Below are 109,937 nucleotides of genomic sequence, written 5' to 3' on the forward strand. Positions count from 1 at the left end.
GCAGGGGGTGTTAACATGCAAAACTTTGATTAGAATGGAAAAATACAAAGCCCTAAACAGTCATGTGATCTTCACTGTTTCCATCCAATGTATTATCAGAAGCATTCCAGCACCACTAGAACCATGCTATACCAATCAAGATTGAAAGTCAAATTATTTGACATGAACAGAAAAGGCCCAAAAGGATCCAGTCATATAGAATGAGCAGAACAGCTCAGAATAGAACAGGGGTGCCCAAACTTTTTTCAAAGAGGACCAGATGTGATGAAGTGAACATGCATGAGGGCAGACCAAAGTTGTTGACCTTGCTGAGCTTTTTTTATAATTTTACCCCAAAGTTGTTGAGCCTGGGATAGAAAATTGCGTTGTGATATATATACATCCTTCTTCTGTTCCATGCCTGCTCACTCTGCTCTTCAAGCTATGTAAGCTCCCAATCTTGTGGATTTTTCCACCATGAGGTACATAGTCATTGTTCCCCGTTAGGTGATAGGGGAACTGCCACTATGTACTGTGCTCTGGATTAGGGACGTGGGTGGCGCTGTGGGTTAAACCACAGAGCCTAGGGCTTGCTGATCAGAAGGTCAACAGTTCGAATATCCGGACAGGGTGAGCTCCGATTGCTTGGTCCCTGCTCCTGCTAACCTAGCAGTTCGAAAGCACAAAGTGCAAGTAGATAAATAGGTACCGCTCTGGCGGGAAGGTAAACGGCGTTTCCGTGCGCTGCTCTGGTTCGCCAGAAGTGGCTTGTCATGCTGGCCACATGACCCGGAAGCTGTATGCCGGCTCCCTTGGCCAATAAAGCGAGATGAGCGCCGCAACCCCAGAGTCATCTGCGACTGGACCTAATGGTCAGGGGTCCCTTTACCTTTACCTTTACTGAGCTCTGGGGGCACGGAAAGAGTCTTACGTAGAACAGGGAGAAAGATCAGTCCACTTACCGTATTGATCAGGAGATGCCAACCTTTGGGGGCCCATGGACACGTGTGCAAACTGGAGAAACTGTTTTGGCCACCACACGCACACACAGTCAAGCACATATCACAACCTTCTGCCTATGGCAGAACACTTCTAAAAAGCCTAATTTCAGCAGGGAGAGGGGACACAGCAGGCATGAGGACACATGCAGAGCCGGCCCACCCATAAGGCAAGGTAAAGTGTGTGCTTCAGGTAGCAGGATCCCCTGGGGCAGTAGATCTGGCCTCCAAGGAATGCATAGCCCACTGCTGCAGTGGTGGCAGCAGTTGCGCTATGCTCCTTAGAGGCTGAATCTTCCATCTCCTCAGCAGCCTTCTTCGTCATGCCACCTCTGCAGCAGCCTCTTGTCAAATAGTAGTTGCTGCTGATCTCCCCTGCTTGTTCCCGATATAGATCTTTATTGTGCTCTTATTCCTGATCTTTTCTCACCCCTTGTTCCCTAGACAGCCCCCCCCCCCATTTTGTGGTTTGCTTCAGGTGCCAAAATGTGCAGCCAATGGTGGGATGTTGGATGGAGACCCCTGATATAGACTAATGGCTACGTTAATATGTAGCCTCAAGAGCAGGGGTAGGCAACCTAAGGCCTGTGGACCAGATCCGGCCCAATCGCCTTCTAAATCCGGCCCGCAGACGGTCCGGGAATCAGCTTGTTTTTACATGAGTAGAATGTGTCGTTTTATTTAAAATGCATCTCTGGGTTATTTGTGGGGTATAGGAATTCGTTCATATATTTTTTTCAAAATATAGTCCGGCCCACCACATGGTCTGAGGGACGATGGACCAGCCCACGGCTGAAAAAGGTTGCTGACCCCCTGCTCAAGAGGATGGATGGAGGAAGTGCTGTGGCTCTGCAGAGACATACCAGATCAAATGTTACATGAACATTTCTTCCTGAAGCAACAATAGTTTGCTGCAACAAAACATCGAGTTTCATGACTTTTATTGAAGATGCATTTTTTAAAATATGGAAATGCTTTTGTTCTTCTTTATTGTGTGTGTTTATACACTTTTAAATAAATTGTACAGTCAGGTTTGTGGGTTTTTCCAGAGCACTCCTTAGGAGGTAGCTTCGACCAACTTGGCTGAACTGAAGTACAGTAAGCCCCAAACTTACATGAATTTAACTTGTGCACATTCAGCGTTATGTGTGTGGCAAAAAATAATAATAAATAAATTAAAAAATACTAAGGGGGTGGAAAAGAGGTGAGGTTCCAGGAAAAATGGCTTTGGCAAATGCATATCAGGTGTGATAAGGCTCACCTTAAGTGAATGGCTGCTTATCATTGCCCTCTTTATAATTAAATCTGCAGAGGGCACTAAATTTTCCACGTGGTGCGGATCCTGCCAGATCCTGGTTGAGGTGAATGGTACCGGGTGAGCAATTGTTGCTGCTTATCTGGTAACCAGCAAGGCTGCTTCTGGCTGTCCTTACTCAGGCGAAATAGGATTTGCTTTCCACCTTGGATAAGATTGTGATGGGAACAGGGCTCTTTTAATAGGCATTAGAATGATAAAATGAAGTGGCTCCTAACTGCAGTTTGTAATGTACAGGAGCTCTCTAGAAAAGGCATTTTAAAATGTGTGTGCACACTGTATGTAGTCTGATCTGATTCCATTTGCAAGATTTCCAGTACAACAGTAGGAAAGTTGGCCACCCTGCATTGAACAGCATACTACCCTTTTCTACTAAAATGAGCAGAAATGCAGCTGCATGTAGCATCCAGCCAGTCGATCCCACCCAATCTCCTACACAGGTATCCTAACTTTCATCTTCAGACACATCCTGAGATGGAACAATTCATAATGATCTGACTCTACTACGGCATTCCTTCCTGAGGCTGGGGATCATTGTGTTTGTGTTCAGGTGCCCAAAAACATTAATAAGTCTTCATCGTTCTGTGACATCCTATGGTTGTTCTAGACTCAACCAGCCAAGAATTTAATCTACATTGCAGTTACTGTAGGCCATGTGAGTGAGTTTCATGGCTGAGCAGAGAGATCTGAATCAGGGTTCCACATGTCCAAACCAAATATTTTAAATCATTCCAGCTTGTACTGAATTGGGCTCATTTGGGAGGAAGGGCAGGAATAAATTTAATAAACAACAAAATTGTTTCGGTTGGATTAAGTCATGCAGGACCATCTCCATATCCCCCCACCCCCATTTTCCAGATAATGCAGTGGGAGAGAATGCATTGTAGAGATCCAGGGTAATTCTTAAAGCCAATGACTGAAACTTCATGTGGAGGATGTGATTTTCCATAGCTCAGAAAAAGTGGAAAACTCAAATCAGGGTGCAGATTGCTTTAGGCTCTTAGAAACTGGCACATTTGTCAGTGAACCTCAACCTTTGCAAGTAGTTTGGGGACTTTATTGATGATGCCATGAGCCATGCTGATCCAAACATGATGCAATTCAAGAATGAGACTCTAAATTTGAGAGTGCACCTATTTTCATCCTGATTTTCTTACTGGATACCAAATTCTGTACCACTTCTGGCATGCTGTCTCTACCTTGGTGTTTAAGGACCAATTCCTTGATTGCCTGCCTATGACTCAGGTCGAAACCCTCCATCCTTTAAGCATAGCTTACCCAAAGGCACACCCAAAGGCATGCCCTGAATTCTGACACACAGTATATAGTGCTGCTCTTGGCAGTTGCTGTTTTCTCAAATGCACAGTGGATTTCTGCAGTCGCATCATGGTGAAAAACCATCTGCAGCTTGAGTGAGCCACTATTTTTCTGAATAGGGCCAAGCTCTACACAAGAACAGGTTTAACATATAAGATAAAAAAATAATAAAAATCCTTCCAATAGCATTTTAGAGTCCAACTAAGTTTGTTATTGGTATGAGCTTTCGTGTGCCTGCACACTTCTTCAGATACACTGCATACAAGGAATTTTTTTATTTTTTATTTTGTTTCGACTACGGCAGACCAACATGGCTACCTACCTGTAACTAGAACTATAAGACCTGAGAGAGTTCACGTGACATCATACCCAGAGTAAGGATGGAGATTATGTAGAAGTTGTGTGGAAAGTCGGGGACTGCAGGTAAAGAAGGGAGATTTTGTCACAGCCAAAATGATCTTGACTCATGATTTGTTCACAAATCAAAACAAGCCACGCCTTCCAAAAGATAGTAATCAGATTTCATTTATTTTGGATACATTCGTAGTGCACATTAAAATAAGACACGAGCGCTCCTCAATCACATGGCACTGCTAATGCTATTTGCTTTGAAGGATACGATCGGATGAGATACAAAGAGAGAATGAACGGAGGATACACAGCAGGAACCAGTGAAGAAAGAAACCACAGAGCAGCTTTTGTGGCCAGAGCAGCTGGGCATCCCCAAGTGCCTTTGCTTCCCTGCCACATCAGATAGTCAGCAAAGACAACAGTACTAGTTAACCATGAAGAAAACTGCACAGGGTAAAAGCTTGAGATCTGCCTAGCTAAAGCTGGGCTTTTCAAAATGAATCACTTGCAGAGGAAATGGTATCCCCTTTACGTAACCAGATTCCTCCCCAATCTATCCCCTCACTCATCCTAGTCACTGGCTCGCATATGCCAATCTGGTAACTTCCTTAGCTAATAGTTTATATTCTTTCTCCTAAAGTAGCTGTAGGAATTTAGCATATTTTCACAGAAGTTCATAGGTTAAAGTTCCTGAGAGGACACCGTGACGAGATGGCCACAATCCCTAGGAAACAGAACACCTGTGCCTTTACTGCCTGCACATCAGCGAAAATACTAGCAGAGGCAGGTTGTCTTGCCACTCGAACGAGAGAAAATGGCACCTTGTGTCATTGGCACACCTGTTAAAAAGACAGTGCCAATCTGCTTTTATGCAATCCAGCAATTAAAGAAAGGGTCAACAAGCCACGCGAAAATATAAGCAAAATAGTTGGGGGCAAATGTTAAGAAAAGTTATAAATGCAAATAAAGAATAGTCACCCTTTCTTCCACAAGGGACAAGATGGCTCCCCAAGCAAGAGTACAGATACACTCATTTTGGAGCAATGACAAGTATATTGGGAATTAAGAGGTATGTGGACAGCCCTTTCACACTGGCTGCAAAACTAAAGTCACAACCAACCAAAGATTACATTTGACATACAAACTAACTTCAGTCGTAATGATTCTTGCTTGGCACTTATGTCACTCAAACCCTTTGTAAACACCAGTTAATCTTCATAATATCTCTATGAAGTGAGTAGGTACCACCATTACTCAGCTTCACAACTTGTAGTTCCTGCTCCAGCCTCATGAGAAATGGTGTGGACATTGTAATGGTAAACAAACATACCTACTAAGGCTCCTCTTTTAAATGCTGATTTTTACTACTCAAGGGATTTGGGGATAAACATCTTAAGATGTTCCAGAAGCTAAAAGGCTAAGAAAAGTTTGAAAAACAGCAAGCTGGGAGATCCCCTTAGCATACAGATTATTGTTTCCCTACTATGAGACAAAGTTGATGCAGACTATACAGACTAACATGGGGATAACAGAAGTCATAAACCCATAGGTAGTCTAAGGTTGGCATTTTACTTTTCCTCCCCACTCATCCCACCCGACACAGGGAGACTCAGTGCATTTACCAGTTGTGTGGGAGGCAATAAATAATGACAGCTTTCTACATTGGCCATGAAAATAAAAGCTATACTATGGGGAGGGAGATTGCCTAACACACTGTTGCTAAAAGCATAGGGTTTCTGCAGGGTGAGGGGAACGTGGCGATCCAAGTTAGGCCAGAACAGGACATTGCCTTGGTAGTTGACCAAAGCATTGCGTTGAACTTAATTGTCTTCTCATAGCACCAGATAGAGCTTTAAAAGCAGGTAGATATCCACTTGGGATGCTGAGCACCTTATATCGAGAGATGGGGCAGCACAGCAGCTGGTTTACAAAAGAAAAAAAGGCCTTTTTCTTCCATTTGCTTTATTAATTAAGGCTAGCATGGCACATGTAACAAATGAGAGAAAATAAGCTCCACTTGCACCCTTGAGCCACATTTTGTCAATGGCTGTTTAAAAGCAAGGCAAATATGTGCAAATCAAAAGGTAAAAAACAACCCACTGCATGAAAACCAACACAAAAATGATTAGGAAACAAAGAAAATATTTTCTTGTCATAAGCTGGACTTGATGAGGCCTACTACTAGAACCAAATGTATCTGGTTTCATGCTGTGGAAGTTGATCAAGGGCTGAACTGAAGCACCTTGGACTTTCGTTTTCCTTATTTATATTAAATAGATTATCCATGAGTTTTCATTAAAAGCTCCAGGCTTATGAGGAAGAGTAGAAAGGCTGGGAAAATTACAATTATTTAAGATTCATTTTTATAATATCAATATTTATAAGATCAATTTTAGATCTCTTTAGAATTATCATCCTTCCCCCACCACAGCCTCTTTTTTGTGATGGAGGAAAATCTGTCCCAAATAGGTCTACAGCAGGCAGCTATCCCAGATGTGTAGCTTTCTCCATCACTCATCTCTATAATGGGGGAAGCTGCACCTGTTGAATTTGTGCCCATCATGGACCTATTAATGAGCTTTTGTCAAGGGAGAAAGTGGCACCCCAGCACTTGTGGTCAAAAAGGTGGGAAGAGCACCACGTTCCATTGGGTCAGTTGCTGTGCAAAGAGTGCTTGTAGATCTACTAAAAAAATAACAGGCACTATGGGAAGAGTTGATGACAAAGGGACATACACTTCTGAAAGACAGCACTAGGTGGCAGCCCTCTGCTTGTTTCACTGCAACTGATTCAGTCTGTGTCTGGCAGATCAATACTAAAAGTTACACCTGCTTTAATGATGCTGGAGGTAATCAGATTCCCCATCAACTTTATTTTAAAAACAAAAAAACCTGGTACAAAATAAGGTAAGAAGAAAGACTATTGAAAGGGCATGCAGAGCATGTACCTAGTCTTTCCCCAACAACAAAACTCACAGATCTCACTTTTGGTTGCTTGTTCACTTTCTAATACTATATTCAATAGTGAAACGGTACAAAATGAGGTAAGAAGAAAGGCTACTGATGGCCCTTTGCCTGAAAAACAAACTTTGCACTGAAATGTTTTTAGAAAAAAAAGAAAACTTATTTGCAACTATTCTTCATGCTGTTTTACTCTTGTCACCAAAAAGAAATCTCGGTTCGGGCTCTAAAATTTAGCACATCCATCTCTGCGTTCCATTGTTATCTTTAAGATAAATCCAAGCAGCTTCTTGACTAGACTGTCCACCTTAACTGTGGGATCCCTTTCCCCTTACACCTGTGGTTCTTAAACTGTGGTCCATGAGACCGCAATGGATGCAACAAGGGGGAAATCCTGAAGATTTGACATCGCCACTGTGGTCATCTGCCCTGCTGAAGCCATGTGGAGCAGCCACCCCATGCAAGCCTTCCAAAGGGACCTCTCACGTGGCAGCTGCGATATGACAATCAGTCTTGAATCCCAGTACAGTGACTGACAAACATCTTCACTGGCTGTATTCACACAGAAGTGGGAAAGACAAGATGTTCGAAGGGGAGTGAGCAGGGGAACAATAGCTTGTGTGGTGCAAGAGGGTCTGTACGCAGGAGCAGCTTAAGACACAGCAAGGTCGATTTCCCCTGCTGCATTTCAAGTTGCCTTTACACTTCCTGTACACACTAGAGCAGCAGCAGGAGTGCCATCACCCAATGCGTGGTGCTTGATTTGTTTTTCTCCATGCCTGCAACCCCTCTGGACTCCTATACCAGGAAGCAGTCATCTGCGCACGTGCTGCCTTCTGCGCATGCGCAACGGCTGTCTGAACTGTGCACATCTCAGCTTAAACCAAATTGGGTGGAAGCTGATTTGAGGAGAGACACATCAAACAGAGGCATTTCTTGGGAAAGCACAGGATGCATGTGCAATGTGGGTAACGCCACATGGAGTGCACTGGAGCCAGAGGAAACAGTAGTGTGTGCACAGGCCTAAATTTATAAGCTTTTCACACAGCCTCCCACATGGAAGCTGTAGGATATAAGAGCATGGGAAACAGCTGTATACCATCAGACCATCAGCTATCTGGCTCGGAGTTCCCAGTATCGCCTCTCAAAACCTTTCTCAGCCCGACCTGAAGATGCCACAGACTGATGCTTTGCAAGCCATGAGCTCTACCACTGAGCTAAGGGCCCTTCCCTCTGAATATGAAAATATGGTGACTGACAAAAAAGAAACAACTCAGAATAGTGGTCTGCAATACAGTAGATGGACTACTGCAACGCACTCTACGTGGGGCTACCTTTGAAGGTGACCCGGTAATCCATAATGCGGCAGCTAGACTGGTGACTGGGAGTGGCCGCCGGGACCACATAACACCGGTTCTGAAAGATCTGCATTGGCTCCCAGTATGTTTCCGAGCACAATTCAAAGTGTTGGTGCTGACCTTTAGAGCCCTAAACGGCCTCGGTCCTGTACACCTGAAGGAGTGTCTCCACCCCCATTGTTCAGCCCGAACACTGAGATCCAGGCCTTCTGGCGGTTCCCTCATTGCGAGAAGTGAGGTTACAGGGAATCAGACAGAGGGCCTTTTCGGTAGTGGCGCCCACCCTGTGGAACACCCTCCCTTCAGATGTGAAGGAAATAAGCAGCTATCCTATCTTTAAAAGACATCTGAAGGCAGCCCTGTTCAGGGAGGTTTTTAATATTTAACGCTGTACTGTTTTTAACACTTGATTGGGAGCCGCCCAGAGTGGCTGGGGAAACTCAGCAAGATGGGCGGGGTATAAATAAATTATTATTATTATTATTATTATTATTATTATTAGAAAAAGTAGCCATGAAGCAGCTTCCAGAAGCTCTAAAATACCTTCTTGTTTGGCCTACTTGAACTTTTCCAGTGGCTTCAGACTTACTGAGCTTTTCCAATGGCTTCAGGGGCACAAAGTCCATAAAGCTGAAGCTTCTCAGGACTGTAAGGCGCTGCAGTTATCTCTGGAAAAGCCACCTCTGGGGGAAGAACTGCAGCAAGCAAAAAGAAATGGCCACAATCACATTCCCTACTGTAGGGTTATTTTTAGTCTAAACCAGCCCTGGCAGTCACAGTGAAGCAAAGCCGTGCTTGTCAATAAAGTTATGCAAAAAGCTCTATTTAGACGCCGATTATCCACAAAAGGTGGGCTGGGATCCACCAAAGTATTCAAAGAAGCAGTGTGAGGGGGTCGGTAAGGCTGCTGGAACTGAGAGATGGGCACAATCAGGTGAGGTGGAGGGAGGGAGGTTCCAAAGGACACTAGCAAAAGAGTGAGCTGCACCTAAATCCACATCCCTCCCTAGCACTACTATAAGAAGGTTGGCTTCTTGGGAAGTTTCTGCAGAGCTACTAGCAAGGCAGTGTTGAAAAGTTTGTTAGGGGCTTTGTTAGTAAAAGGTAAAGGGGACCCCTGACCATTAGGTGCAGTCATGACAGACTCTGGGGTTGCAGCACTCATCTCGCTTTATTGGCCGAGGGAGCCAGTGTACAGCTTCCAGGTAATGTGGCCAGCATGACTAAGCCGCTTCTGGCGAACCAGAGCAGCGCACGGAAACGCCATTTACCTTCCCGCCGGAGCGGTACCTATTTATCTACTTGCACTTTGACGTGCTTTCGAACTGCTAGGTTAGCAGGAGCAGGGACCGAGCAACGGGAGCTCACCCCGTTGCGGGGATTCGAACCGCCAACCTTCTGATCGGCAAGTCCTAGGCTCTGTGGTTTAACCCACAGCGCCACCCACATCCCGGGGCTTTGTTAGGGGTTGGCAATTTACAGTCCCATGGTTCTTTTTTGCTGCAACAGTGGAGAGATGTGTATTACACCCAATAAGAAGAAAGGAACTTGAGCTACGAGATCAGATTTGTTGGCATGTGGAGCCAACTTTGTAAGTACGTGGTGCTAGGACCATCCTTGCGTTCATTTCCAAGCTTCTGCAAAGGAGCCGTGCTAGTCCGCTAAACTAAATCCCTTCCTTCCTTACTCCCACTATTTGGCCTTCAATTGGCACGACGGGGGGGGGGGGGGATGTGATCCTCCTCACACGACTTCCCCCATCCCCACTGTCACAAAAGAGAAATGAAGTACAAAGTCATTACACTCTATATTTACTTGGCACTTCAACTCTTGACATACATTAAATAAATAAATAAATAAATAAATAAATAAAGGGAGACCCACCTCCCAGAAAAATAAATAAATGAATAAATAAATAAAATTAACATGGATTTAAAAAATAAATATATTTCTGCATTCCTTCAAAAATAAAAAGGTATAAACTTTCTAGCCCTCATGCCCTACCTGTACTGTTTTTGGAGGTGTTTCTTCCTCCACAAATATTCCTTTGCTTTTCCTAAAACCCCCACATTCTTTCAGCAGGATCCTCAAGAGGATCCGATGAAAACAGGAAAGCTTTCCAAACATGATTCCTATATAAAGGGGCAGGGGAGGGGAGAACAAGTAGCATTGATCACTAATGCTCCCCCCTCCCTGCTATCAAACAAGTCAAGTTTTCAAACACTTGGCAAGACTTCAAGAACTACACGGCAGGAGAAATGGGGGGGCTGGGAAGAGGCACAAATAGGCTACATTTCTCAAGTTAGCTTGATGGAGCCATCCCAGTGAGTCGCACTGGGAAACAGGAGGAGCAATGGGAAGATGGCAATGACGCTATGATTAGTTGAAGAGCCGGTGTGAAGCCACAATGCGGTGCTCAGGTCGGCCGTTCCTCCTAGAGAGGCAGGTCAGTGCTGTTATGCCGCGTTTTCCTGGAAGTCCCGTCGTCCCGAGGCAGCGCCCTCTGCAGGCTGGACATGGCTGCTGTCTTTTTGAGGTCAATGACCGCATAGGAATCCGTCCTGCGGGCTGGGTGGGCGGCAGAACGTGAGGCACAGGGGACCGGTGTGCTCCGGCACCCTTTGTGGGGGTCGTCCTCCAGTTCCACCTGGATGTAGTTGAGCTGCCTGGGCTGCTCTGAGCAGGGCCGGCGGAAGTCAAAATTGAAGACGTTGGGTGTGCAGCTGCGGCGCCGCTGCAAGCAGCCTCCCCTGCGCAGGCCCCCCTGCAGCACAGCGCTTTCCGAGTTCATGTAGTTTTGCAAAGGGTCATCTTCCTCGAGTTCCGGGTAACCGTTAGGGGAAGGCGTCATTGCATCGCCAGAGTCCTCCTCCTCCTCCTGGTCCTGCCTTAGCGGCTGGCACTCCCACACGGGCGGCAGCGAAGGCAGGTTCTCGTAGTGCAGCAGGGTGGCCCGGCGGTGAGAGCAGCCGGGGGGGTTCAGATCCTCACGGGCAATTTTCAAGCGCCTGGTGCCCCGGCGAAGCAAGGCACCTCGGGACGGCAGGAGGCCGTTGATGTTCTCGTACACGTACTTGGGGGTGAGGCATTCGTCTTTGCACTCGTTGTTGTTGTTGTTGGGGGTGCACATATGCCCTGCGCACTCCCAGTGGGGCCGGCAGAAGCCGTCGCATTTCATCATGTGCCTGTACCCGGGGGCAGGACCCAACATGAACTTCACCTCCCCTGGCTGTAAGTAAACCTGGGGGTTCCGGTCCTCTAGCGAGCAGCTATGGCTGGGATGGGAAACAGGAGGGTGGACTTCAGGCAAGGAGTGCATGCAGTGGCGGCCCCTCATCTCCTCCTCACCGCTGGTTGTGTTCACATAGGTGTGGGACTGCAAGGAGAGAAGATAGATGAGGAGGTGGCAAAGAGGAGAACAACAGCTGCCAGCAAACCTACACATACACCTGGAGGTGTTGACATGGCTGGAGGAGTCTGCTTTCAGAAGAGCAGGGACTTGCACTAACGGGTCTGAGAGACAAAGTAGGCATAAAGCAGGGATGGGGAACCTGCAGCCTCTAGATCAGCGGTTCTCAACCTGTGGGTCCCCAGATGTTGTTGGACTACAACTCCCATCATCCCTGAGCTCTGGCCTTGCTAGCTAGGGGTGATGGGGGTTGTAGTTCAACAACATTTGAACATTTGTAGTTCAACTACATTTGAACTACATTTGAACTTGAGAAAGGCTGCTCTAGATGATGTTGGCTCCAACTCCCATCAGTCCCAGCCTGCCTGATCAATAGTGGCAGTTGTAGTCCAACCACATCTGCAGGGCCACAGGTTCCCTATCTCTGCCATTAGGTGGCATGAGACCTACCTGAAGCAACTTAACACGTCCTAAGCTTAAAATAACTACCTTCAAAAGTGAAGGTAAACTAGATAATAAAGTTGCAATCCTAAATACACTTGTTAGGGAATTAGCCCTATTAAACACAGCAAGACTTACTTCTGAGTAAATATGCATAGGATCGTACTAGCTTATACATAAATGACTACAAAGGTTTAGATTTAGTTCCCACAAAGCAGAAAGGGTTGTTCATTTTCGTTTTCATCACACAGCTCAACTAATCAAAATTCTCATCATTATTTTTAAAATCCTTGATTTAACTTCTGTTTTTCTCTGTATTTTCCTTCACCTTGCACTGCTCATTGTGAACACAGAATTAATGAATTCACAATTTACAAATGAATCCAGGTAGGACTCATGCATCTTATCATGAAATAGTCAGGCACGGAGGCAGAAAAAATACAGCCGGTTATAGTATAAAGATAAATCATTCTGGTTAAAAGGAACCAAAGTCTGATGCCTGTGATACAAGTACAGTGTCTCCTTTTGCCCTTCTGTATCTTCATAACAGCCATGTGATATAGGTAAGGCTGAGAATAGATGACTGGCTCAAGGCAGGAAGTAAGCAAAAACAATGATGTGTTTAGTGCACTTAAAATGTGAGACTGCGCATGTTCAGAGTATTTTCTTTTTGTTTATCAAGCTTGGGGGGGGGGGAATGTTTGGGTGAGAGCTGAGAAACTCCACAAGTATTTTTTTAGTCTATGAAAGCTTTCTCGAATCCGAGACCAGGGAGAAGAGTCGGTGGAAGAAGATTGGGAGAAATTTAAAGTTTATTTACAGAAACATTGTAAAATTAAGGAATGTTAGAAGGATGTTGGAATGAAGTTATGTGGTTTTAGCAGAAATGTTATAAAGGATTAAGTAAAAATAGACTGTTAATTGGTGAAAGGAGGGAAAGTAAAGTTACATTATATTAAGATAAATTATAGGACAAAAACTGGGAAAGATGGAAAGGATTTGCTGAAATAGCTAACCGAACTACCGTATTTTTCGCACCATAGGACGCACTTTTCCCCTCCTAAAAAGCAAGGGAAAATGTGTATGCGTCCTATGGAGCGAATGCAGGGGGGAGGCAGGCGGGAAAAGCCCCCAAGAGCTGCACACAAGCTCCGTGCACTCTTGCGGGCTTTTCCACAGGAGGGAGAAGGGACTGACTGGCCGCATCAGTCCCTTCTCCCACCTCCCAGAAAAGCCAGGAGAAGCCGCGATCTCTTTAAAGGAGTTGCGCGGCTTCTGCCGGTTTTGCGGGAGGTGGGTGAATTCCCCCACCTCCCAGTAAAGCCAGGAAAGCCCTGCACAGCGTCTCCGGCAAGGAGAGGCTGCACGGGGCTATGGAGTCTTTAGCCCCACGCAGCCTCTCCCGGGAGGGAGAGGCTGCACGGGGCTAAAGGGGAAGCCAAAACAGCGAGCGGGATCCATCCCGCTTGCTGCTTTGGGGAAGCCAAAACAGCGAGCGGGATCCATCCCGCTTGCTGCTTTGGCTTGCTCCATAGCTGCGCGCAACCCCTCCGGCAGGGAGAGGTTGTGCGCAGCCTGTACGCTGCTCTTTGGGGCTGGGGGGGGGATTTTTTCCTTGATTTCCCCCCCTAAAAACTGGGTGCGCCCTATGGTCCGGTGCGCCGTATGGTGCGAAAAATATGGTAGAATACAAAAAAGGGAGGTGTGAGGAGGTCAAGGAAACAAGCAAATGAAAGATAAGTTATGGGAAGGTTCGTTGTGTTTTTTAATTGTTTCTATTTTTCTGCTTTTTCTTTCTTTTTCTTTTTTTCCTTTTTCCTTATTGTGATGTGTTGTCTTGTTTTTGCTTAATTTGGTGTTTTCTCTTTTTTCTTTTTGTAACCTTTAAAACTTTAATAAATATTACTTTTTTTAAAAAAATAGTCTACGAAAGCTTTTGCCGTAATAAATGCATTAGTCTTTAAAATACCGCATGACTTATTTTGAGCTACCTTATTCTTTGCATTCCTTTTGCGGGGGCAGGTGGGCCCTATTTTCGGAATTGCACCAGGGCCTCCAACCACCTTAATTTGGCCTTGACCATAAGGAGAACTTACTTGCTCATCAGGGACAATGAGGGCATGTGTGGAGTCCTCGCCAACTGAGGAATGCCTTAGGCTGCTCATGGAGGCATGTCTGGCGGCAGGGCAAGATGGGGCCTCCACAGGGAAGCTGTGGAATCCATTGGGAAACCCTGGAACTGTATATCCGAGAGCTGGAGAAAGATGAGATCAGCCTTAGAGCATGAGCACATGTAGCAGAGCCTCCAAACTAGCCTTAGAAAATATCCTGTACACATTTGCAAAGTAAAAACAAGCAAAAGGCAAGCGGAAGTAGATCAATCAGTGATGGTCTCCACTGTAAGGATATTGCTTATAAACCAAACCATATGGTTACCTGCGGCAAAACGTAGAGATGTAGAAATTCCTAAGCCAGATCCAAGCACAGAACAAAACTTTATTTCTCAACCCAATACAGACATCAAGAATCTAAAGATTCCAGGCAAGCTTTCTACAGTCACTTGGACGGATTCTGATGGAAATTACAGTGAAGTTCAAAACACGATCTGACAACTGATGTTTTAAACAGTTGCCTTGGAAACAAGGGAGCACAAAACTTAAGACATTACAGTAAGCATACCACATGGGACGTATGGGCACAAGTGCTAGGGCTACACTGGAGAAGGAGACTGCAGAAACAGCTTGCCTGGTAGGGCAAAGTCGCAGAGCTAGCTTCCTGGCAGGTGCGTTATTGCTGCTGACCAAGAGGAAAAGGGGGAGGGGGAAGCATGTTGGCATCATGCAGGCAAAATAATGAAAGCATTGGATTAGCTCCGCTAGTGCGCCTGCACCATGGCATACTCCTCACTGCCTCACCTTCCCAGTATATGGTAGCTAGCATTGCAGCAATGCCCACCAGAAGACTAGGTTCTGGTATACTGGTCTTCTGGCCTCAGCTATAAGCTCTTTACAGTGGAACGGCTGAGCTCCAACCAAACACTGATCATGCCAAATCCCCTGGGGATTGTACAAAAGGCAGGGACACTCTTGGGCCTTTCACAGGGCCTTACTTGAAGGCTTGAAAAGGCCAGTTTGGCCTCATACAAATATTCCACCGCCCTGCTCACTGGAACAAACTGTGGTTGATGCCATAAGGCTAGTACACAACTCTACACCCCCACTCCCCTCTCTGTCTGACAAATTGAGAGATGACCTTACTATTGGGTGTCTGGGGTGTCCGGGGCAGTTCCAGTTCAGCAGCATGACTGTTCCTTGTGATGACAACAGGCTCTTCCACCACATTGATGCTGTTACACTGCATCAGTTCCTGCAGCAAGTTGAAAATCTCCTCTGCTCTTGAGCACTTGAATGCAAAAATTCCTAGGCAAATATCAAGAGTGTTGGAGAAAAGAGGAAGATTTGTTTTAATGCCATGCAGTCTGGGTCTCTACACGGAAGATACTTACATAATGCAATGAAATTTACTGCCACGTATGCCAGTACTAATAGTTAGGCAGGGTTGGTGGTGGGGGAACTGATTTAATAGGAATAAATAAAAGAGTAAATTCAAGGAGGCCAGGTAGATAGTAGTGGACAGCACAGTGGAGCTGCATCATCTACCTTACCTCCCTCCAGCCAAATTGCTGCTGCATATTGGGACAGAGAAAAGGAGGCGCAAGGTGGCAATGAGGTTGGAGTGGTGCAAACAAGTCAGCAGGAGCACTGGATTTGCACCACACCCACCTTGCAGCCACTTTGCCCCTCCCCATTTCCATCCCAGCAGCAACTCAGCTGGAGGAAGGTTGGGTAAATGGCGTGGTCCCTCTGTGTTGTCCATTACTGCAGACCAATGTCTTTGAGGAGAGAGTTCCAGAGGCATTGAAAAAGTCCTGCTCCTTGTCACCAGCCTGATGTTTGCATGCTGAGGCCACCAGAAAATATGCCTTCTGAAAATATGCAAGCGCACTATTTGCAAGAGGAAGAAAGAACACTTCATATGGGAGACAGGGCTGGCTTTTGTCGTTGAAGCTCCTTGAATGTTGTACATTTTTCTCTGCAGGCAGCTATTTACAGCTACAGAGACAGACAGAAAAAGGTGGGGAGGGGAAGTTATGGTCTGACCAGCTTGTTACACTATTCTGACCGTGAAGAATACATTGAACCTGTTTAAACACATTCCTCTGCCACAGAAAGCGAGAATTCTCTTCGCGGTCAGAGCACAATCAAGAACTGTTGGCGGAAATGAGGCATTTTATTATAATGTTAGGGAGGTGGATGTCTTCCAATAAGTTTTAATGAAAAATTGAAATATATTTTTTCTCAACAATTCTATCCCTTCTCTTCTCCACTCATCCTGCCCCTTTCTATATTCCAGTTAAAAAGAGGGAGACAAAAGGTGAGAAAGGAAGTAGCAAAATAAGGCTTGTGCTGGGCACGGTAAGCCTGTAATAGCAGAGGTAAGGCATGAACAGCAAAACATGCCATTTTGCATTTCATTTGCCAGCTCAGTTTTGGAGTTATATCCTTTCCACCAGATCATTCTCATTGACTTCTTATTGACCAGCATGAACTGAAATGGGTACACGAATGGGAGGGACCCCCATTTTTATGGTATATCAAACTGCCAACACCTCCCCTTCCCCCATAAATATTTCTATCAACTGTCTGACTATACTGAGTTAACCAATTGGACATCGGCACGCACAAACACGCACAAAAAAACCATAGCAACCAGGACAAGAGCATGGCAACAACAGCTGCTATTCTGAAGGAAAATGTTCTCGGTTTTCGAAAAAACAAAACCCAAATAACTCCTACTCTGTTTCTGCCTTATTGTTCCCAGCATAAAGGCAAGGATCATTCAAAGAAAAGAAAAATTTATTGTTGTTGTTTTTGTTGTTTTAAAAAAAACAAAACTTGAAGGGGAATAAAGAAAAGAAGGGAAATGCAAATGAGTCCAAAAACACTCACTTGTGTAGAGAAGTCCAAGGAAACAGCAGGGCCTACAGCCTGTGAATATGAAACCTGGCTTTCTAACTACAGCACTTTGAGCATTTTTTGTGATTTATCATTATGTATTGGGTAATGCAGACACAAATTGCTGGCACAAACCGAAGTTGGCACCTGAACAAACCGTGGTTTGCAAGCTGGGAGCAAGCCAGAGCAACCACAGCACGATCCACCCCAGTCCACCATCATCCCTGCCCTTCCTCCACATAGCCCATAGTACCATATTGCACAGGGCCGTCTTTACCCAGGGGTGCAAGGGGTGCAGGGCACCCCAGCACTGAATTCCGGGGGGTGCCAGATGGCTGGCAGATGCGCAGCTTCCCTCCCAAGCCTCTGTAGGAAACACTCTCCTCCCACAGCGGCATGGGAGAGGGTTGCACGCCCACCAACCAGACGGCTGGCAGTACGCAACCCTCTCCCCGCACTATCCGTGTATAGGACAACCTCATGTAATACACGGGAAAATACTTTGGTAATTTGGGGACACTGGGCGGATCTTTGCCCCCCGGCACCACATATGCTAAAGACAGCCCTGGTATTGCATGTGCATTAATACAAATTGCAAATACATGTTTCCTTAGTTAAAACAGAGGTTCAAACCATGGTTTCAATAGCACTTGCCAATCATGGCTACTCAGGGGAACTTGGTTTGGATTGGTCATGTATCTAAAGCATATCTTAAGAAACCCTTGCATGTAGTTCTCAAGGAATATCAAGGGATATTGCAGCAGGGGTTATGTACTCTGCTAGTGACCATTTCCCCTTCTAATTTATATTACTACAAAAATATTGGCTGGGTGCCTATGGAGACTAGAGATGGACCTTTGATATGACCCAGCAGGGCAGAATTGATCTTCTTATGATATGGTGTCAGCTTTCAATTATATTAAAACTTAACTGACTGTCTCACTATTATCCATTTAATGGTAAATTTAAAATTTTAAAATATCCAATAATCAGACATATTTTAAAAGTGGTATAACTGCTATCAGAATGCCAGTAACTGAACGATCTGAGTGACCTCAAAGTTTAGCAAAGCACAGATCCCAAAGTCCCATGTCTCACTGCATCACAAATGATCATAATAAACATTTACAATAAACAGGTGGTACTGAAAATTTGCCCTGTATATTACAGGAGGAGGGAATGGTTTCTGCACAAGGATCAGATTTACAGCATGCCGTGAGGGGAGAAATTTGCTGTTATCCCAACCGCCTAGCCTTCTGTAGCAAGAACATTTTGAAGCCACTGTCCCTGCTGAGAAAAGCACATACCCTGTCCAGTCAGGCAGCGGCGCCCACTCTCAAAGGAGAAGAGGTTGGAGTCATAGCCATAGCGTCGCAAGCAGAGGTATGGCCACCGAACAGCATCACGTTTGTGTGTGTGCAAAACAAGCTCCCTCTGTGTCAACTCCATAATCCCCGAGCCCAGCTCGTTGCCCTCATCGTCAACATTTGTCACCTGCAGAAACACCAAAACCTGTTGTCAGGAGCTCCAGGCATTATGCCAAATAGCACCTTAGTGGGCAGAACAAATACCATATAAAACAATATTCAAACGGGTTGTGTCTGCATAGCAAAACACAGTCCCAACAATATCTCCTTGATACAATTACTGTGGCTCTTGTAGAATGGTGAAATTCTTTGGGGATGACTTTGCTGTCAGGGAAATATATCAGTCAGTCCAATGTACCTGGAGGCTGCTAGCCCAGTCCACAACAAGATTTTAGGCACGAGTTGTTATTCTATACCCCAAGAGAGTCCTGCCTCTATTAATGGCTATAGTTGTACTCAAGCTATATCCCTATTACAAGCTAACCCAAGACTTACTACCCAACACTGGCCTAATAACTAAAACTACTGAGTGGAATGAGCCATTAAAGTGACTGATCTCATAAGTAATTTCAAGAGCCAGAGTGAGGTTCAACTAAAATGTCACAAAACAGCGAGCAAGCTTTCAGATTCTTCATAACTCTTCATCAGGCTAGATATTAAGCCAAATGTGTGTTGGGGTGTATTTTTCTTATGGACCAAGATAGCTTTCCTTGCTTTCAGGACTTGCTGGTCAGAAGGTCGGTGGTTCAAATCCCTGCGACGGGGTGAGCTCCCGTTGCTCGGTCCCTGCTCCTGCCAACCTAGCAGTTCGAAAGCACGTCAAAGTGCAAGTAGATAAATAGGTACCGCTCCGGCGGGAAGGTAAATGGTGCTTCCATGCACTGCTCTGGTTCGCCAGAAGTGGCTTAGTCATGCTGGCCACATGACCCAGAAGCTGTACGCCAGCTCCCTCGGCCAATAAAGCGAGATGAGCGCCGCAACCCCAGAGTCGGTCACGACTGGACCTAATGGTCAGGGGTCCCTTTACCTTTTACCTTAAGAGGCAACTTAACTGGGAAGCTGAACGGCATGATCTCTACACTACTACCAAATAAAACGCACAGAGAACAGGGACCTTTCCAAACTCAAGGGGTAGCAATGCAAAAGCACAGAAGGATTTCAACTCTGTAGAAATGGCTACTCTTAACTACTTTAATACCTTGACGGCATGAAGTTTTGTGTGCCTTAACTAACTTTGAATAATTCTAGTGGTAGAACACTTTGAATAGGATGAATAAGCATGTTACCTTAAACTTGGTGGGGTGGTGATCTGGAACACTGTCTCTGCATGGGCAGCTACAGCAACTCCCCATGATGTCAGCACACTGGGCAAATCCTAGAATGTAAGGAGAAAAAGATTTCCAGCCCTCCAAACACAGCTTGAAGAAAAGCAAAACACAAGCCATCTCCCCTCTGCCAAACCTTGGAAACATTTCAGAATTAATGTCACTCCATGTGAGCAGCATCACAGAGCGGCTGCAAGGGAATCTGTGTTTCGCAAGTGTGATTATTTTCAAATTGAGGAATGTTCATATTCCATCCACACTAAGGAAAAGACCAAAACAATGGCACAACCATTGGGGGACAATTTAATTGCTTTCTATATTTAGAATTACTCCATGAGGATAGTACTGTCAAACCTTAGGGTAGGATTTCAGAGATGAAACATAAATGAAGAAATAAAGCTCCGGAATCTTAATGCCTTGCTTAATCCTTACCCAGCCATGGCCATTAGTAGCATTTAAGGGGAGGGGAGGAATTCCCACTTTCCCCCCACGGTCCTCTACTGGGTGTCATGGTAACCAGGATGTCAAGACGTTGCCTACAGCTTCAGAGGAACTGTGCCATCCTTCACCTGATACAGAGAATGGAATCAAGAGAAACAGAAAGAATATTTAAAAGAATGCAGCATTCAGAATTTGCATTATTTGTTATCACAATTTTTTAAGGGTTGCCTATTATTTACTTTAAAGTAAAATTGTATCAGTAAGGTTTGTCATCACTTTTAAAAGTTCGTCTATCAGAATACGATGGATAGCAATTCACCCTAAAATGAAAGCTTGGATTGGCAACAGTATCACTTTCACCTTTACTATGTTCTAGCCTTAATTCAGTTTCTCACTGTGAACCTTTGCATAAAAGCAAGAAAAGAAATTGCCTTTGGAAAATGACCCAGGAATCCAGAGTGAAATGATGTTGTGCTCCATTTTGTTCTATCAGGCAGGGTTTGTTCATATGTTCAGATGCCATTTAGGAGCAGACACCTTTTTCTCTGTACAAGTGCATTCAAGGCATCACTTGGCTTCTAATAGTTACAGACAAAGCAATTCAATGAGGGCAGGTGGGGGAGAGTCTGTGTAGAGTTTTACTGGTCTCACACCAGTCAGGGTAGAAGCTGGGTGGTGGGGGAGAGGCTGCTCGGAGGAGAGAGAAATATATATGCCAATGCCAGGGCTGGCATTCTTCCCCACCTCTGCATCCTCAGGGGTAACAGAAGGGTTTTGGATCTGTCAGCTTCCTTTGATCCCCCCCCCAAAAGATAAAACCATTCATGCCTTCTCCACTGTCAGTAAAAGGCAATGGCAGTGGTCCTTTTTGTGAAGGCTGGAAGGGAATTGGCCACAGATAGGACTATCCACAAAAACCTACGGCTCTTGGGGTGCCCTTCCAGTGACTAAATCTTTGTGCCCTACGGGTTGTCTATTTTAGTTTTAACTGTCTGGCTTATGGGTTTGGGCTAAAAGCTAATGGTATTTTCACATGCATTTTTATTTGGATAGCATTCTCAACATAGTTGAGTACAACGATTTACAGCATAATGTCGTTGTTTCAGAACAGCTCGTTTTTTTGCAATTAGTATTTCTCTTCCTCTTCTGACAAATCAGTGTTTTGAATAAAACTACTATTGGACCATATCTGACTGATTAAAGGAGATCTAACTTTAATTTAGAGACTATAAGTAATATAAAATACATTTTTCTTTTATCTATTTGGACACAGATATTTGATAAAAGTGAATTTTTCAATTGCTACTTTAAAATGCACTCAACCCTGAAAACATGACTGCCTCATATTTAGGCAATTTAGAATGTAATCCTATACTCACTGACATGGGAGTAAGCCCCACTGAAGTCAATGGGACTTCTGAGTAGACATATACAGAATTGTGCTAATAGATCTTAAGTTGTGGCTTCCTTCATTTATATGCCTCAGGCAGCAAAGCTGCAGCTGAACACCTTCCATAGAGGTTGGCCCACACCCATATATCAAGTAGTTATTGCAGAATTAATCCCCGCAACGGGATGAGCTCCCGCTGTTCAGTCCCAGCTCCTGCCAACTTAGCAGTTCGAAAGCACATCAAAGCGCAAGTAGATAAATAGGTACCACTCCGGCAGGAAGGTAAACAGCGTTTCCATGCACTGCTCTGGTTCACCAGAAGCAACTTAGTCATGCTGGCCACATGACCCGGAAGCTGTACACCGGCTCCCTCGGCCAGTAAAGTGAGATGAGCGCCGCAACCCCAGAGTCGTCCACGACTGGACCTAACGGTGAGGGGTCCCTTAACCTTTTTAATCCTTATAGGCAATAATAATAATAATAATAATAATAATAATAATAATAATAATAATTTATTATTTATACACCGCCCATCTGGCTGAGTTTCCCCAGCCACTCTGGGTGGCTTCCAATCAAGTGTTAAAAACAATACAGCGTTACATATTAAAAACTTCCCTGAGCCTTTACTCAGATAGATTAACACAACCCAGGTCATTTGTATATCGTTCATTTAAAAAGTGGGGTATACACACATAATTTTGGCCCGGTATTTGTATAAAATAAGTTAGTAGATGGTCTAAAGCTCAGATAACACATGCTTTTGAATGACCTTTGCACAAAGCAGTGGTTTTTCAAACATGTTTTGGGGGACAATGGAGGTTCCTAAGAAGTGTATCAGGAGTTCTTGCAATGGAAAAGACCAGTAGTGACAGAAAAACTTCCTTCCCATTACTACGGCTTTCCCCTTGTAATGTGCTGCCCCAGGGAAATGCTGGGTGTCTTTAAGGGCACACGCACAGTTCATGGGGCAACCTTAAGGTCTAATAGTCTTCTCCAGTGTCCCTTATGAACTGAGTTTGTCCCTCTCACAAACCTTCCCAAAATCCTGTGCAGGTATTCCTTGGCAGAGAAGTTGATGTGGGAAGCATTTCAACCAGGCAGAAAGTTTGAAAGCCATAAGCCCCAAACTACGCCAATTAGAACTGAGAAGTAAGAAATACACACAGACTTGTGTGGAATATGGTGGGTAATGTTTAATAAACGAGCAATGGGATTGCAGCAAGGCAAATTAGTAAAAGTGAGAAAATGTAGACAAGCCAACTTAGTCATTCAAGAAATTACAACACACCTGAGGTCTAAAGAGGATCATAAGATCATTTTTATCAACCAGAGTTTTAGAATTCCCTAATGCTCTGGATTCCAGAAATTCCTTGAGTGATTTGCTCCACTTCCTGACCGTGACTGAAAACTCCTCCTGCTCTCAGTAAAATGATTAATTACAAAAAATTAAGATGAAAATTAAGTGTCTTGGTTTATCATCAGGAATAGTGCCTGCCTTTTTCCATCCTCTGGAAGCTCACCTGTCTTCCATGTTTTTGTTGGCTGTTTTTCCTGCTGCCTCTGGCTTGGCTGTAAATTATATTTCCTTTGCACAGGCATGAAGTGCCAAACATTCTGTAACCAATTAATATACAACAAACATCACTACTGTATCTTACAGAGAAGTTCTTCAGGTTATACCCTGAACATGACTCAGAATATTTTCACAGTGGCATCATGTACAAAGCGCACCAGTCTCAACCTAGCATGTAAGGAGGAAAAGTAGGGTTGTGACATGCTAATGAATTTCAAGTGAAACACTATCAACTCTACTGAAAAAAATTAGCCGATTCATCGCTAAAAACATCAAGGGATGTGGCGTCACAACTGAAAGCTGATAAAAGGTATCAAAATGTTACTTTTTATTTAAACCTCTAAGTTGCTTCCACACAAAATATTTACAGGTGATTGCTACTTTAAAATTGTTCTGCTGGCAGCTATTTCCCACGGGATCAGCACAGGAAAGAGTTACCATTGCATCGTAACAGAGCTCAACCTATGCAACAGGAAGTGCCTTCATAATGATACACTTCCCTTTTCTCTGTCATCATGTTAATTAATATATGGTAGTTTGCCTCAGACATAAAGCCTGCTGTAAAATTATCTTAACACAACAACATACAAAGCATATCAAGTAGGTTTTAAGTGAAAATTAAAATGAAATTTAAAGTATAACAGGCTTTCACAATATGTGTGTGTGTGTACAACCAGGATCAAAATGAAAAGATGGTCTTAATCTAAAGAACATTAATGATCTACCAGTCCTAGAGAATGCAAATCTGTAATGCATATTCCTATAAAAAGTAAATCAAATTTCTAATATAGAGCAGCATACCTGAAGGCAAACAACGTACAGGAAACAAAATAGACAGTGATCCGCACTAAGCACTCAGGTGTGTAAATGCTGGGCAATCTATATAGAGTGGAACCTCGGTTTTCAAACGTAATCCATTCCAGAAGACCGTTCGACTTCCGAAATGTTCACAAACTGAGGAATAAAGAGCTGTCAGCAAAGTGAATGGGGGGGAAATGAGAAACATGCCTCAGAAGCCATTCAACTTCCGAGGTGTGCTTGAAAACGGAAGCATTCACTTCTGTGTTTTCGGCGTTCAGCTTCCGAAACATTCAGCAGCCAAGATATTCAAAAACTGAGGTTCCACTGTATTTCAAAGTTCCCAATTTATATTTAGGATTAAAAGGCTGTCAACTGCCCAGTGGAGTAATGAGAGGGGACCTGGCAACAACACAAGCAGGTCTCATCAGTCAAAACAGTAGTATATTCAAACATAAATTTGTATTATGGAACTTGTATGCAACAGTTATGTGTCTAGCACCCAACAAAGTTCCTTGCTCATTTTAAGACACAGTTAAAAACTGTCTTCAAACACTTCAGTCTTGTAGATAATTAACATTTGTTTCCTGCAAACAATTTCCTTATTTCCTTCCCAGCATTAACCATGGTTCCATGCTACAATGCACTAACAAAAACCAGTTTCCTTAGCCATGGTTTGCAAGATGGGAGGAGCCATCCCACTCTCAAAATGCTCCCCAGGAACTTCTGCGGGGGGGAACACTTCCCATCCCCCCAGTGGGAGAAGAATTTCTTTTTTGACAGACAATCTGTCCTGAATATATAAATGAATCCTTTTCAGAAAACAAATGATGTAAAATACATCTTAAAGTCAGTTGATCTATGGTAGTGAAATTAAGTGTTTTATTTGCTACCTATTTCAATTCCTGAATACATCTTTCAATATACACCTGAAGATCAAACCTATCCATTCTTAAGGAAATCAGCCCTGAGTGCTCACTGGAAGGACAGATCGTGAAGCTGAGGCTCCAATACTTTGGCCACCTCATGAGAAGAGAAGACTCCCTGGAAAAGACCCTGATGTTGGGAAAGATTGAGGGCACAAGGAGAAGGGGAAGACAGAGGACGAGATGGTTGGACAGTGTTCTCGAAGCTACCAGCATGAGTTTGACCAAACTGCAGGAGGCAGTGGAAGACAGGAGTGCCTGGCGTGCTGTGGTCCATGGGGTCACGAAGAGTCGGACACGACTAAACAACTAAATAACAACAACCCTGCGACAACTGCTCCCTCTATCGACTGAAGATCCCAGCAGCCTATACACAAACAAACACTGATGTCAAGACATCACATTTGCTTTTGACACCTGAATAGCTAACTGAACCACCTGTTCTTGTTTCACTGGTTGTATTTGCAAAAAGTGAAAGCAGATAAAGTTCACTAGCACTGAACTAATGATAATTTCAAATAATTATATGGCTCTCAAGCAGAGCAAAAGCGAAGGATATACTCAGGGTTCTTCTGGGTTTGTAAGATTACAGAATTGGTTATCTAACATCTAAAGGCTGTCACATGGAATATGAAGCAAGCTTGTTTTCTCCTGTTCTGGAGGATAGGACCCAAACCAATGGATTCAAGTTACAAGAAAGGAGATTCTGACTAAACATCAGGAAGAACTTTCTGATGGTAAGAGCTGTTCGACAGTGGAACGGAGTCTCTCGGAAGGTGGTGGGCTCTCCTTCTTTGGACATTTTTAAAAGGTTGGATGGCCATCTGTTGTGGATGCTTTAGTTGAGATTCCTGCATTGCAGGAGGTTGGACAAGTTAACCCTCAGCGTCCCTCCCAACATTACAATTTGATGATTTAATGGTTAGCTACTGCAAAAATTGGAGTTGAGAATCACAGCAGTGGCTTTGTTTAAAACCCTCATGGCTCCAAGGAAAATTTGGGAACTATGTTGGTTGTATCTACTGGACACTAAGGGTAGCTTTACATGTACAGTTTCAATTTGCACATGTTATAAATCAGAACTACATTCCCATTAAAGCCATGGCTGAAAGATACACAACTCTGTTTTTTAAAACCACCTCACAGAGAACTCCAATTGGTTCCAAGTCAATGGTTTTCAGCAATGTACAAGTGGCTTATTGTTTATACCGTTCAAATCTAGTTTTGCCTATTAAAATAATAATATGTGAAGTTTCTGCTGATCAGAATAACAGAGTTTATGGGCCCTGGACAACTCTCTGGATACTTTACCTGCACCCCAATTCTACTGCCGCCCAGTCTTGCTTCCCCTCCCTTCCTGCTTTATGCCACCAAAACCCTTGACAAAAAATAGAAATCATCTGAAAGACTGACCCCTGAAATCTGACTAATTTGCATAAATTATTCTGAGCCTAGGATATGACTGTCAGTCATATTTATTGCTTTTAGCCAATGGCCTTTGCACTACTTAGCATCTGTAATGCACTCATCACAGTTATCAAGGCAAGTTTCCCAAAAGTGCCGATATATTTAGAAATATAGATATAAATGGAAAATGGTACCACTTGTATCATTCCAATCCAAAACAATCCAATATAAACCTACCTAGGAGTAAGTCCCATTGAATTCACTGGGAGTATGTAGCTATGCATAGGATTGCACGGTGAGCCATACCTTGCTTGGAAACCCTTTTATTCTTTTCTGCTTCTTCAGAGCTCCTGAACCATCACAGGTTAGCTTCCCTTCCCACTATACATGGAGCAGCTGTATGCAAACTTTATGATGTCTTAAAAGGACTTGCTTCCTGATAAACATTGAAAAATTAGCATGCTTAACTAGTTCCAAATCCTAGAGAGCAACTGCCAGTCAACGAAAGTACCGCTAACCCAAGAATCTGGCTCAGCATCCAATGTTGGTCCTGACATCTGACGATAAAGCATTTGTGAAAAAGGCAGCAATACACAAGAGATGAGTGAAAGGAAATATAAAAAGCCAAAGCAAGCCAAGGCGATTGACAAGGAAGAAAGATGCAGAACATCCTAAGTGCCACCCTTCTGCTGGGCAGGGCAGGTAAAATGTACTCCTGCTATGCAAATAAAAAAGGGGGCTACAGCAACTGCCTTCAGTGTTTAGTCCGAGAAAGCAGGATAAACCCTCCAGACGCGTTCACACAACCAGGGACGCAGGGTGAGAGCAGCGTCACAGAGAGTTACAGGGTAGCACACCAACTACAGTGATTCATCACTTGCATGCGAGGGAACGGTGTTTGCTTGACTGTTATTTGCTTGGCAATAATAGTGCAATGGCTGAGAGGTGAAGAGAAACCATGAAAAAGGATGCAAACCCTGGGAGATAGATGGTGAAGGGAGGAGGGAGATTATTGGGGGGAGGTGACCCCTGAGATGCTGCAGGTGAGCCCACGAGGAAAACAGGCGTGCGAGGTGCCCGTGTATTGGGGGGTGATGATTTGAAAAGGAGGGTAATAATAGTAATGGATAATGGGAATGAATACTGGGCTGTGGAGGAGATATGGCAGGTGCGGGGGGGAGGCTTGCTGTCCTGGGGAGGGGAGAGGAGGGGTGACCCGGGACCTGGGCGAGAGCCTGGCCTAGGGATACCGCGCAGGCTGGCCGGGGGCAGAGAGGAGAGATTATTCCGTACCTGCGGCGTTGTCCAGGCGCGGATGGAGCCGTCAGCAGCGGGGGGAGCAGAGTGGCCGCCGCCGCCCCTTCTCCCCAAGTCCAGCTCCGGCCGGGGACGCTGGGAGCAGCGAGCGGGCGGACGCAGCCTAGAGCGTCACTCGCCGGCAGGAGGACCCGGGCCCAAGGCAAGCCGGGCAGGCGAGGGAAAGCGCCCACCAGCGTAGACTTTGTAAAAAGGGGGAAAAAGTAGAGTGATGATTTCATGGTCTAATGACGGGACTTCCTGGATGCTTTTGACGCCATTTCCCTCCCTTTCCCCCCCCCCCTCCTGCGGGGCAAAGCGACAGCTGCTATTAAGAAAGCAAAGGGGGGGAGGCGGGGGGAGGTGGATCCGCCTGTGACCCCACCTCCAAAAAAAGGTTTCTGAAATGTATGTGGTTTTCTTTGTTAAAGCAACGCGTTTTTAAGCATTAAAAATGGTCAGCCCAAATGCAATATATAAGAGCTCCATTAGCTGCAGATTTAGGGAACAGGGGCTGAGAACTAATGGCTAGCGACAACCCTGCGGGGTAGCCCACGGCTGGAATTGTAAACTGGAGGCGCAGCTGAGGCTGGAAGGGGATTGTCAACAAAAGCTGCAATGTCGCCCAACGTCCAACCCTACGATTCTCCATATTCTGTGTTATGATTCCCACATGGAAAGGAGGCGGAGGAGGAGCAATCTTTGCCCAGAGTCGTTGTGTGCTTGGAAATATCCAGCCCACCTTGGCTGCTCGGTCCGTAGTCCTGGCAGGGGCTGGGAAGCTGATCTCGGCCACAGTGCCAGGGAGGAGCGGGGCGGATTAACTCTTTCCCGATCGGCCCGTTTTGGGGACTCTAGCGGTGGCTTTCCCGCCGGCGAAAGGCCCTTCTCATCCTCATCCTCCTCCGCGGGTGACAAAGCATCCAAGGAGGCTGGTCTCAGAATGGCCTCCACGCTGCTCTACTCAGTCTGTAGAGCAAGAGACACTTAATCTTAAGGTCGTAGGTTCGAGACCCAAGTTGAGCAAAAGGCTCCTGCGCGGCAGTGGGTTGGGCTGGATGACCCTCGGAACCCCTTTCCAACTATACAACTGTATGGTTCTCCGATTCCCTGAAGCAGCGGCAGCGCGGCGCGCCTGGAGGTGCGAACCTCCTAATGTAGACGGACTCCGATTCCAATCGTGCCTGACCACCGCCGCTACGACGTAGCACATGGGGTTGCAATTCAGTCGTTCAGCCCCCAAACCGGCGCTTGGCTGCAGGCAATTTAATGCGCCACCGGCTCGCGTGCAGAAGCGCTGCGCTCTCGCAGCTCTGCTCGCCCGGCGCAAAATGAAAGTTCCAAGTCAAACCGGAAGCCGGTTAGTGTTCGGGATCCCGAGGGTTCTCTCAATGCCGCCAGGGGGAGCTGCGCGCGCATGGCTCGGGTCGCAGGGTTTAAGCTTGTTGGTAGCGGACGCAAACCTAGGCGGTCAAGAATAGCCATACTCTCCTGAATGTGGCTTTGCTGCTAGAGCGCTGAGCTAGAACCTGGGGAGCGTGCGGGGAAAACCAGAGATCACAGCCCCGCTCAGCCATGAAACCCACTGGGCCAGTTACTGGGTTGTTGTGAGGATAAAAATGGAGAAAAAGTAGGGTATGAATATAATACAGTAATAGCAATCATATTACATGCGCAGGGCTTCATTTGAGCCAGGGCTCAATTGTGGAACCTGCCTCTAAATAACAGAAGTTGGCAATGACATTATGTCTGGCTGTGTGTATATAATAATAAAACTGCCTTTGAACATGTGGAGAGCAGTTTCTAGGCAGGCAGGATGGGTCGCTTCCCAAATACTTCCTGCTCCTCCAGGTTTTCAGCTACCATATATTACGATTTTCTATACTATACTGCGTAATTTATTCCTTGCTTCCACAACGATGGTCTTTGCCACTCCTTTACTCTCCCAAACTAGTTTTTCTGGAGTTTCCCTGCTGTCTTCTCACTACTGCAGAAGGTGTGACACAAGGGTTCTAAATTAGGGCTTGGGAATGAGGCCATTGCATGCATGCTACTGTGCTGGGAGCCTTCAGCTGTAAGCATCCCGTTCACGGGAGCAAACTGCTTTCGGAAGTGTGTTGAGTGGCTCTGTGCATCATTATTTGTTTAGTTAATAGATTATTATTTTTTTATCCCACCCTTCCTCTTAGCGTAGCCTAAGGGCAGCAAACAATGAAACCAATTCAAACATTTCAACACGATCAAATATACTCACTGCTAAATAATTTCAAGGCTGGCAGGGAGGTTTTCTTACAACCATTAAATGCCTGCATGAATATTAATATATACTCAAATAATGAAGGGGACAGAGGGCATTCCATAAGTGAGGGGGCCGCTACTGAGAAGATTCTGTTGGGCAGTACTAAGTGGCAGCAGCACCTTTCTTTAAGTTTTAAGAATAAGATATTAATGACTTTTTGAAATGTGGATAAACAAAATAGGATTATGAAACGAGAAAATATGTGAGCAGTTTGCTGCTCGCAACTTAGTTTTCATACTCATTTTTCTGCAAACAATATACTTGGTTTGCAAGCAAGATTGTAACAAGCACCTCTGGGGGGGAAACAAACAAACAGCTGAACAGCAAGTGGCTAAAACAGGGGTAGGCAACCTAAGGCAAATCGCCTTCTCAATCCAGCCCACAGACTGTATGGGAATCAGCGTGTTTTTACGTGAGTAGAATGTGTCCTTTTATTTAAAATGCATCTCTGGGTTATTTGTGGGGCCTGCCTGGTGTTTTTACATGAGTAGAATGGGTGCTTTTATTAAAATGCATCTCTGGGTTATTTGTGGGGCATAGGAATTCGTTCATTTTATTTTATTTTTTCAAAATATAGTCCGGCCCCCCACGAGGTCTGAGGGACAGTGGACCGGCCCCCTGCTGAAAAAGTTTGCTGACCTCTGCTATAGAAGATGACACCTCAGTGATATTTTCTACTCATTGGTATACAGTGGTACCTCGGTTTTTAAACGTCTCCATTGATGAACATTTCGGTTCTCGAAAGCCGTAAACCCAGAAGTAAATGGTTTTCGAACGCACCTTGGAAGTCAAACATGCTACGCTGCTTCCGTACTGAGTTTTCTGTATTCAGTTTTCGAACGTTTCAGAACTCAAACAGTCTTCTGAAACGGATTACATTCGAAAACTGAGGTACCACTGTAGTTTAGCTGGGGGTGATAAAAGGGAGATATGAATCTACTACTGGCAGGAGCAGCTGACATGGAAGGGTGGTGTAGCCAAGCCACTCTCTTGACAGGGATGTTGCTGCTGCTTGTCTGAATGGGGCATGGTGGTAGTAAGGTCGGGACTGCACAGACACAAAAGCAACAGTGTTGGATTGGCTCAGCTGGTGTGCCTTGGTACCTCTGACCTTGCTGCTGCCCTGCCTGCCCCATCCAGGTAAGCACCACTGACACTGCTACTGGTTGGATGGCTCCTGCGCACCAGGCCTCCACACCAGCTACTCCTGATCTCTGTGGAATTTGAAGCAAATTGACAAGGACGTCTGACTCACAATAGTTTGACAATGTCAGCAACAAAATGACCCCACAATATTATGCTGCTTAAATGAAGAAACTGGGGTGAGTAGGTAACCAGGAATGGATTTTTGTGTTGAAGGACTGAAAGTGTGTTCGGTTCTAGTGCTCAGAGGAAAATTAATTGGCTCAAGGTTCCTTGTACGCCTCTTGTACTTTGTTCCAATTGATGGATCTTGGGATTCTAGTAAAAAAACCCCAAAGAAGATCCCTCTGCCCGCCCACCCCTGAGACAGGCAATGTTGTGAGGAAACCTTGGAAACACCCTCTGGGTAAAAGACCTTCCTTCTATCCCCACCCAAAGGTTGTGAACAATAGCTTACGTTTAGACCTTTTGCATGTGAAGACAAGAAAAGACATTTGGAGGCACAGCTAGGGTGCACACCACAACACTCTGCGCCCAGCTCATGCCACAACAGTTGTCAAACAACTTGCATGCATTCCTCCAACACAGATGGAACACCACACAAAAAAACCACAACATGGATAATTCTCTTTCTACTCTTTCTTGCCAACTGCTACATGGGGCCTTCACTCAAAACAATTTGTGCTGGCAAAATATTTAGTTTTCCCTCCAAAAAAAAAAAAATCCCCATGGCATGGAATGCTGTTTTTTAAAAAAGGTGTGCCCCTGTTTTTCCTGCTCCATATGTCTGTTTATAACTGTCAAGTACATCCACTGATGCTTGCCAGAAAGCACTAGTAGTGCCTCAGTAGCGTTAATTAACATTATAAAATAGTAATGTACAATATGTTACACCCACGTACCACAGTAAGCGCCTAGACAGATTACACAGAATAATGTCTGTTTAGATCACAGTTCCACAGAGACACCCTCCAATACTTTACATGCACCAGGTTTTGAAGATCAGTGCAGTCGTCTTTTTTTTTTTTTAACTTTTATGAGTCAGACTTTGCAATAGCTCCAGAATTACATTTTCCTCTGAAGTGAAAGTGTTGGGGCATTTTTAGTCCTAACCCACTACAGAAGATATGCTCATTATGCTGTGTCCTTAAATATAAGTTTGGAACAAAGTTCTTAAGACAAAATACTATAGGCAAAGAAAAACAGAGGCTAGCAGGAACTATCTGCAGAATTAGGTCAGGCATCATGAAAGAAAGGACACTCAGTGGTTCCAAGACAAATCTGGATAAACTTATGACATATATCATATATTGTATGGGGTCTTATTTTTGTCTCACAGTCATGTTTTCCCCAACTCTTAGTTATTGGGGGGGGGGGCAAAGGGACATCCTTCCTGGGAAGCATCAGGGATTGCCAGAGCTCCTGATAAAATGCTGAGGGTTGACTGGCTTCTACCCCAATGAAAAAATAATGTTGGAGAGACCCCTCTACCCTCAGGTTTAAGCAGATCAAAATACATGGAGGAATTCTCACTCGGATCAAAGGGGGTAGTAATCCTCTCTTTGACCAGCAATCAATAGTCCAACTGCTAGAAACATGCAGAGCTCTGCATTGTGCACAAAAACTAACTTTGGGGTAGCGTACCTTGTTCATTCTTGCTCTTTGCTTACAGCGCACTGTGGTCTGGATTATGTGGGTTAATTTAGCTCTTAGGAAGCTTAAGCAGTAGCCTTCCCAGACAGACATCCTCCTCTCATTTTGAAGCATCTGGGCTTAGAAAGCCTCTCCACCTGTCAGGGCTGAGCCATAGGGAGTGGTAGGAGATGAGCCAGAAACCGGGAGCCATGGGTTGCACCAGGGAATCAGAGGTGAGGAGCAAAGCCAGTACTCAGAAACATAGGGCAAGCCAGGAGCATGAAGCACACAACAAGCCAGGACAGGAGGACAATCTCTCCTTACATCCATACCACACGTGTAAAAAGCACACAGCTCCCCCCCCCCCGAATCCTGGGAGCTGTAGTTTGTGAAGGGTGCTGGAAATTCTGGTGGGAGCATTACAGTTCCCAGGATTCTTTGCGGGAAGTCATGTTCTTTAAATGTCTGGTGTGGAGGTGACCAAAAGATCCAGGAACATACTAAAGCTTGGGAATACTGTGTCCAGCCCATCTGACTGAGCTAGGAAGCCCTCCTTGTACCTCTTCCCATTTGGGAGGATCCAGTGGTAAACTGGGTGCATGGAGTCAGTCCAAGGCCTGCATACACAGGTGCTGCAACCTGAAGTTCAGGTGCACTGAGTCCCAGCAGCTCCTTACACAGCCTACCATGTTGTCCCACCAAGGTATGGGGCCATCTTCCCCAGGAAGAGCAGCTCTTTGAGCTCATCCGCTTCCCAATGCTTGCCAGATGTGTTGCAGGTCAGATTAGGTGAACAACAGAGAGCCTTGTGGCACTTGAAAGAGAAGCAAATGTTATTAGCCATAAGCTTTTGTGGACTAGTTGCAAGGAAGATTTGTTTTTGCTGCAAAAGACTGCTAACCCTCATTCTTAGGTGTAAACCTCATTGAATTCAATGGGACTTCTGAGTGCATATGCATAGGATTGCACTGTTGAATACTTACTCTCAGCTTTGTCTCTCTCACACAATGCCATTTAACTTATTGAACAAAGAAATGCTGGAGGGAAATACTAATCATACCAAGAATACACAAAGGGGAAAGAGGCCCACCAGGGTAATGGAACAAAGTCCAGAAGAGAGGGCAACTGAGATAACGAGGCTGAGTTTCCAACCTCAGTGAACCCAAATAGCAGATTACTCCTTAGCTAGCAAGGGCTTCATGGGAACTGTATCTTTATAATATCTATAATATCTATAATTTATAATATCTATATTTTCTTGAGAAAATATGCAGGACTTTTGGATTCTATAGAGCCCCTGTACATGTTCCTTTAATTACTAGCAAACAGGGGACAGATGATATATTGCAGAATGAAAAAGGGATGCCACCAGGATTACTTGGGCACACCATATTGTATATGGGTGTCCCCTCCTGCAACAATCTATGGGCAAGAACTGCTGCTTATGTATACAATATATATTTACTTAGCCTGGCCTATCACACAGGACTATTATTATTTATGTGATTTCTTACATGCCCTTCTAACATTACAGTTATAGGAATAAGATGAATCAGGAATCCTCAAATTATAGTCACACTGCAGCTACCACAGCCATAGAGACGGGGCCTTCCCATTGGTGGCTTCTATCCCATGGAACTCCCTTCCAAGAGATACACAGCTGACTACAACACTTCCAAATTCTAGATCCGTGGTTCCTACACTGAATTTTTTTATTGATAAGAAATACGTTGGAAAGCGCAACTAGAATCGTCCTCAGTATCACTTGATGCTCTTGCTCTCATTTTGAAAAGATATCTATCCATATTCTGGAAATAAAAATAATATCTTGATACTCTATTATAGTACACTGAAATACTTAAATGTTCCTTTGATTGCCCTTGAACCTTCCTGCCACACTTGCCACCCTCTCCTGGCACACCCTTTGAGAGCCGCTGTTCTGGATAAATGTTTTTAAAAAAACAAAGCCAAGACCTCTGCTTCCCCTGGCTTTTAACTGAAGTGTTTATTATTGTACATGCTTCTGCAAGAAGCGTTTGCCGGGTGTCAGTTTCTGCTACTTGGGACTTCAGGGCTTGCTTAAACCCGCTGCTTTGTTGCAATCCGAACGGCGTCTTGCAGCTTTCATGTTTGTTTATTTCTTGGTGGGGCTGTCTTTTCGCTGTCAAGCGGAAGCCATCTCGAGAAGGCGTTCAAGCCTCGAAAGGCGACTGGGGAAGCAGCTAACATAAATAAAAGCAAAGGAAAACTAGAGGGAGAGGGAGGAGAGGGAGGGACAGGCGCTCTGCCTTCTGCTCGGCTTTCTCTGCCATTGGCTCCCTCCGCCGGTTGTTGAGGCTGCACAGAAAGCTCTGTAATTAGGACCCCGCTGGCGGACACAGAAGAGGAGCCCGTCTCCTGGGCGAGGAAAAGACGCAGCAAAGGAAAAGGAGCGGGAGGGGGGGGAGTCCGGACACCCCTCGTTTCCCTGGTTTCGTTTCTCTCTCCGGCATTCAAAGTTCCCACCGCTGAGGGCTGAGCCGGGAGGACTCCTGTTGCCAAGGCAGGTGGAGCGCGCGGGGAAAGAGCTCCTCGCCGCCTCCGCCCCAGAAAAAAAGCAGCGTCGAGGGCGCGACTGGCTCCTGCCGCTGCGTCCGCCTCCTGCGTTTCCTCAGGAAGGAGCCGAGCCCGGGGGGGAATCCAGGGCGGCAGCAGCAGCAGCAGGTAATGAAGGTGTCTGGGGTGGCTTTCCGCTGAGGAGGCCGGCGGTTTCCTGAGGGGCCACTCTCGGCGCCCTCCCCTCCCGGGAAGCTTGGGGGCTGTGGAGAGGGGGAAGCAGCGGGCTGGGCTGCTGGTTTCCTGGTAGAGGAAATGGACGGGAGACGCCGCCTGTGACCTGAAAGCTTGTTAGTCTTCTTTAGCTGGAGGAGCACCTGCTCTGCTGGCAGAAGGGGCCTGGGGGTTGGTTGGGTCAATCCCCGGCGTCACCAGGTAGGCCTGGGGGAGACCCCCCCCCCCCGTTGAGAACAGCTGCCGGTCAGTGTAGGCAGTACTGAGCTAGAGGGAGCCGTGGTTTGAGGCTGGGCATGAAGTGGTTCAGTCCTGTGCAGGTTTACCAAAGTGCCGAAACAAGGGGGTAATGAGGCTCTGTTAAAACCAGTGCAATTGTTGGACGGACTCTGTATTGCACCAGCACCCTGGAGGTCTTGTGTCTGGAGAGAGAGAGAAACGGATAGTCTGGGATAAGGGATAATCCTTTAAAATAAGGGACATCTGCTGATGTTTATTTTCCTCAGATTGTTGTTGCAAGCTTCAAACTATTTACAGTAAAGCTGCAACCCTTACATGGGAGTAAGAGCTCCCTTGGAGCTCAGTGGAACTTCGACCCTGGTAAGTAAGAATAACGTTTTGATCCTAATTGGTCACAAATATCACATTTTGTTTACTTGGGATTACAGGTTACATCTTTAGTCCTCTTCTAAATCTTTTGTTGCAAGTGATTGTGTACCTGTGTACAGGTGGCCTGTAAAAATGTTTCCTGCCTTGATAGTTACTGAAAACAGAACCAGATGATGATAATTTGGATGAGAAAGAAATATTTCTTTGTTATCCCTTACCTGTGGACAGAAATAAAAATACATGCAAAATCTTTTCCCTCTTTGTGGCTTGATAGGGTACAAGTTACATTATTAACATGGGGCTGCACCCATGTCTGTTTCATTGCATATACAGGAACATGTTGCCAGCTGGAACCTCCTCTAGCATGCGCATGGAGCAAAACTTGTGCATCCACCACATGTGTATGCATAAGACCAGTAGAAGACAAGTTAGTTAGTGTGACAGCAGCACACAATCTGAAAGGTATGACCCAGGGTGCATTGCAGCAAAGTCAAAGATGCTGGGGTACATTTTTTTAAAAATAGATTGCACATTGTCTGGTTGGTAACTTAAGAATATTGCAGCCTTGGAACACACATAAGGTACATGTGAGTTTCAGTACAGAGGATATACCCATGTAGAATTTGTGCATTTGTGAAATATGCCCCTTTCAAAAGGTGGGCCTGTAGCCTTTTATTCCTAAAGCAGCCTTTGCCAACCTTGTGCCCTCCAGATGTTTTGGACTACAACTCTCATCAGTCCTAGGCTGGGGGTGATGGGAGTTGCAGTCCAAAATATATAGAGGGCACTAGATTGGCAAAGGTTGACCTAGAAACTACTTTCTCTCTGTTACAGAGTTTAAAATGAAATTGGAAAAGATAATGAATAGATTGACAGGTGTATGTAAATGTTAGGTAGCTGTTTTGAGTAAGAGGTCTGCTGAGATTTGTGACTACAGTGCTGAGTCTAATTGCATTCAGGTGCATGGTGATCTGTCCTGGGCAATCTACATTGTTGACAGGTGCATCTGCTGGTGCAGCACTGATAGGGGACCTGAAATAATGTCAAGATTGGTGTGTCTGCCAGGTTTTTCTGTATTGCACCACAAATAATTATGATACTGTAATTTAAGAAGTACAGTTAATACTTCCTTTAGGGAAACAGGAGCTGTCAGGGCTTTAGTTTAAGCTTGCCTGAAGTTTTAAAACCTGGAAATCTTTCCCTTCAATTCAGATAAGGGAAGGAAGACTGGCTCTGCTTACTCCGACTTCCCTTTTAACTGCATTCTGCACGTGCTCAGGGGGTGTTCTTTCTCAGATTCATCACATATTCCCAGAATGGGCCCTGTCAATGAAACAAGTTTAGAGTCTAAACTAGGGTGGAGAACATCAGACCTGGGGGTGAAATGTGCTCCCCAAACCTCTCTCTCTGGCCCTGGGGACTCTGCAGGCCACACACCCTCCCTAAGCTCCCCCTTGCTGGCTCTGCTTTGCATCCTGCTTAAACATTTTTGTCTGGCAGGACTATGTTCTTGGAAGTATGATCATGCTGCTTGCTTGCTTGCTTGCCTGGATGAAGAGCAGAAAGGATTGTATAAAGACTACCAGCACCACCCATTACTGGCTTGTGACTCTTTTGCTGGAAAAGATTCTCCACTTCTGATGTAAACCCTGGTGGTCACCTTCTCGGGTTAAGCCTGGGCATAATGCGTCCCACTGCTTTGGATCTACTAATGTATACATTACCTATGTCAGTTATATTTTAGGGAGATTTCTGTTGGAGAGTGGACTAACATCAGGCTCCTCAGTTAATTCTGTAACGTCGAGGTCAATCCCTTCCCCACAGCCAGATAGTTCCTAACTGAGATTTGTGCTATTATTTGCAGGGGGAGCAGCCAATAAACAAATTTTCCCAAAATTAAAAAGTCATTGTCCAGGCTAAAATTTAACAACCCTAATTCAGAACTATTGAGGCTTTTTTCCACTGTAGGATGCTGGTGGAAAGGGGAAGCCCACAATCCAAAGCACACTTAATTCCATGTTGGTCACGAGTAACTAAGTGAGACTTATTTCTGAGTAAACCTGTTTAGAATCAGTCTGCATTAACCCTTTTAAATGCTAGTGGCAATCTTTAGGCTGCAGATAGGATGTGTGCATGGAGTTTAAGTGTTCTTCAAAGCTCCCTGCAAATTCATCTTCCAAAGGAAAAAGCTCCAGTCTAAACCCTCTGCCTGATGTGCTTATTTTCTTCATGCGAGGAGGTTACATGGGAAAGCATTCAAAAATACAATCCCTTACATGAAGCCATCAGCAGTACATCTCTAAGAGGATACTGTACTACTAAATGATATAGATCAGCCACTAATAGTGCAGTTTTAATCATTCCATGACTGCAAGTATTTACGTGTGTGCAACAGCACTTCCCTCCCTCCTTCTGCCGTGAGTACCCCATGCCTTCCCCAAATCTGCTCTGGGGTGTTAAGGAAATCTCAAGAACAGATTAGGGTGTTAGGCAGAGTAAAAGGAGTGGGTTTCATTGTTGAAGCAGAAATCATTTTGTTTATGGAGTGAATCAGGTAGCACCACTTTAGATACAATCCCATGCCTACTCAGAAATAAGTCCTATTCTGAGTAGACATGGTAATTGTTTCTTCAGACATTGCAATCAACAGTAGCAGGTGTATGATTGTTCACTGTAGGTAATTCACAAATTCAAGATTCAGAGGTTGTTATCACAAGGTAGTTATCCTGAATACTATTTTCCATCCACACAAGCAAATAATTCCAGACTATTCTAGCCATACCCCTTTGCTGTCCACTGAGTATTCTAAATATCAGTGGTTAAGTTTGGGGCACCCAAAGAGATAATCCCACCTTATTTTTTTAGTGAAAAATACAACATGAAAAAGAAGTGAGTCCAAAGTTTTTTGTATTGTTGGGAGTGGTCGCTCTTTGTCAAAATGTTTCATCTGATTTATTGTAGTAGTTGTAATAATAATAATAATTTTATTATTTATACCCCGCCCATCTGGCTGGGTTTCCCCAGCCACTTTGGGCGGCTCACTGCATATATGAGAACATACTAAAACATCAAACATTAAAAACTTCCTGATACAGGGCTGCCTTGAGATGTCTTCTAAGAGTCAGATACTTGTTTATTTCCTTGACACCTGAAGTGAGGGTGTTCCAGAGAGGGCACCACTACTGAGAAGGTCCTCTGCCTGGTTCCCTATAACCTTGCTTCTTGCAGTGAGGGAACTGCCAGAAGGCCCTCGGCACTGGAGCTCAGTTCCCAGGCTGAACGATGGGGGTAGAGATGCTCATTCAGGAATACTGGGCCAATGCCATTTAGGGCGTTAAAGGTCAGCACCAAAACTTTGAATTGTGCTTGGAAATGCACTGGGAGCCAATGAAGATCCTTTAGGATCAGTGTTACATGACCCTGTCGGCCACTCCCAGTCACCAGTCTAGCTGCTGCATTCTGGATTAGTTGTCGTTTCTGGGTCACCTTCAAAGGTAGCCCCACGTAGATCAAATTGCAGTAGTCCAAACAGGTGAGACCGTCTGCAGGGAGGTATGGTCTCAGCTGGAGTACCATGTGTAGCTGGCAGACAGCTGCCCTGGACACAGAACTGATCTGTGCCTCTATGGATAGCTGTGAATCCAAAATGACTCCCAGGCTGCACACCTGGTCCTTCGGGGGCACAGTTACCCCATTCAGGACCAGGAGTCCTCCACACCTCCCTGCCCTGGCCCTCAAATGCAGTACTTTCAGAATTCAACCTCAATCTGTTAGCCGCCACCCATCCTCCAACTGCCACCAGACACTCACACAGGACCTTCACTGGTTCAGATTTGAAGGAGAGGTAGAGCTGGGTATCATCTGCATACTGGTGAACGCCCAGCCCAACCCCCCGATTCTCTCTCCCAGCAGCTTCATATAGATGTTAAAAGCATTGGGGGGAGGACGGAACACTGAGGCACCCCACAAGTGAGAGCCCAGGGGCATCCCCCAATACCAATTTCTGGACACGGCCCAGGAGGAAGGAGCGGTGCCCCCAGCTCCCAACTCCTCTAGATGGTCCAGAAGGATCAATGGTGTCAAAAACCGTTGAGAGATCCAGCAGGACCAGGAAACAGCTTCCACCTCAGTCCCTGGCCCACCGGAGATCATCGACCAGCTGAACCAAGGCAGTTTTAGTCCCATTATGAGACCTGAATCCCGATTGGAAGGGATTCAAGCAGTCCACATCCTCCAGGCATGCCTGGGGTTGTTCAGTGACCACCTGCTCAATCATCTTGCCCAAGAATGGAAGATTTGAGACTGGGTGATGGTTGGCCATATTGGCCAGGTCCAAAGATGTTTTTTAAGAAGTGGTTTAATAACTGCTTCTTTAAGCAGGTCTGGGAAGACACCATCACAGAGGGAGGCATTCACCACCCTGTGGAGCTCATCGCCCAGCCCTTTTTTTTATGAGCCAAGATGGGCAAGGATCAAGGAGACAGGTGGTCGGTTTCACTTGTCCAAGAAGCCTGTCCACATCCCTGGAGGTAACAGATTGGAATTGATCCCACACAACTTGACCAGACAGGACTCTAGCACTCTCCTGCCCTGGCCCCACTACCACGGTGAAATCTACGGTACCTCTTTCCAAATCTGAGCAACTTTATCTGTAAAACACTTTGCAAAATCATTGCAGGAGATCTTGGGGTCCTCACTAGACCCCAGTGGTGAAGTTGGTTCCAGTAGATTGCAGACCACCTGAAAGAGTCTCCTGCTGCTGTCTTCTGCAGATGCAATAGAGGTGGCAAAGGAGGTCTTCTTCGCTGTCACTATCGTCACTTGGTAGGCTTGACGTTGAGCTCTAACCTGTGTTTGGTCTGATTCAGAATGAGTTTTCCTTCACCAGTGCTTTAGCCATCTCAGCAATTGTTTCCTCTCCCTCAGCTCTGGGGAAAGCCACAGGGCCGTCCAGGCTCTATGTAATCGGAGAAGATGCTTTGGAGCCAGACAGTTGATAGCCCTGGTTAACTCCGCATTCCAGCAGGCCACCAGGGAATCAGCTGAAAGGCCATCAACATGCAATAAACATCCCTTACCACTCTTTGGAAACCATTTGGATCCATTAAGTGGCGGGGGTGGACCATCTGAATCGGTCCCACCTCCCTGCAGAGGGTAAGGGTCACAGAGAAGTCCAGTTGCACCAGGAAGTGATCCGACAATGGCACTTCTTTTGTTTCACTTTTACTTAGTATCAGATCACCCATGTCCATAGAGGTGAACGCCAGGTGTAAGGCATGTCCATGGCTATGAGTTGGGCCACACTTACTCAGCGACAGCCCCATGGAGGCCATGCTTTCCATGAAGTCCTGAGTGGCCCCTTGTAAGGCCGTGTTGGTATGGATGTTAAAATTCCCTAGGACAACCAAACTAGATATCTCTAAGCAGGCTTTATAGTGTTGCCCCAGCAGCTGGACCATGCCCAGCTGGGGCAGCAACTGTTCCCACTTTGCTTGCCTGCCCAGGGACCTGGTCTCTGCAGTCCTCTTCACTTCTGTAGCAGCAGCAGCAGCAGCAGTCCTCCAAGTGGGGGAGACAGCAGTCTCCCCAACAGCTGCCACCACCACAACAACAACATGAGTCTCTGGGTGGGGAAGATGGCAGTCCCCCCCCCCAACAGCCGCCGCAGCAGTTATCCCTGGATACCGTATTTTTCCCTCTATTACACGCAGATTTTTTCTCCTAAAAAGTAAGGGAAAATGTCTGTGCGTGTTATTGAGCGAATGTGTGGTCCCTGGAGCTGACAAGCGCGAGTGAAGGCAAAAATCAGGCAAATATCAAATCGTCCGGAGAAGGGAGGAAAGGAGGAAGTTGCTGCTTTCCTGCATTCTGCCTCAGGGTCTTACTGCCCACCCGCTTCTGTTTTCTTACTGTGTTTGCTCAAACGGAACAAAGAGCAGAGAAAACCCCTCCCCTCCAGGCAATTCCTTTCCGTGCGTCTGGGACTCGAAGGCAACATGCAGGTTGGGGGGGGGGAGAGAGAGAGAGCTGGCTGGCTTGTGGGGGGGGGGACTTTTGCCTTCCTTTCCTCCCTCCGGTAAAACCCCTCTCCTGCATTCTTAGCCAGCTGCTTCTCTGCACACCCCTCTCCTTGTCGCTTCTATGTTTTTCCTTCCCTCCCTACTTAAAACGTGGTTCCAATCACGGATCCACATGGATCCTCAGGATCTTTGCATTGAGTCACCCCAAATTCACCATCAGATCACATAGCAATGATCTGATGCAAAAACAGGGCTGCAATGGTGCAAAAACATGGTTACAAAGCACGGATCCACATGGATCCTCAGGATCTTTGCATTGGGTCACCCCAAATTCACCATCAGATCACATAGCATGTCCATGGCTACAGCCTGCACCAAAAAAATCACGCACCCACTGTTGCCTGGGGCTGCAATGGTACAAAAACGTGGTTACAAAGCATGGATCCACATGGATCCTCAGGATCTTTGCATTGGGTCACTCCAAATTCACCATCAGATCACATAGCATGTCCATGGCTACAGCCTGCACCAAAAAAATCACGCACCCACTGTTGCCTGGGGCTGCAATGGTACAAAAACGTGGTTACAAAGCATGGATCCACATGGATCCTCAGGATCTTTGCATTGGGTCACCCCAAATTCACCATCAGATCACATAGCATTTCCATGGCTACAGCCTGCACCAAAAAAATCACGCACCCACTGTTGCCTGGGGCTGCAATGGTGCAAAAACGTGGTTACAAAGCATGGATCCACATGGATCCTCAGGATCTTTGCATTGGGCTACCCCAAACTCACCGTCAAATCACATGTCTGTGGCCGCAGCATGAAGCACAAAAATGATACATCCACTGTTTCATTCAGAATTTTTTTTTCTTGTTTTCCTCCTCTAAAAACTATGTGCGTGTTATGGTCAGGTGCGTGTTATCGAGCGAAAAATACGGTAACTGGTTGTATAGATAAGAAAGTGCTTTTGGGGTTATTACTGTTGTGTTGCAACTTCAAGGTCTCATGGTAGTTTTGAATGTCATGTTGTTTTCCCCCTTATGCTGTTTCTTACCCACAGTTTCCTTATTATGCTACCCCATCACAGAGGTGCGTTAGGGTTTGTCTACCTTGCAGCCTCAGCCACTTCCTGATAGGTGTGGTGTCAGTTGTGGTTCATCATAAAAAGATTTCCAGCCGTTTCCCAGTTGGCATTCTCTCTGCTTCCCCATCTCAGCTACAATTCTCTTTTTTATTTTTTTATTGCAGAACATTATTGTTTCGGATTTATACAAATCTGTTCTATTTGCTTTGGGGAAAATTTGTTCCTCTTTGAAGAGATACAGTTTGGCATGAGATAAGACCACGCTGATACCACACCCAGGCTGATTACAGCTGTAAACTGAAAACATTGTTTTCAGGATGATGTTTCGGCCGTGGGGGGTGCTGCATGCCACATTGCAGCTCCGAAAGTCAAATGCAGGTCAGGATGGAAATTAACCTTTCCTTTCCACACAGTGGGGGCCAGAAGCACAGCCTTCGATTCATAGCACCAGGTGGGAGTCATGGGAAAACACAGCAGATTGTGAGCATGAGCACAATTTCCTCTGGTGATGCATTCTGGATGTTTGTGCTGCTAGGGATTGTAGATATGAAATAACACCTGCCGTGTGTTTTGTCCAGGGATACTTCTCACAGTTTCGACTCTTCTTTCCCATCCCTCCTTCCTTCTGATTCAGTGAATCCAGGTCTTCCCCAGATACCACAGATTCATGTGATGACAATTGTTGTTTTTGCTGCATATGGCTTTGCGGCTTGTCAAGAGAAGACCAATGTTTTTCATCACATTGTGGTCTGGGAGGCAGGTATACCTGTGTATTCTAGTAGGCAGGAATAGTATGATGTACATCAGAGGAGGTTTATTTAGAGTTAGGCTTTATTATTGGAGGCTACAAAACAGTAAAGTAGAACATTCTTGCCATCAACTCTAGCATGTGAGGGGGGCAGTTTAATTAAATTGTATACAGTCGTACCTTGTATCCCGAATGCCTTGCAAGTCGATCGTTTTGGCTCCTGAACCTTGCAAACCCAGAAGTGAATGTTCTGGTTTGCGAACGTTCTTTGGAACCCGAACGTCTGACGGGGCTTCCATGGCTTCCGATTGGCTGCAGGAGCTTGGTTTCCAAACATTTTGGAAGTCAAACAGACTTCCGGAATGGATTCCGTTCAACTTCCAAGGTACCACTGGTGATGGGAGTGGAAGTAATTTGGAAGTGGAGTCGGAGGACATGGTGAAGGAAGACATGAATAATTGTATTAATCGGATAAAATTGGTGTTGTTATAATGAGGCTGCTATTGGAATGATATTGGAAAATCAATAAAAATATATTTTTAAGAACATTTTCGCCATTTTGCATGGATAATCTACAGAATGGATTTTCGTGTTATACTTCTATAATAAGAGCAATGCAGATCAACAGAGAAATGCAGGTGTGGTGGGTTATTTTCCTCATCATTGTTGAAACTTCCCTTGCCTGGCCCATGGCTGCACTAGAAGCGAATATCATTGCAGAAGATCACTTGAAGAACAGAGGGTGCAGTTTTCCTTCCCATTGCAGAAATGAGCCAGGCAAGAAAGGTTGAAACCTCTCCTCTCAACCTGGTGCTGCGGTGTTATTCACACTGTTGCTTTGGTTTGGAGTGCCTTTGAGACTGGACCTGGCCTATGAGTTAAGAGGTTCACCACTCATGAAGTCATAAAAAGAGCTTGCTGGGTCAGGCCAATGGACCATCCAGCCCAGCAATTCTGTTCTCACAGTGGCCAACCTGATGTCTATGGGAAGCCCACAAGTGTGACCTGAGTACAAGAGCACTCTTCCCTCCTGCGGTTTCCAACACCTGGCACTCGCAGTCAGAAGGATACTGCCTTCAACAGTGAAAATAGCCATTGTGGTTGGTAGCCCTTGAAAGCCTTTACCTGTTTCAAAGCTGTCCCATGTTGGTGGTCATTGCTGCCTCCTGTGGGAGTGAAGAAGTACTTTTTTTCTGACCTGAATCTTCCAATGTTCAGTTTCATTGGATGTCCATGAGTTCCAGTGTTAGGAGAGAAGAAAAGAAATTCTCTGCCTACTTTCTCTGTTCTGTGCCTAATGTTCTACACTTGTTTCGTATCACCTCTTACTGGCCTTAACTAAAAATCTCCATATGGTGGGCAACCTTTCCTGATAGAGTTTCTCCATCTCCTTGATCAGTTTGGTTGCTATTTTCTGAACCTTTCCAACTCTTTTATAAAGATGCTTTCTGGGTGAGGTAACCAGAAATGTATACAGTATTTCAAATGCAGTCGCACCATAGATTTGTGTAATAGCTTTTTAAGACAGTGGTTTACAACCAGTGTGCTGTGGCACTTTGGGGTGCCTTGAATGGTGGCCAGGATTGCTCTTTATTGTGTCTTGTGTCTTGGAGCAGCACTGCCTCTGCTTGCTGCTCCAATCCTGTTATTCCAGTGTTTGCCTACATGTTTCTAATCAGACTTATTTTTACTAAGTTCATTGTCTTCAGCATTGTTTCCTCTGAGCATAGGCTGTCCTGGAAAATCCTATAGATGGATATTAAATTTGGTGATGGGGTGGAAGTAATTTGGAAGTGGAGTAGGAGGACATGGTGGAAGAAGACATGTGCTAATTACTTCCATAAAATAACAATTTCTCTTTATACTGTTCATATGGTTTGTTTGGTTTTTTTAATGTACTTTTGGTGGTGGTGGCTGCTTTAGTTTTTCATTTTGAAAGGAAAATGGGATGTAAAGTGGGAAAAGGAGTAAGTTTAGTAAAAGAAGCCATTCCCTTTGAGCTGGTAGGCAGGATGGAATTTACTAATTACCAGGACTGATTACAAAGAATTGTCAACAGCCAACAGCCGGCCTGATTGATTAGTCACATAAAACCATTGAGTTAGAAGCACATGAAAGGATTAATTCTCACGGAAGGATAGTTGCCAGATTAAGCCAGATGGTAACACAGTTTTGTTTATTCTTTCAGCTTCGTGTTGTGGGTTCACAACATTTTTGATGAGTTACACTTTCTCCCCAGCCACCCCTGAATTAAAATTGAAGGCACATTTCACCCTTACATTGCAGAAGATTTATTTTAGATTATACAGGCGACAACCATTCCATGCAGGGGTTCCGTCCCTGTACCCTGTGTGCATCGGTGGAGCTTGTATAAGTGCCCTCCCCATCCCATTTTGCCCCATTCTTCCTTCCTCCCGGTCCAACCCGTGTGTCTGCGATTACACGTCAATTGGATGCATCTAAAATGGTCATGCCTGTATAAGAATAAAGGTTATCCACCCTCAGCAATGTTTCTGTACGAGTTCCTGTTTTAGGCATTACTTTTGACTCGAAGAACAATGATATAGGGCCATCTTCTCTGAGGCTGGATTAATCTGCTATGCGCCTGCATCATGAGTGACTGAATGAGCAGGTACACCTGATGGTAGAGGCATGGTTGAATCACCATGCCCCAGCACAAACTGCTTGGAAAAAGACCAAGCCCCAGGAATAAATACCGTAATACAGACAGGAAACTGATAACCTCTTGGGTGGGTACTTGGTTCTCTCTAGACCCCTTGTTTTGACTGATTTATTTCTCACAGCATCTCTTTCTCTCATCACCATAGCACACAGTTATCAGAATGCCTGTTTTTAACAAGTGCTACTAAAGCTTTCTAGCTTTATGGCGCTGCTGGAGACCACCCGAGCCATAAGCAAAGCAGGTAGTGCAGATGTCATTGCCACTTCTGACCAGGTGGAAGGTGGGAAAGCTTGGGTTTTTCCATTGCTCAGTCAACCTACTTTGTCATGAGAGAATGGATGGGGTGTGCTTAAAACAGGTGTAATAATTCATCATATATGTGACCCGCTGAATCCCAGTCCAGTGCTGGCTGAGCTCCAGTCCAGTAAAGCATCCTTTGTTAAGTATCCTGTCATGGGGCGTTACAATAGGGATGGTCCTCCCAGCTAGGAATTATCCACTGATGGTGTTCTAGGACTATTAGAGATTAATTATTTCCGCTTCCAGCTATTCAAATACCATAAACTATTGTGGGGGAAAGCACAAGCTGTTTAAAATTGTTCTTTTAATTTGTATTTTTGCTTTTGGACCCATGATGGTATTTATAGGTGAGGACCCAGGGTAGCAAGGCTGGTCTTGCCCGTATGTTATGATTGCAATGTGCAAGCTGTTTCAAGTGTGGATCCCCCTTGCTCACAACATGGACTCTCTTCACACAATGGCAGTGATCCACCTGGCAACCTGTTGTACGCATTACAGATGCTGCATTAAAAAAAACTGTCAACTGAAAGCTGTCTCAAGTGACTGTCATGTGACAATTGTACTAAGTCAACAGTTGCCTTCATGTTTTGTGGGTGGTCAAGGTATATGGAGCTTTTAGTTTTGATCCAAGGCCCCATCCTGCAGAAATCTACTTACAGAGAGAATGGGCGTTATGTGCTGTAGTGTCCTGAATTCATAACTGAAAAAGCTTTGAAGCAAAACAGATGTAGGGAGATAAGTGAGGTTTTTATTCTATTCAAATCTCTCAACAATTTGCTGAACAAGATTGCATCTCTTGAATCCCTGTTGAATATGCATTTTGTGGTGCAAGGTTCTTCTCACCTGCATGATTACACCACCTTCTTTGCATGATAATGCCCTCCTGGTGAAATCAAGCCGGGCTTCGTTTTTACATGTTAAAATGTACTGGACTTGGAGAGAGATGTGATTTACAGCTAGACAAACCTTAACATGGTTATTTATTGGAATCCAGAGAAAGAACAGTCTCCCATGCCTTTTATTCCTTAGCTAGTACTTTAAAGATTAACAACTGTATTATGACGTAATTTGTGTTTTTTTCATCAGATGAATGAAGTGTAATCCTAAATTAGCAAGTGGAGGGGGGATGTAGAGGAGTGAGATCAGAGGGAAATTAAACACAAAAAGAACAGACATAGAAATTACCTGAAAGCAAAATTCTTAGGGTCATCAGTCAACAAAGCACTATTGGTGATGCTGGCATTGGTAAACTAGTTAACAAAAACAATGTGGTGATAAACCCCCAGTCTTGATTATAGCCACAGCTGATAGAATTTAATTGTCTGATAAAATGTATTTCAGCAGTTTCCTGCTGAAGGTTCTCTTCCCTTCAAAGTTCCTTTATTCAATATGGCCATCTTAGAAAGTGCCCTGGTGGGATTACATTTTAGGCTTTTGCTTCATGCAGTCTGGTGGAGCAGACTGTGGTTCACAAAACAAATCTACTGTAATAGATATGTTGGTCTTTATGGTGCCACAAGACTGCTGTTTTTTCTACAACAGACTTTGGCTGTGAAAATGTCATATATCTAAAACATATTCCCCGTCCCCAAGAATCCTGGGACTGTAGCTTAAGGGTGCTGCAGTTGTAGCTCTGGTGGGGCAAACAGTTCCCAGGATTGTTTAAGGGATGTGTGAATACGCAGCCTAACATGACTACCCTTCTGGAAACTCCTAAGTTATCTGTGCTACTACTGCATTCTGAGAAGTAAGGTGCTGGGAACCAGCAAAATCTGAACTTTTTGTTTTCTCTCCTGTTTGCTAGCTAATTTGCTGAGTTAATTATTGACCCAGGTGCATAGCAGCATAACCCGAGCTCTCTGCGCTAATTACATTGGAAGAGGCAGCTCTGAGCCAATGACAGGCATGTGTGGCTAGACCCGAGAAAAATAACAGCCTGCTTATTAGGCCAAGGGATTTCAGTTTGAGGCTGAAGTTGAAAGTTTCCGGTTTGGATCTTCCATTCTCTAAGCTGCAGTTTGCTCCTTCAGGTGCCTAGTTGCTTTTGCACAGTGTACTACCAATATGCCCAGTGTGTTTCTGTGAATGGTGTTGAAAAGGGTGAGAGTAATGGTATTAACAGGACTGTAAAGGTGAATTTGTGCAAAGTTGTTTTCAGTTTTATGTGAGCTAACAAAAGAGGTCAGGGAATATTTTTATTAAAGTACAAAGCACTTGGTGTGTGTGTGGTGTTAAACTATAAAATAGACTTTCTAGAACCCCTTTGTGTGTGGCTCACTGAAATGCCCCTTAAACAACCTTCTGCAAGAAACAAGTCCTGCAGAAGTTTGTTGCCTACAGTTTCCATCCTTCTTGACCATTGGCCATGCTGGCTGGGGCTGATGAGAATTGGGGTCCAACATTCATCTGGAGGGCAGCAGGCTGTGGAAGGCTGTCTTTATATCAGACAGAACTCCTGTGTGTCTTCCTGGACAAGGAATTTTGTGCTAGTTAGACAGAAGGAGCTTTCACATCCCTGCATGCTGAAACAGTATCCTTGTTGTTGTATATATGATCTTGTCACCTCCTTCCACTCTTTTTCTAAAAGCATGGCTGCTGATCATTCATCATGACTCTGTTGCATTTAACTAACCCTTCCCCAGCCCCCATCCAGAATCATCTCTTTTCTCTCCTTCATTTGGAGCTGGGACAGGAAATCTGGCTGGAGAGTGTCAGACTCTGGGAAGACATCCAAGCAATCACAGCAGTTGAACTGAGCCATCAAACTGCAATCTCTCTTTTGTTTTGGAAACAGATACACGGGAGGAAGGAAATGAGCAAGTTCTGGAAAAGAGAACTGGGAGATGAGTCCACTTCTTTCCATGGTGTAACCATTAACCAGGAAAGCTACCCAGTGTAAGCCCCCAGTGCCCCAAGCTTCAGGGAATGATTAACACTGCAGGTTTGTAAGGGTGTGGAGGGGAAAAATATCCCCCCCCCATAGAGGTGAAGAATAGATTACAGCTCATCCTAATGCCCGAAGTCAAAGTGTGCCTGTCTCCCGAAAATGAATTTATGGGCAGCAGCAACATACTTGGCTTGCAATTATGGCAGCACTAGAGAAAATAAAGCCGAGTTAGCTCTGACTCACACAACCTTTTTGAGAAGATTCTATGGCAGCCTCATCTGAATTAGCACAGTCACAGTGTTGATAGGTTTGCTACACACCCAGATGCCAGCATACATATCAGCAACTGTATAACATTTTGCACACAATGGTAATGGATTATGCTGGTGATCTGGGCATGTGCCAAGCATATGAAGGCAACCAGTCACAACACGAACATTAAAAGTGTGTTGATTGAAATTTCTATCCCGCCTCTCAAATCCCTGAGGAGGCTTAAAGACCAAATAAAAATAATTGCAGCAAATTGGCGGTATTGAAACCCTAAAGTAGCAAAATTAAAACCGCAGCTAGATTTCCAAAGGCTTGCCTAAAATGGCAGGCTTTGCAAAGCATTAGGCCTAGTTAACAAAAGCAACAAATGTTCCTGGACTTTACCATTTCAGACTGTAGGCAGGGGATGCCAGAGAGACAAATTCCAGCTTAGCCTTCTCTCACATCCCAACCCCCAAAACAGAAAAGCATTCAAGCATCCAATTTCCCTTCCACACTCTGAAGTGGTACAGGTCTGCTACAGTTTTGCACTTCATTGGTTGCTTGTGTAAACTATTTGACTTCAGATCAAGGGGGTAGGGGAGAGAAGGTTTTAACCCTTATCATAAAGAAAAGTTATCAAGGTTTGAGCCAGACTTTCAGCAGTTTTTAACACCTTTTTTCTTTTTAAAAAATTCTTTTAAAATTTGTTTTTCTTGGATTACAAAAGTACATACAGCATCTCTGTTTTCCATTTCTGAGGGTCCTTTTTCAGAAAAACAGAACCCTTATATTTTGATGTAACAGTGCCATCTAGAGTGTCTGAGGTTTCAAACTAAGGTAGCAGATGGAAAAGAGGACAGGGGCTTCTGCACCTTGTAACAGTTGGGGAAAACTGACAAGCCACCTCTGCTGGAATTCTGTCTTCTACACAACTGTTAAAGTTCACCTGGTAACCCTCTGCAAGGAATTCCTAAATGGACCAATATCATGGGTTTTATTTCCAATACAGTACATCTTTCTAGTGAAATGCCTTTCATACAACATCTCAGCTGGTCTACACTGGCTAGTTGTTCTGTAATGGAAGTTCAGAGCTATTAAGAAAATGGAACCCGCGTCTTTCTGATTGGCTACTTATACCAATGACATCAGAGACAGATAGCTTATTTCTCCATTGGTTCACACCAGTGGTTGCTTGTGAGGAAGAGAGGCATAGGTAGTTGGGTCTTTGCTGGAGGCCACCACCACTCCAGAGTCTCCCCCCCCCCCGTGTCACAACCGCCTCATCCTGCTCCATCGCCATATCAACAAATGTAACAGAATTACTGCAAGAAAGATGCTACTGCCTCTGCCCAGTCCTGTCACAATTCACTGCTGGCTCATACTGCATTCTTTCTAAGGAAATAGGTCTCAACTTCCTATAAATGTGTGAAGTATTTTTTTAGTTGCCTTTTCTCCTTGGAGCTACCCAAAGACCAAAGATGCTCTGTAGGGACTTGCACTCTTTCTCTGAACATGTTTTCTGCATCTTTTTTTAGCATTCATCTCAGGGTCCCAACACTACTCAAGTAGATAAAACCCAAGACACTGCTTAAGAAGGCAAAATGTAGCTAGGCCATATTGGTCCTTTTATTTTGAAAATCTGTGTGTGATTTGTTGCCTTCATTTCCCCCCAGTTAGCATTCTTACAGCACACATGACCAAGTCCAACAGGTGATACAAAAATGACAACAGCACCTGAACTCTAACCCCTTGCTAGTTATGGAAGCAAATCTCCAAAATTTTGTGCAGCACTTGGGAGGATCCCAGTTCCAGGAGCCCATGCAGCACAGTGTTCTTCTGGATATAGCAATATTTTGGTTGTGCTCTTATTTTTGTACTGCATTAACTCCCTGCCTCTTACTGTACACCAAATGATCCTGCTATAGTTTTAATGCTCCTAAAGTTCTCAGTGATGCTTCCCATTGAACAGATGGATGACCGAGATGATCACAGTTATTGGTGACTTTGCTATGTGCATTTGGGGAGTCTATCCAAGAGGGGCCCAGTCACTTCACACAGGCACTTCTTTTCCAGCGCTTCCGTTCTGCTGATGTCTCAACCAAGCCCTACTTGGTCCCAGAGAGAGAAGGCTCCATGCGGTGGAACACTGGCATACCTACTACCTGCTTCGTCTTCAGACAGTGATTCTGGCTGCGCCCTGGAAGATTACTCGGGGCCTGTCACGGAAATTCCCCCAGCAGAGGTAAGGCAGAACTTGATGATATATTTATGTGGAAGACTGTTCTAAATGTTGCAATAGTTTTTCCTGGAAATCTCATGGCAAGTTTGCCTTTTCTCCATTTTCATCACTTCTAATTGCTGACAATGGCAAGGCTGCTGTTGATTATTATTTTACTTCCCTCTGGGGTTAGAAACCAAAAGCACCCAGGGCAATTCCAGACAACCTTTTTTATTGAGCATTCATCTTGATTTGTTTGCAGGTAGATTAGACCAGGGGTCAGCAACACTTTTCAGCCATGGGCCGGTCCACCGTCCCTCAGACCATGTGGTGGGCCGGACTATATTTTGAAGGGGGGGGGTGAATGAATTCCTATGCCCCACAAATAACCCAGAGATGCATTTTAAATAAAAGGACACATTCTACTCATGTAAAAACATGCTGATTCCGCGGGCCGGATCCGGCCCCCGGGCTTTAGGTTGCCTACCCCTGGATTAGACAATGTTGTCTATTTAATGAGTGAATTCCTTCTTATATGTCTGTGGGGAGGTTAGATAACATTGCGTCAAAACAAGTTGTTGTTCCACACTTTCCACTGCCTGTCCTCATCACCTTTCCTCATTCCCTTGTTACTAAAAGTCCATTCTTTTGGTTAGGTTGCACAAAACTCCCAATCAACTCTAATTGTGCAATCTGAATTTGATGGTATGTGATTCAGCTCCACTCCAAAGCAGCAACAGCTTGGAAGTACCCCCAGATCTGTTCCATCAGTGCTGTGGCATACCCTACCTTTTCTGGGTTCTGATTCCATGGAAAGAAGAAGAGTTGTGGGTAGGGCAGTGAAAAACAGCAGAGCAAATTTGGCTGTCTATTGCTGCTTGCCCAAGTACAAATGCAGCAGAGAAAGGTTAGCTTTTGAGAAACACAGCCTTTTGGGGAATAGGTTTCTATGCTGTAAATGCATGCTAATGCAGACGAATGCTAAGCCAGCTCTCCTCTCCTTATTCTGCCAGTTCCTTTTCATTAGTCCTTCAGCAGGAGACCCAGTTCCATTGGGCTTTACCCTTTCCCACGGGAAACATCTCAGATCTCCAGCCAACTCTGCCAGGGGGAGGGTTGTGAGGGAAGACAGCGGTGCAAGCAGGCATTGTTCCCTAAACTCATAGGGAAAACACAACTCCATCTCTGCTTCTCAATCTTGTTTGCTTTTGCAGGTGTCACCAAACTTTGACTCTCACTCATCAGATGCAGTCCCTGTTGCCACCCAGAACCAGCTCCGCATCAAAACTCTCCTTCAGCAGCTGCCCCCGCAAGACTGCGATGTAAGATTCTTGGACCTCTCATCCTGTCTTCATTAGGCAATCTTGCTCTGGTTGGAAAAACTGATTAAAACTCTACTCTTTTCCAGACCACGAATAGTTGGGTACTCGTTTTATGCACTAATAAATGTTAACACAGCCAGTGGTTTGGGACAGATTTGTGCTCTTATTTATAGTCTTGGAACCACACTGTAATTCTAATTAAAGTCTAACCACACAGCTTCATAGTTATTCTATGGAAGTACTGCAAAAGAAGCCCCTTTATAAGTGAAGGTAAGAGTGTAACATTGGTTCAGTTCAATTCTACCTTCATATCCTTCCCCTAATGGACTAAGATAGGTAAAGGGTGCTACTGGGGAGGAAGAACAGGAAACAAAGATTGACTTATTTAGCCCTTGCTATTTGTTCCCAAAATTTAGCATTCAGAAATTTAGAGACTGTGTATTTGTTTCTGCACTTGCTGATCCCCTTGGGTAACATACATATTCCTATCACAAATTCTTTGTTGCCTCAAAAGTTTTGTAGCTCTAATGACATACTAGGACCAGTAAGCCAGAGTTTGCTATAAATACTGTACTAATGGAAGGCTTTATAAGACACACCAATTAGGAAGCTAGACAGAACAGCTACAGGAAAATCCTGACTCCACCTGTCAGAGTCTGCTGCCACCTAGTGACTGGACCATGCAGTGACACTGTCCACACAAATAAGTTCTCCTTGCACTCTGTTTGAAAGACTGGCTCAATTAAACCCAATAGTGCAATGCCTTTGTTCTTTTAAAATCTTAGTGTAAAGATGTATGTGATGGACAAAAACATTCCAAGGCACTAAGGAAAGTCAGTTAGCCTGCAGTCATATTCAACATACTTGTTAGAAGTCAGTCCCATTGAGCACAGTGGGGCTTGCTGAATAGACACGTGCAGCATTGCATGTGTTAAGAGTTGGGTGACAGTTGTCTACGGTATCAGGATTTACTATTAGAAATAAAGTAGAATTTACTTTGTTATGTGCTGAAGTTCTCACCCTGGGCCAGCAGGGGGATACTGTAGATAGTTTTCACTTGGGTCCACATATGCAAATAAAGGATCGAAAGTGACGTTCAATGATTGGATAGTTACAGAGAATGGTTACTGTTGCGTTCTAGTGGAGCTCCATCTAAGCAGGCTGGCTGAACCCTTCAGTTCAGTTCTGTTCTGGCCTGTGAATAAACAAGAGCTGTTTGAAGAATCGCTGTGTCGTCTGATATGTTCACCGACAGCTTAACATATTTGATGTCCAGTTCTTCTGAAATCAATTGTGGATTGTTTGATAGCAGATGTCGGCCTGGAGAAAATCTGAATGCTCTTTTGGGTCTTGACACAATCTTGTGCTTTTATTTAAGGCAAGATATTGCCCATCCATTGGTGAGGAGGAAAGGGAGCGGCTACGGACATTTGCTTCACAGCGACGGCAGGAATCCCTGGGACAGGGAGTCACATGCCTGGTGCCCCCCACAACTCACGGGTGCTTTTGTAAAAAGGTGAGCCATCCTTTCTTTAAAACTGGACACTAGTGTTCTCATGGCTGAGATGCCTAAGTCTAAGATCTGGGTTTGCTTTCCCCTGGCTAAGCATAAGAAGTGGAGAAGATTGACGCTACACACACGTTTTCTATGGATTGCCATTTGCTCCAGTTGAGCTGAGTGGGTTTTAGTGGGGAAAGGTCCAAAGCTGTAAGCTGCCCAGAAATGCTGTATACCACCCAGAGTGGCTGAGGAAACCCAGCCGGATGAGTGGGGTATAAATATTATTATTATTATTATGCAAAGGGGGGCTCTTGGATGCAGAGCTTTAAAGTGCGGACTGTGCCAGGAAAGGTAACTGTGGATAAGCCTTTTATTATGTATTAATTTTCACTGATGTCAGGAACCTTGGAAGCCTGTTGTGAGGCAGAAAGACACAATATTTAATGAAAAACTTTTTCACAAAAAATTGTTGAAATGAAAAAGTTGATTTCCCTCTCCTATCTTCCCCCCAAAGGCTAATATGAGGGTTTCACATGTCCATGAAGATCACAAGCTGGGTTGTGGGTAGCCAGCAATATTGTATTGCAGGAAGAGCAGATAACTCTGCACCATAGATAAAAAGGTCTTTTCTGCTTGATTTACAGTGTGGTAAGAGGTTGATCAGAGGTGAAAAGGGTGTGTATGCACCTAAGCTGGGAGACCAGAGCTACTGGCATCCTGCCTGTTTTGTCTGTCACACCTGCCACCAGCCCCTAGTAGATCTCATCTACTTCCAGCGAGATGGGAAGATCTATTGTGGCCGGCATCACGCAGAATTCTTCCGCCCACGCTGTGCTTCATGTGATCAGGTAGGTATACACATATAAAAACACTTGGGGTCTTGTGCCAATTCCTAATCTCTGCTTGAAACTATTGATGATCTTAATCTACCACCTTCAATCTGGTTAGGACTTGCAATGAAAGACTGAAAATTTCATAGGGATTGCAAGATTTCTTTCCAGAGATCAGCAGTCACCTTATTTATAATCTCCACCTATCTAAAATGAGGTGGTTATTTGCTGTCCAAAAGACCAAACTTTTCTCTCTATAGTAAGGTAAAGGACCCCTGGACAGTTAAGTCCAGTCAAAGGCGACTATGGGGTTGTGGTGCTCATCTCGCTTCAGGCCAAGGGAGCTGGCGCTTGTCCAGACAGTTTTCCGGGTCATGTGGCCAGCATGGCTAAACTGCTTCTGGCACAACGGGACATCGTGACAAGTGCCAGAGCACGGAAACACCATTTAGCTTCCTGCCACAGCGGTACCTATTTATCTACTTGCACTGGTGTGCTTTCAAACTGCTGGGTTGGCAGAAGCTGGGACACAGCAATAGCATCTTGCCCTGCCGTGCAGATTCAAACTGCCAACCTTCTGATCAGCAAGCCCAAGAGGCTCAGTGGTTTAGACCACAGCACCACCTGCATCCTGTACCTTTTTCTGTAGTGAGAAGTATCAATTAAAACAATGTTATATTGTAAGCAGGGAGATGAGGTTTGTAGTTATACACGGGAATGAAGTTTCATCCACCTTGTGTGTTCTTTTGACTATCCCATGCAGGCATCCAGATAGCATGGAGGAGCCCTCCCAAATTTAATCTGAAAAGTGCTATAGTGGTATCTTACAGCAGGCCCACTGGTTCACTGTGGTATGACCTGCTAAAGGCACAAACCTTATTTCCATGCTAAGTAAATATAGGCATACCTTGGAGATATTGTGGGTTCAGTTCCAGACCACCATAATAAAGCAAATAGCGCAATAAAGCGAGACACACTATTTCTGGAGGGTTTCCTGGTGCATAGAAAAGTTACATTTATACTATACTGCAGTCTATTAAGCCTGCCCACCCTGGTTGCGGATGTAGGAGGGGGAAAACCCAGCTCCAGCCCTAGCCAACTCCATTGCTGTAGTGGTGCAGGGCTTCCTTCCACAGGAAGTGGCCGGGCTGCCTGCAGCTGCACCTGTGTCTTTGTAAGAAGCAATATCTGCAAAGTGTAACAAAACTAGGTCTGTGTGTATATACAGTGGTACCTCGCAAGATGAATGCCTCGTAAGACGAAAAACTCGCAAGACGAAAGAGTTTTTCATTTTTTGAGTTGCTTCGCAAGACAAATTTCCCTATGGGCTTGCTTCGCAAGACGAAAACGTCTTGCGAGTTTGTTTCCTTTTTCTTAAAACCGTTAATACCCAGGGAATCCGTACTTCGCAAGACAAAAAATTCGCAAGACAAAAAAACTCGCAGAACGAATTAATTTCGTCTTGCGAGGTACCACTGTACTAGGCTTGAGGCTAGTGCTATGCACTCTGCATTTCCACAAAAATAATAATACCCAAGTTTGAAAATCTGTTCTGTTTTTATGAGAGCCGGTGTTTAAATGTCTGTAGTTGCGAAGATAAGTTAGAAATTACGTAGGCTGGATTTGGTGAAACCTTCAAGCCTTAAATTCCAGTAGTCAGGAAATAAGTATTACAGCACAGTTCCCATTAAGGGGGAAATCAAAATAAAACAATGTGTGAATAAATATAGGATGTTTCGACAATGTGTTCAGTTCCAAGAAATTTATTTTGGGACAGAGTATGTACAGTCTTGGTTTTAGGTACAATAACTATGCTGCCAGTTTTGCTGAATGTAGTAAAGCTTTGGAGTAGAAAGCTTTAATTTCTTGGTCTACAATGACAAAAGTACCTCAAAGAATTAGGAGCCAAAAAGGACCCCTCATTACACTGCATGCTTGATATCTGGCATTCTCTTTGCCTCTTTAGCTGATCTTCACCTCAGAGTGCATGGAGGCAGAAGGCATGCGCTGGCATGAAGAGCACTTTTGCTGCCTTGAGTGTGACTTGCCCCTGGGGGCACGGCGCTATGTCATGAAGGGTGGCCAGCCCTGCTGCTGTGCTTGCTTTGAGAGTCTGTACGCAGATGTCTGCCAAGCCTGTGGAGAGATCATTGGTAGGTGCTGAGCATTTCTGTGGTCTTGCATAGAATGCAGTAGTGTCTGGCTGCTCAGTGACAGATGGGTCTTTCTGTTGTAACGGCAGTCCTATACAGAGTAATATCACAAGAACTCGATAACCTGTTGCTCACGTAATACAAAGCTAAACCATGCCTTTGCACGAAGCTGCCAGCCCAGGATATTTGCTCTTCCTCTAGTCTTGCTTCGTACTGAGCCGTGGTTTGACTTACCATGCTTTTCACACATAACTTGGTGGTTTGTCTCACTCCAGCCAAACCGCAAATCATAACAAACCTTGGTTATGGCTCATGGTTTGTCTGAAATGTAACAAACCATGAACCCTGGTACAGATCCAAATAATGGATTGGTTCACAGCAGTAGGACTGGAGAAGGAGCAAAGTGGCTGTGATCTCCTCTCTAGCAGCCCAGAAACCTGCACACTGACCAAGCTATGGTTTATGTTACTGTAACATGCAAGATGAGCCGATGGATCTTCTGAGTAAGGTATTGCATTGCACTATTATTCTCCATGCATTTCACTAATCCCAAGCCTTCTAAAATATCGGCCACATTTGCAGTAATTGGTTTAATCATACATAGTATGATTTTAGAAAGCTTTACCCTTGGTATAAGCATTTAAAGCAATCGTATAATAATCAGACAGATTCTAAACCTTTCAGTTAATATTATTCACAAAATTGGTAAATGTAAAAGCTTTACAAAAATCCAGCCCCTCTTCACACTAGAGGCAAACTGGTAAATGATGAAGAAACATCGGTATGACTCTGTAGCACCATTGGCACTACAACTTAACTCTCTTTGTGATCAAGCAGATGGATGGTTAAAATTTAGCTTGTATCATGCAGGGGCTCCTGGTGGAGAATGTGATAAACCACAGGCTGGCTGGGTGAAGTGGCCAAATTAATTTTCAGCCTATATTATCTCATCATCATACTGTCTTAGCAGTATGAAAGCCAGTTTTCCTTTTACTTCCTCATTTGGGGTCTGAAATGTACCTGGACATATCCCCTATTTAACCGGGGGGGGGGGTGCAAGGAGGCCACATCAGCAATAAATGCAAACAAAGTTCTGCATTGAAATTGCCTATAGTTAAACTAGTGTGCTTTGTTCTGCTCTTGCAGGTGTTGACAGTGAGCAAGCCACCCTCCAAGGCCAGCACTGGCACGCCAAATCCTGTTGCTTCTGCTGCAGCATTTGCAAAAAAGCACTGCAAGGCCAGCTGGTCACTACTCAAAATGGGCTTCTCTTCTGCTCTGAGGCCTGCAGCTTAGAGAAGGAATCGGCCTTGTCTTCCACTGGCTCAGATTCCTCTGACTCCGCTTTCATCTCTGTTCCATCCCCTGACTCAACACCCATCTCTAGAATTAGATACAGCAGCCAAGGCTGCTCCTCTGCAGCTGCAAGAACCAACCCTAATGTCTGTGAGGAAACAGCAGATTCAGATGGTAAGATGCCTGTGGTGATCAGCCTTCAGCAGCAGGGATAATGATACAGGCACCTTTGAGCCAAACCAATAGAAGGCTCCCCAGTCCTACCTTATTCTACTCCAAATGTAGATTCCAGGGGTTTTTTTTAATGGTGCAGGGGGGTCTCTTGAGTGACTTAGTTAGCTGCCCTCACTGAGTGAGCTTGCTGCCGTAACCACAGTACATTTGCTTGCCATGAGGCCCAATCCACACCGTTGCACAGAAGGGGCAAGAGAGGCTTGCTTGCTCCTCCCTTGTCAAGGCTCAAAAAGAGGCCACAGGGCTCAGCCCTGGCAAGGTTTGGGCTTCACTAGATGCCAGATTCTGATTCCAGATAGCATCGCTGCCTGATGATAGAAAAGGTTGATGTTTATGCTTCTTACATGTCTGTCTTGATGTTAAGATTATCTACAATGGAAAAGGGGAGCCTGTGGCTCTCTAGATCAGAGTGGTCCTCAGGCCTTTTGGGGGCTGCCCTCAGCAGTATTGACACACACACCCTGCCAGCCCTCACACTAGCTTCCCAAAGCTGGGTAAGCAAGAAGCTGGGCTTTGGGAAGGAGGCATGAGGGTTTTGACAGGGTCCTTGCATCCCTTTCCCAAAGCCCGGCACCTTGCTTAGCCAGCAGTTGTGTGTAAAATTTTGGCCTTGCTCCCACTTCCCCTTTGGTGCCTGCAGGTCCCATGTCAAAGTACTCTTGGTATATAAAGTTGGACTGCCCTTCTCTAGATGTTGCTGGACTGCACCTTCCTTCATTCCCAACTAGTTTGTCATGCTGGGTAAGACCAACAGCTGGAGGAGAAGCCACACAGCCTCCCCCGCCCTTGCCTTATAGACTTTATTCAGCAGTCAGACTTGGGAGTGTAGGGTTGTCATACAGGTGACTTCTGTCTTTTCAGACCCAAGACCCACTATTAAAGCAAACCTGTACAGTGGTGCCTCGCAAGACGAAATTAATTCGTTCCGCGAGTCTCTTCGTCTTGCGATGTTTTTTGTCTTGCGAAGCACGGTCTGTCGCAACTGCGCCTCTTCAAGCGGCTTTGGGGAAAAAGTGAAAAAAATCGCAAGACGTTTTCGTCTTGCGAAGCAAGCCCATAGGGGAAATCGTCTTGCGAAGCAACACAAAAACGGAAAAACCCTTTCGTCTTGCGCGTTTTTCGTTTTGCGAGGCATTCGTCTTGCGGGGCACCACTGTATTTGGGGATCCATTTCTAAATACTTTACCATATATTTGCATGGAGGTGTGGCTGCTCCGGTTGCAACCCACCTTGGATTAAGGCATAAGCCACCAGTTGAAGACCAGTGCTCTAATATATGCTTGTTCTTCTTATTACCAGCAATGGAAACACTTCACACATCTGGGGATTCATCACTGTGTCCTGAGTTCAGGAGCCAAGAAGACGCAAGCGCTGTTTTCCGAAAGAGAATAGCTTCCCAGCAGTTTGATAAAACTGAACTTCTGACTGATTCTCCTCAAGAAGAGCGGGGAACCTCTAGCCCCTCTAGACTAGAGGTAGTTCACAGCACTGTCAGTTTAACGGAGAACCAACTGCTAGGGTCCACTTTCCCACTAACACCTCAGCAGCAAGTTGGAGACGATCCCTTTAGGGGCAGCGTCTCCGAAGCCCCACATGCATCAGTGTGGAACAGGGACTTCTCACAAATGCCCCCCGAGGACAGCACAGGCAAGCAGGAAGCTGTGGTGGAACAAGACGATGCTTGGTGCCCTACTTGCTCGTCCTCCTCAGATTCTGACTCTGAGCCAGATGGCTTCTTTTTCGGAAAGCCCATCCCAAAGCCTGGGGCCAGGCGGATTGTTCTACCCGATATGGAGCAAGAGACACTTGGCAAAGGCATAGGGTGGGCAGCCAGAGCACGTTCAAGCAACAAACACTGCAGTATATGTTAGTTTGGGCTGGTGGGGAGGAGGGAGAAGAGAAAGAGAACGTAGTTCTCAGATACCCGAAAAGTGTTGGGGGGGGGAGGTGGAAATAGTGTCACAAGCAGACATCTTATGTAGCAATGCGGTTGATGGGTGTGCATGCTGAAAAGTGAAAAGTCATCTCCCTACAAGTGCAAAGCTGAGGAAGAACTGCGAATAAGCAGACTTGAGTGAGAAGCAAGACTCTCACATATACAGAGATTTGCATTGCCAGTTTGGTCACATTGTGCATTTTCAGAGGCTTTAGAACTGGAATTTTCCTCCTCAAAGGCCTGCAGCTCCCCCTTCCCCTTTTTTCCTAGTTACACAGGGAAGAAACATGTAAAGATTAGTGTAATTCAGCAGAGCCTTGTGGGCAGGACACTCTCAGCTTCCAAACTCTCTACTACAGCATGAATACTTACAAGAAGTTCACTGGTCAGCACATGCTGTAGTGTAAAGCGTGTGAAACAAGGCTGTACCCCTTTGTTCACCACCTGCACACATTTTGCACAAGTTCCAAGATCCTTCTGGCTCCCTACCAGCTCATCCTTCCAATTTCTGTGTTTTCAAAAGGTGCAGCGTGAAGAATAAATAGGTTAACCCTGCCTTAATCATTGAATGCTTGACTTGGCAACTGTAAGCAGGATGCTAAAAAAAAGTTACACAGTTTTATCTATAGTTGTCCGAACAGTGATAGTTCAGGGAAGCCACACTCAGCAAATAAAGGCAGCTCCAAGAGATGTGTTGCCTCCATCAGTCATTTTTATTTAAAAAGATGTTTTAAAGTTCTTGGGAAACAAATCTAAAAGGCATTTCACAAGAGTTTTGTGGGTGGGGGGTACTAAAGCTTCCGCACTGGCAGGAATCCTCCATTTTTCTCTCTGCCTATAATAGCAGGAGAGCTGTGTTTAAAGAGATCTAAAAAATGCAAAATTAGCCACCCTACTTGGAAATCTTGATGCAAGATTAAAAGGCAAACCTTTCCAATAGCCAACCCTAACAGGGTAGTATGCCAAAACCAGCTTACCACTCCCATTCTACTTACTCCTGCAATGAATTTCTGACACCTTCAGAAGTCCCTGGGGTAAGTCAACACTTCTCAAAACAATCTACTTCTGAAAAAATGTCCTTATGAGGTGGTGTTCTTTTTCTCCCATACTCTTAAGCATCTGCACAATACTTTCAAGCCTCACCCTTGCTGCTGCAGTCAAACCCCTTGAGGTTTCTCATCTTCCACCAAAAGGAAGCTAACCTCAGTGCCTCAGCTACCAAATCCAAAAACATGCAGCTTCCCATCCCATTCACTCTGTTGCGCAACATGCCTTAGACTAGTCAGATCATCCTATTAGATGGCATTGGCCAAGTCATAGCTGTCAATGAAGTCCTTCAGCATGCATTCATAGTAGTTCCCGATCCTTCTCAAGTTGGCCCGCAAGGCTGCTTCCATCGCCTCCTCCATGCATGGCTTTGTTTCCAACAGCATGGCAGTCACCACTGCAAAGTTGAGGAGGACTCGCTGATAGGCCTGCAGGAAAGGGCAAAGTGTCTGTCAGGCAAAAGCGCCAGCGATCTGAAGACTGCCACTCTACACCAGTTCTACCTCACTGGTCACATTCAGCCCAGAGTCCTGGCACACCAAAAACCCAGATTGTAAGAAAACCATTTTAGATGTTCACTCATTTTTCTAAGGAATTATTTATTTAATGCTGTAGTGGGGAGATAGGCTGTAGCTCAGCAGTACAGCATCTGCTTTGCCTTCAGAATATCCTGGGTTCAATCCCTAGCATCTCCTGGTAGGGCTGGGAATGCGCTGCCTGAAACTCTGGAAAGCTGCTGACGGTGTAGATAACACGGAGATAAATTCGCTAATGATCTGACCAAGTATAAAGCAGCTTCCTGTGGTGTTGCCCTGTGTATGAGGACCAAGACATGTGCTTGCAAAGTATTTGCTGCTTTGTTTAATTTTAAATGTCAGTCAAGACAATTTGAGATGTCGCAAAGCAGTATGTATACACTTTGCAAACTTGCTGTGAGAGGTGTGAACCTTTTTTGAGTCTTGGGACCATGTTTGTTTATAGGCACCCCACTGGGACCCTCCAGCAAATATGGCTGGAGGATAGGACTACTCCCCTAAAACAGCCTTTGTCAACCTGGTTCCCTCCAGATGTTTTGGACTACAACTCCTCTTAGTCTGCGACAGGCCCCTTTATACTTGGCCTCGCACAAGCCTTTTGTGTCTGATACAGGAGCGAAAATAGCATGTGACCTTCACAATAATTGTGCTTCGGATCTCCTAGTTCATGCTGACATGCCGAAGAGGCTCAGTTACCTGCTCTATCTCTTCCTTTCTTGCTAGTACAGCTGCAGAACGGTCCTCAGAAGTCCTTGAGGATGATGAAAAGCCATCTTTCTCTCCAGCACACAGGGGATGAGTGGGGTCTGCATCCTCACTGCAGGTTGCTGCCTGGATCTACAGAGATTTTCCCAATGGGATAAGGTGTTAACATGACCTAAAACAAAACTAGGGGTGTGTCAAATAGTTTTTGCTCTTGCACAAGGAAGACAAGATCACTGACTCACAACAGAATGAATTTAAGTATTTTTCTGGTGAGGCTGCTGACAGTAGACCTAGAGTGAAACCCAGGTGGGGGGGGGGCTGCTTTCAGGTGTCACAACTAAGATCTAGGTATCGCACAATGATGTTTCATTAAGCCAGATGCTTCTATGGGCTGTGGAAATGATTCCATAACCTTTTGCATCTTGGCCTTTACAGTGGGAGGGACAGGGACCTCAGGTCTGGGGGTTGAATGCAATCCTCTAGGCCTGTCTATCTGGTGGTCAGAACCCTTTCCAGGCCATACTTCCTCACTGTTCTGCACCCCCATAGTTAAGGGAGGCCACTCCCCAGTTAATAGACAAGGTGCAGGATATCAAGCAAGACACTCAATAGGTATCCCCTTTATTTACTGCTGCAGCAGGACAGCACCCCCAGAGCAAGTCTGAAGGGAACGCCACTGAGCAAAGGGTTTTTACAGCTTTTATACATTTCCACAACTGGCAAAATAAAGCAAGGCACATGCACACATCAGTTCCTTTTCTACTTGTTACATAACATCCCTCTCCTGATGTCTGGGCTTCAATTGTGTATGTGCCACAAAGTACTTGATTGCGTACAATACAAGCTAGCAACCTCTACTCAGTAACATTAAACAGAAAGTTAAAAATTAATCAAAAACTACACAGGAAACTTTCCAACATTCTTTCCACAAAACCAAGCGCTTTTGCCTGTGGAATGCGTCCTACTCCTTTTTGAACATGTCCTTGAGCTCTGATTACTCCCCTCTCGCTTGTCTGGATGGAGGATAGAGAGGGGCATTTGAGTGTGTATAGAAACTAAGAGGGGAGGAAGCACATTCGTTGCTCCACCCACTCTGGCCTCTGCCTCTCCAACCTTGGCATGTGACTCTCCAAAGGTTATGCAGAAGGGAATGTGGCCCCCAAGCTGAAAACTGTTCCCAGTCCCTGTTCTGCAGCAAATGACTTGTACAGCCAGCAGAACTCAGAAATAAATGCATCAGTTACAAATACCAACATGTGGAAATCAGTGAAGAGAGGGCTAAGGGGAAAGACACTCTTGCTAGTCCAGGCTGAAGACCAGCCATTGCAAGACTGAATCCTCCTTCCTACCGGGTCAGGCAATTCTGTTTCCACCGGCTGTAACTTTTGTGCAGTCTCTGATGAGACTGGTGTACCACCAGCTTGGTCCCCTTTGGTTTTCTTCTTAGTCTGTAGAAACCAAAAAGAAAAGGACCTAATTGGATCTCCTCACTAACAAAGCAAGGCTTTGTTCATGCCAGAAAATTAACACTGTTACCTAAGCAGGAAACTCTGTAGTGCATACTGGTTGCTACAACTGGATTCGTTTGCCAACAACCCAAGGAGGATGTAAAGGATTGTTATCAACCTTGGCAGGATATCAAAAAACAAAACCTTTGCCATATACCCCACCTTGAATTATTTGAGGAAAGGGTGTGACATAGACTTAGCTTTCCAGCAGAGCTGGTACCGACGAAAACAAAAGATGAGCAAATGGATGGAGGGCCAGAATGACTGGGACATCAGTTAAAATCTCCACTCACATAATGAAACTTACTAAGAGCAGTCACTCTCCAGCCTATGTGAAAGGGTTATTTCAAAGGTAGTGGTATAATCCATATCCATATCCTGAGCTCTGTAGAGGAAGGGTAGATACTAATCTGAGCATCGGAGTGAAATAACTCCAAGACACCTAAGGACACCAATGAATTTGTTCTTACCGTTTACCCTGTGGACTAAAAATCCCACCATGAACTCCCAAGGATGTTGACTATCCTGTCAACAGAGTATACACACTAGTCACATGACTAGTTTCCAAAACTGAGTGCCACAACAGAAGGGTAGATCTCTTCCTGCTGCTGAAGCAGTTGGAGCATTCTGAAGTGCCTTATATTAGAAAAGGCATGATCTAGTGAACTGATACCGCTTGGAAAACTCCACTTACTAATAGGCAATCACTGCCACCTCAACTTGCCTGCATTTACATGGTACCACAAGGGTAAGAGAAGCACATTTGTTCAGCTAAAGAAAATGCTGGAAAGATAAAAGGCAAGGTATGATGATGATGATGGTGTTGACGACGACAACCACCACCTTCCACTAAGAAGACAACTCTGTACTGGAGAACCTCTATTACTGAGAGTTCATGCTATCATTGGGACCATGCAGGTTTTATACTCATTTCACTGGCTTGACTTGGGTTATGTACACAAAAACCCTGCAGGATCAGACAGAAACCTCATCTAGTCCAGTATACCGTTTCCTGTGCTGGTCGACCAACTGCCTAAGGGAAGGCTAGAAGCAGGACACGAGATCACATACATCATCATATTAAGACACCCATACATTTCTTCAGCTACCTTGGTAGATTTTCTTGCTTTCTCTGAAATTGCTGTTGCCTTCTTCTTCTTTTCAGTTTTCCGAGAGGATGATATTTTTTTCTTTAACTTCTGTGAATTGGATTTCATTTTACAGGGCAGGAGGAAGGAAAGAAGGAAGGAAGGAAGGAAGGAAGGAAGGAAGGAAGGAAGGAAGGAAGGAAGGAAGAAAGAAAGAAAGAAAGGGAGTCTGAAATAAGCCACCACCAGAGATTTGTGAGATAAATGCCCACCTTTGTAAAACTAGTGGACCATGTCAGAACAAAAGCAGTGTTTGCTTAGATAAGGAACAGAAAACCTGTGGCCTTCTATTTGTTGCTGGGTGCCAACTCACATCAGTCCTAGCCAACATAGCCAATGGAGAGGAATGGTGAGAGCTGTAGTCTAACAAGATCTGCATGACCAAAGGTTCCCTATCCCAGGCAGAGGTTATCTTGGCATTTAAGTGGAGGAATCATTATACAGTGGTGCCTCGGTTTTCAAACGTAATCTGTTCTGGAAGACCGTTCGACTTCCGAAAGGTTCGAAAACTGAGGCGCAAAAGGTGGTCTGCCAATTCAAGAGACAATTGTGGAAAACAACAGATACACGCAGGAGAGCCCGTCCAACTTCCAAGGTGCGTTCGAAAACAGAAGCATTTACTTCTGGTTTTCAGCGTTCAAAAACCGAAACGTTCGGCAACAGAGACGTCTGATAACCAAGGTACCACTGTAGTGGCACATGAACTGTACATGCTCAAGGGCTCATTGTGAGAGACAGAGAGAACAGGAATCTCATTTCAGCTCTCTTTCAAACACCTCCACTATATTGTCAGAGATCTATTCACAGCTTAATGAAGCAAAACATGCTGTCTTGTGGAGAAGAAAAGGCTAAGGAATAAACTCTACACAAATCCAGAGTGGAGTCCCTAAGATGGCTGGATGGTGCCTTCTACACTTCCTTCTGGCAACTCCTGCAGCCAAACTAGTGCCATATGTAGTGCTCTGCTTTCTTTTGGACCACATCAGCAAGGCCAAGGGGGTGGGGTGGGTGTCTTGTTGCCTGGGCAGCCCAGGATCTCCATACACATTGCCCAGGCTTGCATCCTAAAGAGGTCACTTTGGTGCTGCTAGCACAGCAAGAACAAGGAAGGCAGCTGTTATGAGTTACCAGTCTCTGCAGCCACTGCAGGTGCTGTGATTCTCCAATGGTTTGACCTCACCTCCAGAGGTGCACTCCATTGTCTTTTGAGACAGATGGATGCCAACAATTATCAAGCATATGCCAACATAAGCCAGTAAGATATAGGCATCTTCTCTTACCTCTCTGGGGCTCTCACGATTGTAGGAATGTGGGGCTTCGTACAATTCACTTCTTGCTGCAAAACAGAGATGTTAGACAGCATTTTGATTTGTGGGTGGGGAGGCATGGCGTCCTAACTCTGGGGATAAAAGAATGCTAATGGTGATTAAAGACCAAGTTCTTTTTTTGGCTCTAGTGACCTAAGAATGCAACTGGAAATGGACCCAAGTGCCAGATCATGTATAAAATGGACTTGAGAGCTTTACTGGTATTGCAGCATACAAATGTTGAAACTCTAAGATCAACAATAAAATGTGTAGGGATATTGAAAAGAGAGTTATATCCATGGAATAATTATATAGAAAGTGCATAAAATGGCAAGAGAATAAGGTTATATAGAGTTCTATTAACATTGCTTCAAAATATCCTCTGTTAAGCTGCTATATTCCTCCTATTATAGATTAAAATTAATTCAACAAGAAGTCTAAAAAGAACTAGGCTAAAGAATATTTAAAAATGTATTCATAGCTACCAAGCAAACATGGAGCTGATGGATAAAACTTAAGGGAAATCCTGCTGTAAACGTTGAATAATTTGAAAGAAATAGTTTATGAAAAAGATATAAATTGAAGATCAACAAAAAATATATATAATGCCAAATGGGGGAAATAAGAATTTACTCAGAAAAACAACAATTATAAAATGTAATATAAAAAGAACTGAACACTAAGAAAGCATGTTAATAGAAAAAAAGGAAATGAGGAAATGTATGTAATTATAACTGTGAAAACAACATGTGAAGACAATTTATGAAATACTCAGTTCAGGGAAAGAGCAAAAAACAAAGGGCCTCAAGAAAGAAAGAAACTCTTTCCCCTTCCTCACATATATCATTTTCTTCCCCTGTCAACACTGCAACTTTTTCGGTATCTCACCCATATGCACCCCAATTAAAGAACCACATTTGCACTTACGAACAGCCAAGCCAGGATACTTTGTAACATCAATCCCTCACTGCCAAAAGACAACCTTTTGCTTTGTTGTATCATCTTAATTGAGGAAACTGACAAGACCCAGACCATAAAGTTTACAGAGGCACCATTTGCTGGGAGGAGGATCTTATCTAGATCTTTCCTTGGCACCAAAATCTCTCTCGCTCACATTCCAGTACCAGGAATGAGAGTCTCTGATCTTTTATCTAAGCTGAAAGAGAACTGTGGCTGCTTACGAACCAAGTTGTGTTTCAAGGTTTCTCCCTTCTATCCTCCCTTTTTTTCAGTACATCTGGGTCCAAACAGGTTCAGGCAAAGTGATTTTACCAAATGCTTTGGGTAACAAAGCTCCTAAATTATGTGACAGTCAGATAGACTTGATATGCTGGGCAACCTGCTCTTTCACACACTGACAGTTATCTGACAAGGGGCCTTCTACACATTCCTGAACTTTCTGAGAGAATACCCAGTCATCTCTGCAACTGCATTTGAAAAACAGTGGTAACTCGGGTTAAGTACTTAATTCGTTCCGGAGGTCCGTTCTTAACCTGAAACCGTTCTTAACCTGAAGCACCACTTTAGCTAATGGGGCCTCCTGCTGCCGCCGTGCCGCCGGAGCACAATTTCTGTTCTTATCCTGAAGCACTATTTCTGGGTTAGCGGAGTCTGTAACCTGAAGCATATGTAACCCGAGGTACCACTGTATTGCTTTCTTTCACTGTGATTCCTGTTTCCATGAAGCCCTGTTTCCATGAAGACATGTCTTTTGCTGCTGCTCTGCTGGGCGACTCAGGTGTTTTGCAGGGTAGAGCAGCAGCAAAAGACGTGCATCTTTTGCTCCCGCTGTGTCTGGCAGACTGGAGGCCAGGCAGGGGTGCAGATCCTAGGCGCACCCATAGCTCCTAGACATCTCCATACCGTCACAAAAGGTTGCTTGCCAGTGGCAAAATGCGACTGGCACAATGGGAGCATCAAACGTTGATCCAAAAGGCTACACAGCTTGGAGAGGACCCTTTCATGCCAAGGAGACAATATTGTAAACACTCTTAGTCCCTTCAGCTGGAACATGAAGATTCCCATTCTGAACTGCCCAATAAAAACAAACCTTCTGGGGAATAGCGATGACTTCTTTTCTGAACCAAGTAAGAGGGAGGGGAATCTCTCTCGTATAAATTCTTTCGGTGTGGATTGTAGCAATATCCACAGTGACAGAAGCTGGAGTACTCTCTCCTGTGAAAAGAAGCACATGACTCACTTGAAAAGTTGTGCCCGCCTGCATTTTGAACACCACATCAAGAGCCTGATTGTTGTTGCTTCCCTGCACCCCAAAATTCTGGGAACAGGTCAACTGGTAAGGTGGGTGGCTAAGACTAATTTGCACAAAACTACAGTCCCCATGATTCACCAAGGGAAGCCAGATAGCTAAGCCAGTTTCATTTCAGTTTGCAGTACAAATGTAGCCATTGAGTTCAGCCTGAAACCCATTCAATTCGGAATCCTTTCAATCTATCCTATTTTGCAACAGAACTCCCCATTTCCCATGGCTCATTTCTTTCTATGCATAAGCACCACCAAGAAGGCTCCAAATTATCCTAGTTATCTCAGACTCCTTTCTTCTCTATGCCTGGCATCAATATCATTTCATATGATTCAAAACTACCCAGTTTCTAAAACAGAAGCCAGCTACCCTGGTGTTCCAAGAACTGTAGTCTTCTTGCAGGACCGGCTTCTCCCCTTTTGTGGCTTGAGGCGAAACGGGAAGTGCCACTCTGCCAAGCCCAGCCACCCTGCCGTCACTTGCGCTGTCTGCCCTGCTACCTCCACTGCTGGCAGAGCAGCAGTCACCGGCACTGATTTTGAGTGAGATTTCACCTGAAATTGCATGAGATCTTGGCCAAAATCAGCACTGATGCTGCTGCCGCTGGCAGAGGGGTAACCACAAGCACTGATGCTTCTGCCGCCTGAGGTAGCAGCCTCATTCCACCTTACGGATGAGCTAGCCCTGCCCTCTAGCTTTGAGGGAATCTCGGGTTAAGTTCTTGCCTGCAAGGGGACAAGTTGCTGCTTCCACGGGATCGTTCTCGTCTGTGAGGAGATCTTGAACGGCGAATATGCAGTTCCCTTGAGGCATGGCTTGCTCTAGAATGCTGTGAATCACTGCTGTGTTGGCCCTTTTGTGAACGAGGGGACCAGTCGCTGCTTCCACGGGATTGCTCTCGTCTGTGAGGGGATCTTGAACGATGAATACGCAACCCTCTTGAGGTCCTATTTGCACTAGAATGCCTCAAATCACTGCTGTGTTGGTTCTTTGGTGAACTAGAACAGTATTCCAGCCATCTTTCAGTATCACTTTTTTGATCACAGGAAATGAGACTGTGAGATGGGGACTGTGAGAGCACCTGGCAAAAGAGCAGGGTGATCAAATAAGGTACAACAGCAATTTTGTTCATTTGACAATATTTATTTAATTGCCAAAAATCTCTAAGACATTTATAGAAGTTAATATAAAACAAGTCTCCCCTCTTCCTAAATATCTTACTGCTTTCAGTGAGAACTCAGGAGAACCCAAATGCTAAGCAGACACAGCTAAACTTTTCCTGATCTGGGCTAGGACTTTGGACTCATGGACTCACTGCTGCCTGGTGCTACAAGCTGTCTCCTTTTTCTCTATCCCTCTCTAGCTCTCTTCCGAGGACCCTTTCCTTGTCTCAGTTTTGAGTCTCCCATCCTTTCCTTGTAGAGCCCGATCATTAGTGCTCTTAGTTTGATTATCCCAGAATCCTTACAAACAATGATTAAAACCACAGTCATGCTTTTAGGATGCCCTGAAAGCCACGTTTTTATTTGTGACCAAAAGAGTAGTGAGAGTGTCCCTCTTCTCCCATTTTCTTTTTAACACTCCCCTTCATGTCCTTTAGAGCAATAGTAGGGAACCTTGGGCTCTCCAGAGGTTGCTGGACTACAGTTCCCATCAGCCCCAGCCAGTGTGGCTAATGATAAAGGATGATGGGAGTTTTAGTCTAACAACTTCTGGAAAGCCAGAGGTTAGATAGGGAGTTGCTTTTCTTGCTCCTCTCTTGCCAGCTATTTTCCTTCCACCCCTTGCCTGCCTTCTTGATTCTATTCTTTCTCCCCCTACACCCCCCTCCATAAAAACAATTTTCATCATTTTTCAACTTACCAAGTCACTGTCGTGTTCAGAGACTCTGTGACACTTTCCAGCTTCATTCACGTTGCAGGGTGGCGCCTGACGGTCTTCAGGTGCCCATACATTTTCAGCCTGGAAAGAAGCAGTTTCCCAGGAATAAGGGTAGGAAGATTAACGATGCCAGATTGGAGAACAAGGACAGCAATGAAATATAAGGATAAGCAATATTCTTATAGGTAATAAAAGAACATCCCACTTGTAAGATCCTGGCCCTTATTGTTACCACCATTTCTGCCCCGCAGGAAGCAGTGTGCCACAACAAGGAGCCTCTGAATTGTTGCCATGCCTGGGGAAGGCAGGGCCTAGTGAAAGAAGAGACATCTTCCTTATGCCCAGTGGGGTGGGGGGGTGGGAGGGAGAGAATAAAAACCACTACAGCTGAGAGAAGGGTCACGTGGAAATAGGAAGGAAATGACTCTGAAGGTTCTGAGATGGCAGCAGGCAGAAGCGGACAAGCTAAAAAATGAAAGTGAAAGGGGAACATTTTGTGCCCAGTAAAATGCATAGTGTGGAAGCAGCCCTTGTTAATGAAGCACTAGAAGCCGAATTAAAAGTTCCATTTGAGTGGCCCCTTTGGGATTTTCTATCCCACCTTGCGGAACTGGTTACAAATGGATTGGCTAGGGAAACCCAGCCAGATAATAAAATAATTATTATTATTATTATTATTATTATTATTATTATTATTATTCAAAATTTACTAAGTAGGCCCAGCTTTGTTTTCAAGGATCAAAGACACAAAGAAGTTCCCGCAGTCTTACCTTTTCTTTTTCTTTTCTGTAAATTATATTTATTAAATTTTCCATTTTAACAATCCAATCAAACCACATTAAATATTCCAAATTATACAAATTATCCAATAATCAAACAATCCAAATGTTATACCAAATTATAAATTTTTGGGTGGACTTCCCATGTTCTGAGCTCGGGGGGGGTGGGGTTCGAATCATCTCATATTTCTCTTGGTTATTATGCAGATTAGTTGTGCTGCAGAAGGTATGAGTATGACCCATTCACCAGGGTACTGAGAGAGCTACATGCTGCTCTTTATATACCGTATTTTTCGCTCTATAACACGCACCTGACCATAACACGCACATTGTTTTTAGAGGAGGAAAACAAGGGAAAAAACATTCTGAATGAAACAGTGGATGTATCATTTTTGTGCTTCATGCTGTGGCCACAGACATGTGATCTGATGGTGAATTTGGGGTGACCCAATGCAAAAATCCTGAGAATTCCTGTGGATCCATGTTTTGTAACCACGTTTTTGCACCATTGCAGCCCCAGGCAACAGTGGGTGCGTGAATTTTTTGGTGCAGGCTGTAGCCATGGACATGCTATGTGATCTGATGGTGAATTTGGGGTGACCCAATGCAAAGATCCTGAGACTCCCTGTAGATCCATGCTTTGTAACCACATTTTTGCACCATTGCAGCCCCAGGTAACAGTGGGTGCGTGATTTTTTTGGTGCAGGCTGTAGCCATGGACATGCTATGTGATCTGATGGTGAATTTGGGGTGACCCAATACAAAGATCCTGAGAATCCCTGTGGATCCATGCTTTGTAACCACATTTTTGCACCATTGCAGCCCCAGGCAACAGTGGGTACGTGATTTTTTTGGTGCAGGCTGTAGCCATGGACATGCTATGTGATCTGATGGTGAATTTGGGGTGACCCAATGCAAAGATCCTGAGGATCCCTGTGGATCCATGCTTTGTAACCACGTTTTTGCACCATTGCAGCCCCAGGCAACAGTGGGTGCGTGATTTTTTTGGTGCAGGCTGTAGCCATGGACATGCTATGTGATCTGATGGTGAATTTGGGGTGACCCAATGCAAAGATTCTGAGGATCCCTGTGGATCTATGCTTTGTAACCACATTTTAAGTGGGGAGCGAAGGAAAAACAAAGAAGGGACATGAGAGGGGTGTGCAGAGAAGCAGCTGGCTAAGAATGCAGGAGAGGGATTTAACGGGAGGGAGGAAAGAAAGGCAAAAGTTTCCCCCCACCCAAGCCAGCCATCTCTCTCTCTCTCCCTCCCCCCCTCTCTCTCCCTCTCCCCCAGCAGCACCGGAGCACAGAGAGGAATTAGAAGGAACGACACTCTGCTTTCCCCTCTGCTTGCCTGGAGGGGAGGGGCTTTCCCTGCTCTTTGTTCCGTTTCAGCAAACACAGCAACGAAACAGAGGCGGGTGGGCAGTAAGACCCTGAGGCAGAATGCAGGAAAGCAGCCGCTTCCTCTTTTCAGGTTTCCCTTCTCCGTGAAGCGCGATTTGATTTTTGCCTGATTTTTCGGCTCCAGGGACCACACATTCGCTCAATAACACACACAGACATTTCCCCTTCCTTTTTAGGAGAAAAAATCTGCGTGTTATAGAGGGAAAAATACGGTACTATACCCAATCTCTGACACTGCTTGATTACCACAACTTAACAGCACCTGCTATACTGCTTCACAGCTGTAAAACTAGGTCATGTTATTTGCTCTGGCCTTTAAAGAGATACACATCTTGTGAAACAATAATGAACCTTAATATTTAAAGAAACCATTCAACAATTTCTGCTGCTTTTCATAGTCATTTCCGATAGTTCCCATAAGTCATTCTGATGTTAATCCTTCATTGTTTTCAACAGCCTCTGAGTTCATCCGGCAATTGAGATAAATCAAAACAGTGTGTTTCTGTGTGGGTTCTTATGTCTTCCTTTCCTTTCCCTTTCCCTTTCCCTTCCCTTTCCCTCCCTTCTTTCTTTCTTTCTCTTTCTTTCTTTGTGCTTCCAATCCAGCTATGGCATTCCACTTTCACTTTCTGATTTTTATAGTTGCCTGCGACATTCCAATATGGAGGAGATCTGACTTTCTGCCACTTGTACCATGCATATGTCCAGAGTTTCTCCACCTTATCTCGTCCAAGCAATTAACGCCAACAGCCTTGATTTTTCGCTTGCAAAGCCATTTCCACACAGTTAATAATTGTTAGAACCATATTACATCAGTAAATGCAATATTCTCCAGTCTCGCTTGCTTGCATAAATAATCCAGTAGTCAGTCCTTCCAGAGATTTTGCCAAGTAACATAGCAAAACGAAGTATCAAAGTGAAACAAAGAAGGCTCACCCCCCCTTCCATTCCGACACACCAGCTCCACGCAGATGATAATCCTTCCTCCACTTGAATCCTTTAGCACCTCAGTGGCTGAATTAATTAACAGAGTAATTCCCCCCCCACTCAGAGCATGTCCATGACTTAAATCATAGAATCATAGAGTTGGAAGAGACCACAAGGGCCATCGAGTCCAACCCCCTGCCAAGCAGGAAACACCATCAGAGCACTCCTGACATATGGTTGTCAAGCCTCTGCTTAAAGACCTCCAAAGAAGGAGACTCCACCACACTCCTTGGCAGCAAATTCCACTGTTGAACAGCTCTTACTGTCAGGAAGTTCTTCCTAATGTTTAGGTGGAATCTTCTTTCTTGTAGTTTGGATCCATTGCTCCGTGTCCGCTTCTCTGGAGCAGCAGAAAACAACAATCCAATTTTTCATCTTAAGAAATTGAAGTTTGTTGCTCACGGAGGCGACTTTGGAGAGTTGCCAAGAAACGCACGGTGCTTTCCATCCAGCGGCCCCTGCCCCCTCATTCCTTCCGGATTTGGGGCCAGGTGTTGGGCAAATGAGGATGAGACTGCCACCCCTGACCCTGGGGGAGTTGGGAGGCTGATTACTCCAATCTCAGCCTCTAATTACCCGTGCAAACGGCTGCGATGGAATTCCAGCCTCCTCCATGACACCAAACCGGAAGTCCCTCTCAGTCTTACCTTTTCATATTTTTTCTCTCTCACCAGCACAGGCACAACACGAACATCACTCAGGGTACTTGGGAGGTTGGAGGAGCTAGCAGCTAGCACAGCAGAGGACTGATAGAGGTCTTCATCCTTAAGACTGCTGGTGATTTGGGTCTGCATCAGTTTCAAGTGAAAACAGGGTTAGAATAGTCTGAGACGAGTAAATGACTGGCTAGTGATACACAAATGAAGTTTTGTTTCCTCATTTCTAGGACATACCCTCCCCCATCTCTCTTGCCAATTCTTCCCACGTTATCTCTATTATTTGTAACATAACAATCTGATGCAGATCATTTTTTAGGCTATAAATATTGAACTGGAAACTTAGCCAAAGCAGTGAGGTATGATGGAATTTCAGCCCTCCTTGATTCTCACTCTGATTCCTATGTGATTTAAAATTAAAACAAGACAGTTTGGCTCTGTAGCAATATAACAGGAGTTGATAAACACTGGGGTGAGAAAAGGATTCGCCTGGTCAATATTTTACAACAGGTAATCCTCTCAGCTCAGCAAGTGGTTTTCCTCCTGCCAGATACAGGATTCTCAGACATGTAAATTAAAGTGGAACAATATGTGCTTCCCAAGTAAGCCACAGACCAGTAGAAATTGGCCATAACCTAAAGTTAACTTTAAGAGGAATTTCTTCACTCTTTTAGAAGGTTGCCCTCCTCTCTATTCCTCCTACCGTACTTGATATTTTGCAAAAGGCTAACCAACTCTGACTTTAGAATCCTTACAAAAGCAGTTTACTTCCAGGGAAAGAAGGAGAGTGTAATTTAATACCAGTTCAATGTCTTCCTTTCCCTCTGAACGATTATCATTTGTGGTCTCAGGTAGGAATAGTATTTCTACAGCAGGAGGTGAGCCAACTGTCAGGAGTTTCATTCTCTCTTGTGCTGCAGTGTGTGACTACTAGATCACCTGCTCTGTGTGTTGACATTCTATTCTTTGGAAGTGTGTGAACAGAAGGAACTGTACGCCACTTCCGTCTTCTTTGTTCTGTTGTTGTCCTCTCTCAGAGAAGAGACATGACATAATGGCTCTGTTCTTTATTTTGATCCTGTAAATAAATTACTAAGCCCAGATGCTACATATCCTCAGTCTCAGCTTCTGCTAAGCTCTGCTGCTTGCTTGAACGTCCGGAGGAGTGAATGCTATGTTCTGCTATGTATTCTGGATCGGTGCCGGAAGAAGCACCAACACCAACATGGCTGAAATGGTCTTTGGGTGGGATGGCTTCCAGCTTCAGGAGAGAAATAAATATTAAGGACTGTGGGTTTGCAGGGATAAGATCCTAATTGCAATCAATATGACCAATATAATGCCTGAAAAGTTCCATTTGAGTTGCCTCTTTGGGATTTTCTACCATACCTTGCAGAACTGGATACAAATGGATTGGCTGGGGAAACCCAGCCAGATGAGTGGGGTATAAGTAATAAAATTATTATTATTATTCAGAATATATTAAGTAGGCCCAGCCATGTTCTCAGGGATCAAAGACACGAAGAAGCTCCCGCAGTTTTACCTTTTTATATTTTTTCTCTCTCACCAGCACAGGCACAACATGAACATCACTCAGGGTACTTGGGAGGTCTTCATTCTTAAGACTGCTGGTGATTTGGTTCTGTATCAGTTTCAAGTGAAAACAGGGTTAGAATAGTCTTAGATGAGTAAATGACTGGCTAGTGAAACACAAATGATCAGTATTGTTTCCTCATTTCTAGGACACACATTCCTCCATCCCTCTTGGCCAGTTCCTCCCACATTATCTCAGTTACTTGTAACATAACAAGCTGAGGCAGAACATTTTAAGGCTATAAATATTGGACTGGAAACTTGGCCAAAGCAGTGAAGCATGCTGGAATTTCTCCCCTCCTTGATTCTCACTCTGAATCCTATGTGATTTAAAATTAAAACAAGACAGTTTGGCTCTGTAGCAATACAACAGAAGTTGATTTACCCTCCTCCCTATTCCTCCTACCGTACTTGATATTTTGAAAAAGGCTAACCAACTCTCACTTTAGAATCCTTACAAAAGCAGTTTACTTCCAGGGAAAGAAGGAGAGTGTAATTTAATACCAGTTCAATGTCTTCCTTTCCTTCTGAATGATTATCATTTGTGGTCTCAGAAAGGAATGGTATTTCTACAGCGGGAGGTGAGCCAACATGGCTGAAATCGTCTTTGGGTGGGATGGCTTCCAGCTTCAGAAGAGAAAGAAATGTTAGGATGTTAGGAAAGAAATTGTGGGTTTGCAGGGATCAGATCCTAACTGAAATCAATATGACAAAATATAATGCCTGAATGTTTCATGCAAGGGCATAAACATGCATCCATTGCCACCAACATAAAACTGAACAAAAAGCATGAAAAGCAATTGTAGCCACTGCAAAGTACAAACATTCCTTTTGCCATTCCTCCCACAGCTTTAGCTCACAAAAGTCACTGCAACCTTAAACAAAACTCATGTCCCTTTTGTTTTAAAAACTGGATTCCACCCCCCCCCATTTGTTTTGCTGTGTGATTTGAGTTTAAAAAAATATATATTTTTTTAAAAGATCTTACACCTGAAAGGTGGGAAAGCCCCACTGCACAAGCAAAAGCCATTCCACTCATGCAATGAATTCATTGGATCCTACCCAAAGTGATTTTACTTGATGGCTTCAGTTAATGCAAACCCTAAATCACGTGAGAAGATTAGATAGGCTTGTGGTCGGTTAACAGCCTGTGGATTATTATTTATTAAAGTTACCTATCACTTTTTTAGCAAGGTAACTCAAAGCAACTTACAATCAATCACATACACTAAAACTGGCATATAACAAAACAAAGAAAAATGTAAATGACAATCCTGTTTTAAAAGGCAGGATGAAAATATCCTACTCACTTAAGGAGCCCACAAATAATGAAAAGTCAAACACTTGGTTTGCTGTTATGCAGAAATAAGAGCAAATCACAGTTAATACAAACTCCAGTTTGCTGATCACCTCCAACTCATTGTTTGAGATCATGGTTTGTCAGGACCAAAACAAACATGGTCTGTGGCAGGGTCAGAATTTAAAACATAGCATTTGTTTTCATGCTATTTCTGAACCCAGAATATTCTCCAAACCATTAGCAGAGTTTGTGCATAACTTCCCAACAATTGTCATCTTATTCACAAGTTTGCCTCCACACTTTAAAGGGCTAGAAATATCCATTTTTTAAAGCAACAACAACAAATTTATCAAGATTTGAACAAGACCTTGTAGAACACAAACAGCCTCATTGCTTATCCCTTTTTAGGACCACTCCAAAACATGACAAGGCTTACACATTTGCAGAGTCTTTTGTAAAATACCAGCTCCAATTAACTAAGAACTTAGCGCCAAAGAATGCCCTAGGCCTAGGCAAATATTCACAGAACTTTCAGCAGAAGATGGGCAGCAGTTTTCTAGCAATCAACTCAATGGTGACAGCTAACTAATTGAAAATAAAGCCCTCATCTCCAAAACAATAGGCAGGATACCAATTTTATCCTAGCTTACTTCACCCAAATAGTTGACTTGCAAAGGAAAAAAAAAGTGGTTCATACCAATACAGGCAGTTCCTTTTTTGTAGTATGAATGCCTTCTGTGGTCACAAGTGGTGACTGGTCTTCTATAGATGCTTCAGCAGATGGAAAAGGTAAGGCCTGGCTGGGAGGTTGTTCAGCTGCCTGCCTATCTTTCAACTCCACCTGCAAAGTTGTATAGGTAAGGAGAAATTCTGTTGTTCCAGATGGGAGTGGAACTCAGCCCAAGCTTCAGAGAGAAGACTTCAACAAGACAAGAGTATCCCTATATCCCAAGCAATCTTTACAATCTTATTACAGTGGTACCTCTGGATGCGAACGGGATCCGTTCCAGAGCCCCGTTCGCATCTTGAAGCGAACGCAACCCGTGTCTGCGCAGGTTGCGATTCGCCGCTTCTGCACATGCGTGTGACGTCATTTTGAGCGTCTGCGAATGCGTGAGCGGCAAAACCCGGAAGTAACGGGTCGCCGCGGAGTGCAACCCAAAAATGTTCAACCTGAAGCTACTTCAATCCGAGGTATGACTCTACTAAGAGTGAGAGTCCCCTCTTCTCTTTGAACCACAATTAGATACACCCAAACAGTACCACAGCCACAAAGAAAAAGAAGTAGGAAGATTGTAAGAATAGAAGAAATAAATAAAAAGGGCTTTCGATTTTCTGTCTGTCAGTTTATATATAAAAAGATTATTCAAAATATTTACTCCAGGATGATATCCAACTGTTCCTCCTTCTGTTAGATTATAATTGCCCAGTCTTCAGACCCAGACATCTCAAGTTCATTCATTTTGACACCCCAGCCTCCCTAGTCATTAAAAGGCACATCTCATATAATATGGCTGTAGAAATCTCTACTAAGGGATTATACAACAGCAATACAGAATGAAAAAACAAAGTACTTACACCTCACCTTTCTCATCCTAGCTACCCATCTCCTTTGCAAAGTAAATCTTGTATTCTGTTTGCAAATCTGGGCTGAAGATGTGACCTCTAAGAGAGTTTATTTGACTAAGGGCATGGGAAGAGAAAGATGAAGCAGCAGTGGGCATGAAGAGAGGAAAGAAATCCTGTAGAGCATTCAGGAAAAGTAAAAACAAAAACAGGAGGAAGCTCTAGAGAATACACTTGAGTACATCACTGCAGCAAGGCTATAGGAGGGAAGAGTTTAATTGGTATGCCCATGGGCTTTAACACAACTGGAGATTATACACAAACATCTCGTGAAGGAGAGTGTGGCAGGAGGAGTCCAAATTACCAGCAGTTCTTATTTGACAATGGCAGCACCAGAAGGCATAGTGGAGGAAAGTATAAAAGGCCGCAAAGCAGACTGGGCGGGGGGACATACAGGGCCCCAGGTTGCCTCAGCCTCAGTTTCAATCTTTCCACTGGCTCCCCACAGTAGTGATCCTGCCAGCAGAAGCCTCCTTAACCAGGAGAGCTGGGCATAGGGAGGTCTCTGCCTAATCCAACACTACCCCAGTCTGGAGAAGGTGCATGTGTGGATAGCAAAAAATAAGCTTCCATGAAAATTCAGAGGACGACTCTATAAGGCCTATGAGGGTCTCAGAGTCTGAATGGATGAGTGAGTAAAGCCAGATGGCATGTGACTCAGAAGATAAAGATAGATTGTTTGATTCTGAACATAGAAATAGATTCTGAAGAAGAAAAAGGGACTGTTGAACCAGCTAATGTAGCATAATAAACAGGATGGGCAAGCAGGATGTACCAGACCAGGGGTCTGCAACCTTTAAGACAAAAAGAGCCACTTGGACCCGTTTCCGAAGAGGGAAAAAAACTGGGAGCCGCAAAACAAGCCAAATGTAAATAACCACACCTTCTTCCCCTTCCCCCGTTCTCTCTCTTTTCCCTGAGTCTGTTTCAGATAGCAAAGAGGGGTATGGTACCTCTCATATCCATTTTTTGCAAAGCACCATGTGCATAGAGGGCATTATACAAATTAATACATAGAAAAGTGTCTGTCCCTCCCTGCAGTTCAACTCCCTCTCTTTTTACTAACAGCACATATCCATTCCTTCTGCTGGTGCAACTTTCTCATCATTTCTACATAGCAACATTTATAAACCAGTGCCAGAGAAACTGGGTGAAAGGAAGGTGAGAGGGAAGAGATATGAATATTTATGTGTGTATATGTATACATACATACACCTACACAATTACAGGTTTGAAGCCAACTTAAAATAAAAAGAGCTGGTAAGCAAAGGAATCTGTGCTGCTTTCCATGGGATCCGGGGACATGTCAGCTAATACTCTTCCCATTCTTCTTCATTTGCTTGTCTCTGCAGCAAATCTCGAGGGGGAAGGGAGAAGGGCAGGAATTGCATAGGCATGAGAGAACGGGGGAAGTCCCGCATGCAGGATTTTGGTGCCTAACAGCCCCCCCTCCCTCTGCAATTGCTCTCGTCCTCCCCCACCTCTCTCTGAGGCCGAGATGCTGCATCACGGCACCTGCTGGCTACCTCTGGACCCCCTCCTCGTCACTGACGTAATTCACCCCTTCCTCCCTGACAGGGAGGGCGGGCCCATTTTGTGGTTCACCTCAGGTGCTCTCCCTCAACTCGGCGGCCACTCAGAAGCAAGGCACGGAAAAGGATCCCGAAGCACCACCGCCACCCCTCACACACACAAAACCCCCGCCCCGCCATTGCCCTCGAGCGCGCACGCTCTCTCTCCCTCGCCTCAGGTGCCTCGCGCGCGGGACTGAGGAGAGCATGGCCTGGGTGGGCGGCTCTTGACATCACGCGGCGCGCGGGGCCTGAGGGCGGGTGGGCTGCCGCGATGGCAAAAGGGAGCGCCCCTGCGTGTGGACGCGCCTGTGTGTGGCAGGTGCCGGCGGTGGCAGTGGCAGCCGTGTCCACCTGAGGGGAGAAACGCCGCTGTGCCCTGGTGTGCCTTCCTGCCACCGCCCTCCTCTTCTTCCTCGCTCCCTGCATCAGCCGCTTCCTCACCGTCCTCCAGACGAGGCGTCCCCCTCGCCGCCGCCCGTCCTACCCCGGGGGAAGCTATGAGCCATGAAGCCGCCTGGCAGAACTTCCCTCCGGCGGCAGCAGCAGCAGCAGCCCTTCTCTGGCCGCCGCCTCCTCCTCCATCCCAGCAGCCGCCGCCTCTCGAGCTCCGCTGCAGCCGCTGCCTTGCTTTGCCCAGCTTGGCTGCGCAGCTCCAACCCCTTCCTCTTTCTGGCGCTTCTGCTTTTCTGCTCAGGGTCCCCGAGGATCTGCGGCAAAGGTGTAAAAGAGCCGCATGCGGCTCCGGAGCCGCGGGTTGCCGACCCCTGTACCAGACGTTTGGATGTGTCAGAGGGCATGCTGAGACAAGTAACTGTTCTCAAAGGACATGCTGAGACAATACCTATTCATGAAGATAATAGGGGGAATCAGCACGACAGAGGCTATCACCTAGACCAACCCCCTGCAATTCAAGAAGGTGTAGTTGTCCCATACAGGGATCGAACCTGAAACTATATAAAGGCTGGAAAGTCCCCGGCACAAGGTGTTGCTATCCTGCTGCTGAGGTGGCAGCCCAAAGACTCTTAAAAGAAACTGATAAATTCTTTTAGTGGGTCCACCCATCTGGTAAGTATGAATGAGAGGAGTGAATAAGTTCTTATTAGTTATTACCTGCTAATCAATAAAATTATTTCTAAGATGATTTGGGTCATTTTGTTTTTCTTGAAAACACTCTGATCTAAAAGAATCTCCTGTCACTAATGGTATGACAACTCCAACTTGGTAAGAATAGCATTTGCATAGAGTTCTCTGTTACACATGTGTCTACAGTCAGCCAATCATATAGTTACATCAAGGCATCCTGTCACAATCACAACCCACTGTGGCAAATCTTAACTAATTAACATTAACTAATTATTAAGTAGTTGTCTTCATTCATTAACCTTTGATTAAATATAACCAGTCTCAATGGCTGATTCCATTGTTCCAAACTGACTAATGATTAAGTGACATTACTGATTCAGTGCGTGTTGTAATTCAAGTTTTTATAGTGATTAAGAACACTCTTCTACTGAAGATCGGTTAGCTACAACTCACATACTTATGCTATGCTACAAAAATGGATTCAAATGACACAAGAAAATCTGAGCTTTCTCCTTCATGTGTATGTACATAACCACACACAAAGAGAGAATGAAAAAGGTTGCTAACGAGACAATACCAGGTCACTTTTCACACTTCCTGAGCAAGGGTTGGGCTCTCCAGTCTCAAGAGGTGCACATGGCTCAACTGCAGAGGAGGAACAAGTTATGCCTGGAAGAGTCCCAGCCCAGAGAAAAACAAGTCTCAAATCCCCACTACTCACTCCTGCTCAGGACTACTCCAACACATGGGCACATTTGTACACTGGCAGGCTGCACAAGCAAAATACTAACAGCAGTGAAATTGAAGCCAAAGAATCCACACCCCTATGCAAATGAAAAAGAGAAGGTTTTTCATACCACCACAGGTTCTTCCTTTACTGCGGCTGGAAGACCTTCTGCTGCTGTCTTGGACGGAGAATGCACAGGTGACAAAGGAGCAGTCTTGCTGGGAGGGTCTTCAGAGGTCGGACTGCCTTCCAACTTGACCTGCAGAGATTCGTTAGAGGATGATGATCACAGTATTATAGAGTTGGAAGGGACCCCGAGGCTCATAGAGTCCCACCCCCTGCAATGCAGGAATGATGAGGATGATAAGCACTGCTTTCTCAGTGGAGAGCTGAACTTAACCTAACCAGTGTTGAGAGACGATACTTGAACAAAAATGGCCTTGTATCCCAATAAAATATTACTGCTAAGGTGTGGGTTTTTTATTATTTAGAATACCTACATCCAGCTTTATACCTGATGTAAAGTTCTCCCAGTCACAACAGCTGATACCAATTTTAATGGGGTTTTGAACTACTCTTGGGAGCCTCTCAGGTTGCTACATTTTAGTTCAAGATACGTCCCTGGCCTTCCCTTATCTTGAGCTCAGGTTGGGCATAACCAGCCTTGCGGATGAGATTGTGGGAACATGATTATGCAGGCTCAGCAACTCAGCAGACCGGACAGCTATGTACGTGATATGCTCGCTTCAGGGTTATGGTGCCCAGCTATCAATAGGTGAAAACATATAGGGCTGGGGTGGGGTGGGGAAGGAGGGCTACTTTCGTCCATTTAGAAGAGTTTCTGGAAGCAGTGGTCAGCAGTTGAAGTTACACTGAGATGAAACACTCACAGATGACTGACCAACAAATGCTGTCTGCAAACTGCTGAATCACGACTGCCGATAGACTGTGTCTGCCTACGTCGTTGCTAAAGAGAAAGGACTGAAACCTAAGTATGCCGTTACAGCTATTGCTATTATGACTGTAAACGGTGCTACCATGATGCATTTATGACCAGTCAAGCAATAAATCACTTGAGTAAGTTGTACAAGGCCTGTGAGTGTTTCTTCTCAAAGTGTAGCTTCAATTGCTGACCACTGCTTCCAGAAACTCTGCTAAATGGAGGAAAGCTTCTAATGAGGTGCCTACACACGAGTATTCTCATGCAGCAAAAGTGTGATGTACTGTGACCTTTAATAGAGACATGGAGGTCACTAGGGATGCCATCTTCCTCCCATATTGCATATCCCAGCTACATCTGCTCTTAGTAATGTGTAGGGAGCTGTTTACCTCAATTTCTTCTTTTTCCTTTGATGGCACTTCCGGCTTGCTCTGTGGGCATGTTGAGGAAACAGAGGGCAAATGAAAACTGAAATCCTTTGCAGACATGATGGTTTTGCTGGACTTCCAATCCACCTAAAGAAATGCCAAGCAGGAAGGGGGATATGTGCAAATAAGAGACACTTATATTACTGCTGCCAGTGCTGTGTTTGCTTTAGGATCCAACACGGCTCTGGAAAGACTCACTGAAAATCTGTTTTTGATCCCAAGAAATCTTGGGAATTATAGAACTATGAGAAGGATTGCAAGGTTATTTCATTTTTAAAGGGTCTGCCACTGGAGAGCCACTGCCAGTCAGAATAAGAAACAATGTTCAGACAGATCAGGGCCTGGAGAACTGGAGCCAGCTGGTGGGTCAGATGCTGTGTTTCCCCCTCCCTCGGTGGGTCATTTTGAAAGGTGGGCAGGCTGGCTCATCCATCAATTGCCTGATAACACTACAACATCAAGTGATCCATTTTCCCTTTGTAGCACCGGGGGAGGGCGGATTTTGGCCCACTTAAGTGAGGATTGAAGTTACAACCAATAAGCACTGACTTCAAGCAACCCTTTCTGCTGGGGTCTGTTGTGCTAGAGAACCCCCACAGCAGAGGCAGGGAGGGGTGAAACAGAAAGACAGGAGGTAGATCTAGGTGGAATCATGGGAGAAAGGGGAGGAGGAAGAAAAATAACTCTCATTGATTGTGGGGAGGGGGGATGAGAGAGAAATGAGCTCCCACAGAGTGCTGCAACATTACTTAGAGGTTTCCTTTCAATCAAGCAGTATGCAGGTTTTGTTAAATAAGCCACATTTTGACAAACATCAGAACACATTTCCAGGATTTGTATCTACATTTCCATTCAGTTAATGCATAAACCTTTATTCTCTCAGCAACCAGGTAAAGCCATGTTACTCTTCAAAATGTTACAAGTTCTTCCTGCCCTGAGAAACCACAGGGAAAACATCCCTTCACAGATCGAGAACTCACCACCTTCCTCAGGAACTACCTGTTGCAAGGTGGCCCAGACTTCTCCTACAATTACCTTGGACGTGTCAGTTTCTTTCCTCAAACTTGTTGAATTCTTCTGCCCTTGTTTAGATTCTGGTGTTGCTGATGGTCCTCCAGTTTTTTCAGAATTATTTCCCTTTTTATTTGGCTGTAGCACAGGAATAGAAAGATGAGTCTAGTGCTGCGAACTCTAGCTTGTTCTGACAGAGCTTCAGCACTTTTACCAACAAAAATGTAGCGGGTGAAGCCTCCCCCCGCCCCTGCCTTTGGTGTTGTCACGAAGTGATGGGAAAAGCTTCTCTAGCTATTCCCCCCCATGTTAGACAGCTGTTCAAGGCACAAGAGCCCTGTTGGAAAATAATGTTGACAAACCCTGAACAGTGGGATGTCAAAAAGAGGCAAAATGGCAAATTTTGCTTGTGTATCTCAGAGGCCGTCTGAATTAGTTAGCTACTTCTTCAACCATACAGACCAGGCACATAGTCATGAGAAATCTTCTTCCCAAACTTTGCCCCACATCACACCATCCCTTGATCTCTGCCACACGTGTAAGAGACACCCTCCCTGTAGGAACTAGCCACAGCATAGGTTCATCGCTTACCGTCATATTGATTAAGCACGAGGAACGGGATGAGTTTTTAGTACGACCTTTTCCTGCAGATAGAGAAACAAACTCAGCATGCAATGCCTCTGCCACAACCTGAGAGTTTGGATGTGTGGGACAACTTTGCTTTGTTAAGTCTTTCCAGGGCAAATGGATGAGTACTGGAGTTTCAGTTACAGATAGATGACATGCTATTCCAAAGATCAGGTAAAAGAGAGGAGAGACTCTCTCAGTGGATAGAGCAAATGCTTTGCACTCACAAGGGTGCCACTTTCAAATCCTAGCATCTTCAGGTAGAGCTAGAAAAAGTTTCTACTGGAAGCTTTGGAGAGCCATTGCCAGCTATAGCGTGACTAGGTAGAATGCAGTTTCCTACGACATATTCCTGAAAACTCCTGCTGTTATTTATTGTACAGTGGTACAATGGGTTACATACGCTTCAGGTTACAAACACTTCAGGTTACAGACTCTGCTAACCCAGAAATAGTACCTCGGGTTAACAACTTTGCTTCAGGATGAAAACAGAAATCGTGCTCCGGCAGCACGGCAGCAGCGGGAGGCCCCATTAGCTAAAGTGGTGCTTCAGGTTAAGAGCAGTTTCAGGCTAAGAACGGACCTCCGGAACAGATTAAGTACTTAACCCGTGGTACCACTGTATTTATCTACAGAGTGGGAAATCTATGACAAGCTTTTAATTTGAGCCAGTCTTCATTCAGGGCTCACCAACCTGAGCTTTACTCTACAATTCTAAGGACAGCTCCAGGCTTTCCAGGTTTGTGTCCAAACATGATTTTTTGCCACACTGCTTTCCCCATGAAAACCTACGCTTTACCGCTGAATTGAAGCAAATGGCAATTTACTCAATTCAGTGGTAAAGATCAGATTCTCCTGAGGAAAGTGTAAGGCAAGAGGGGGGAAAAGCCCTCAGACAAGGACCGGGAAACTGCAGACATGTGCCTAGAAAGCACAGGGCAAAAGTCAAGTATGGACAAGCTCCATATCTCCACTCTGGGATATTTGAAGCAATATTAACGAACACTACTTTTGAGTACATGCTAAATGCCAGTGTCTTTTCTCTAAGCACAAAGCTGTCCCTGCCACGCATCTGGAACAGGCACTCCTGGCAGAATTGAGCCCCAGAACCTCTCCTTTTTTATTTAGCTGCTTCGGGCTTCAACTGCAGATCCTAGATCTTGGAAGCTCAATGAGCCAAACAGGTCAGCCTAGCTGGGCCATTCTCTCAACCAGGGAGGCTGGTTCTAGTGAAAAGCAAGCTTTTGATATTGGGAGAAGTGAACTAGTACAACTGAAACACAGAAATACAACCCCAAAGAAGATAGCGTGTACATTTCGCCACATTATTATTTTGTTCATGTTTGTACCACTTAATAAAAATCTAAAAATAATTTAAAAGTGGCATTCAGTAACATTTCCTAAAAGATAAAAACAAAACTATCTATCACAAATAAAACTGTGCTCCTTCAACCACAAACATAGCATGGGTGAGTAAGATTTTACGGGGGCACTGTCCACCACATAGCTGTGAAATGGGTAGAGGATCAGAGAAGGAGATGGTCCAATATTCAATCCCACATATATATTTTCAGCCTTGCCTCTGTTTTTGGTTGTTGCTCCCAAATATTTAGCACTACTTTCAGCTCCTCTGTGATGGCCTCGGCTGGAATGTGCCCCACTGAAATATCCTTGAGAGTGATTCCAACCACGGCCTCGGTAAGCAACGTTGTAGTTGTGAGGTTTGCCACGATGTACCCTGAAGAAACACAAACAGTATTCTGCATAAGTTGCCTTTACTGCCATCAATCATGAGCTGTAAACCAGAGTTGGCCAAGTCACCTTAGTAGATTCAGCTCAGCATAGCCCCAGGGATGGGGATCTGTAGCCACCCATATGTGGTACAACTTCAGCTCCCATCACTCCTAGCCAGCGTGACCAACGGATGTTTTGTAGTTTTTACTTTCTAGATGGACCAACAGCCTACTGAGCTGCTTTTTTAGAAATGTTAATTTTAACATCTTATTAGTTTTTACGTCGCTTCATAACTTAATTTTAATTCATAAGCTACTATGAAAATACATTTTGTTAAAAGTGTGGGATGAACATATTCATGTTCTTAGAAAGTTTAAAGTTTAGCATCTTTTTATTAGTTTTTAGTTTGTTTATTAACTTAATTTTGTCATTAATTTATATTACACTTTGAAAAAGTGGGGACAAATATGTGTACATGCATATATAATATGAATAAAAATAAAATGCAGAAGTCACTTACCACGCAGGTGGTGTATCTGGGCAGTAGTTGTCCTGCTGCCAATCCCAATAGCTTTCATTTTGCGAATTCTGGACAGGGGAAAACATTTCACTCTGTTACTAACCCACAACTAGACTAACTGGTCAAAACAGGAAAAGGGAAAGAACAGTTTTGCAAATGCAAGAACAGCAACTTACTAACAGTGGATAGCTCACCTCCAAATCTCAGGTACCAGAAGCAATGCAGCAACCCCAGTTTCCCTCCTTTGTAACTTTTATAACTTACTTGATGATTCTTGTTTATATTATTAATTGGTCAATGCTGCCAGCTCTGCTTCTTTCCTTCCTCCTTTGTCCCCATGCCGTGTCAGATGTTATTCTGACCCATTTCTACCCAAAGGATATTGGAAGTTATAGTCCAACACTGCCTGGAGAGCCATAGGTCCCTTTTCCCCATCATAATGAATGGTGTTCAAGGTAGAGTGCTGACTCCTAAGATTCTGCTAGCTTACTGGAAGCATTGGAACAGGGAGTTAGAATATGCTGTACAGTCTAAACAATTGAATTTGCTTTAGAATCCATATTTTTCTTTAGATTTAAAACTCAGACTGATTCAGCAAAAAATGATACTTTGGGTATACTGAACTCCACAACATCTTTATAGGAAGGCACTGTTAATTAAAACTTTAAAACTACAAATTGACTAGTATTATATAGGTACCTTTATATTATAAAGGTACGTGGGGCTACCTTTGAAGGTGACTCGGAAACTACAACTAATCCAGAATGCGGCAGCTAGACTGGTGACTGGGGGCGGCCGCCGAGACCATATAACACCGGTCTTGAAAGACCTACATTGGCTCCCAGTACGTTTCCGAGCACAATTCAAAGTGCTGGTGTTGACCTTTAAAGCCCTAAACGGCCTCGGCCCAGTATACCTGAAGGAGCGTCTCCACCCCCATCGTTCTGCCCGGATGCTGAGGTCCAGCGCCGAGGGCCTTCTGGCGGTTCCCTCATTGCGAGAAGCAAAGCTACAGGGAACCAGGCAGAGGGCCTTCTCGGTAGTGGCGCCTGCCCTGTGGAACGCCCTCCCATCAGATGTCAAAGCGATAAATAACTACCTGACATTCAGAAGACATCTTAAGGCAGCCCTGTTCAGGGAAGTTTTTAATCTGTGATATTTTAGTGTATTTTTGGTTTCTATGGAAGCCGCCCAGAGTGGCTGGGGAAACCCAGCCAGATGGGCGGGGTACAAATAATATTATTATTATTATTATTATTATTATTATTATTATTATTATTATTATTATATACAGTGGTGGCTCAGGTTACAGACTCTGCTAACCCAGAAATAGTACCTCGGGTTAAGAACTTTGCTTCAGGATGAGAACAGAAATCACGCGGCAGTGGTGCAGTGGCAGTGGGAGGCCCCATTAGCTAAAGTGGTACCTCAGGTTAAGAACAGTTTTAGGTTAAGAACGGACCTCCAGAACGAATTAAGTTCTTAACTCAAGGTACCACTGTATATTTATTGTGTTTCCAATTAATTTTATGAAACAACTCATTTTTAGAATTGGAAAATATTATTGAGCAAAAAACAACGGTAGAAAAGTTTTTGTTAAAGCTCTTTTTCTGCAGAAAATGATCAAGCTCCCTGCATGTTATCTTCATTCCTTAGGGACAAAAGCCATTCTAGTTTGCTCCAGCTTTCAGTAATAGATATTCTGTTTCTTTTACAGCATCAATATATGCTAAAACTACTTGAGTCAACCAAAGATCAAGACAGTGTTGGGGAGGGTAAAAAAGACTTAAGCAAAAACAGCAACAACAACTTACGGCTGCATAAAACCCAGGTCCATACTGTTGCCTACCCCAGAACATGGGGTAACCCCTCTCCATATTTCAAGCCCTGTGGAAGGAGGTAAAAAAAGACATTTCAGGATACTTTCAGCTTTCAGCCACTACTGTGCAAATGAACCAGGCAATTCAGAGTACAGGCCAAGCCTCTTCCTTCCTCAGTTGAACAGCTGCCTCTCATCTGAGGTCACATTCAGCCAATTGACCTAGGCTCTGCCCTAGGGAATCAGACTGAGATAAAAGCATCAATTCCAGGTTCTAGGGCAAGGCTGGGAAACATTTGGCCCTCTAGCTGTTGCTAAACTACAACTTCAATCAGTCCCAACATACCCAGGTAATGACCAGAACTATGGGACTCGTAGTTCAACATCTGAAGGAGTAAAGCGTCCACACACCTGATCTAGGGCATGCCCAGAAAGTGAAGGGAGTACAGTGGTACCTCGGGTTAAGTACTTAATTCGTTCTGGAGGTCTGTTCTTAACCTGAAACTGTTCTTAACCTGAAGCACCACTTTAGCTAATGGGGCCTCCTGCTACCGCCGCGCTGCCGGAGCACGATTTCTGTTCTCATCCTGAAGCAAAGTTCTTAACCCAAGGTAATATTTCTGGGTTAGCGGAGTCTGTAACCTGAAGCATATGTAACTTGAAGCATATGTAACCCAAGGTACCACTGTATCTGCTTTAAAACAGAAAGTTACAGTGGTACCTCAGGTTACAAACGCTTCGGGTTACAAACACTTTAGATTACAAACTCTGCTAACCCAGAAGTAGTACCTCGGGTTGAGAACTTTGCCCCAGGATGAGAACGGAAATTGCGCACCAGCAGTGGGAGGCCCCATTAGCAAAAGCGCATCTCAGGTTAAGAACGGTTTCAGGTTAAGAACAGACCTCCAAAATAAACTAACCCGAGGTACCACTGTACTCTAAAAAAAGGTAAAGGTACGCCTGCCCATACGGGCCAGTCGTGTCCAACTCTAGGGTTGTGCGCCCATCTCACTTAAGAGGCTGGGGGCCAGCGCTGTCCGGAGACACTTCCGGGTCACTTGGCCAGCGTGACGAAGCTGCAGCTGGTGAGCCAGCACCAGCGCAGCACACGGAAACGCCGTTTACCTTCCCGCTATAAAGCGGTACCTATTTATCTACTTGCACTTAGGGGTGCTTTCGAACTGCTAGGTGGGCAGGAGCTGGGACCGAAATACGGGAGCTCACCCCGCCGCGGGGATTCGAACCGCCGACCATGCGATCGGCAAGCCCTAGGCGCTGAGGTTTTACCCACAGCGCCACCCGCGTCCCTACCACTGTACTCTGCTTATGCACAAAGGTACTCAAGCGAAGATGACAGAATTGTTTTTAAAACAAAGCATGGTATTTCTAGTTGATAACTAAACTCAAGAGTTGCCCATAGCTTCTCACTTCGTTGCTATCTAGATCAGAAGTGGGCAGACTTTAGGTGTGAGGAAGGTTGCATCCACATCATACATTTAAAGCACTCTTATACAACATTAACAAACATGGCTTCCTCTAAAGAATCCTGGGAACTGTAGTTTGCTGCTAGGGGAACTGTAGCTCTACTAGGAGTAAACAACAGTTGCCAAGATTCTTAAGGGGAAGCCATGATTCTGAAAGTGGTATAAATGTGCTTTAGCTATATATGGTGGAAATCAGTCTTGTGCTATGATGAATGTTTGTTCCATCTGCATAGGCATTTCAGCTTGCGAGGTGATGATGCCCTCAACCCCCCACCCAGCACACTGTTTTGGGGTTCTCCCAACTCTCCCATGTGGGGGGAAGGGGGGGTCTGCATTGTGCAAGCGGAAGTCATTGCACAAGACTTCCACTGAAAGGGCTCAGTAGCTGAATCCTGCCCAGAGCAAAGCAACAAGATGCCATTTAGAGTAATCATGAAATGATAAATGGTGCCTGCAAAGTCCTTGCATGGTGCTCACCAAGATCCACACACATATATATTTTTGCCGTCACGAAAAGGGTTCAGCTGGTATCATTGTCAAACTTGACCTGTGGGAGCATGTGGAGCTAACAGTCTGCCACACTGGCTAAACCCAGTTCTTCTCCTCTGTCTTCTATCCATCTTCCTACTGCCAAACTTTGTCATGCTGTCTGCTCTAGATCTGGAATGGTTTGAGCTACAAAATGATCCAAGCGTAGGAGCAACTCCTCTATGAGTAAAGATTTCAATATTTTCAGTTTATTAAAAATGTGAATAGCGAGGACATGACAGAAGTTTATAGGATTTTACATGGTGTGGAGAAAGTGGATAAAAAGGGGTTTTTTCTCCCTTACTCATTATACTAGAATGCAGGGTCACCCAAGCAAGCTGAATGTTGAAATATTTAGGACAGACAAAAGAAAGTACATCTTCACACTGTAGCCAAATAGCCACATAGGTAGCCCCTCTGCCCAATTTAGAATGTGCCTTTCTGTATTGTATGCTTCTCTCTGTATTTCTGTATTCTTGTTATTCTTTTCAGTTTACCAAAGCTGTACCATTATTTGCAAGTGAGGAGAGCATGTAGCACTTGTAGGGCCCCCTGCCCAGTTAACAGAGTTTAGGTATGCATACTAGTGTAAAGGAAAGGCTGGTACAGAGTCAATTACACTGACCAGAGCCAGCTGGAAGATCATAGAACTGTAGAGTTGGAAGCAGAGTGGATTTGATTTAAATCATGATTTAAGTCACTAGTCAGTAAAGGCTTGATTTAAATCATTTTTTTACAGAAAGACTAATTCTTGCTGGTATAATTTTAATATTTACAACCATTTGAAGATTTCATTTTTGGAATAATAAATTTTCAGTGTCGTTTTTACATTTATATCAAAAATTACCGATTTGGTTATACGATTAGAAATACATAGACCAATATTTATGAAATTATTGTGAGGTTTAATAAGTTAACTGCTTATATTTGGACAACTTTTCTGCTGTACTTTATTGGAAGGAGAAAAATAATCACTTCCTTAATCACAATTTAAACAATTTAACTAAAACAATAACATTATAGCATATGTATCCATGTTTGTAAACCGATGTGGTTAAACAATTTAAAACAAAAACAAAAACTTAGACTGAGTTTAGCACACATGAAAAACAAATCCTTATTCCTGATGAACAGCCTTTGGACTATAATGTAACTTAAATAGAAAACTCTCTTTAGAAAGATGTTTCCTCCAAAAGCATTTTATTTTTAAAAAATCCAATTTAAATCTAAAAAATCTGATTTTTTTTTTAAAAAATCATTGATTTTTATCCACCTGGTTAGAAGAGACCCTGAGCATCATATAGTCCAATCCCCGATTGAGGAAGAGACCTTGATAAGATACAGGGAGTTTTAGGTAGAAAACAACTCCAAATATGGGGTGTCTAACTTTAAGGCCAGGTAAAGAACCATGAGCTGTTCAGATGTTGCTGTAACCAATAATATTGCAGAGATGATACAGGCATGAGGGCTTCATGTATTTAGAATGCCATATAGATGCCTTGAATTCTTGTATTGCGGCCTCAGCTTTTGGAATTATCCACTGGGGCACCTTTCTTTCTTGCTGCAGTAAGTAATAAAGCTACTCTTTCCACCACACCTTTTGTCTTGAATTGGGAAGAAGGACGAGGCCTATTTTCAGGGTAACAACGCAGCATATAGTTAAATTATGGTATTTACTTCTACATGAGGCCACCAACTTGGATGGTTTTAAAGATTAGACAAATTCACAGTGCGTAAGGCTACCAACCACAATGGCTGCATACTATTTGGGTAACGGAGGCAGTAAGCAATCTGAACACCAGTTGCTGCAAATCACAGTGAATAAAGGGTGAGATGGAGAACTCTGGGCAATCCTCCGCAAAAAAAGCTTAACAACTCTGTGCCATCTCCCCCCATTTTTTAAAATTTGGAGGCGTCTCATACACAGAAAAAGACGGTACTCTGGTTGGCCTGTTATTTTCACCCACCCATAGGGAACCCACTTAAGGACTCTATACGGGCTCTGGAATACCCCATAAGGGAAAGGGAGCAGTTTTTCTTATAACACCACATACAAAATCAGAGGGCCTGAGGCATGGGCGTAGCAGGCATGCAGCTGTGCACCCTAAATCAAATAAATAAGAATACTTAAAATGACCAATTGTGTTAAAGATAACTCTGTTCTGCCCACTCCCAAAATAACTCCTGGCTACGGCCCAAAACAGCTACAACTCCCTTGAAACCACGAAAGTTAAAATTCTGTAGTAGTATAACTTAAACGGTTAGCACTGAAGGAGAGGGGAACAATACCTCTGAAACGACTAGCCCTAGACTAAAAACTTGTGCAGCTACATGGGCATAGCCCCAGGTCAAGTAAAACAATAGAAATACTTAACTGACCAATCACGTCGGTTCTGCCCCCCAACAAAAGTCCTGGCTGTGCCCATGTGCAGCTTACCTTACAAAATCCGGTGATCGCAATATTTCGGAAACTAGTTTTGCCCTTCTGCGCGGGTAGTTTTTAAAAAGGGAAAGCCTTCTCCTTCCCAACAAGAAGGCCTCTTCCTTAAGGAAAGCATCTTCCTCAACGCAGCACAAACCCAACTGGTCGCTCTCCGCCCCGCCCTTCATACAATCGCTGTTTCAAGGAACAGGGATGCATTTCCATAGTATCGGCTTTTGTTTGGGTGTGGGGGCAGTTACATTGATGAACTTCATTTCCCAGAGGTCTGTCAGCAGCATATTATAGCCTCTACCAGCAGGATCCTGCAAAAGTCTTTACCTTTGAGCTCCAATCGCTGTTTCTCTGTTGCTGGAAGAAACGTGTTTGGGAGGAGAGCTGCGCGCTGCGCGTTCCGCACCAAATCAAGCCTGGCTGAAGCCTTTGGGTGTTGCGAAAAGACGAGTGCAGCCCATTGAAAGAGAAAGCGAGGGGAAAACTTCCTCGATTTGCTGCTAACTTCCTCTCAGCGCCTCGGCTGCCGAAATGAGGAAGAGGCGCCCAAAGGCGCTCCAAATCAACGCCGCTGCTTCTCCTGCCTGTGTACGATTGTCACCCACAGTAACCCTGGCGCGGGCTCTGCTCTCCCCTGCAGGCAGATGGGAGAAGTGAGCCGGAGAAAACGCGCGCGCTGAAACCGAAAGTCAGAGAAGGAGAAGGCCCGCTTTTGAGAATCCCCCTCAGCTGCGAAAGGCTGTCGGGAAAGCGATTACGTCTCCCTGGGGCTGCCAAACGGGCATAAAATCTATAGGGGTGTGATTTCTTTAGAGATCGCTGCAGGCCTCTTCTGCATGGAAGCGGAAAAAGAGAATTGCACGAGGCGATTGATAAGGCTTAGCTGGTCAAATAGCGCCTTGCGCGGGTACTTTCTTCTCCATTCCATTAACTAGTTAAGGCTGTGTCGTTATCTGCGCATTTCAGCTACTTAGGTAGGAAGATGGAAGGCTGAGAGAGATGACGGCTTGCAGGCTGTTCGCGGAGTTCCCGCCCCGACGTGGGTTGTGAATCTAAAACTTGCAACTGCACCGCTCCATTTCCTCGCCCAGTGCCCGATTTAGGTATAAGCTACACACGCCATAGCTTAGGGCCCCATTCTGTTGAGGGCCCCCCAAAAAAATAAAGAAAAAAAACCTGAATGTACATTTTCAAAATTTTAAGATAAAAAACAAAATAAAATCTACAGCTGGACATATAAAGGGCGCCATTACCTTCAGTAGCATAGGGCCTCATCAAACCTAAATCCAGCCCTGTCCTAGCCCCGGCTGGAGGGAGCACTGAATAAGACGCAGTAAGAATCTTCTGCATACTACACATTCAAAGTACTTAGCCTGTTGTTGTTTTTAAATGAAGGCTAAGTGCGTTAAATTGCAGTGTAGTAATTCGTGCTTGAACTAGGACCTGAGAGACCATGGTTCCAATCTTAATTTCACATATTGCCCTTGTGGGGTCAGAAATGGCGGTGACAAGACCTTGGGGTCGTGGTAGATGTCGAACTCGTGTGGAGGCTGTGAAAAAGGCAAATTCCATGTTAGGGACTATTAGGAAAAGAACTGAAAAGAAAACTGCCAATGCAGTATCATAATGCCGTTAGTGCAAATCTATGGTGTCAGTGCAATTCTGGCTGCCTCAGCTCAAAAAGATAAAGGAAAAAAGGTTCAGGAAAGGGGTGCAACCAAAATGATCAAGAGGGTGGAGCGATTTCCCTATGAAGAAAAGTTGCAGCGTTTGAGACTTTTCAGTACGGTGGTACCTCAGGTTAAGAACTTAATTTGTTCTGGAGGTCCGTTCTTAACCTGAAACCGTTCTTAACCTGAGGTGCCACTTTAGCTAATGGGGCTTCCCGCTGCCGCCACATGATTTCTGTTCTCATCCTGAAGCAAAGTTCTTAACCCGAGGTACTATTTCTGGGTTAGCGGCATCTGTAACCTGAAGCGTCTGTAACCGGAAGTGTCTGTAACTCTAGGTACCACTGTATATGGAAAAGGTGAGTGAGAATTAACGGGATAGAAGTGTATAAATTTATGCATGGCATGGAGAAAAACGGGTAGAGAAATGCTCCCCATCTCAACACTAGGTCTCCTGGATAGCCAGTGAAGCCGAATGTTGGAAGACTAAAAGAAAGCACTGCTTCAACCAGCACATAGTTAAGCTGTGGAACGTGCTCCGGCAGGAAGCAATAACGGCCACTGACCTAGATGGCTTTAAAATAGGTTTATACAAATTCATGATGACTGTGCTCTGGTTCCAGTGTTTGGAGCAGCACTGCTTCTGAATGCCAGTTGCTGGAAACCGCAGAAGTGGAAAGTGCTCTTGTGCCCGTATCTTGCTTGTGAGTTTCCTGTAAGCATCTGGTCGGCAACTAGATAGAGCCATTGGCCTGATCCAGCTGGCTCTTCTTAGTTTCTTATGTTCATAAATCACCACTAAGACTGGCGGGTGCTGGTTTCACTCAGTCGATAGAGCACGAGACTCTTAATCTCAAGGTTGTGGGTTCAAGCCCCACGGGCAAAAGATTCCTGCATTGCAGGAGGTTCGACTACATGACCCTGAAGTTCTATGAAGAGAAGAGCTAGTCCTCTGAGGCTGCAGTCCCATGCCCACTCACCTCAACAGGTCTTCCTTCTGAGTAGATGTGCATAGGATTGTGTTGTAAGTAGCTATATCTCGTGATATGAACCTAGATGGCCTAAGTAAGTTGAGAGGTACCACTCATGAAAAGGACTGAACGTGCCCAGGTTTGGAGATCTTCAGGGGAGGCTTTTATTTCAGTCTCACTTTAGAATCGTAGAGTTTGAAGGGACCACAAGGGTCATCTGGTCCAACTTCCTGCATTGCAGGAATCTTTTTGCCCAGTGTGGGGCTTGAACCTGTGACTCTGAGATTCAGAGCCTCATGCAATCCTGCAGTTTGGTGAGGGGCCTTCCCATCTGCCTTCTCCCTGCTTTCTTAATGGCCCATCACCTTTCCTTTGTTCTCTTAATCTGTGTATGTATGTCTGTGATTGCCACATTGATGACCTGTGACAATAGTAACTAATCAATGCCACCTGTTTTACAGTCATACAGGAAATCAAGATCAATAATAGTGAAGTCCCAAGTAAGGTCACAGTGAAATCATATGGTCAAAATGCATATAATAGTGGTTATTTTATATATTTGCAGGTTTTTGTTAGAACTATATGTAATTAAGGGCCACTAGGTGGCATAGAAAGTCTGTGGTTGTTCCTTTCCTTGAAAATTATGTGTGATTATTTTTTCCTGTTACAGCCACCCAACAGGCATTCCTATACCATGCAGGTAAGTCCAAATTGTCCAGGGCTTTCCACATTTGGACAATGGTTTCTCTGGCAGCCATCAACAGAAATTACAACAACTCCTTTGCTAAAACATCCTTGTTCGGCCTCTAAAGATTGGTAGCAGGAAAAGCTCAGGTGTAAAGTGGAGGTCCTGGTGATACTAATCCCTGGCATACTTTTTACTAAAAGTTGCATATGCAGGGGCATTCCCATCAAAGATGGCGGTGTATGCCCTTAGCCTTACATCCTGTCCATATTCTGACCAAGGAAGTAAATGTGACCTAACTTTATCAACCAAATACTTTTAGTGAAGTTGCTTTGATGCTAGCTGATATGGACTTTATGGGCTTGCTGGACCAATGCCTATTCCAAGCAGCTTCTTCCATTTAAAATCCCAAGTTGTCTTACCACACTATCTTCAGACCCAAGAATGGACCAAGTTCCAGGAAGATCTTATACATGAAGAGACAATGCCTTTCCCTCACCCAACACGTACCAGGAATGGCGGACTATTAAAAAATTGTTGTTGTTGTTATGTACCTCACCCTGTTATGTAGCTCACCCTGGCCACCAGGGGTATTGTGTACTGTATATAGTTTTCACTCAGGTCCACATCAGTTAATTTACGCGGGAAACCCTGGGGTGTGGTTGTTACAATGTTGACAGCCGGCCGCCTATAAAAGCAGGCCAGCTGAGCTGTTCAGCTCAGTTCAGGTCCAGCTTACTATAAAGAACCACTTAGAGAAATCTGTGTGTCGTCTGCTTTGTCAACCCACTACTTTATTATTATTATTATTATTATTATTATTATTATTATTATTAGAGGAGTATTAATAGTGAGTGGTAACTGAATAACAAGCAGGCATTCTAACCATATTAGAAAAACAAAACAATAACTGGTAATTAACAATCTGATTAGCTAACACTGTGGTCATTAAAGAAAATTAATACAGAGAGAATTGAGAACCTTTCTTCAGTTGGTTTTATTATTTATTGAATTTTAAACGTTTAATTTTTTGTTATGTGCCACCCTGAAAACTGTTTTAGTCTATAAATGTTGTAATTAAATAATATAAAATAAATTGACATAGCTGGGAGTAGGGAGGAAAGCTTAACAAAAACCTAAGTGCTACAGTGATCTAGTATGTGTTTTCACTCTCCTTTGGGGGAAGGTCTTACAGGCCCTCTTGGGGACATCACCATGAACTCTGGGCAGAACCTTCTCCCAGGCCACTTCCATGGCTTTAGAATTGGAAGCTAGCCTTCCTCATAACGCTGCAATGCTTAGCCAAGATTTGTTTGTTAAAAGTATTTGTATCTGCCTTATCACCAAACGCTCAAAGTAGTTGTCAGGGAACTGCCATCAGTGCCGGAGGGAGAGAGCAAAAGCCAGAGGGATTCCAGAGAGCGTCCAGGGATCGGGAGAAGCAGCCCATCTTCTGGGGAAGAGAATCAGCGTAGCACCAGTGGAGAAGGGGGGCAGATGGGGGAAGCGGCGAGGCGGTCCCATGACTCCTTGCCTGGGACCAGCGGGGAGAGTAGGGGTCCTCCGTTGCCCACGCCCTCCTTGCGCAGAAGGCTTTCGCGCAGAGAGAGTAGGAGGAGACTAGGCGTCAAAGAGCTTCTTTGCTGGAAGAAGTTTAAGAAACGCCCACTGACGGATTCTGCCAGCGATTGAGTCAGCCACGGGTGAGTGGCTGTCCGGACAGAAAAGGTTCACTTTGGCAACCCAGCCAGGTGTTTGCACCCAGCCAGGGAGATAGGCACCGGCTTACGCATGAGCAACCCCTAGAACCATTACAGCAATCTGTCAGTCCCTGACGTTGCTTGTGCGCAGCCCCGGGGAGGCAGCACAATGAGCCAAACAGGGCCGGCTGGAGAGACAGAGCAAGAAGCCATGGTGCGAGGTCTGTTCGGGAGTAACCGAGACCTGGAGGCACATGTCGCTACCCTGTCAGCGCGGCTGGAGAGGCGGGCTCAGGATGCACAGGTCAGAGCCACCCCGATAGGGAGGAAGGTCCCGGGGCTGGTAAACAAGTTTGGAGGAAAGCCCCAAGACTACAATGCTTTCCGAACGGAAATTCAATACGCTTTGGAATTGCAGAAAAATGACTTTGCTGATGACGGGGAGAGGGTGGCTTACATTGTTGGACATCTGCAGGATGGGGCGCGCGAATGGATCAGGCCCTTGATGGCAACGGGGAATGATGCTTTTAAAGATCTTAAGAAATTCTACCAGGCAATGGACGCGATGCTCTCCAGCGAGATTGAGCAAAGCGTGACACGGAGGGAGCTGATGGGGTGCAAGCAGGGGAGCCTGTCCGTCAGAAACTACTGGTCGCGTTTTGCAATGTTAGTGCACAAGCTCAGGTGGGACCTGGACTCTGAACCAGTACAAATGCTGTTTGAGGCAGGTTTGGACCCCGAAGTGAAAGACGAGCTGTCCAGAGTGCCCTGCCCGCGGTCGATGGATGAACTCACAAAGACTGTGCTTGCGATCGGTGTACGCTAGGAAGCACGGGCTCGGGAGAAGCGGAAGATAAGGGCGGAACGTTTCCATGGCAACCGCATTCCTGAGATGCCGAGGGAGCCTTCCCAGGCGGCAGAGCCGATGGAAATTGATGGAGTGCGCGTGCACGAAGTTTCAAACGCCAGTGAAGGCCGGAAAAGGGAGGGGAAGGAGTGGAAAACTACCAAGAAGTGTTTCCTCTGTCAGCGGCCAGGACATTTTGCAAAGGTCTGTCCTCAACAAAAGGCCTGGCAAGTCATGATGGGGGCTGCAGGCCATGACGAGAAGGGGGAGGAAGGGCCGGTGCAGGGAAACAAGAAAGCCTGGCTGCCAACCAGCAGGGGCAGCAGCCAGGCCAGCAACCAATAGAAGTGCCCCAGCCTGACCCTCTCAAGGCAGCTATAGCCATAGAAGTGGTGCTAGAACTCCCAAATGGGCACCCAGTCAAAGTGGAGGGGCTGCTGGATTCTGGCAGCTCGTGTAATTTCTTCAGCAGAGACTTCGCTCTGGAGCACCATCTCCACCTGTTGCCACTAGATTTTCCCTTTGCAGGTGACCACCATCGATGGCAGGGAACTACTGGGAGGGGAAGTGACACACCCGACACCGCCAATGCGGATGAGTGTTTCCAGGCACATGGAAACCATTGCCTTTCACGTGGCCACGCTGGCAGGACCCCCAATAATACTGGGAATGAGCTGGCTGGCAATACATGACCCAGTGGTGTCATGGCATCAGCGGTCGCTCACCTTTGGGTCAGCTTACTGCTTAGAACACTGTCTGGGAGGGAAGGAACCAAGAATGACTGTGGCCAGGGTGGCTGGGGTGGCCCTGGAGGAAAAAGGGCAGGTGCCACCACAATATGCAGATTTGAAGGAGGTCTTCAGCGAGAGGGAGGCAGACAGACTGCCCCCCCAAAGGCCATTTGACTGCCAAATCAACCTGCTTCCAGGGGCTCAGTTACCGGTGGGTAAGCTGTATGCCATGTCCGACCGGGAGATGCAGGAGTTGAGGCAGTTTATTGACAAGAACCTGAAGAGAGGTTTCATAAGGGAATCAAAGGTGGTGGGGGGCAGTCCAGTGTTCTTTGTGGACAAAAAAGAGACTAATCAGCCCAGATTAGTCGTGGATTACAGGGCCGTAAACCTGGTGTCAGAACCCGTGATTTTCCCAATGCCCAGGATTGACGATATTTTGACACGTGTGAGGCAGGGGAAGATTTTTACCAAGCTGGACCTCAGGGGGGCATACAATCTGATTAGGATAAGGGAGGGGGACAAATGGAAAACGACCATGTTCACCCCCCTGGGGGCTTTTGAGTACTTAGTTATGCCATTTGGATTACAATCGGGGCCCCCTGCTTTCAAGCCTTCGTGCACCATGTGTTGGGGCCCCTGCTGTACAAGAATTGCGTAGCCTTTTTGGATGACGTCTTAATCTATTCGGACAATGAAACGCAACATGTCAGGGAGGTGCTACAGAGATTGAAGAAGCATCAGTTGTGGGTCAAGCTGGAAAAATGCCAATTCCACGCCAGGGAGGTCGAGTTCCTGGGGTACAGGTTGTCAGACAAAGGACTGGCCATGGATCCAGGCAAGGTGAAGGCAGTGCTGGAATGGAAGGCCCCCAAAAACAGAAAGGATGTGCAGAGGTTCCTAGGCTTCAGCAACTTCTACAGGAAGTTCATAAAGAACTTCGCTCACTTGACAGCGCCCCTAACGGATTGTCTTAGTAGCAAAAAGAAGTTCGCACGGACAGAGGATGTGCAGCAATCCTTTGAAAAACTGAAGAAGACGTTCGCCTCGGAAGAGCAGCTCCTGCACGTGAATCCAGAGAAGCCCATGAGACTGGAGACGGACGCGTCTGACCGCGTGATTGGAGCGGTACTTTTGCAACCTGGGTCCAAGGAGAACTGGAGACCGTGTGCCTTTTTCTCTAGGAAGCTGAGCAAGTCAGAGCAAAACTACACGGTGTATGACCGAGAACTGCTTGCGATCTATGCGGCATTTCGGCAATGGAGACATCTTTTGATAGGGGCGCGGCACAAGATCCAGGTCCGAACTGACCACAAGAACTTGGAATACTGGCGGACCGCGCGAGTGCTCAACCAGTGACAGATCAGATGGTCCCAGGAGTTCGCCAAGTTTTTCTTCAAGATACAATACGTGCCGGGAGGGGGAAGCGTGAGGGCAGATGCACTCTCTAGGAAACCGGAGTACATGGAAGGGGAGGGGCCACCAGAGACCAGGCACGTGTTCCCCGAGGACCGGTGTGTGTGTGGGGGAGCGTTGGTAGGGAAACGAGAACTAGCAGGGCTCACCAGAGACGATGAGTTTGCTCAGACAAAAATCAGGGAGCTCAGGGACGGAAAGGAAGACAATGGAGGGTTTGAGGAAAAGGAAGGTCTACTGTACTACAAGGGGGCGCTGTATGTACCAGGAGAGACTTTGAGGGGGAAGGTACTTAGACAGGTCCATGACAACCCAACAGCTGGGCACTTTGGACAGCACAAGAGCATGCTACTTGTCACCAGGCAGTTCTGGTGGCCAAAGGTGAGGGAAGACATACAAGAATATGTACGAGGGTGCGACCAATGCCAGAGGGCAAAGGGGGAAAGGACTGCCCCCGCGGGGCTACTGGAACCCTTACCTACACCGGAAAGGCCCTGGGAGGTGGTGTCCATTGATTTTATGACAGATCTGCCCAAGTCAAGGGGAAAGACAGCGGTCATGGTAGTGGTCGATCTACTGACTAAAATGTGCCATTTTGTAGCTTGGTCGCATGCAGTATCGGCAGAGGAGACAGCCAGGCTGTTTGTGGACCACATTTTTAGACTGCATGGGGACCCATTGAGGGTAATCTCGGATCGCGGGAAACAATTTACCTCCCGGTTCTGGCGGAGACTCAAGAGCTTGCTACAGGTCGAGGTGAGCTTCTTGATGGCGAGGCACCCAGAAACCAACGGACAGGCCAAAAGAGCGAACGGTATACTCCAGCAGTACCTACGCTGCTATGTCAGCAAGAGGCAGAACGATTGGGTAGAAAAATTAGCTTTGGCTGAATTTGCGTACAATAACGCTGAACACGTGTCCACGGGAATGAGCCCTTTCATGGCCAATTACGGGTGTCACCCCAGGGCCTTCCCAGGGCGGGGGGAGGAAGGATGGAGTGTACCTGCGGCTGAGTAATTTGCGGGGGAAATGGAGGCCTTACACCAGCAACTCAGGCTGAACTTGGAGCGGGCCAAGGAAGTTTACAAGAGGCAGGCAGACAGGCACCATCGGGAGAGGGAGGCCATACGGGTGGGAGACCGGGTGTGGTTGTCATCCCAAGGGTTGCCCCTAAAGGGAGGGTGCAAGAAGTTGCAGCCTAGGCGGCTGGGGCCTTTTGAGGCAATACAGCAGGTTAACCCAGTGGCATTTAAACTCAAGTTGCCTGACAGCATGAAGATACATCCGGTGTTCCATAGGTCCCTACTTTCACATTACAGGGAGGGGCGGGAATTCCCGGGACGGGAGGGAGGGGTTACCACCCACCCGCGGGTAGAGGAGAGGGAACACTGTAACGAAGCTACGGAAATTCTCGATTTGAGGTGGCGAGGTCGCCAGGTAGACTACTTGGTAGCCTGGGAGGGAGAACCTAGGTCTGAAAACACTTGGGTCCCTGCTGAATCAATCACTGACGGGTATCTGGTGAAAGAGTTTCATGGTTTGTTCCCGGGTAAGCCCAAACCATTAGCTAGATTCTGGGAGGAAGAATTTGGACCCACAGACGATGAAGGGGACTTTGTGGGTTTTCCTGCCTCTGAAGAGGAGGGAGGGGAGGTGTCTGAGGGAGAAGAATCAGACTGGGAGGTTCAACCAGCTGGAAGAGATCCGAGCGGATGGGAGGCTGGTTTTGAATCCTCAGAAGATGATGACAGTTCTTTCAGGGGATTCCCCGCATCGTCGGTCGAGGAGAGAGAGGAGGATGTATTGGAAGATCGCGCCAGGGGTGGGGGGGTCCTGAGGAGGAGGTGGATGTCAGGGAACTGCCATCAGTGCCGGAGGGAGAGAGCAAAAGCCAGAGGGATTCCAGAGAGCGTCCAGGGATCGGGAGAAGCAGCCCATCTTCTGGGGAAGAGAATCAGCGTAGCACCAGTGGAGAAGGGGGGCAGATGGGGGAAGCGGCGAGGCGGTCCCATGACTCCTTGCCTGGGACCAGCGGGGAGAGTAGGGGTCCTCCGTTGCCCACGCCCTCCTTGCGCAGAAGGCTTTCGCGCAGAGAGAGTAGGAGGAGACTAGGCGTCAAAGAGCTTCTTTGCTGGAAGAAGTTTAAGAAACGCCCACTGACGGATTCTGCCAGCGATTGAGTCAGCCATGGGTGAGTGGCTGTCTGGACAGAAAAGGTTCACTTTGGCAACCCAGCCAGGTGTTTGCACCCAGCCAGGGAGATAGGCACCGGCTTACGCACGAGCAACCCCTAGAACCACTACAGTAGTTTACAATAAAAAGCTAAAAAAGAAGATGCAAAACAACACAAAATAGGATGTAAGAGCAGTAAATAAAGTACCACTAAAACAGCTAAAATCGAATTAAAAGAGCTTTCAGTCACTCTTACTGTTAAAAATCATACCCTCATAGAATTGTAGAGTTGGAAGGGACTATGAAGACCACCTATGTCCTAATCCAACCCCCTACAATGCAGAGTTTTTTTGCCACTAGACTAAAATCCACAACCCTGGGATTAAGGGTCTCATGCTTTATCAACTGAGCTATGTGCTGTCTGTTATAGGTGGATGTCATTGGAATTAACCTTATTTCATAAGGGCAGTTGCCACAAACATCTGACTGAAGCTGTACTTGAAACTTTTATTTAAGCTATGATGGATGAATGGATGGAGCAAGAGGGAGGAGGGAGAGATTACAAAAACATTTTGAATTAATAAAAATATGAAGATCTTCACATTACCTTTTAAAAAAACAAGTAAGGCAGTAATTCTAACTGTAAGCTCCATTTAAATCAGTTGAGTTGAATTTAATTCTATGGACGATCTTGGTAACTGAGAATGTGTTTATAGAAGTGTTTGTTTGCTTTTTAAGCTTTTCCTTGGGATAAGAATTTATTTGAGTGCAAAACTCACTGGGAATCTTGGGATTGAGGTATATACATCTTTAGAAGTGCTCTTTGTGTGACATTAACATCCATTGCAATGTCCTTGGTGTATGAGCTGCAACTATGCTGCTGTAGTTTTTCTGCCATTAGCACAATCCTGGACATGCTTCTTTTCACACTGATACCACTGTGCTTGTTCTGTGGAGTTTGTTCCCAGGTGAATGATTGCAGCCTTGGGCAAGTATTGTTTTTTTGCTCCCTCCATTCTTAACTGTGGTGCCCAAAGGGTGGTCGTCTCCCTCAACCCTACATGGGGCATCTAGGTAGGGGGGGGGGGAATTAAAGCATGAGATTTGGTCACATCAGTGTTCTGATGACAATCAGTTCTACCTCTTAGTTATATGCTGCTGAGATACTGTAGCATTGTTAAATTTTTGTGTCAAAAATGGTCTGGCAATGGACATGGGTAGAATAAATACATTCAGGGTAGAGTAGAGAGCTAAGTGGCAGGTACTATTGAGGTTTTAAAGTTTTATGTATGTACAGAGACTCCAGCTCAAGATGGAATATGCTAGAAAATTCTAGCTGGTCAGTAATTTTCCATTTCTACTAGAAGCAGACCGATGTTGTTTTCATATTGTGTAGTTTATCTCTTTCAAGGCCATTGGGAGCATATATAAACTACCCAGTTAGCAGCCTCATCTGTACTTTCACTTCTCTCTGTCTGGGTTTTACTTTTTTTGCTCTGAACTAATTTTTTTCAGTTTTTATATGCTGTACTGAAGTCGCCCCCCCCTCCAAGTTGCATATTGTTAGGGCTCTGGTAAAGATAAGATTTTTCAAGTAAACTACTATTAATTATTTTTCTGGGTGTCCAGTGTTGTTTTTGCAATACAAGCAGCTGCTACTCTGCTAATTGATCATTGAGTCGGAGAAGCCCCTGGACTTGAGGCTCATATCTCAACAGGTACAGGACCTTACTGAATGTGGGTAAGCTGACTGAACCTAGATCCAGAAAAACTGTTGGTAGATCCTGAGCCCAGGTTTTTTATTCTGGCTCACAATCCCAGTGAGTTAACCTATGTCCTATCAATATAGTTTGATCTGTGAAGGGGGGTGTAATCTGGCCACAGAGAGGATGGTTAATTTATTATTTAATTTATATTCTGCCTTTCTCTACTCCTCTTCATGCTTCCTCTTGCAGATGATAAATATGAGACTACCTGCATGGCTTTTGTGCCCAAAGTGAATGTGGGTAGTTAATTGCCACAAATTTCATCAGTGCAATCAGAAATGTTGAGAACAACAACAACAACAGAAATGTTGAGAATTTAAACTTCAATATATTGCTGCTTTGAAGGATTTAATAGGTTCGTGTAACTTTGGCAGATTAAACAATTAGAGACCAGCTAAGTGAGAAAACAATTATGCCTCATTATGCCTAGAGAAAGATATTGCTTTGGAGCTGTATTAGACTATTGTAACTCAAACGGAGACAACCATGGCAGAAACCAAATTAGTGAGCATGGCAGAAACCAAATTAGTGAGGCAATCCCCTGCATTGAAATTCTGTTATAAGGTAGACACAGGATTGGTATGGGTTTTGAGTCTCCCTAAACTTCCATTTGTCTACTAAACTCCATTTTAGTGCAAGGGTCCAACGAGTTTTAGAAATGGGTTGCACCCCAGCCCCATATAATTATCCCAATCCCCCTGAGTGTATGGAAATGTAGGCAAGGCAAGGCCCATCATGGACACGTGAAACAAAATGGTGTCCTTCGGCACCATGATGGACTCTCCTATTTGTCAAGGATGGTGGCCGATTCATGCCTTATATTCCTTTTTTAAAAAATCTCAAAGCAATCTCACAATAAACACCCGGAGAGTTGTACAGATACACACGCACATTGTGGAAACACATGAAGTCACACACATAACATGCGCTCCTGCTGGCATCCAGCTTTGCATCTGTGTCTGTCTGTGTCACATTACATCTTCCTGATCCTCCCTGCTTAAAGAAACAGCAGGGGCTAAGCCAGAAAATGACTGTAATAGTGGACAACTGTCTGTTAAGTAGTTTCTGTTAGAATTCCTAATCCATGATTGCAGTCATGGGATTTTTGTCTATCACATGACGGTCTATGTTTTGACTCCACAGAGTGAGAAGTGACGGAGACAGGATGTTTGTGTTACTGTGTTCCGTGAAGTGGGACTATTGTCCTTTGTCCTTTCACTTGTTTGCTGTCTGATGCTAGAGAGAGAGAGGGAGCCATGTTGCAGTGCTCCGTGTGTGTTTATATGTAAATAAAGTAGATTAGCCAAAATGCTGAATTGCTGGGGTCTGTTACGCAAACTGAACGCTCTGCGGATCCCTAAGTGTGCTGGTGTCTGCTGGCATCGGTCGCTGTGATGTTTGGGCAGAAGAAAGCTTTTGAAGCTCTCGAACAAACGACCAGGAGGGAGAGAACATGCCAGTCAGGCATGTGTTTCTGCCAGGGTCCTACTCGAGTGTAGGATGAGCTCCTGACAGTTTCATAGCCACAACTGCTTGGAGGAAGGAGGGAACAAAGTGTACCCTGTAAACTTATCCCATCTCTTCACAGTCCTTCTAGGCAGCAGAGGGCAGGGACAGGGGCCATCAGGAACAATTATCCACAGGGGGTATTTAAACCAGCCTTTGCCAACCCAGGGCCCTTAAGATGTTTTCTACTACAGCAGCCCTCAGAGCACCGTCCATGCTGCCTGGGGCTGAAGGAGTAGCAGTGCAAAGCACCTGGAGGACCCAAGTTGGTGAAGGCTGTTTAAAGTATGTCACATAGCACAAGCTTCTGGTAGACACAGAAAGTCCTTGTTGCCTGTGACACACTTTTGTGCAGTGTGTTCTCACAGTGTCCCTGCTGAGCGCTGTATTGGAAGTGCTAAAATGGACAGCGATGGTTTGTGACTCCAAGCAGAGAACAAAGCTGTTTTGTAATGGTTTAAAAACTAGTTTCCACACAAAAAGTAAAGACCAGGACACCTTGAAAGTTGTTGAAAGGTTCTAAAGAAATAGAAAGCTGGGCAATTAGAAGGTTAACATTGAGACTACGACAACTGTAATATGCTGACTGGCGAAACCTATTAGCCAAGCAGGCTTGGCTACAGGAAACATGCGGTTTCCTTACATCCTCTTACAGCGGGTGTTGGGGGGATGGAATAAGACAATTGCTGTGCAAAATTGATTCTCTTTTCAATTAACAACTACACTTTGGACCCTCTCCACACGATCGGGAATTTTGAAAGGTAGGATCTCTGAAATCTAAAATGTAATCTGTGCAAAGGGGTGTAAACTGCAGTCTGATAGGTGTAATTTTTTTATTTATTTTTTTGTATTTCCACTTTATAGAATCTTCATGGACCTATAGCTGTTTGACTTTACTTTGCAGCAGTTCAAAAACCAAAGGAGCTTTCGCCTCTCCTTCTTTAAACAGTGCATTTCCACCCAATACGTTGAACTGAATCCAGATACATTCATTGAAAGGGCATGGATGTATAGTTTTGGTCCTTATTGCACTTAAAAGTACCACATAATAATTTTTTTAAAATATCCTTGTGGTATGTGGGTTAATACTAGCAGCAGAAATAAAAAATGTGAGATGCAAAAGCATACATTTCCTGTTTTTTCCCCTCTACTTAATCTCTTAACTGCAGATGGGTATTTATACATTTTTTATTCCAATTTCTGAAATGAGAATAACCAAGAAAATAT

The 109,937-nt window shown here is 45.0% G+C and overlaps 3 protein-coding genes across 6 annotated transcripts; 1 reads left to right on the plus strand and 2 right to left on the minus strand.

Moving 5' to 3' along the window:
* Window positions 1-10,016: 10,016 nt before the first annotated feature.
* Window positions 10,017-28,001, minus strand: FRS3 (fibroblast growth factor receptor substrate 3). 3 transcript variants are annotated; one of them, XM_053393126.1, is made up of 8 exons: window positions 27,664-28,001; window positions 23,187-23,280; window positions 20,268-20,404; window positions 19,797-19,885; window positions 18,451-18,637; window positions 15,386-15,547; window positions 14,225-14,382; window positions 10,017-11,654 (listed from the first exon to the last, which is right to left on the minus strand). In XM_053393126.1, the coding sequence occupies exons 4-8, from the start codon at window positions 19,860-19,862 to the stop codon at window positions 10,713-10,715; spliced, it is 1,515 nt and encodes a 504-aa protein (XP_053249101.1). In that variant the 5' UTR covers window positions 19,863-19,885; window positions 20,268-20,404; window positions 23,187-23,280; window positions 27,664-28,001; the 3' UTR covers window positions 10,017-10,712. The 3 variants fall into 3 exon arrangements, with proteins under 3 accessions (XP_053249101.1, XP_053249102.1, XP_053249103.1); XM_053393127.1 differs by lacking the exon at window positions 23,187-23,280; XM_053393128.1 differs by lacking the exons at window positions 23,187-23,280; window positions 27,664-28,001 and adding an exon at window positions 22,955-23,099.
* A 7,427-nt stretch (window positions 28,002-35,428) lies between these two features.
* Window positions 35,429-62,281, plus strand: PRICKLE4 (prickle planar cell polarity protein 4). 2 transcript variants are annotated; one of them, XM_053393135.1, is made up of 8 exons: window positions 35,429-35,446; window positions 52,175-52,343; window positions 53,534-53,641; window positions 55,020-55,157; window positions 55,787-55,990; window positions 57,939-58,125; window positions 59,272-59,595; window positions 60,955-62,281. In XM_053393135.1, exons 2-8 carry the CDS (start codon window positions 52,191-52,193, stop codon window positions 61,524-61,526), a joined length of 1,686 nt encoding a protein of 561 aa, XP_053249110.1. In that variant the 5' UTR covers window positions 35,429-35,446; window positions 52,175-52,190; the 3' UTR covers window positions 61,527-62,281. The 2 variants fall into 2 exon arrangements, with proteins under 2 accessions (XP_053249110.1, XP_053249111.1); XM_053393136.1 differs by lacking the exon at window positions 35,429-35,446 and adding an exon at window positions 35,618-35,713.
* An 8,460-nt stretch (window positions 62,282-70,741) lies between these two features.
* On the minus strand, window positions 70,742-89,026 carry LOC128416061 (uncharacterized). The gene is made up of 12 exons (XM_053393137.1): window positions 88,982-89,026; window positions 88,347-88,465; window positions 86,692-86,744; window positions 86,125-86,238; window positions 85,051-85,176; window positions 83,852-83,980; window positions 79,409-79,552; window positions 77,916-78,038; window positions 77,362-77,460; window positions 75,810-75,950; window positions 71,969-72,067; window positions 70,742-71,186 (listed from the first exon to the last, which is right to left on the minus strand). The coding sequence occupies exons 3-12, from the start codon at window positions 86,695-86,697 to the stop codon at window positions 70,797-70,799; spliced, it is 1,371 nt and encodes a 456-aa protein (XP_053249112.1). The 5' UTR covers window positions 86,698-86,744; window positions 88,347-88,465; window positions 88,982-89,026; the 3' UTR covers window positions 70,742-70,796.
* Window positions 89,027-109,937: the final 20,911 nt, after the last annotated feature.

The sequence above is a fragment of the Podarcis raffonei genome, chromosome 6 (genome assembly GCF_027172205.1).
Source record: "Podarcis raffonei isolate rPodRaf1 chromosome 6, rPodRaf1.pri, whole genome shotgun sequence".
Taxonomy (NCBI): Eukaryota; Metazoa; Chordata; class Lepidosauria; order Squamata; family Lacertidae; genus Podarcis; species Podarcis raffonei.

Excerpts from the sequence above, each read along its gene's own strand:
- PRICKLE4 (XM_053393135.1), top strand. The coding sequence starts at position 52,191 with ATGTCTCAACCAAGCCCTACTTGGTCCCAGAGAGAGAAGGCTCCATGC. Across the intron at positions 53,642-55,019 it reads TGCCCCCGCAAGACTGCGAT|GCAAGATATTGCCCATCCAT; the intron begins GTAAGATTCTTG and ends CTTTTATTTAAG. Across the intron at positions 55,158-55,786 it reads ACGGGTGCTTTTGTAAAAAG|TGTGGTAAGAGGTTGATCAG; the intron begins GTGAGCCATCCT and ends CTTGATTTACAG.
- LOC128416061 (XM_053393137.1), bottom strand. Across the intron at positions 79,553-83,851 it reads TAAAGGAAGAACCTGTGGTG|GTGGAGTTGAAAGATAGGCA; the intron begins GTATGAAAAACC and ends ACAACTTTGCAG. Across the intron at positions 75,951-77,361 it reads GAGAGAAAAAATATAAAAAG|ACCCAAATCACCAGCAGTCT; the intron begins GTAAAACTGCGG and ends AAACTGATGCAG.
- FRS3 (XM_053393127.1), bottom strand. The coding sequence starts at position 19,862 with ATGGGGAGTTGCTGTAGCTGCCCATGCAGAGACAGTGTTCCAGATCAC. Across the intron at positions 18,638-19,796 it reads ACCACCCCACCAAGTTTAAG|GTGACAAATGTTGACGATGA; the intron begins GTAACATGCTTA and ends GTGTTTCTGCAG. Across the intron at positions 11,655-14,224 it reads TCATTGTCCCTGATGAGCAA|TCCCACACCTATGTGAACAC; the intron begins GTAAGTTCTCCT and ends CTCTCCTTGCAG.